This window comes from Aquarana catesbeiana, linkage group LG03, assembly GCF_042186555.1.
Source record: "Aquarana catesbeiana isolate 2022-GZ linkage group LG03, ASM4218655v1, whole genome shotgun sequence".
Lineage (NCBI taxonomy): Eukaryota > Metazoa > Chordata > Amphibia > Anura > Ranidae > Aquarana > Aquarana catesbeiana.
The window spans coordinates 168,462,619-168,582,934 of record NC_133326.1 but is presented as its reverse complement, the minus strand read 5'-3'; the positions used below and the strand labels follow the sequence as shown (position 1 = coordinate 168,582,934).

The 120,316-nt window shown below is 41.4% G+C and overlaps 1 protein-coding gene across 1 annotated transcript; it reads left to right on the top strand.

The window, feature by feature from the left end:
• The first annotated feature begins 39,282 nt into the window (after positions 1-39,282).
• On the top strand, positions 39,283-106,621 carry CCDC3 (coiled-coil domain containing 3). The gene is made up of 3 exons (XM_073619505.1): positions 39,283-39,886; positions 51,744-51,909; positions 104,794-106,621. The coding sequence occupies exons 1-3, from the start codon at positions 39,510-39,512 to the stop codon at positions 105,067-105,069; spliced, it is 819 nt and encodes a 272-aa protein (XP_073475606.1). The 5' UTR covers positions 39,283-39,509; the 3' UTR covers positions 105,070-106,621.
• Positions 106,622-120,316: the final 13,695 nt, after the last annotated feature.

The window sequence follows — 120,316 nt, the reverse complement described above, 5'->3', positions numbered from 1 at the left end:
ATGTCCTGTGGTCTAATGAAACCAAGATAAACTTATTTGATTCAGATGGTGTCAATCGTGTGTGGCGGCAACCAGGTGAGGAGTACAAAGACAAGTGTATCTTGCCTACAGTCAAGCATGGTGATGGGAGAGTTATGGTCTGGGGCTGCATGAGTGCTGCCGGAACTGGGGAGCTACAGTTCACTGACGGAACCATGAATGCCAAAATGTACTGTGACATACTGAAGCCGAGCATGACCGCCTCCCCTCAGAGACTGGGCCGCAGGGCAGTATTCCAACATGATAACGACCCCAAACACACCTCCAAGACGACCACTGCCTTGCAAAAGAAGCTGAGGCTAAAAGTGATGGACTGGCCAAGCATGTCTCCAGACCTAAACCCTATTGAGCATCTGTGGGGCATCCTCAAAGGGAAGGTGGAGGAGCGCAAGGTCTCTAACATCCACCAGCTCCGTGATGTTGTCAGTAAGGAGTGGAAGAGGACTCTAGTGACAACCTGTGAAGCTCTGGTGAACTCCATGCCCAAGAGGGTTAAGGCAGTGCTGGAAAATAATGGTGGTTACATAAAATATTGACACTTTGGGCCCAATTTGGACATTTTCACTTAGGAATGTACTCACTTTTGTTGCCAGCGGTTTAGACATTAATGGCTGTGTGTTGAGTTATTTTGAGGGAACAGCAAATTTACACTGTTATACAAGCTGTACACTCACTACTTTACATTGCAGCAAAGTGTCATTTCTTCAGTGTTGTCACATGAAAAGATAAAATAAAATATTTACAAAAATGTGAGGGGTGTACTCACTTTTGTGAGATACTGTACTTATACAGAATTAATGCTATGCAAAAGTTCATGCTAATACAATTCTTAAAGGAGAATACACTTGGAGTCCATGCCACGCTAAATATAATCAGGGTCTGAAAGGCAGTGAGAATATATAAATAGATGTATATACAGTAGCCCAATAATAATACCATTGGTCAGAGGCCTTGGTAGAGACCAATAAAAAGTAATGATGGAAAGGTTACAGTGAATGTCTGCTCCATTAAGATGGTATAGGGGAGTATTTTATTTCTATTGTTATAGTTGATTGTTTGTTATCTTTCACAAGCCCCTGAGACAAAGCCTTCCAAAAACTCTTTGAAATTCGTATTCATCTCAGGAGGGGATGTTGCTCCTAGTTGATAAATCTATCGCAATTGACATTGGATCCTATCCAGAATCAGAAACTGAATTCAGGGAAATTTTTCGCTGTGTACAAGGCTTACATGGCGGCCCCAAGGTAAGTCTGGATTGCAGGTCTTCATACATAAAATATGATGATAGGTCGCCTCGAAAACTCTTGGATAGTTTTGCATACGTAGAAGCAGCTGCACTCACGTGTCAGAAGGTAAGTAACTCCTGCTGTCTTGCAGTTAGTGTAGTGACAGTGTTTGAAGACAGAGCCATTGGGGAAATGCACATGTTTTTCAGATGGAAGTCGCTAAACTGCGCGAACGATGGCGGGGGCGTGGCCGGGATGTGAACAAGACAGGACGTGTCTGCACAGAGCTCCACATCATCCTGAACAATCCGGCTCCATCGTGGAGAAATCTCTCACCCCAGTGCCTCATCTATACATCCCTGGAACGGGGTGATCATGGGTTCCATGCAGACCCGAAAATCGGTGTCGGCACAGCACACTCTCAGGTCCCAGCACTCTCAGGCCAAACCTGCATGTGCAGCCGCCGCCATCTTCCCAAGCCACACAGCGTGGTGTCCTCATCCAGACAAGCCTGCAAAGAGGATGGAAGGAGGTAAGCCTGCCACAGGTGGGCATCTCTCATCTACCCCTTTCTCTCCCTCAACCTCCAAGGGCTCTGCTGCTAAGGGAGCTGCTTCCCAAGGGACTGGGGACCCTCTAGCAGCATTAGTGAATCCAGGGCTGCTCTCATGCTGAGGATTGATCATCTTGCCTCTGAATGCACTCTGATCAGGCATGATCTTGACAAGATTAGAGGCAGGATGACAGAAGCAGAGGGGCGCATATCCGAGGTGGAAGATTCATCTATCACACATACTGCACAACTGGCTGAATTGAGGGCCCAGGTGAGCACAATTACGTACAAAATGGAGGACACAGAAAATAGACAGCGTCGCAACAACATGGTGGGATTGCAGGGTAAAGCCGAGGGGCACAATCCGACCCAGTTTGTGGAGCAGTTCTTTCAAGACAAGATCTACTCCAGCTGCCACAGGTCTCCCCTACCTATGTGGTGAAAAGGGCCCATTGGGTACACACAGGCGAACGCCCTCCTGGAAATCCCCCGAGACCATTCCTGGTGCGGTCCCTGAATTTTAGGGGCCGGGACTGGATCCTAACTGAAGCATGCAAAAGGGATGAGTTGCATTATGTAAATGCCAAAATAAATAATGCTTTTTCCTGATTTTGCTGTGGAAACACAGAAGAAACGCCTCTCTTATACTGAGGTTCTCAAGCGTCTGAGGATCAGGTGTTTTTTTACCCTACTTAGTTGGGGGGTCCTAGAGGTGAGCCTATACCAATGGGGGGGGGGGGGCAAGAGTGAGGTGATCTGGCAGTGGTTGGACGTGTTTAATTTTACTATTTTCCACAATTGTGATCGAGACATTCATCAACCAATCACTCATTTGAAGGAGATTTGTTTTTGCACTTTTATATGGACTATATTGCACTTTATTGAATGATCTTGTTATATGCTTTTTTTAAAAATAAGTTCATGGATTTTATGGATTGAATTTTCACCAGATTTATTTAAGTATATGATTTAACGCTGCACTTTGTAAAGAATATCCCCATATTATGATTCTTGTGCCACCATGCGTCGCTGTCTTCACAGTGTGCTGTGACTTGAATTCAGTGTTCATCTGACAAACTGTCTGTGGCCCCTAGACCCAAAAAAAGAACAATCTTGCTTTCATCAGTCCACAAAATGTTGCGCCATTTCTCTTTAGGCCAGTCAATGTGTTCTTTGGCAAATTGTAACTTCTTAAGCACATGTCGTTTATTCAACAATTGGACTTTGTGGGGGCTTCTTGCCGATAGCTTGGCTTTACATAGGCGTCTTCTAATTGTTTCAGTACTCACAAGTAACTTTAGACCTTCTTTTATCACTCTGGAGCTGATCATTGGCTGAGTCTTTGCCATTTTGGCTACTCTTCCATCCATTCAAATGGCAGTTTTCTGTTTTCTTTCATGTCTTTCTGGTTTGGTTGCCATTTTAAAGAATTTGAGATCATTTTAGCTGAGCAGTCCATATGTTTCTGCACATTTTTATATGTTTTCCCTTCTCCGATCAACTTTTTAATCAAAGTACTCTGTTCTTTTAACCATGTCTGGAACAACCTATTTTACTCAGATTTTCAGAGAGAAATGCACTATACCCAGCATGTACAACATTTGCTGTCTTCCGCCTTAAAGTGGAACTTCTAATTTTTTCAACTTTCCATCTAAAATCTTCTACCCTTGTTGTTTTAACTTTGGATAGTAATTTTTTTTTTATGCCAGTAAATACCTTATACAGCCCATTTCCTGTCTCTTGTCTGGTAATTAGCCTAGGCTTATGACATCATGCACAGCTCTCTCTCTCTCCCTCATGAGAGTTTGCCAGGAAGGGAGGGGGGATGAGTCATAAGAGGGCCAATGAGAGCTGCAGAGCTTGAGGTGTGTGTCTGTGTAAATCCAGTAAGTGAACAGGCAGCAGCTTCAGCTGCCCACACTTAAAATGATTCCAGCTAGACTCAGTGGAGGGGGATTTCTCCAGCATATTTGGCAAGTACAGAATCACAGTATACAGTATATAAAATGTGCAAAGTGGTTGGAGGGAAGCTCCAGAATGGCAAAGATGTTTTTATTACAAATTATGTGAGCAGACTGCAGTTCCTCTTTAAATAAGGGCCACCTGTTTGACACCTTGCTATTATTTTGAACATGCACATTTCCATTAAAGATTTATTTACACAGAATCAGCAGCATGCATGACATGACTGAGTCTGTTGGTTTTCTATTACTCTACTACACCTACTAGTAAATTATTTGCCATGTAGAAATATAATTTATACCAAAAACAGTGATTGATCTGATCTGGTTAGTGATGTTGGACTGCTATTTTTTTGAACACAACTGTATGTAAAGCACTGTGTAAATTGACAGCACTATATACTGTAAGTACCTGTAATAAATAAAATACTGTACAGCAGAGCTCCAACTGCGAGAAGCACAAGGAGCCAGTCAGGAGTGCTGGAGTTCAAGAAGCATGCTAATAGATGGAAAGAGCAGAGTGATGGGGAGATAAGCTCATCAGTGTACTGCTTCTCTTTTCACGGGGAAAGGGTGGGTATGAAACTTGTAAAGATCAGATACCCTCCCCTGCTAAGTAGGGCTGTGTAGCAGAGCTGTATATATCTCTAAATTTGGATGGATAGGAACACAATTCCTTTGGCATGTAAAACAGCTTTATATCTTTTATCTCTGCAGGCTGCCTCTGATGCTTTTTGGGGAAGAGGGTATATGAGTTTCCCGAACATCTTGCTTTGCTTCATATTATTTCAATGGATATAATTATCACTGTTTTATATTAAAAAAAAATGAATAAAAAGACAAAAGTTATAACTATTGCCTCGAGGGAGGTATTTGTACCAAAAAATGTTATTCTCTCAGACTTTCTGGCTTCTATATTTATTTTTTCCCACAGAGAAAATGTGATTTGCCTAGCTTTGTTTATCCAGATGCAAAAACAGACTGCGATTAGGCTGCAGTATTTGTGGAATAATGAACATTAAGGAAGCAGGAGTCCAACTGAGGGTAGCGTTTCTCTGCCCTGTGGGAAACGGAATAGCGAGTAGCAGTCACATGCGCAGTGTCTCAGCAGGATGTCGTAGAGAGACAAAAGAAGTAAGGCAATGTGCACAGGTCAAATAAAGTGTATCTGGCATGAGCTACAAGCTAAACAAAGTTGAGTTTCCAGCTGGTTCGGAAATCCTTAAGGTTAAAATCTAATCTGATAATCAATGGGAAATATTCATCCATTGTAAAGATTTTACTAATTTCTAATGTAAAGGACTTGAAACACTGTTTAGGAACTTTATTCCTATACCTGTTTTCTAATTGAAAAGGTGCTAAAGGCGCCAGTTATGTGTACATTGGTCTACTGAGCAAAGAGCATTGATGATAAGCAAATGGAAGCAACTTTTGTGTTTGCCATCATCTATTATCACTGTCCCAGACAGTCCTTATGCTGCAAATGTCATTTTGCTCAATAGAGTGCGCAGCCTATTGCATTAGGGTGTGCACCCCAAAGCTCAAACACACATGCGTGTTTGTGTATAGATATAGATATGCACATAGCATGTAAAATAAATCTTGGATACGTCACCTTTTTTCTAGGTAAATATATTTCACCACGTGTTGGTAAGAACCCATGCAATCTATACATACAAAGAAACCAAAACAAATAAGTTGTACATTTTAAAAAAAAGTGCGCTGGGGAAGGTGGCGGATACAGTGCCATTCCCATTGGCTAAGGAGGCAGCAGAGAGGCAGAGCAACTGTAGTCTCGGATTTGTACAGACACTACATGGTTGGCAATCCTGGTGATTAGGGTGTGCCCAGGCACACCCGGAACACCACCTGCGAACGCCTATGGGTGCTATAATTACAATAAAAGTAACACATGGGTTTTTTGTCTCACTGATTCATAAACACAGCAAAACAAACATTAGGCAGGGTCATTTTAAGGGTCTGTTGTGACTGAGGATCATAGTATAGAAGCCAAGTCAGAACTTGCAGGAATGGAGATATGAGGTTAATGGCTGTCCTCCTACTGCTTGCCCTAGTTGTGTTAGAACAGCCCTTTGTATTGTAGAGTCCAGCACCCAAAGGCTTTCCCAAGAAGTGAATAATATAATAATAGTGTAGCGCTACTAAAAAGTGAAAATAAATCACAAAAAAATGGAAAATAAATAACACATCTAAAAAGAAACCAAAAAACAATATAAATTGGCTATGCTGAATATAACCCAGTGAGGGTGTGAGAAAGAATGTCCACAGAAAATCTTAAATGGTATATTCCTCTGGTGAGAGTAATCCCAATCATGAGATAATCAGTGTAAGGCTTGTCTGTAGTCAACAACAGCGGAACTCAAGATATAAATGGGTACTCTTACCAGCTGTGATGGACCCCAAATGCCATACGACAGAGGGATCAGACAGGCTTGGGATCTTATATTATGTATATCAGATGTTGTTGTATTCATCAGATGTCGCTGAGATACTGGACACAGATAGAAGAACCTGTTCAAGGTGGTAAAATCGGCACACTGCAAGTGAAACATCTCCTAAATTGCGCACGTTTAGGAGTTATTTCCACTACCTATAGGTAAGCCTTGTTCTAGGCTTAACTATAGATAAAAGTAAGACAAAAGGGTTTACAACCACTTTAAGGGGCTCAGTGTGGCTGTAAAGGAGGAGTGGTGCAATCAGAGGGAGAGGGCAGCTCTGGTGCTAAATTTTGTGTTCTATCATCAGCCTAAAATTCTGATTTCTTCTTTATATATTAGCAGCTACATACCGATATCCCAAAATGATTGATAATGAGTCACTGCAAAGAGGTGTTTTTTTTACATTTATAACTGAATATGTCACTGATCACAGGTTTGGGACTTAATTCTAGCAGACCTTCACCTCCTTTGCAAGCAAAACACATAGCCTTTTATAAATGTCCAGTAAACTGGGAAGTAGTTTAGTTGTCCTGGTCTGTGATCTCATCAGAGTTGCAGGATACTGATAATTTAACAGTAATCTGCAAGCACTGATTGCAGACTGACGCAGAGAGGACGTTTCACAAATCTGGTATTTCTTACACTAATCCAGCTTAATTTGAAAATTAGCACCTCATGTTACTAGCAACTTCCATGGACTGAATTAAGAGTTTGTGAGCTGGTCTGGGAAGAGCTCTGGTGACTGCTGGGCTGGACAGTGATGATCAGAGCTGCAGAGTGTGCAATGTGATAAACTTTCTCAGCCTTCTCCACCCACCTCTACTGCTGCTCAGACTGTGAAAGCTCCGATCCAGCCAGGCAAACCTAGGAGGCTCTTCCTTCTGTATGGACACTGGTATGGCTGCAGCTACAGGGAGGAGGCACGCAGTGTATACAACCTCAGCTCAGGTCATTTCTCCTGCACTGAATGAGCACAGTGCAGCTCGCAATCCAACCCCCCCTCCCTTCTAGCACTGGTGCCGGCTTTCGGAGAAGGCTAGGACGGCAGTAGAGATCATGAGCTGTTCTCTGTGTAAGGAGGATGTTACAGCCGGCATGGCTGGAACCTGCATGGCTTTACCCGCTTACCCCGCCAGCCTGGGGACACTGACCAGGGACATTCCCTCTCACACACACGTTTGGCAAAGTAGGCGGGTGCAAGGCCCCTGTGAGTGCGAGGCCTTAGGCCACTGCCTACTTTGCCTAATTAGACAGCCGCCTCTGCAGCAGAAATCTCCCTCTACTGAGTCTGGCTGCAACCATTTCAACTGTGGGCAGCTGAAGCTGCTGCCTGTTCACTTACTGGATTTACACAGACACACAGAGGCACACCTCCAGCCCTGCAGCTCTCATTGACCCTCTTATGACTCACCCCCCTCCTTTCCTGGCAAACTCTCACTAGAGTGAGAGACAGAGCTGTGCATGATGTCATAAGCCTGGGCTTTTCACCAGACAAGAAACAGGAAGTGGGCTGTATAAGGTATTTATTGGCAGAAAAAAAATGTTTTACTATCCAAAGTTTAAACAAAAGGGCAAGAAGATTTAATAGATGGAAAGATTAAAAAATGACTGAAGTTATGCTTTAACAGCAATTTTGAATAAAACTATCATGCTGAAACCATGTGCCAAATGTTTGGTTCACAGTTGTGGTGCAATCCCATTGGCTTGAAAGGGTGAGTTTGATAGGCGGTTCTGCCTGTCAATGCAACAAGTTGCATTCAGTGTGCTGCGGCTGTGGTGTGCATCTAAACCCCCAAGGTTGTATGGTGGGCAGTCAGGGAGCACTAAAACAATGTTTCAGTTGACTGTTTTTACTGCTCCCAGCCACCCATGTGAAAGAGGCCTTTGCAGTGGCCTCTCCACACTGCAAGGTTAACTAGTCTAGGGGGATTTTTTTTTTTAAAGTAATAAGATAAGTATTATTCGTTAAGCAGTTAAAGTGGTTGTAAAGCCTAAATATTTGTTACCTTAATGCTTTCCCTGCATTAAAGTAATGGACCGTGTGTTTTTTCAACCAGACTAACTATATAACTATGTAAAGGCTCAAGGCTTTTTACCTTAACCACTTCAATACTGGGCACTTACACCCCCTTCCTGCCCAAACCAATTTTCAGCTTTCAGCGCTCTCACACTTTGAATGACAATTACTCAGTCATTCCACATTGTACCCATATGAAATTTGCGTCCTTTTTTTCACACAAGTAGAGCTTTCTTTTGGTGGTATTTAATCACCAGTGGGTTTTTTATTTTTTGTGCTATAAATAAAAAAGTTCGTAAATTTGGTGAAAAAATGCCTTTTTCTTTGTTTCTGTCATAACATTTTGCAAATTAGTAATTTTTCTTCATAAATTTTGGCCAAAATTTATACTGCTACATCTCTTTGGTAGAAATAACCCAAATTAGTGTAAATTATTTGGTCTTTGTGAAAGTTATAGAGTCTACAAACTATGGTGCCAATCTCTGAAAATTGATCACATCTGATCGCACCTGATGTACTGACGGTCTATCTCATTTCTTGGGACACTAACAAGTCAGGAAAGTACAAATACCCCCTAAATGACCCATTTTTAGAAAGTAGACATTCCAAGGTATTAAGTAAGTAGCATAGTGAATGTTTTTAAGTTGTAATTTTTTCCCACAATTCTTTGCAAAATGAAGTTTTTGGTTTTTTTTTTTTTTGTTTTGTTTTTTTTTTTAGCATCTTCAGGCGTTCTACGAGCATAAATGACACATCTAATTTCTCAACCACCTATTACACTTTTGAAGGCCCTGGAGCACCAGGACAATGGAATTGCCCCCAAAATGGAAAGCAAACACCCCAACGTATAATCTATGAGGCATAATGAGTATTTTGAATGGTTCATTTTTTTCCCAGAAGTTTTTGGAAAATGTGGAAAAAAAATTAAAACGCATTTTTTTTTTTTTTTGCACAAAGTTGTTCATTTATCAAATATTTCCAACACATAGCATGTGCATAGCAAAGATGACACCCCAAAATATATTCTGCTACTCCTTCTGAGTATGGCGATACCACATGTGTGACACTTTTACACAGCCTGGCCACATACAGAGACCCAACATCCAAGTAGCACCATCAGGCGTTCTAGGAGCATAAAATATATAATTTCCTGGCAACCTATCATTTTTTAAAGCCCTTCACATTTCTAACACATAGCATGTACATACCAAGAATTACAATCCAAAATAAATTCTATTGCGGAAAGAGTAAAAAAAAAGCATTACCTGTGCTTTTAGTAGTATCCACAGAGAAGAGCACTGGTCCAGGCAGCAGGCAGGGATGTGCTTAGCGACAGCAATAGTAATTATCCAGGCAGCAGGCAGGAATATTGTATATAGTCAGCACAAGGATATTGTCAGCACAGTCCATAGAAATTGTCCAGGCAGAGACAGCCAGCACAGCCATAATATTGGTCCTGGTACACTGTTACCTGCAGACACTTATTATTGTACCGCTCTCCAGCCGTTCATAAACATACTGCCTCTTACTACAGCTAATTATTTGCATAGTCTAGGTAGTGGTGTGATCCGTTCATGCGGCAGGCAGAGGCATAGTGGCAATAAGTCAGCAGCAGTCTGAAGGTCGCAATCAGGTAAGACCTGTGCACAGGGGCACAGGGGTAGAGGCTTCGACCCACCCAAATCTCTATGAAGCCTCCGGACTCCAGACCCTAATCGGGAAATTATGAAACCCGGAGAAAACAAAAAAAATAGTTTTCTCCATCCGGAAAAAAACAATTCTGGAGCCCCTCACATATGTGAGACCCCTGTGTACTACAGTAACAGGGCAACAGATCAGTCCAAGCGGTAGGCAAAAGCATAGTCCATAAAACAGGCCAGGGTCAGTTCACGTGGAAGGCAGTGGCATGGTTATTTGGGGAAGAATGGAAAATGGTCAGCACAGATGATGAAAATGGGGAAATGGTTAAAAATATGGGCTAATATTTTAGGGATGTATGATAAAGTTGGAAGCATTCACCAATGCAAAGGCCAGGTTGGGAGGGACACTGGGGACAATGGTAGCTGGTATCTTTTCGAAATCCTCTTTTGGTGCACACACAACATTTTTTTTGCCGTCTTCGGCCTGCTTCAGATGGTGGAATGCTGAAGGGGAAGTGGCGCTCATGAAGTCGGCAAACAGCCTCAGAGCGAAGGTCTTCTGGGGAGGGTCTTGGGTGATAGATGAGGGATGTGACAACTTCTTCTATGAATTTTAGGAAGGGGGCGGGGCTTTCCATGAATTTGGTGTAGACTACGTAGGAATTATAAATGGCCAAATGGATGAGATAAATTGCTAACTTCTTGTACCAGAATCGGGACCTCCTTATTGACAAATAGGGCTGAATCATTTGATCATTGAAATCTACCCTCCCCATGTAGAGATTATAATCTTGGACACATGTTGGCTTTTCAATGGGACCTTGTCTTCTTTGTACCTCAATTGTAGTGTCGTCATGGATGGTGGACACCATGTGCACATCCCTTTTACCCTTCCACCTCAAGGCCAGCACTTCGTTGCAGCTCAATGATGCTCTTTCCCCCCTTTGCAGCTTTTTGTTCGCTAGATATTGTGGGAAGCCCTTCCTATTTTTTCTCGAGGTTCCACAGGCCAGGGTTTTTGCAATGTATAAGTGTTTAAAAAGGGGCAGGCTGGTAGAAGTTGTCAAGGTATATGTGATATCCTTTGTTCAGAAGTGGGTATGCCAGGTCCCATACAATCTTTCCAGTTGTGCCCATGTAGGCCTGACATTCAGGGGGCTGGAGCTGGGAATCTCTTCCTTCATATATGCGGAACGCATACAGATATCCCGTGGCTCTCTCACAGAGCTTGTATAATTTTACTCCGTATCTGGCCCTTTTGCTAGGAATATATTGCTTTATTCCTAGCCGGCCTGAAAAGGGTACCAGGGACTCATCGGCGCATATATTCTGATCGGGGACATAGAGTTGTGCAAATTATTGGGATAAGAAATTTATCAGTGGGCGAAACTTATATAACTTGTCGTAATTTGCATGATTGTGGGGAGGGCACTGGTGTTGTCGCTGAAGTGAAGAGAGCGCATTATCATCTTGTATCGGGACCTAGACATTATGGCAGAATAAATGGGCATGTTGTGGATAGGGTTGGTGGACCAATAGGCATGTCCTTCATTTTTTTTTGTAATCCCCATGTTTAGGGTGAGGCCCATAAACAATTTGAACTCCTCCAAATTTAGATCTCTCCACTCAAAGGGATGGGCATAGGGAATACTGCTGGGCCACAATAAATTGCAGCATAGTGTCGGGCTAAAACAAATGAAAGAAATCAATCTCTGAGAAATTTTGGGTGTTGGTCTGCACACCTGGCTGTGCTGTGAAAGGGGGAATAATTGGTGATGCCTAGTTGGAAGGCAGCCATGTTGGGTTGGCAAGACCATCTAGCATGTATGTAGAGGCCCTAGCTCTTGGGGGACGTGACACTGCAGTAGTTGGATTGGAATTTTCTGTGCTGGTACTCAGGCATGATGTGGCAGCACTGGTACTGGGTTTGGGCATTTGTTCCTGGGGCCTGTCGCCAGTGGCCGCACTGGTACTGGGCATTTGTTCCCGGGACCTAACGCTGGTGGCAGCGCTGGTACTGGGCCTGGGAATTTGTTCTTGGGGCCTATTGCTGGTGGCAGCGCTGGTACTGGGCCTGGGAATATAATCCTGGTTTCCAGAGTGCCGTGCCCTTTTAGGAGGGACCCATTCTTCCAACTAATCATTTGCCGATTCACTGTTCGGTTCAAATGCCGAATTTGATTCGGAATCAGAATTGGAATCTGATGAGAACTCCCCGTTGCTCTCATCAGTCATGGAGAGGATCTGAAACGCCTCCTCACTGTTGTATACTCTTTTGGACATGACGCTGATGGCTGTGTGACAGGTGGCAGGTGATGGTCACTGATGGGCTGTGCGATGGGTGGCAGGTGACGTTCACTGATAGGTGATGACGGTGTGACAGGCGATGGTCACTGATGGGTGACAGGCCACGGACACTGACGGGTGATGGTCACAGACGGGTGACAGGCCACGGTCACTGATGGGTGACGGGTGAGGGCTGGCGGTTACTGATGGGTGACAGGTGATGGCTGACGGGTGATGGCTGACAGTCACTGATGGGTGATGGCTGGTGGTCACTGATGGGTGACAGGTGATGGCTGGCGGTCACTGATGGGTGACAGGTGATGGGTGATGGCTGATGGCAACCAGTAAGCAAATGAGGAGAGAGAGGGGGGGTGACCCGAGCCATGCTCTGTGTACAACTGGACACACAGAGCATGGCTTTGGAGGGAGCCTGCTCGAGTGCCCCCATAGCAAGTGGGTTGCTGTTGGGGGAACTCGGCAGAGGGGAGAAGCCAGGAGTGCCGGTGGGGGATCCAAAAAGAGGATTGAAGCTGCTCTGTGCAAAACCACTGCACAGAGTAGGTAAGTATAACATGTTTGTTATTTAAAAAAAAAATGTATTTCCTATGATGGCACACCAAGAAGAGGAGGAGCCAGGAGCGCCAGCATGGACCCGAGAAGAGGAGGATTGGGGCCACTCTGCAATACCATTGCAAAGAGCAGGTAAGTATGACAAGTTTGTTATATTAAAAGGAAAAAAAAAGACTTTACAAATGCTTTAATGCTTGCAGCTTTGAAGGAGGCAGGTGGCATTGCAAGGGTACATTTTGTCTAATTCCTGTAATTGGGCTTTAAAGTGTATGAATAGCTAATACTTTTTTGTTTTGGATACAGTAGGGAAGGAAAAGAACCCCTTATTGGAAGAGCAGGTTGCACACATACAAAATTCTGGGTGGCTACTGTTTAGATGCAAAGACAAAAGCGGGTGCTTTAAGGTAATGAACATGTATTCAACAAGTACGCAATATACTAGTAGTAAGTAAGTATACTTTCTACATGTTTCCAGAATACAAGGAACAGAACCCCTGTTAAAGTATTATTGCCGTTTGTCTCTGCTAAGTAGTTTTTCCTTCTGTAGTTGTCCTAAGGACCATTGTTAATGAGGCCTGGTACAAGTCTATGCAGCTCTCTGTGCCGCGTTTGCACAGACAAGCCAGCTTATTCATGTGAAGGTAATGGCACCCTCACTCATTTTCTGTTCAGCACCGCGTTTTGTGTGTGCCTGCATGCGGGAATGCGTGCAATTTACATGCACTCCCGCACCCACATACATGTGAAAGGCGGAAAGTGATAATAAATCCAAACATTGTACAGTTGTCACCTGAGCAATAAGTGAGGCGAAATCTTCCAATTTGAACTTATAGAAACGAATTACGCTGATAGATTATAAAAATATTAATAGGTACCTACATCCCCAATATTCATAGTAGAATTTTTTTTTTGTGGTGTATGATTCATGTCAAGGTGAGCTGGAATCCATATGGGCCGGTAGAGATTGCTTGGTGAGATTCCTTTGGTTCTCCCTGACTGACACCCTGCTATTGATTCTGGTGACCTCGTTGTATGGTGTAATTTACTTCAAGAGAATTCAGATACTTGTACATCTTGCTACTGACCCCTTGTGACTTTTGGGTATAGGACAGATTCTATTACAAGAGGTGAGATTTAAAACTACTCTGCACCTCATACTTAGTCATGGTGGTATATCTATATGTGCTGTCTGTTATATATTTACAGACACTACGCCTCCATTGATATACTCTATGATTCCTAATCATTTCTGGGCTATTGGGATTTACTTGCTTACTGTATATATTAGTTGTTTGTCATCACTGTCCACCTGCCTACCTTGAGTCTTTGGACCTCTTCTTGGTTGTATGTATGCATATCTTTATAGGGAAGTCAGTATATATCATTATGTTGGTAATGGTTTCTTTTGAAAAAAAATTATATGGCTTTCTCATGTACAGATCGCTGCTGTGGAGCTGTTCTCTCCTGGTGTCCAGCCAGACTCTGTGTTGTGTTGTCATATCCTGAATATAGAGTGATTGAGTTCTAGAAACAAAGCAAAGTATCTTGGGATGTGTAGTCCACGGGGGTCAAGATTTGCACTCAGCTTGACTGTTTTGAACTACAAATACCAGCTAGGGAAGAACAGGATGCTGGGAGAGGTAATAAAAGGCTTGTGTTAGGGCGGGATCTTCCTCTTGGGACCCTGGCCCGAAAACTGCTAGCAAGTGACTCTGTCACTGTGTGCTATGGCCGAGTTGCGGCCTGTGCTGCAGAGAGAGAGTCATTGCGTGCGGGTGCAGTAGCATCCATTGCCAGCTACCTCTGACCGATCAGGGGCAGCCTGGAGGCCGCTCTTCGCATGTCCATGCCAGATCCACCTGAGCTGAAGTACGTTGTGTCGCTGGACCGCTGGACCCTTTGAACAGGCTCCAACAAGGCCTATCAGGAGGCCCACACCACTTCCATTACCAAAAGTCATTGGGACTGGTGAGCAGTCACTTGCCCATTCTTTTCACAACAAGAGACACTGCGTGCAGACATCACTTTTGGTTCCTTTGCCTATGCCTATAGGTTCTGGTGCTACACTGACTCTTTTGTGGGGCAGCAGCAGCAGCGCCCTTCTTCCACAGGACACCATAAATACCTTTTATTACACATTGCCAGTGAAGGTATCACCAGGCTACTTCACCTTCTTCCAATTACCAGGATATTTCAAGTACTCCATTAAAGAGCTAGCTAAAGACCAAAGGCTTCTTTCTTCTCTCAGACTACAACATACCCCCCCCCCATTAAGGGACTAATCAGTTAGTAACATAAGTACAAGTGCCTACACCCAGGACTCTATTTACTGGCTGAAGGCGTCTAAGTATTCAGGAGGTAAACGTTTCATTAATTTAAGAACAGCATTGTAACTTGCTGAACTATCTGGCCTGTGGTGTTGAGGCACAGAAGGGAGTCATTTGACACAATAGCGGTCATCCATCTGCCCTCCTCCTGCCTGTTCACGTAGGTTTCCAACTGAATAGAGTGTTGTTTGAAAAGTCTTTATATCCTCCAATCAGTTCTTGCTTCTGTTTCACTGTTTTATATCATTGCTATCTTTGTTCCTGTGGAACTTCCTCAGGGGTTGAGCTTGTATCACTGGGAATTAATGCTTATAACCTTTCAGTAAACGCAACTCAATTATTATTCCACTTAAATTGTGTATATGTCTTTAACTCTTTGATTACCACTGAAAATGTCTGAACCCAGGGTGTCAGGTGTTGGAGGACTTGCATGGTCAGGACAATCAGTGGGGTACAGATTCAGCAAGCGGTCCTCACGAGGGGAAGCGCTACATAAGAATGAGTAGAGCTTGTCTAGTTTATACATGACATGTTGTGTACTGTATATACTTTTTATTATACCTATTTTTTTACTCCCTCAAATACTCCTGAAGAAGCGGATGAACCGCAAAAAATGTTAAGAAGAGCTGGCTATTTTATTTGCTTTGATGCTGCACTAACTCTTCCATGGTGCCGGAGAATATTATTTTGGAAACTATTGCACAACTGTGAGGGAGTAATTTTGTGTTTTTCTCTAACAATGTTTTTAAGTAATTTTTTTATGACAAATTTTGTAATAAATATTATTTTAAAATTATTTACATGTTGTAATGTCCTGCGTTGGTACCAGAAAAGTCCATTTGCCTCAAAATCTTTTTTCTACAATTTGAAAATCTTTTTTCTACAATTTGAACTTATGATTGCGCTGCACAAACAGTTTGCACTATACAGTATAAATCCTGTATAATAATACATTTCTTGAATTTCCTTTTGCATGTTTGGGACAGGAAGTGCATGGAAATCTCCCCAATGAGACATAGACAGCAAAAAATAATTTTAAGACTTCCACAAATCTAAAATGTGTCTATACACTTACATTTTTCTCCTGGCAATTTTGATCATGTGGTGAGCCTCAGTGTCCATGTCAAGCAAATCCCCAGTCTCTAGGACATGTTGTCAGTACTAGTAGTTAATAGTAATTGCTGACAATTAATTAAAATCTTGTGTGGCCTCCAAGGTCCTCAAATAAATATAAATATATATATATAAATATATATATATATATATATATATATATATATATATATATATATATATAAATTTTATATATAAATTTTTTAAAGCGTCACCTATGGAGATTTTTAGTTACCGTAGTTTGCGCCATTCCACGAGTGTGCGCTTTTTCAAAGCATGACATGTTAGGTATCTATTTACTCGGCATAACATCATCTTTCACATTATACACAAAATTGGGCTAACATTACTGTTTTGTTTTTTTTTAATTAATGAAAGTGTCTTTTTTATAATTTTATATATATATATATATATATATATATATATATATATATATATATATATATATATATATATAAAATTATAATATATATTTTTAGCAAAGACCCTAGAGATTAAAATGGTGATAATTGCAATATTTTATGTCACACGGTATTTGCGCAGCGGTCTTGCAAATGCAATTTTTTGGGGAAAAAGACACTTTCATTAATTAAAAAAAAACAAAACAGTAAAGTTAGCCCAATTTTGTGTATAATGTGAAAGATGATGTTATGCCGAGTAAATAGATACCTAACATGTCATGCTTTGAAAAAGCGCACACTCGTGGAATGGCGCAAACTACGGTAACTAAAAATCTCCATAGGTGACGCTTTAAAAAATTTAACAATAAATTATTATAATAACCACATCAAAGCCTATAATACTTTGTAATTAACATGCTAACATTTGTAGTACAAACCACACTGTAGGGGTGAATTGGGTCAGCTGCTTTTGGAGTAGATTTTATGATTTTTTTATATTTTGAAACAACTTATCCTCCCAATGCTGCTCTAAATTCAAATTCTATTCTAATTGTGAGTTGCTTATGAAGGAATTTGCATTATTGTATACCTGTGCATTTAAGTGGCACAGTAACATTTCTGACCACTAGAGGGAACACTTTAAAACAAAAAGGGGAAAAACTGTTAGATATTCAAGGATTCCTAACTAAATTGAATCTGCTGGCATCCAAATGAAAGATATGATGTTACAATTTCTCTGCCAGAGATTTACTATAGACAGCAATAATTTGCAAAACAATCAACTTAGCCCTTCCAAAAAAATCACAATGGTATACAGCAAACCAGCAATATTTACATTGTAAAGCTCTGCACAAACTGTTGGCACTATATGAATCCTGTATAGTAACAATAATAATAGTAATTTATATGTTGCTAGGATTGGGATGCTATTAAGACACAAACAAAACTGAAAATTAGTAGAGGGATCTCAATATTTCTCCTTTGGGTATCAGGCTTACAAAATGCTAATGAAGATTTTTATGAAACTAACTAATGCCCAGTACTCAAGATGAGATTATCGGACGAATGCTTGTCCATTTTTTTTTTTGCATGCTAATCTCAGATTGAATCTGAAGAGTTTACTAAAGTTACAAAGTTGCATTTTCGAACGACAGCTGACGAAAATCGTATGACTTTTTTTTTCTCATGCATATCCGATCAAATAATATCAGATGAACTGTCCTGATCGGCTCTAGAAAGCTCTGTACTAACGATCCAATTATCGTACGATTGCTTCTATAGCGGTATTTTTCGTATGATTTATTGTGTGTACAGGGCTTAAGTCACTGTGTAGGCATATTAGTGTTCAGTGGTGATGTTATCTGCTTTGCAGTTACTTGAAGTACCAAAATTGCTTTGAGAAGGCTGAATATAAATCTGTATTTTAGAATGATCACAAAATAATTTTTACCATAGTGAATAAATTGATATGTTAGAGAATGTTGTTCTAAGTGTTTGAGTAAGCACCTTAAAAGTCCAAATAATTAAAGTAATTGTAAAGGTAATTTTTTTTTTAAATATCAAACATGTGTATACTTACATGCTCTGTGTAATGGAATTGCACAGAGCGGCCACAAACCTTCTCTATTCAGGTCCCCGCCGGCACTCCTGGCCCCTCCTCTCTGTCCAATGCCCCCATGGGATGCCGCTTCGTGTGTTTTTTGCACCTGAGCCCCATTGACACAGACAGCAGGACTTGGCCCTGCCCCCCGCACCCTCATCACTGGCTTTGATTAACAGCAGGGAAGTAAGGGGATAGAAGGGCTGCAGAGGTGCATGGCGCCTGGATTGAATGAGGGCTCAGATAAGTAAAAAAGGGAGGGGGTGAGGGGGGATGCTGACACCTGAACATTTTTTTACCTTAATGCAAGGAATGCATTAAGGTAAAGTGTTTAGACTTTAAAATCACTTTAAAGAGCTGTTTCTATATTATGTTATAGGGGATGTGGTATGATAGACCAAAGAACCAATGATTGCTAACTATTTAAAAATAGAAGAGATACAGCAGAGACTGCAGGTGTAGCAGGAATGCAGTGTAGGCTGAAAGTGCAGCAGTGATGCAGCAGACTGCAGGAATTGCGGGTGCTGAGGAACTAGGCTGCGGGTGCCAGGCAGAGGCAAAAGACTTCAGTAGCTCAAGAAAGCAATTTGGATTCTAGGGTCAAGTGGTGACATGTCTCGCTTGAGTTTAATTACAGGATGCAGCCACGTGATGCATCACATGACATTCAGGGTAAAAGCCAAAAGTGCCCATAGCCGAGATAAACCAGGCACATACGTCTCTCCTTTATGGGCCTCCCCTCAATCTGATTTAAATCTAGTATTCTCGGCACTACAGAGACCTTTATTCTAACCTATTCAGGACATCTTTGTTGCATTAATGCCAATAAGGTAGCCTTTCTTGTGGCCATCACTTCAGCCAGAAAGGTTTGTAAATTATCATTATTGTCCAGTAAGGAGACCTGTTTAATCTGAAGTAAAGACAAAGTTCACTGGAATTAGATTGCTATCTATAGTTGATGTGGTGAGGGCTGTCAGGGTTTACTTTTCTGCCACTGCTTCTTTTAGTACTAGTTCTCTTTTTGTAATTCCAGGAGGTCCTAATAGAGGTTCTCTGCCTTCCGGATCCACTCTTTCTGGGTGGATTTGTCAAAGTATTGTGAAGGCTTATACAGTAGATTGTGAGATAAAGTGTGCTTCGAGATAAAGTATTCTTCTGTTCATACTTCCTCTTAGGTTGATATGTCATCTTCATCAGACGTCAGTTTCAGTCGAAAGGTTCTACAAGTGGATTTTTAATGCCCCTGTTTTCCATTTTGTTATGAATTTTTTTACTGTTAGCCTGGTCACCAGTGTTTGGGTGTGCCCATATGTTATGCTCTCTTAGGCTTCTTGCTACAACTGAGAAAGAGTTGTTTAAGAGGGGTTAAAATCAAGGGGACTGGTCTTTCATTTCTCCTGTAGGTACAAGTATAACCCTAGGGGTCTTACTATCTACTGGTGTCCCTCTGTGGTTTCTGAGAGAGATTGTACAGTGCGTAAAAAATTGTATAATTTGTCTACAGTTCAGATTTAATGTCAAATCCAATTTTTTTGTTTTAAATGGTGTATTCATCCAAAGCACTGTAACACAACATATTGAATATGTTACATGTCTGTTTTTTCATGCATTAAAATGTGCTGCCAACCAATTCAAACAAACAAGCTGCCTTACGCAGCATGCTTTAACACAGTAAGTTGTTTCATTAATATAAAGTATAGTCTGGCTAGGTCATTGACCAGCTGGGCTGAGTAAGGCTTGAGTCATTGACCTGGAACATGTATGCATCTTTGTAAAATCAGACATCCTTATTTATATGCCTAGTCCAGGTAAGGAGGATAAAGATGACAGCCAGGAATCTAGCATTTTTAAAATGAGAAGCAGCAGTGGAATTGGAAACTCTTAGGTCGGCTGGAAGCACAAGACAAAGCCTTAAATTGTTACTAAACCCAGGACCCTGTGTTCACATTATCTGGTCTCCCTCAGTACACAGAAGATGGAAATGCAATTATTTTAGTAAATATAAACTGCTAAATACCTTTTCTCATCAGCAGTATATAGCAGTTTTGTGACTTCTATCAGTGTCCAGGAGAGCACTGGGTAAAGCTTGTAGGAGGAGTTTTTATTCTCCCCTGATTGTCCTATGAGGCTGCAGGACCCCTGACCCTCTGTCCGGATAGTGCTGATTGACCCTGTGCTGATCACAAGCACTCTCCCAGGAAAAAAAAACTCTCTAGCAATACACACCAAACTGAACATGTGCAGCTTGCCCCCAAGGCTCTGTTCTATAAGGAGATGGGTTGGAGACAGTGGAAGAACGGGAAGGATCGAAGACAGGTTCAAACAGCCTTTTTACACAATGCAGAGGATTAACCCCTTAGGTTCCACAGTGAGTATAACAAGCATGTTTTACTGCTTATACAGACTGATTTTACTGTTGTGGGTTTAGTAACACTTTAAGGTTTCTGCAAATGAGGAGGAGGTTGAGTAAAGAGAACAAAATATAGTCTGAATTATGCACTGTTGTAGAAGATGATAATTTGCATGACAAGCAAATTTAAAATAATGTTGTCACCTAAAATCAAATAACCTTATTCATACAAAAGGAGCTATTCTGAATAGTCAATCTGTTTTAAGATGTATTTCACTCAGTTATTATGTAAATTCCAAGAACAAGACTGTATCCATGTCAAAACAATTAAATGTTACTAAGAAATAAATGAACTAAAGTAGGGGGTTGAGGCATTTGCTGGGTAGAATGGCTTTGTTTAAAGAAGACCACCAAGTTTATAAGAAGCATCATGACAGAAGCCAAATTGCCATACCAACTTGGCATTCTGTACAAAGCTGTATCAGTGAATTCATCTGATGTCAGACTGAATAATAGTTCATTGTTTAAAAGCTCTAACTAGGACAGATCTAAGGCAGACTATACAAAGGCAATGATCAAGTACATTTTATTATATTTTGCAGTAGCATTCTAGTAAGACAGGTGTCTTTTTTCTTTTCAATAACATATAAGGAAAGAGAGCGTACAGCTGCCCTAGTGTGATAACGTTTATTCAATAGAATCCATAGATGAAAAAGATTTCACTTACAAACATAGATGATATCTCGTGGTAACACCAACAAATGTATATGCCTCCTCTCACGGCCTTTGGCCTTTGACAACTGGGCTTCAGAAGCCGAACGGTGGCGATGGTCTAAGCTGCAGTGTCCCGCTGAACGGTTCAGGGAGCAACGCATGCGTGACGTCACTCGTGGCCGCAATAGAGAGGAATTGCTGGTGAGATGTGAAGGACCTGAAGAAGGAGGCCACGCCTCCGAAACACATTGTCATAGCAACTGCACGCTTGTTCTTCCGAGAAGACATCTCATCAGCAATTCCTCACTATTGTGGCCGCTAGTGATGTAGGGTTGCCACATCATCCCTTTAATCAAGGACACACATTAATTACACAGGTTCTGTGGCTGATTAAGGTGGCAATTAAACTCACTTGGTGGCTTATCTGCATTAAATCACCCTCAGAACCTGTGCAATTAATATGTGTCCTGGATTAAAGGGATGATGTGGCTACCCTATAGTGACGTCACGCTACGCTGGCTGGTCTGGGCGCATTCGCGGCTCCCTGAACCATTCAGCGGGATGCTGCAGCTTAGACCATCACCGCCGTTCGGCTTCTGGAGCCCAGTCATCACCCCCCCAAAGGCTAGGAGAAATGGCATATACACTTGTTGGTGTTACCGTGAGATATCATCTATGTTTATGAGTGAAATCTTTTTTATCTATGGATTCTATTGAATAAACGTTATCACACTAGAGCAGCTGTGCGCTCTTTCCTTATATGTTACAGACTTCAGTCTGCCACCCAGTGGATTCAAATGAGAGCTGCAACACCTAGACAACTTCTAAACACAGATTGGTATTTATTAAAGAAGTGCCTGCAGGACTTGCGCTTACTGTAATTGTTTGTTTTTCTTTTGAAAAATGCTGTGCCATTCATCCATCAGCATATTCTACAGAATTATCAGCAAATTAAAAATAGTTTGTGCTAATTGTATGAAAACTGGAATAAAGGGAGAAAAATGTTACCCTTACTAACTAGTTATGTGTATTTATTAAATGTAATTGTAGCGCCACCCCCCGAAAGAGCCGCTAGGAAAATTTAGGTTCTCTGTTCTACGCCTCAACTCCAAGAACAACCCCAGCCCTGACACACCGGGTTGAATGAAAATCACTGCAGACACGAATAATGACACAAGTGGAAAATACATTTTTATCCTGGCTGTGGATTATTACCAGTAAATAGACACACACACGGTCTAAAATAAACGTACGTTTAATATTGTCAAAAGCTTAGTATAAACAGCCGTAGAATATAAATGCACACATAGCAGATAAAGTTGAATATAACCTGCTAAGCAGAGTAGTAACAATGCTAGAATTACTAGGGTCCACTTCCTATATCACTAGCTGGAGTCAATACAGATATTAGCAGGCCAACAATAAACAGTGTAAATAAACTTTAAATACAGTATAAATGACAATAATACTACACTGGTTTAGAGTGCGCTCTAAGGGATGGGCCGGGTTGTAGTGCAATATTTCCTAAGAAGATCTTTTTTTTTTTAATAATCAAATATTTATTGAGTTTTACAAAGAAAAACATAATTAGAACAAAAAATAACAGAAATCCACTATTAAACATATTGGGCATGTTTGTTACATACAGTACATCTGGAGCAGGACTAATGTTTTCAGCTACAAAAGTCCGACAGCCTGTCCGACATACTTCTGGCGTACCTTTGGCGGACTTGCGGCAGACTTTCTAACGAACGGACTTGCCTACACACGACCACACAAAAGTACGACAGCCTAGTACGCGGTGACGTACACCAAGTCCGACGAGACTATAAAACGGAAGTTCAATAGCCGTACGACACCCTTTGGGCTCCTTCTGCTAATCTCGTGTTAGTAGAAGTTTGGTGAGAGACGATTCGCGCTTGTGAGACTCGTATTTTTCAGTTCGTTTTAACTGTTGTTCAGTCTGTGCTTGTGAGGTTTGTATCTGCTTTTCAGTGCGTTTGGTCAGTTGGCATTGAGAAATCTTTGTTTTATTGTCCGCTCGTTCCTGATTTTCAGGTCGCTCTTCACAGGCCTTGCTGTTCTTCAGTGCGTTCTGTTTAGTGCGTTCTGACCAGCCGACCGTTTTGAAACCATGTTACCTGTACGTACTCGTCGTCGAGCTCGTGCATTGTATGTGTTTGGTGCTGTAGTTTATTCTTCAGACCAAGACCAGTCCATGAACAGGGCGAGGAGGAGTTCATGGACCAAGAATTGGTTGCTCCAGCGTGACCAGTTCTGTCACATGCCTTTGCTCCGTGAGATCCGTGAGAATAATCCTGAGGATTTCAGGAACTTTCTCCGGATGACGGACCCCGTTTTTGACCGTTTGTTGGCTTTGCTGACCCCCTATATCAGCAGGCAGGATACCTGCATGAGGCAAGCCATCACTTCGGAGCAGAGGCTAGTTGCCACGTTGCGGTACTTGGCGACAGGGAGAAGCCTGCAGGACCTCAAGTTCTCGACAGGCATCTCCCCCCAGGCTCTGGGGATCATTATCCCAGAGACCTGTTCTGCCATCATCCAGGTCCTGCAGAAGGACTATATTAAGGTAAGATATTTTTCTTTTATTAGCATCACATGTTCTTTTATGTAATCTTTGATAATGTAATGTATTTCTTGCTTCAAACACTACTTACCATCATTGCAATATAGTGTGAATGTCCCCTTTTTATCCTCACACATGCTGGATTTTTTTCCTGTTATTTTTTGTCATGCATGTATATTTTCCTTCAATAACCTCCCCAGCATGCAATGATGGGAACATATCCACCTAGTCTACTCATTTTGAATGTATTTTGTTTGAGTGTATTTAGTGTGCTTATAATTAGCAATTAGCTTGATTTCCCAACCCCCCCCCCCCCCCCACCCTCGTAAAAATTTGCTTGAATGTTCTGTGGTGTTGATTTGTCTAAAGCAAATATATGTTGCACTTTGCAAAATGCATGTGCACTCTACAAGTGCATTTGTTCCAGTGCTTTAGTAAATGAGCAGAAGCTCTGCTGATTTCCATCATCAAATCATATGCAAGCCACAAAGTGTTTTCATTAATTGCCCTTGCATGTAATTGTGTACTCCTTGCAACATGAATGCCTTTTTACCTTACCTCATTTACTGTAAGCTGGTTAGCAACTGCACCTGCAGAGTGCGACAACTGCAGTCTTGTAGCCTTTTTAGTCCCTAAATTCCTGCGTGTCCTAAAAGTAATCTTTTTTAGGGATTTCACAACCCCCTAAAATGTAATCAATGTTCCATCAGAGGGGGTGAGCAATCTGATAAGTGTGCCTTTCCATATTAGTTATTCCAGAAGAATTAAATTATTTAATGTTATACTGATGCTGGGGAATAATGTTTTTAATTGTATAATTTTCTTGCAATGTTAGCTTCCAAATTAATGATTTTGGTTTTCTTGTTTGATTCCCCAGTTTCCTTCAACGCCACAGGAATGGCAGACTGTGGCATCCCATTTTGCCAGCCGTTGGGACTTTCCCAATTGTGGAGGGGCTATAGATGGGAAACATGTCCACATCGTGCCACCACCCCATTCGGGGTCATACTATTTTAATTATAAGGGGTTCCACAGTATTGTTTTAATGGCGGTGGTGTCGGCACACTATGAATTTTTATATGTGGACGTGGGGAAGAATGGCCGGATGTCGGATGGAGGAGTATTTGCCCAGACGGAGTTCTGCCAGCGTCTCCAGAGTGGTGGCCTGGGATTGCCACCTGATGCGGGTAACGTGGAAGGACTCCCCTTTGTCTTCATTGCCGATGAAGCCTTCGCTCTCAGCAAGCACCTCATGAGGCCATTCCCCCAAAGAACCCTCACCCCGGAGAGGAGGGTTTTTAATTTCCGGCTGGCCAGAGCTAGAAGAGTGGTTGAGAATGCGTTTGGAATTCTGGCCAGCCGGTTCCGCCTGTTTCAAACATCCATTAATTTGGCGGAATACAAACTTAATTTTATCATTTTATCGTGCTGCATTCTGCACAACTTTTTACACAAACATTTTCTAAATTATATAGGAACAGTTGGGCCTGAGGCCGGACTTATAGATGACAACCTTACGGGCCTGGATACTGTCCGTACTGGCTTGGCCCCCCAAAGTGCCCGTCAAGTTAGACAGCAATATGTTAATTATTTTATGGGTAGGGGGGCCATTGCAATGGGCCAGGATATTTAATTTTTTTAAATAAAAAAAAATATTGATGAAATCTGGAATTATATTTATTGCTTGCCTTTCTTTTGGGCTTTCTCCTAGGTTATGGTCGAGCAGTTGTAGTGCCAACTGTATTTTCCTTTTAAATGTCTAAATAAGCTCCATTGCCACTGTAAACAACTTTTTTACAATTATAACCAAACTGATACTGAGCATTGAAATAACAAACCACACATTTATTTAATTCCTATAAGGAGATGTTTTTATTAATCGTTGTTATGCATTCAGTTATGCATTTAGTAGAAAATGTTCATAGACAAAAATATAATGATATCTTAATAATTTGCAAAAATATAATTATATTTAAATATTTCTACATAATCCACAAAAAAATTTTTTTGCCTTTTTGATTTTCGCAAACAGGCTTTTTTTTTTTTTTTTTTAAATCCTTTTTTGTTTATTTTTTTGGTTTTTTAAAATCCTTTTTTTTTATTTATTTATTTTTTTGTTTTTTTAAATCAAGTTTTATTTTTTTTTTTGGTTTTTATAAAATCAAGTTTTTTTTTTTTTGTTTTTTTAAATCAAGTTTTTTTTTTTTTGGTTTTTATAAAATCAAGTTTTTTTTTTTTTTTGTTTTTAGAAAATCAAGTTTTTTTTTTTTTTTTGTTTTTTTAAATCAAGTTTATTTTTTTTTGGTTTTTATAAAATCAAATTTTTTTTGTTTTTTTTTGTTTTTTTGGAAAATCAAGTTTTTTTTTTTTTGTTTTTTTAAATCAAGTTTTTTTTTTTTTTTTTTTTGTTTTTATAAAATCAAGTTTTTTTGTTTTTGTTTTTTTAAATCAAGTTTTTTTTTTTTTTTTTGTTTTTATAAAATCAAGTTTTTTTTTTTGTTTTTTTAAATCAAGTTTTTTTTTTTTTTGGTTTTTATAAAATCAAGTTTTTTTTTTTTTTGTTTTTATAAAATCAAGTTTTTTTTTTTTTGTTTTTATAAAATCAAGTTTTTTTTTTTTTTTTTTGGTTTTTTGGAAAATCAAGTTTTTTTTTTTTTTTGGTTTTTTTAAATCAAGTTTTTTTTTTTGTGTGGATTTTTTATGTATTTTCTAGAAACAGCCCTCCTTTTTTAAATTATGTTAAACAGCCATATATGTTCAGCCAAAAAAAAAAAGAGAAGGCCCAGAATGGGGTCAGCAAAACAGGAAATGAAGGACATGATCGATGTTTTGGGGTTTCAAAAAGGGCATTTAGATTCTACCCAAAACATCAATCATGTCCTTCATTTCCTGCTGCATACGATCCAGCCGATTACGCATTTCATCGATCTCCTTATTCCAGGCCATTATTTGACCAATTAGCCGTTGGGCACTGTCTGAGGTGAAATAGTCACTTCTTGTACCTAAAGTGGAATGAAACCAAAAAATGTCTTTAGAAATATGCACACATACATAGTTTACCTTACCATAATAAAGCTGTTGTCTCAGACACTGACCTGGTGGGGTGCCCATGTAGCATAATTCCTCCACATCCTCGGGGGTGGCACTGTTGCTTGAATCAAGCACAACCAGATCCCCTAAAATAGAGTAGACAAATTACATTAAAGAAAAGACAGCCATGCATAGATTACCGTAAGCTGGTGTGTCAGACACTCACCTGGTGGGGTGCCCATGTCGCCCACCTCTCCTTCCTCCACATCCTCAGTGGGGCTTGGGCTGATTTCCCAATCATGTTGTTTGGCTTGGGGTGGATTGTCTTCTTGTTGGCTGAGTGAATTTTCCCCTATGTGAAACAAAAAATTAGTAATCTACTTAGCACACAGATATTTTAGTACATAGTAATTTTCAAACATTTGGAGTGAAGTGGTTTGTGTAGAGTTCCTATTTTACCTCAATATTTAAAATTATAAAGACATATCGGATAGATAGATATCTAGATATCAATATCTCGAAATATAGTTAATAATCTTTTGATCTCTCTCTCTCTCTCTCTCTCTCTCTCTCTCTCTCTCTCTATATCTGGAACAAAATCTAAATATATAACTAAATGTAAAGAAAAAAAAAAGATAACTTAAAATATTCCAAAAGAATGTTTTACATTTCTATATCTATCTATCTATCTACCTATCTCTATCTCTCTCTCTCTCTCTCTCTCTATATATATATAGATATATATATATCTATATATATCTATCTATATATCTATCTATATATACACACATATATATAGATAGATATATCTATAGATATGTAACGAGGTTTATTAAAAGATCGTTTGAAACAATGAGCAAAAAAATCGTATAGGAAGGAAAAGCACATGGAGCAGTATACAAGGTAATAAACACAAGAGAAAAACACGACAAGTACTTACTTTTTTTAAGCACTTTACGGATCCGTCTGTATTGATCCGGCTCCCTGAGCTTGAGGTCAGACCATCTTTTGCGAAGTTGATCCTTGGAGCGCTGGACCCCAAAAGAAGCCTGTAAAGTGTCCACCACCTTTGCCATTATTTTGGCCTTGCGCAAATTTGGCCGTGCGTACGGCCCATACTTCCCATCATAGTCCTTTTTTTGAAGAATGGCCACCATCTCCACCATCTCTTCAAAACTCATATTGGAGGCCTTAAATCTAGGCCTCACAGATCTGGTTGACGTTCCAGCCTCCGGGCTTTTTTCGCTACCTGAGGTAGTCAACATGTCAGGTGTCTCCGCCATTATTTACCCCACTACGCGCCGTAACTAAAAATGGGCGGAGAACATGAGTTAAAATCGAACGTCAGGGGCGGGCGACGCAGGCGGAGTTTCACACATGCGTAGTGTATAAAGAGGGGCCTTGCGCACGTGTCGTACGTACGTTCTGTGCGTCGAATTAGGGGGCGGAGAACATGAGTTAATTTCGAACGTCAAGGGCGGGCGACGCAGGCGGAGTTTCACACATGCGTAGTGTATAAAGAGGGGCCTTGCGCACGTGTCGTACGTACGTTCTGTGCGTCGAATTAGGGGGCGGAGAACATGAGTTAATTTCGAACGTCAGGGGCGGGCGACGCAGGCGGAGTTTCACACATGCGTAGTGTATAAAGAGGGGCCTTGCGCACGTGTCGTACGTACGTTCTGTGCGTCGAATTAGGGGGCGGAGAACATGAGTTAATTTCGAACGTCAGGGGCGGGCGACGCAGGCGGAGTTTCACACATGCGTAGTGTATAAAGAGGGGCCTTGCGCACGTGTCGTACGTACGTTCTGTGCGTAGGTGATAGTGGACCAGGACGTTACAAAACGAAGGTAATTTTAAATAATTTTTTTTTTTGGTTTTAGGTCATGACTTTGTAGCAAGCGGCCTATATGGCTTGATAGATTGATGAGGCTTACATAGGGAGAAGATGATGAGGGGTTAGCAGAAACCTAATAATAAGTGTTTTTTGTCTTGTGACTTTATCTTTTCCAGATATAATGAATCCCCTATTTAAGGATCCAGAGTTCCTTACAGCTTTCATATCTAAATATCGAGAGATGAGGAATTTGTGGGAGGTGAAACACCCTCAGTATTATGCAAAGCATGTGAGGAAGTCAACGCTGGAGAGACTTCTGTCCTTTGTCCAGGCGACCATCCCGGAAGCAACAATGGAGACATTGCTCAAGAAAATTGGGGTCTTGAGGAATATGTATAAGAGGGAGCATAAGAAGATCCAGGAATCAATGAGATCAGGAGCATCAGCAGATGATGTTTATGTACCCAGGCTGTGGTACTACAATCAACTCCGTTTTCTTGATGACCAGAATGAAGCTAGGGCATCACTTTCAACCCTTCCCTCCACCCTTCCCTCCACCCTTCCCTCCACCCCAGCAGAGGCTGATGAGGAGCAAGCTGGGTCTTCCATCCTGGATGAACCGGATATGACCATCTGGAGTCAGGTAAATTATATTAACAAATATTTACTGTACTAATATTAATGATGTTAACTGGATGTTATAATTGTCTAAAATAATTTTGGCCTCAAAATTGTGTATACATATCAATTGACAGGAGTGGCTAAATATGTTTGGCACCTGCTATAAAAAATTAGGGTGTCTGATTAGACTCTTTTATTAAAGAGATGTATTCACATTGAATTTGCTAGTCATGAGAAGCAAATTGTGTGTCATTGATGAACCCCAAATAAATAAATAAAACTATGTCCTTTTTTTATACACAGGATGAGTCCATCCAGGAGGAATGTGTGGAAAGTGGCAGGCAGGAGGAGACCGGGCCCATGGACAGCCTGGAGGAGGGCGGATTCTCCATCATCCTGGAGGAGGCTGGGCCCAGTGTCAGGCAGGAGGTGGCTGGTCCCAGTGAGGTGGCTGGTCCCAGTGAGGTGGCTGGTCCCAGTGAGGTGGCTGGGCCAAGTGAGGTGGCTGGGCCAAGTGAGGTGGCTGGGCCCAGTAGGAGCATGACCCAATCACAAGTGCTTCCCCTCCACCTTCCCAAAAAAAGGGCCAGGAAGGGGACGGTCACACAGGAGGCATCCCTGCGCCTCATGCAAGAGGCCACCCGTTTTTTGAGAAGCCCCCCCGAAGCAGAAGAGTCCTATGGCTGCTACTTAGCCAGAAGGCTTCTTCAAATGGATTGGGAGCAGCGTCTCATTTGCGAGCGCCTATTTGGGGAAACTATCCAGAAGGGGCTGCAGGGCACGCTAACCCGAAACACACAACTACATGAGGCAGCCCCCCCTCCTCCTCCTCCTCCTCCTGCCACAACTGAAACACCACAGCCACAGCCTCCAAAGAAGGCTACAGGGAAGGCTGCAGGGCAGCGTGGAGGAAAGGCTGCAGGGAAGAGAAGAAAGTGATGACCTGGGTTCAGTCTGGTCTGACAGAAGACGCAGGCTGTTGTAGGACCACAGTCTGGGGACATCTAGATCATCTGTTGGTGCTGTTGATCTCTGGGATTCTTGGACCAGATTGTGCTCCCTCTTATATGGACTCCTCAAGATCCCAATTTTCTTGTACACCGACTTTTTCCAGCGTTGACTTCCTCTTTATTTTATTTTGACCATTAACAAATGGATCTTTTTTGAGTTTAGCAAAAGACTTTATGTGTTTTCTTTTAAATCATTGATTTTACACACAATGTTAAATTAACAAGGGACAACAATCTCATTGAGTTTGAAAAAACACACCAAAAATACATTACTAATGTTAATAATGTTCAAGTGGTAAGTCTTGAAAATAAAAAAATCTACATAACCAAAAACGGTGCTTTGGGTTAACTTTATCTAAAAACTAAAAAATAAGCACTAGAAAAACAAAACTAGAATAATGGGTTCTTTGTGGTAACTTTACAAACCTAAAAAAAAAATAAATAAAAGGTAAAAAGTATTATTAGTATGGAAACATTGTTTTTAAAAAGCATACTATATCATTCATGAGATCAAAAAGAGAAAAAGAATCCAGAAATCAGTTTGGGAGAACTCTGAATATGAACAGCAAAACACCTTCGTTCTTTAGAGCATTCATAAAGAAGAAATAAAATGCGCTGCATTCAACGATCACAGATTTTGCAGCGTGATGAATGTGCTACCTACAATATGAACACTAGTTTTACTAGACCGAGTGCTTCAGTTTAGTTTTTGCTTATGAGCATGCGTCGTTTTTTTGTCCGTAGGACTAGCATACAGACGAGCGGACTTCGGGGTCCGTCGTAGTTACGACGTAAAGATTTGAAGCATGTTTCAAATCTAAAGTCCGTCGGATTTGAGGCTAAAAAAGTACGTTGAAAGTCCGGAGAAGCCCACACACGATCGGATTACCAGCCAGCTTTAGTCCGTCAGCGTCCGTTGGACTTTTGTAGCTGAAAAGTCCGACCGTGTGTACGCGGCATAACAAAGTCAAACTAAAAGCAGCATACACAATCCACGTATTTAGTACCCCAAAAAAGGCATGTTGGTCCTTCACCTGTCTCCACACCTTCGTCAGCACGGGCATGGATGACTAGGTGGAAGCGGACCCAAATATAACTCACATAAGTCACAACTTTATCAACATACCGCAGGAGACTTAAAGTGTATATGCAATTTATTAATGCATATCAGACAAAACAACACTTCCAAAAGGGAAAAGAATAGGAGAAAAAGGGAAAAAGGACACAGAAAAGGAAAGAGGAAACAGAACAGAAAACAACCCTGGCTATCTAGTGTCAGGTACTTCTGTGGGGAGGTCGTGCAACTATGGCAGATATGTTATTGGGCATTGTGTGGAGGTGTCAGTCAATTCCTTGGGATCTCAGAGGAGTAATTCATCATCCATCCTGACCAAATGTCCCTAAATTTCTCTTGTTGGTCTCTGACTATGTGCATCCATCGTTCCATCTCCATGATGGCATCCACTTCCTTTTTCCAATCTAAAAGCATAGGACAGGATGTCTGTTTCCAGAATCTGGGGATCAGGGATTTGGCTGCGTTTAGTAAGTGGGGAGTAACTCTTTTTTAAAAATTATTTAATTGAGGAAGGAACCCCATGGAAAAAGTGCATAGGGGAGCTCTCTATGGGTCTAAGAGTCGAGGACCTGTTTAGCTAGCAAAAAGGGGTAAAGGCTTTGGGGCAGCAACGTTTAGGGGCAGTCTTTCGTTCTGACTCTTCAGCTGGCTAAAACATTGGAGCTTTTTAACCATTGGAGCACTTTGAAGCAGGCGGTTAGGCTTGCAAGCAGAGTTATAGCTATAAGGTGGCTGGTTGGGTATCTCCTAATGGCTCAATCTCTAGTGGCAGTAGCAAATGGTGGCCAAAATTCCCCCCCCCACCAGACCCGGCAATACAGCAACAACAGACCCTCTGAACAGGAGTCAACTTACTCTGGGTCGTCCGTGGCGACTCCCTTAGGTAGCGCCTCAGATCTGTGTCCTGGTAGTGGCTCCGTCCCTCTCTTCGCCTGGGATGGTGCTGGGCTGTGTGGCTTCTCTCCAAAGGTGTCCCACAGCACAGTCCTATTACCTCACTGTCTGCTGTAGCACTCCCTCAGGGAGCTTTTTCTGGTTTCCTGTTTTTTTTCCCCTTTAGCCGAGCATGCTGGAGCCTGTAGTTTCTCTGTCCATTCCAAGATTGTTTAAAAAACCTGGCACAATCCCCTATATGAAGCAAGAATTTGTAGAGAAAAGATCCCCATGCCTCCCACAATGGAGAGACTATGGGAAATGGGTATTGTAAAGTGCCCAAAAAGAATAAACAAGGTATCACAATATAAAAAATGGGATTGGCCAGGGCTGTATAAATACTCATACTGCTATTTGATATTAAATTACAATCCAATTTTATTCTGTAGCCTCCTCATACTGAACAAATGACTATAAAGTCTCAGCCATGTGTGCAGGTTTACTTCAGTGAGAATCAGCTTCATCGAACTCTGTGGGCAATCGCATGTAGTGGAGGCCAACTGTCAGGAATAATTTCAATATAAATGCAGCTGGTTCTTTAAGGTGCTCCCATCTGAGCACAGAGGGGTAAATATCCCAACCAGGATGTGGGTTTCCTCTTGGTAATCCATTTTCCTTCAACACTCCAAAGGTGGATGATAGGTTAAATGGCTCCCTGTCCAAATTGGCCCGCTTATGTGTATGCATGTGAGATAGGGATCTTAGTTTGCAAGCTACTTGGGGACATGGAATAATGTGAATTTACAGTATATAAAGAGCTGCTTTAATTGTTTGCACTATATAAATACCTGTAATAATAATACTAATAGTTGAAATGATCCTGTATATCATTAATCTTTCATTAATCAATCCCCAAAGTAAAGCTATACAGCTGAGCTCTAGCACTGAATACTGAGAGGAGAGGTAAATACTGAGAGGAGGTAAAGCATCCTTGCCCTTAAATATATATATATATATATATATATATATATATATATATATATATATATATATAAAATATTATATTTAAACAGACAGTGGTGCTTTATTGAAGAATACACATTATATAAGAAGGAAAGTCAGTACATTGTCATTTGCATTGAATATTACAACTGAAATATAAGCATAAAGAGATGATAGAGTCAAGACCTTCTCGAACTTCCAATGACAATCCCTGTTGGAATAGGTCATTTTATATAGAGGGAGGGTTGCATTTACCATTGCCTCCCAGGCAGCCACTTCTGGTTTCTGTGGAGGTAGCCATTTCAGTAGAATTTCCTTTTTGGCATAGTACAGGAGGTGCGATATAAGCAGCTTCGACTGGTGGGAACGCTGTTCATCAGGGATTCCTAGTTGGGCTAGGGAAGGGGTGGGTGTTAAGGTGAGTTGTAGTCTAAGGTTAACTTCAGCAAACACAGCTTCCCAGTATGACATAATTGAGGGGCATTCCCAGAACATGTGTATATATGAACCCTAATGTAATCTACAGCGGGGGCAGACAGGATCATGCTCAGGAAAGATCCTATGTAGCCTCCCTGGGGTATAATATGCGCGATGAAGAGATTTAACCTGAATCGGCTTATCCTGAGATGAGATCACAAGTTTTGGGCCTTGCTCTAAGCAGTGCTCCCAATCCTCTCTATCTGGAGATGGAATATCCCCTTTCCAGTACTCCCACAGTTTCTCCATCCTGGTTATATCGGTACAAAGAAGAGTGCCATAAAGAGTCAATAGTGGTTTGTTTAGGTCTACAGGTGTCAAAAGTTCCTCTATGGAGTCAGCTTTGAGAGTAGGAGATCTAGGAGACTGAGCACTAGCAGCATGCTGCAGCATGCTGCAGCTGGAACATCATCCAGCCAGGCAGTCCAAACTTCTGAGATAGTAGTGCAAAATTTTAGAAGGGTACCTTTAGGCATAATATCTCCAAGAGTTCTAACCCCATAACGGGCCCATAGCTGGGGGTCTGGGACAGTGCGAAAGTGAAGGAGTCCAGGGTTGCCCCATCGGGGTTGAGCAGGAGACAGCTGGACTGGAGCGGAAAAACGTTGTGTAGCTGCCTTCCATACCCGCCATGTAGCATGCGTAGGCCCTGGAAAAAACTGGTACGCCTGCGGTCCCCGATAAATTAAATTACAGAGGTCCATTAAAGATCCCAAAAAAGCAGCTTCTAGACAAGTGGCCCTGGAACCACCAGTAGACAGATACCAGTATTGCCGCCCAGAAATAAACCCGAAAATTCGGCAAGGCCAGTCCGCCCAACCTTGGAGGGAGATTTAGAGTGGATTTAGCCATGCGGGGGGAGGCTCCATTCCAAAAAAGGAAATCAGCAAATTGTCTATTTCTTTAAAACAAGCCATAGGGACCCAGACCGGGCAGTTGCGAAAAATATAGTTAAAATGTGGAAGGAGCATCATTTTGACCAGATTAATTCGGCCTATCAGGTTCAGCCCAGACCAGGACGAACAACACATTTTGAGCGATGTCAGGAGTGGTTGAAGGTTACGGTCAAAAATGTCCGACAATCGCCTGGTTACCTGCACACCCAAGTATCTAAATTCCTCAACCCACTGTAGTGGAGAGGCTGGGGCCGCGTGAGCCGCTCTGTCATCTATTGGAAAAAGGATAGATTTGGACCAATTAATCCCTATTTCTGAAAAAAATACTGAATGTGTCAAATTTTGAAGGCTGCTGAAAGCGACGGACCCGCATCATTCAGATATAATAAGGCATCGTCCACGTATAGGGATAGTTTCTCTTCCCAGGTGTCCCACCCTCAAGCCCCTGACCTCAGATGATTCCCTAATTGGAATTGCCAGGGGCTCCAGGGCCATGGCAAACAGGGAGGGGAACAGAGGGAATCCCTGCCGTGTACCCCTACAGAGAGTGAACATTTCAGACAACCAATCTTTGGTTCGGATCCTTGCCCTGGGTGCCCTGTAGAGCATCGTAAGCCAGTGGAGGTACTTGGGGTCAAAGCCATATCTCCTCAGAACCTCCCATAAATATACCCACTCAGTGTCCAATGATCCAATGACTCTTGTGCCTTGATTGTTGTGTGGTATAGAGAGGTTTAGGAACAGGCGTCCCAAGTTAATGTCTGTTCCCTTACCTGGCATGAATCCCGTTTGATCAACATGTATCAGATCTTCAATGACAGTAGATAGGTGAATAGCTAGCACTTTTGCTAGGATTTTCGCATCAACATTTGATAGAGAGATAGGCCTGTAAGGGGCACATTCTTGGGTATCCTAGCCAGGTTTGGGAATTGGCACAATAACCGCCTCTTCCATAGATTCAGGGAGGGTATCTAGGGATGACAGCTCAGAGAAAAGGCTGCAAGCTTGGGGACCACAATTTCAGCAAAGTTGGAGTAAAATTCATCAGGGAGTCCATCCGAGCCTGGGGTCTTACCCGCCTGTAGGCTCCCAATGGCTATCTGTATCTCAACCAGAGAGATATCTGCCTCAAGGCCCTCCCTATCCTCACTGTCCAACGCTGGAAGCTTAATGGGTTATAGAAAGGCGGTCAAATAATTTGTTGAATACGCAACCCTGGACTCATAAAGCTCCTTAAAGAATTGCATAAAACACTGATTAATAAGGTCTGGGGCCACTAGCAAGTGTCCATCAACATCCTGTACACTAGCAATGTGAGTCGTGGGACTTTTTTGCCAACCATGCCAACAACCAGCCATTTTTACCACCATGTTTGAAGACTTTTAGTCGAGAGTAAAACAAGGCCTTTTTTAGTATTCTCTACCCGAAGAAGAGAAAGTTGTCTCAGAGTCCTCTGCCAGACCTGATGCCTTGCCGGAGTTGGAGAGGAGGCATAGTCTGCCTCCAACCCAGCCTCAGCCTCCAGAAATTCCAATGAGCGAGACCCCTCTCTCTGAAGCATCGCAATGCGAGATATATATGCACCTCTGACCCATGCCTTAAAAGAATCTCATCGTACCATAGGAGACTCAGTATCTCCATTCATTGTCCAATAGTTGCATACAGATTGAGTGGTTGGTTCTTGTAACCTGCGCGAATCGGAGCTTCTGCCCCTTACCTGCGGCTGCCCTGGAAGAGCGGCGTCTCATCCGGGTGTAATCCCCACTCTGCCGATGGTAATAGTGCCCAGAAGGAGCAGGATTTCAGGCAGTGCCAGCAGAGCTCCTGAATGTGTGGCCGCACAGGTGGCCATCTTGGACATGCTCCCCCTCTGAAATATATTTAAAAAAAAAAAAAATGCTAGAAGATGCATATGTTTTGAGAGACTTCTGAGGTTGAGATTTCCCTGGCATTGCTTGTTTTTATATTCCTGCCAACAAGTCTTTAAAGTTGAACTCTGGGAAACAAACCTATTTGGGGCCATTCACTGTATAAATTATCTTCACACTATAAGCGCTGAACTTCCAATACTGAGATTTTTAGTTCCGGTAGTAGTACACTGATCATATATCAGTTAACGCATTGTATACCTCCTCCATTTGGAAAAGCCAAGTATTTTAACTGAATGCAATGTTTTCTATAATTGGTGGAGGGGAGATTGTGATGTTCATTTGCCCCTCCTCCAATCGAAGAAAGCTTTGTGCTCAATGCCAAGAATAGAAGTTTTTTTCTCCATGAAGGAGGTGTACAACAAGCGACTTTCTTTGTTCTGTGTAGTAGAGCTGGAACTACAAGTCTCAGCACTGGACATTCAATGCTTACAGTACTCTAGGGGCTGAAAGTAACAGTTTTACCACTTTTTAACAGAGCAGCAGCCAGATGTGGAAGAGGCATCAATAGAGTTAACTATTCAACCACAGCAGATGGACCAAAATAGTTTTTTTTTTCTCGGGTTTAGCTCAATCGACATTGTGTTCCACAATTGTTTTTTTCTACATCAGAAACTTTTGGAGAGATCTCAACATCATCTGGATTTTTAACGCAAAATCAACTACACAAAACGTTACAATTTTGGTGGCAATGTCATGCCACTGGAGTCCTGAGAGATGCAAGACAAGGCAAGTCATTCAGATTTCCAGTAACTTATTCATGTTTAGGCAGAGTAATTTAAAATTCATATAAAGGCAATCTATTTTTATTAGTTATGGATAGAGGGTGGAAGCGGTAGAGGTAGTAATTTACATTTTTACAGTTGTTATGAGAGCAAGAGATAATGGTAAATCATCCCTCGGTGTCCCTGACTTCCTCCTTGGGCCAGCAACATTTCCTGTGAGGCCAGTCTGTCATTTACATGCCCCCTTGCAGGCTGGGCTCACAGTACTTCAAGACTGACCATCATTACGGTGGGCGTGCTCATTCCTGGAAGAGTACCTACCCCCGTCACCACCAGAGTAGAAAGAGAAAGCTGCTGTGACATCACTGGGAGAGCTGGAAGACTGAAAAAATATATCTATAGGGTTTTTTAACTTAAAAAGCTTGGAGAAGGGGAGCTTCAGGATGGGGTGTTTGGGAATAGTCAAAAAGCCGGAACTCCACTTTAAAATGTTGGCTTTCCCATCACTTTCTGTACCAGTGATAATGGTCACCAGTGCAGAAAGGAGGTGAATCTACCTTGCAAGGCACGGACAGAAATAAAAACTTCTAATCCTCACTAAGATGGAGGACTCTGACACTTGCGATCCTGCTGTTGGTGATCTGTTGAAATTGCAAGTGGCAGGATTACTAAATCTGGCCACACAATATACAATCTGATTGTACAATCTACGTGCAATCTTTTAGAGTTGCCACAACTATGTAATATGGAGACAAATGTATGCAATCCATTCAAATTGTATGCAACAAAGGCAGACCCTTCCACTACACTAATGGTAGATGGAAAGTAGATTGTTTGTCCCTATGGAATCCCTTCCTCTATAGCTGAGGCAGTGAGATGCCATTCCCATTGCTAACAAGACAAGATTCAGCAGCTTTCAGGCAGTGACAGAGTGATCTTGCTGCTTCTGGCTATTGATTCTATAGGTAAACACAGCCAGCTTCTTCAGGCTTGAATGGTAGAATCGCCGAAAAGAACAAAAAAAAAAAAAGTTTTGTCTTTATCAACACTATAAAGTGTATACACTATACTCACCTTCTTTCTAGTGTTGTGGTGTCCCGTAACTCCCTTACCAGATGCTGACATCTTTGTTACTTCTTCAGGGTAGAGATCTTTTATCTTGGCATTGCTTAAATTGTGTGGACTAGCAGGTAACAGACTTTAATGCAGAGAGAAACCTATTTAAAATCCTGCCTGTTCACATTTTTTTTTTGTACTTAAAGTAGAACTTATAGGCAAAACTATTTTTTTCATTTTTGATAGAGTAAGGGAGGGCTATAACCCCTGTCAAATTAATTTTTTGTCATTTGTGTCCAATTGTGGAGATTTCATTTGACTTCCTGTCCTATAGCCAAACAGAAAGTGAGAGGGAATCCCTGCAAATTAAGAAAATTCCTTGGGAACCCCCAGGTCTCCAGATCTAGTGTTCCCGGTGGAAGATTTGCCCTCTATTACATTTCTGGGGACAGCCCAATTTCAATGATGATGGTAAATAGGACACATAGAAAGGGTGAGTCTCCTTAACGGGGACACGGACAGTGATTAAAACTGACAGGGGTTCTAATCCCTCTTCACTTTATTCAAAATGAAAAAAAAAAGTTTTGCCTTTAGTTATACTTTTACGATATATATATATATATATATATATATATATATATATATATATATATATATATATATATATATATATATATATATATAAATAAAAAATATTTTTTCATGTAATGCTTGCAATCATAATATTTCTTGAATATGTATTTATTGAAATCACTACTCTGATCATACTACAGATCAAGAAGTTTATATAATACATCTGATGTCATTCCTGTTTTGTAATTCATGATTGAGTTGAAGAACTCACTCCCCCCTAATGTATTGTGTGTGATGCAGCAGCAAAGGAGGGGCACAGACTGCTGGAGTCCTTTTAAACTATCTGTACAGTTCAGGCAGTTAGCAGTCTGCTGCTCCAGGACAGGACACACCACAGGGACAGTGCAAGCTTTCCATTACTAGGCAAGATGATGAATCTGTAACATATGAAAAGCCTGTATTGCTCATGGCAATGGAATGTATACTCTGTGTGTAAACCTTTGGAGGATTAATTCCTTTCCTTTACATTCGAGTGTCAAGAAGTGACAAGGACAGTAAGTCTGCCATGCTGCATTTTGTGATCACAGCCTGGTTTGTATGGAGCTGTGCCCAGGGTTGTCAGCTGTCATCAGATTGGAGGCACCTGAGTGAGGGATGCAGAGCAGAGCTGGCACAGATAATAGTCTATGCCAAAGTGTTGGCTGTACATCAAGAAACACACAGTAGTTTCTTCAGCAGTATGTACAATTACCTGCCATGGCAGTATGAATCAGGGGACAGCACCTTCTTCTATTCTGCAGAGATAGAAATGCTCTGTGATCAGGGATGGGGCAGTATGCTGGAGGTACCTGCAGGATCCAGGCTCAACATCACCGGACTGGGATACTTTGACTGTCACTCATACACAGTTGTGCAGGGTCACTCCTACTTCTTCTTCCTCCGGTGAGTAGGATCATAAACCAACTTTTCATTTTAAACCTTTGATGGTGTAATAAAAACTTGAAGATCAACTCAGACATACCAGTTGTGTTCAGCTAGTATAGTGATCATAGCATTGGTGACAAAGCTTACTGATGGGAGATAGAGTGCATGCATTTGAAAACAATTATTGTTTAAAGCTGAAGTTTATGGGTTTTTTATATTCATTATGTGTGATGGTGTTTGTCCCATTACCTGCAGGCTTTTGCTAAAAATCTTCCCTTCTGTGCCTCCTTGTGGCCGCCATATACCACCCCAAGCAGTTGTCTTCCAGTAGATAGCTGCTGCTATATAAAAGAATTATACTGTTCAGATATATCTTAGCTACATAAATTATTATAGATAAATATTTTGTTAAAGTTGAACTTCGGGATAAGCAAAGTGCATTCTTATTTGAATCCTGGTGTGCTTTGTGTATTTTTCCAGATCTGTGTAGTAATCCAGTGTGAAATGTTGCAGACGCTGTAATAGAGACCAATCACTGCTGCTCTCTCTTAGTGAAGGGTGATTGGTCCTGTACCCGCCCCATCCTGCAATTTGCTGTAGTGGGTGGGCCTGCTGGGCCCCTCCCATAGCTCTGCTCTCTGTGCAAGCTATATGCAGCACAGTGGTGTTGTCTTTTCTGTTTTACAAGGTTATATTTGGATTTGCGAAGGAATTTGATGCACACAAATATGATTTATATATATATTTGAGTGAAAGTTTTTGTGCCTGGAGTTCAGTTTTAAAACAAAACTCCAGCTAATACATTAGACGTTGGTTAGTAAAAGAATAGGGAAAGGACAGAACCATATTTGTATTGATATACGTCCTCTTTTTGGGAGTTGAGAAAGGCAAGAACCTCTGTCAGGTTTTATTGCTGTCTGTGTCTTCTTGTCCCGCTAAAACCTATTTCTCTCTCTCTTCTCATCAATTTAGATGGAAATATCCCTATTGCAGGAACACAGCAATAAAAGCCTCATAGAAATGCTCTTTACCACTCTTTCCAAAACCAAAAAAAAGTTTTCGTTGGAGTTGCGCTTCAATAACATTAACTGGCAGATTATATTCAGTAACTTCGGCTTGCCACTATTATATATGCATGATATAGCACCTGCTGATAGACCTTTAGAAACCATGTGTGGCCCTTGAAGGACTTCAGTTTAGGAATTGTAAGTTGCAATATTCACTCTCTCCTGGCTAGGTATGTCCAGAGTTGTACCATCTCAGTCCAAAAGCCATGTGTCATTTGAACTGTGCATGCTAGCTAATGTATTATTTTTCAGCTTGTGGTAAGCTAGCCATATGTGGATCGAAAATTTGGCTGGTTCAGCAGGCATTGACTGAACTTTGATCCATATATTTTCACTCCTGCTCATCAGAAATTGATCTAACTTCTGAAGGATGGGTTTGTTGGAGAATTTTCATATGAATTTTCCTAAGACTTTACAGGGGGTCCCCTACTTACAAACATCCGACTTACAAACGACTCCTACTTACAAACGGAGGGAGACAACAGGAAGTGAGATGAAATCTACCCCTAGGAAGGGAAATTCACTCCTGTAAGAGTTAATATGGGAAAAAGGTGTCTCCACTGATGCTTTATCACCAATCCTTATTTCCCTAATAACCCCAAATTTTCAAAATCCAATTGTCATTGGGACAGAAAGTGAGGTGAAATCTTCTGAACAGGGGCACAGACAGCAAAACAAATGTTACAGGGGTGATAACCCTTCCCTATGCTATCTACAAAACTTAAAAATTGATTTTTTGGCTGGAGCTACACTTAAAAAATTTACCTGTTCCGACTTACAAACAGATTCAACTTAAGAACAAACCTAAAGTCCCTGTCTTGTTTGTAACCCGGGGACCCCCTGTACTTTCGAAATTCTATCCATTTATGGTCAAGTTTATAGATGTTTCTTACATGTCCCTTGAAGAGTTGAGAGCAGCAACTAAACACATCCATACATAGAGAGATTGTTGACTGATCTTAACAGATAATGATGGCTGTGCCTGTAGGCAATATCCTAAAGCCACCTCAGTTGAGAATATTGGAAGTTGTTTTTTGCTGATAGCCACGTCCAGGTTAACTAGTTATCAGTCACCCAGAAGATGGGGCATCCATTTAATCTAAGTGTAAATTACAGTTATACATATCACAAATTGTCACTAAATTATAAACTAGATTAAGACCAGTAACAAATAAAAAAAATTACATGTAAGACACATGATTCTAGCACAGTAGCACTGTTGTGGGTGTCAAATTGTGTGCTTACAGGCTCCAGTGATAGAAATCTGGAAATACTAATAGCTGTTGCAAGAAGCCGCTGAAAGAGCACAAAGACACACACAGTTGTGAAATATGAGCATTCTGATTGAGCATGCTCTCTGGTTAAGGGAGTCATTGATGGGAATGGGTGCTACACATTATTTTAGGAATGGTTCTGTGAGTGTGCAGAGCTTTCTGAGCATTGACCCAGATAGCAAGGATAACTTGCCACAAATTTGTGGCAGTGTTGAATTGTAAATCTTGTTAACTTACTGCACATTTTTACTGGAAAGTTGTATACTTTCAGAGCACTTGAAGCACAAGTTCTAGTTGACACTTTTCCAATTTGTAGCAAATTTGCGTGGCAAAGTTGCAGTGGTGAGTCTACAGCAAGAGCTCTGCAAGTCACAGTGAGCCCTGTGGTGGGATGAATATTGCTATAGGCTATAAGTGCAGGAATTTGATGTCAATTGTGAGTGACATACTCAGCATCTGATTTGTGATTAACAGAGAAGGCGAAGATGCATTCTGCTCCCAACATTGGTCTAATTATCTGTGTCTTTCATCTTACTCGCATGCCAATATCTTTGAGGCTGGGTTCACACCGCAGCATGGCAGACATCCCAACCTGTAAAAACTAATTTCAGGGAGGTGGCAAACTCATTTCAGGGCGGTGACGTGCTGGCGCCCCCCCCCCCCAATTAAATGCAGCCTGATCAGTACCAATTAAAATTTACCGTTTTTGACATACATAGGCATTCTGTGTCTCTTATTTTTCTTTTTTACTAGTAAGGCTGCTTTCACACTGAGGCGCCTTACAGGCGCTATAGCGCTAAAAATAGTGCCTGTAAAGAGCCTCTCCTGTGCCTTCAGCGTGAAAGCCCGAGTGCTTTCACACTGGAGCTATGCGCTTGCAGGACAGTAAAAAAAGTCCTGCAAGCAGCATCTTTGCAGCGCTGTAGGAGTGGTGTATGGGCAGCCCTGGCAAAGCGTCACCAAACCACCTGCAAAGTGCCACTGCAGCTGCACTTTGTGGGTGGTTTTAACACTTTTTTGGCCACTAGAGGGGGTTAAAAGCACCCCGCTAGCGGCCAAATAGCACTGCTAAAACGACGGTAAAGCGCCGCTAAAAATAGCAGCACTTTACCGCCAATGCCCCCAACGCCTCAGTGTGAAATTACACTAAATGTTTTTTTGAATGAGTACTGTCTGCGTCAGAGAGGGAGGGGAAAGTGTAAAACTGTAAGTGCTGGAACATGGAAACTTCAAGTTAAATTTGTAATAAAATGTATAATGTCATATTATGGCAAGTTTTCCTGCCATATCCCCAGCACTCAGCTCTTCACAGAGGAATCTGCTAGGACTGCCATTGCAACATCAAATATTATAAAGACTTTTGGCATAATCTACTGAAAACTTCTATTTGCAATATACATTAGCAAACAGTGGTATACCTTAGGTGTAGGACATGAAGAACAGTCAGCCTTGGGTAGAGCAAACTGGGGATGCTCTAAAATCACATTCCAATTCACCTGCATAACAAATAAAAAATAAACGATGTCTATGGAGACGAAACATATCGGTAAGGACTCCACTGCCGCCATTTGTTTTTAAAAGCGCTTGTTTATCTACTGAATGTAAGTATTCCAGCTTCATTAAACCTTTTACATTTTATATGGAATTATGCTATGTGGCCCTTTTTGTTCTCCCTTTCTATAACTGCCTTGGCCACATCCATGGAAGTTTGACCAACGCCTCCCATGAAACTTTCTTGAAAGGATTGCCTCTATTTGGCTGATTGACGGTTGTTCCCGGTCCAATGATTTGGAAAGCCCCAATGTCTACCCTCATCCGTTGTTTGCACTACACAGCTTGTTTGACTCATTAAATGTATGTTCATTTGGGTTCAAACATTTTGGTAAGCCTTTTATTTATCGGTGGTGGTTGCCCTCACTATAGCCACTTGTCACTGTTTGGATTCCAATAAGAAGCTTTGAACTTTTCCCGATCACCGTTTTAAATGTTTTTTGAACATTGTCATATATTTTTTTTTTTGATCTTCACAGACTTTTAGTCACTTACTCACATTGATCATCATTTATGTTTACATCGCAACATTTAGAATATTGTGGTTTTATTGTTCTTATTTGAGTTAATCTGTATTTGTTTTAATTTTTCCATTTTTACATCACGCATAGCGCTACACATTTTGTTTTTTATTTGTTTTGCTATATCTTATTGTCGTGTTAGCCACTAACACTAAGGGCAGCGCAGAATTATTTTTTACAATTCACCTGCATATACAAGCAGCGCCCAGTGGCAGGAAGGGAGAAGTGCACATCTAGAGGGAAGCCAGGGGTGCTGTCTATTTGATAACACTGGGAAGTGAAGCGGCAGTGTGTCAGTTCTGTAACGTTCCGCCGCTCTGGCTGATCTGCCTTTCTGAGTGAAAGGCTCAGCCGGGAGATCGCCCGGCACTCGCGGGTGTCCATGAGCCGGCATCCAAATGCGGAAGACTTGAGATGTCTGGCACGGAGCAGCTTACAGCAGGGGTCTGGTGCATCCCTGTTCATCATTTCAGGTCCAATTTTGGTCCAAATTTTTGGCTGAATTTGGACCTGAAATGGGCCAGAAGACACACAGGACTCCTGTGCAATTTGCACCGGAGCCACTCCGGAGATGTGTGAACCGGCTCCATAGAGAGCCGCTCACAATCTCCTGACATGAGAATTGGATGTGGGGAAATCCGCATCAAATTCGCAATAGTGTGAACCCAGCCTTAGGGTGTGTATGAGCAAAGGAGGCTTGTCATAAGTACACCCAGGAGGAGTTACAGATGGCAATTTAGTAAGGTTGTTGGGCTACTCCATAGACACATGTGACATATTCATGGCCTGAAGTTATATGTCATTATGTATGGTTGCCACTGAACTTAAGGTTGATGTGGGAGTGGGAAGTGGTGACAAGGAAGCTAGAGAGCAGGAGGTCTCAGAAGGAGTAGGGGTGATGCTTCGGGTGATATATATATATTTTTTATCTCTAAAAAAAGTTTTTATTAAAGAAAAACAAGTAAAATTACACAAAACAATGCACGTCCCAGAACATGTATAGAACTTACACATATAAAAAGTACAATGGAATCAAGTACCATTAACACATACCACCTATCTCACTCAGAAAAAGGCATGATCTCCACAACATTTTCTACTATCAATCTAGATATAAATGGTCAGTCGGGATGTTATCAGTGATAATCATACAATAATGTCTTAAAGTAAAATGCAGTTCAGAATTAATTCTACAGAAGAGAGTCCTGGGGTATCAAGGCACGGGGACCATAATTTGTTAAATTTACCCATGCATCCTCTATGCTGGAAAATGTATTTCTCTAATCTCAATGTGTCACCCATTTGTGCAATCCACTCCTTCAGTGAGGTTGGTTCAGAAACCTTCCAGTGCCTAAGTATTAGTTTCCGGTCCTGAAATATAGCTCTACCAATGGCTTGTTTGGGAATGTCTTCAATGGGGAGGTCATCAAAGATCCCCAAGATGCAAGGCTTAGGGTCCGTCGGAATGGTTACCTGGAACACTCTATTTACAGTATTAAGCACTCCAGACCAACATAGGTGCAACTTTGGACATCTCCAGAGAAGGTGTATTAGATCCCCATGATCTCTAGGGCATCTAACACACAACGTGTCCTCCCTTAGTCCCATTTTGAATTACCTTACTGGTGTTAAGTGAACTCTTAGCATGATATAAAGCTGAGTCAAGCGTTGTGAGACACTGAGAGAGCATGCTGGTACCGCCTGCTGTTCCTCAGCGAAGCCACCCACATCTCCTCCTTCCCATCTATCGGCAGCCCTAGATGGAAATCCTTTCAAAAAGATGGTCAGCAACATATCATATAATAGCACCTGGAGATGAACCCCCTAAAAATGTACATATCTGCCATGTAGTTGAAAATTGGGGAAGGGGATATTTTCCGTATATCTACACCTGCTTGTGCCCTGACAGCATGTTGCAGTTGCAAATAGTGGAACCAAATAGACTGTGGAAGGTGAAATTTAGCCTGCAAGTCCGCAAATGAGCAACACTCCATTTACAAAGATATGAGAAGATTTCATCCAACTAACTCCTAGGCCAGAGTATTGTCCAAAAACCTTTTTTACTGACATGGCCCGGCACAAAGAGTTTGGGTGATATTTTGAAACAAAATGATGGTGATGTAGCTCATAATATTGTTTTTAGTATTTTGATTTTTATTTGTTGGACAAGGAGAGGCCAGTGGAGAGATTGCCAGAGAGTCTGACAGTAGCATTTGTGATAGACTGAAGCGGAGTTAGCGTTTAGGCCAATGAGAAGGAATTGCAATAGTTAAAGTGAAAGATAACAAGGGAGTGAATAAGTATCTTGGTGGTGTAATCAGTTAAGAGGGAGCATATTTGGTTAAGTTACAGAGGTGAAGGTGGCAAGATTTGGATAGTGATTGGATGTGGGGCCTGAAGGAGCAAGTCCATGATTACATCTAGCACCCTGGTAAAAGAGGAAGTACTGATTTAATCAGGAACAATTAAGAGCTCAGTTTTGGAAAGATTACATTTAGGAGAATAGTGTGGCATCCATACTGATAGGTTGGTTAGTAAATACAGGAGACTAAAGTGGAGGGTTAAGGAGAAGAGAGATAGATTTGGGTGTCATTAGCACAGAGATGTTTTGGAAAACCATGGGAGGCAATCAACTGACCATGGGAGAAGGTGTAGATAGAGAATATATAGGATCCAAAACAGAACCTTGGGTGACCCCTATAGAAAGGCAAAGAAGAGATGAGGAGAAAGAGTTGTAGGTGGCACTGATTGAGTGCTTAGATAGATGGGTGATAAACCATAAAAGAGCAGAGCAGAGGGCCAAAACAGTGAAGATTTTAGAGAGGGAGTAAGAGGTCAACTGTATAAAAGGCAGCAGAAAGTTCTTATAATATGATTAAAGTAGTGGTCATTGGTTTTAGCAGTTAGTATAAATGTCTGAATCTATTAGTTTACATGTTAACCGCCTAATGATATTTCTTAAATCCTATGCTCTATGCATGTTCAACTCGGAAGGTGCTCTTACAAACATGCCTTGATCAAGTAACAATTGCCACGTGTATAATCATCCTTATCCTGTTTTTTTCAAAGGTTAAGTTCATTTGCTGGATTATATTTTCTTTGGTGAGCATTAATTTTCCTTCAGGATAAAGCTAGTCTTATGCCGCGTACACACGATCAGACATTCCGACAACAAAATCAATGGATTTTTTCTGACGGATATTGGCTCAAACTTGTCTTGCATACACACGGTTACACAAATCTTGTCAAAAATTCCGAACGTCAAGAACGTGGTGACGTACAACACGTATGACGAGCCGAGAAAAATGAAGTTCAATAGCCAGTGCGGCTCTTCTTCTTGATTCCGAGCATGCGTGGAACTTTGTGCATCGGAATTGTGTACACACGATCGGAATTTACAACAACGGATTTTGTTGTCGGAAAATTTGAGATCCAGATCTCAGATTTTGTGTGACGGAAATTCCGATGGAAAATGTCCGATGGAGCCTACACACGGTCGGAATTTCCGACAACAAGCTCCCATCGAACATTTTCCGTCGGAAAATCTGACCGTGTGTACAGGGCATAAGTTTTGCTTTGTGTCTAGTAGTGCTGGATAATGTTGTGTTTGCTGTGTGTCTTATCTCACTGCAGATCTACCTGACACTCTCGACAGTCAATAATAATACATAACACCTGCGATGTTGGTGGTTTCCAGATACAGTGTAATTTTTGCCTAAGCTTTCACTCACGTGAAGAGACAGCATATTGGTGTATTATAATGTAAAACATCCGCTAAGATATCAGCTTTTAGCAGTTTAGTGCTGACAATCTGTTGTCAGCTGATTAATTACTACAGGTTATTGCTCTTAAAATCAGCTTATAAATGCTCTGTGTACTGATTAGTAGGGATGGGCTGAACGCACCCCTGTTCGGTTCGCACCAGAACTTCTGAACACCGTGAAAGTTCGGACTTGAATAACGAACCCCATTAAAGTCAATGGGACCCGAAAGTCAAAAATCAAAAGTGCCCATTTTGAAGGCTTATATGCAAGTAATTGGGCATTCAATGGTTATAGGGGTCTGGGTCCTGCCCTGGGGGACATGTATCAATAAAAAAAAGTTTGAAAAACGTCATGTTTAAATGAGCAGTGATTTTTTTTTTTTTTTTAATTTTTAAAGTGAAAGCCTAAAAATGAAAAATTCCTTCCAATATAGTGCCTGGGGGAGTCCCCTTAGTCGACCTGTAAAGTGGCAGATCTATACCATGTCTAGAATCTGCTGCAGCAATAATTGCATTTATAGCGCAACAAAAAATGACATTTTCCCTGCAAGCTGCCTTTATTTTGCTCAGCAACAGCTGGGAAGTCCGTGTGTATGATGAGGCCACAATGTTGTGCACTGGGAACAAGATTAGAAATTTTTTGGATACATTCCGGTGTCACCTTGACTTTGTATAGAAGTAATGGGTGCGTAAAAATTGGACTATGGGTGTCGGTGGTGCCTTCCCACTGTAACCCTAAAGAGGTAGTCTTGATGAAAGCAAGAATTGGCCTTGCTGAAAAAATTGCTATGGTATGCACCTGTAAAACAGGTGCAGAAAATTGGTCTTAGGGTGTCGGTGGTACCTTTCCACCGTAACCCTATAGAGGTAATCTTGATGAAAGCAACAATTCACCTTGCTGTAAAAAATTGCAATGATATGCACCTGTCAAACAGGTGCAGAAAAATGACTCTTTGGGTGTCGGGGGCACCTTCCCACTGTAACCCTATAAAGGTGCTCTTGATGAAGGCAAAAAAAATTGCAATGATATGCACCTGTTAAACAGGTGCTGTAAAATTGGTCTTTGGGTGTTAATTGAGCCCATGAAACCTATACCAAAAACATTCTTCCATATGTAATGATTGAACACCCTCAAAGCTAGGCAGCCTCGAAGTCCTGCAGAGATTCCACATCCCAAAAAGACTTAATCAGTGACATCAGCATCAGGGGCTTCATAGCTGGTAATCCAGGACTGATTAATTTTTATAAAGGTCAATCAGTCCACGGAGTCTGTGGACAGATGCGTTCTATGATCAGTAACAAAACCTCCTGCAGTACTGAATGCCCATTCTAAAAGCATGCTGGATGCAGAGCAGCCCAACAATCTCAATAGCTTACTGGGCAAGTTCTGGCCAATGGTCTATTCTTATGACCCACTAAGTCAGTGGCTCGTCAGCTGGAAAGCTCTCTATCTCTGTTTTGGCCCCAAGGTAATCGTCCACCATGTGATGCAGACACTGCCGATGGGATGTGGAAGCCAACAGCCCTGGGCGGCAAGGACTAAAAAAATTCCGAAATGCCTCACTTAGGAGGACGCCTTCTCCAACGCTCCTCTCTTGACCAACAGAAGACTCAAAATGACGTTTTCCACAACACTGTAACCTACTGGAGTCAGGAAAAATGCTCAATAAAATCCTCTTTAATGTGTCCTCAAGAGATTTTATCTTCTGCACTCTCTGTGGGAACGGGATGAGTTCTGAGACCTTCCCCTTATAACGGTGGTCAAGGAGGGTTGCCAACCAGTAATCATCCTTCTCCTTTATGCCACGTATTCTAGGGTCCTTTCACAGGTTTGGAGCATGGGGTTGCCCATGCGCCTCAAATTTGAGAAGCAGACTCCTCAGGGTCACTCAGGATGACAGCATCTGGAACTTCCTCCTCCCTGCCATGTACTACTCCCCAAGGGTCCTGGGGTTGTAAAGCCATCGCTTAAAGATTGACGCATGTCTTCCTCTTATTCGAAGCCTATGAAAGTGCCAGAATCCTCCTCCTCATCCTCCTCCCCTCTCTCCTCCTGTGTGTTCTGTGACATAGGAATGATGGTGTCTGGATAAAGTGGGCCTTGAGAGGAAAAGCAATCCGCCTCTTCTTTCTGCTGCTCTGCCTCCAGTGCCCTGTCCATAATGCCACGCAGAGTTTGCTCCAGCAGGAACACAACAGGGATTGCGTCACTGATGCATGCACTCTCACGGCTCACCATCCTTGTGGACTCCTTAAATGGTGACAATACAGTGCATGCATCCTTAATGATCAGCCATTGGTGTGGGGAAAAAAGCCCAAGCGGCCTGAGCCTGCCATTGTGCTGTATTCGCACAGGTACTCGTTGACGGCCCTCTGCTGCATGTATAGCTGCTGCACCATTGACAAAGTCCAGTTCCACCTGGTGGGCATGTCACGAATCAGGCGGTTTATGGGCAGGTGGATTTCCCACTGAATTTTAGCCAACCGAGCACTGGATGTGTATGACTGCCTAAAATGGCTACAGACTCTTCTGGCCAGCTTTAGCACATTTTGCAACCCTGGGTACGTATTTAGGAAACGCTGCACCACCAAATTGAGGACATGTGCCAGGCATGCCAGACTTATACACCTTCCCAACCGCTCAGTGTTTGCCAACCCTCTCCTCCAATCCCTACACTGGCTCCCAGTCTCCCAGCGAATAAAATTCAAAATACTAATCACAACATACAAAGCCATTCACAACTCTGTCCCGAGCTACATCACCAATCTTGTCTCCAAATATCACCCAGATCGTCCTCTCTGCTCTTCTCAAGACCTCCTACTCTCAAGCTCTCTCGTCTCCTTCTCTCATGCTCGTCTCCAGGATTTCTCCAGAGTCTCTCCCATCCTCCGGAACTCGCTACCTCCACCTATCCGGCTATCCCCTACTCTTGCTACCTTCAGGCAATCCCTGAAATCTCATCTCTGCAGGAAAGCCTATCACGTCTCAAACAAATCTTTTACCACTTCCATCAGCTCATTCCCCACAGTTACAACCTTTTGTACCACCTGCCCCACCCTATTAGATTGTAATCTCTTCTGAGCAGGGCCCTCTTAATCCCCGTGTATTTTATTGTATTATAACTGTATTGTCTCCCTTTTATATTGTAAAGCGCTGCGTAAAAAGTTGGCGCTATATAAATCCTGTATAATAATAATAATAATCATTACAAAAATTAAAACTATTGTCCCTGATGAAAGTCCATCATCAAACAGGTTTTCCAATTATGTAAATTCACAGTCAGTCATAGTGTCCAGCAATGTAATTCCTCATCAATCAACAACCCACCACCACCCGGGCAAACCTTCAGCACTCCCATTGCTAAATGACACAGCCCTGGTGCTGCGGTAATATAAACACCGCAGTGGGGATCCCAGGTGAAGTCCTTAACCAAATATGGTCATGACCATATTTGATCAATGATGCCCCCCCAGGATCCCCAGCATTGTGTTTACATTAAATCAATGACAACAGTTTGGGTGGGCAAATGGCCGCGATAGTTTGGCAGGTCCCCAAAAAGCCTTGGTTTACCTTGAGCACAGACTTGACCCGAATCAGAATTTAATCTCTAGTTATTATGCTAATTCCACTTGCAATAAAGGTAATGGTGTAATCCAGCATATTTATCAAACTTTATTTAATGTTTTTCTATGTTGTAGAATGGATGAAAATTACAGTCTACTTCCACATGGAGTGAATTTCCAGGATGCAATATTTGCAGATACTCAAGACAACTGGAGGCTGTTTTCCAGTCTTTTCCAGTACTCCAACTGTTCTCAAGGACAACAAGTCATGGATGAACTAGAAAGCCAAGAAGACAGTAGGGTAAGCGTTACTTTACTTTTTTTTATACACAGACTGACCTTACCAAAAAATGCAACAGCTGTCTTTCTTGAACACCCAAAGCCTTTGTGACTTCTGTGTTCACCTTTTAAACACATACAGGCAGTGATACGTAAACTGTAGCTATTATTACTGCTAAAACAGCAATATCCAGTGTGCTGAATATTCTTTGCAACTGCAGAACCAGATTGTATTTGATTGTAAGTGAGTTGTGTTACTATCAAAGATTGGGTGGTGTACAACAAGCTATAGAAAAATAAGGACGTTCTGCAAAATATTCCTTTCAGGTATAGCCAAAGTCTGTCCCCTCTTAACCCTGCCTCTCAAGCTATTTCCTATTCTTCATCTCTAGCATTTATTCTTACTTCCTCCACTTTGCCCTCTAATCTGATCTGTCATCCGCCCTGAAATATTACACTGTAAAAATGATGGTGGTATGTGGGAGTGCCAGTAGTGTCTTGTTTATGTTAATTAAATTCAATATTTTTCATTTTCCTGTCTGTAGGCTCCCATTTTGTTTGACCCTTTATGTCGCTTCACATTTAGCTGCATTTTTTGTATTATTCCAACTGCTTGTACAGTATGTGTTTACTTTTAAACAGTTGTGAAGTGTTAAAATTAATGAACATATTTTTAAGTATTTTATTTGGTTTTATGCATAAAAACATGGTTACAAATAATCAGTATTTTACAAATACAAAAGTAAGTGGTGATGTCAATGGTTGTTGCCAAATAAAATGTCATACAGTAAGGCCCCTTTCACACTGGGGCGGTGGGGGCGTCGGCGGTAAAACAGCGCTATTTTTAGCGCTGTTTTACCGTCGTTTTTGCGGCTGTATTCGGCCGCTAGCGGTGCGGTTTTAACCCCCGCTGTCGGCCGAAAAAGGGTTAAGACCGCTCGTACAGCGCGGCTATAGCCGCGGTATTGCCGCGGTATAGCCGCGCTGTCCCATTGATTTCAATGGGCAGGAGCGGTTTAGGAGCGGTGAACACACCGCTCCTTCACCGCTCCAAAGATGCGGCTCGCAGGACTTTTTTTACCGTCCTGCCAGCACACCGCTTCAGTGTGAAAGCCCTCGGGTTTTCACACTGAACAAACAGTGGAGGCTGTTTAGGGGCGGTTTGCAGGCGCTATTTTTAGCGCAATAACGCCTGCAAACCGCCCCAGTGTGAAAGGGGCCTAAAGGAAAAAGCAGATCTCATTGTAAAAATCAAATTTCTAATACTTCAAATATGTGTCCCATATCCAAAACTCCCTTCCTTCCAAAAATGTACGTTCTTAATCTTATAATACTGACAATGCAACACCATACAAAAACAATACTGCTGTGATTGGAAACACATGTTCTTAGATGTTAGTACTGCTGTGTAAGGAAGTACCGGTAGCTAATAAAAAAAATCTTCAGTTACCTATACTAGCTGTATTTAAAAGGTAATTTTAATGACACAGTGGGGTTGATGTACTAAAACTAGAGCGTGCAAAATGTGGTGCATCTGTGCACAGAAATCAATCTGCTTCCAGGTTTTATTGTCAAAGCTTAATTGAACAAGCTGAAGCTGTTTGGCTACTGTGCACAGTTGCATCAGATTTTGCACTTTTGAATTATAGTAAATCAACCCCAATAAGTAACTGGATTAAAGGGTGTATTTCCTAATACTTGGAGTTATTTAATAATTACACATAAGGATGAGATGGGTATAATGTAATGTAATATAATAAAGGTCTTTGCATTAAGCAGTTATTATCTCTAAGCTGATAGGCTAAAGATGGAAGCCAATTAAAAGGTAAGCACACTTTTGTCAAAATGAAAAAAAAAAAAATCATTATTGCAACTCAAATCTGTTCACAATTTAGAAAAGTACCCTTCCTAGTTTAGTCTGCTGTCAGTTGTCTTGTAGATAAAATCAAACACGTCTGACTTATATGGGGATGCTGGGTACACTGTTTGTGTATAGAACTTCCCCAGAACTGTCATTTTTCTGCTCATTTAATTTGGCTTGCTGCTGTTGCAATTTTTTTTTCTCAAAATAACACTGGGGCTGGTCATTTGACTACAGCAGGATGACCATTCCATTCAGGGAGTAGGAGGTCGGCATAGACGTTGAGAAGAATACATATGTAAACTTCAATACAAATGGCAATTGATAGAACTATGCAATTAGGCTTGTTACAGTCCTTGTAATGTATGGAACTTTAAAGGGGAGTATTTTGTATTTCTTATGAAAAGGGAATTGCACATCATGTAAGCTATAATGTTCCATGCAATAGATGCACCAGATCTTGTCATCCAATCTTTTCATTTTAGGTGGAAGGATTGGCCAAGGGTTATGTCGTTTTATCCAGGAGTGTGAAGAAATCTTAAACTATACTAGGCATATAAAATTAATTTTGTAAACGAAAAGGTTCACATTTTTTAAATACGTACATTTTTTGCCCACTGGGGTATAGAGTAACAAGTAAACAATGAAAAGGATTGCCTATACTTTAGCATACAGCCGTATATGCACACATCTGTATGCAATTTTAACTGTATAAATCTGAGAATATTCTGCTAAAAATTGGAGAGAGTTATATTAATAGTAGGTGACTCTGTTTATAATGCATCTAAATGATTCATACTAGTACAGTGTTGTCTGATAAATTAAGAGTGGGTCCACCATGTAACATAAAACATTTGGATTTGAAAGCATTGTTTGACATAGACAGATATTTTGCAGTATACACACATGATTAAATCATGATATAGTCCTGTGTTATAGCCTTAGGCAGAGCTAACCTCAGGTTAGTGAGACAAGAAAATACTTGTTTCATTTTTGTATCTGTGGTTCTCTTCAAATGTGTTTTTGTGAGAATTATCAATTTTTTGGGCAAAAGTTTGATTTCTTCTTAATCTAAAGAGAAAATATTCACACTCATATAATACTGGTACATCTAGAAATGGTGCTTAAAGGTATCCATCCATAGATGGGCAGATATCTCCCTGACAGTAATGGGAGAAGCTTGGGTTCACACGAGCGGTGGGGAGACTGCATGCGAGTCAGACATCAATAGCACCTCATTTCTGTTCAAATTTCATGCGACGCTTTGCAGTGCGATTTGAGCCTATTCATTTCATATGGGCTCAAATCACACCGCAAAGGTATCGAAACTTGACGAGTACTTGACCAAAAGTATCTGTACTTGTACTCGCCAATAAAAATCCAGTATCGGTGCAACCCTACTTTAAGTTTCATATCACACGTGCAACAACTTAAGTGGCAAAAACCTCTAATCATACATTTTCCTGCTGTATTCACCAACCCACATTGTGTGCGGACATGGATTACCAATTTTTAAAAGAGATCTGTTATTTGTAGTGATAGCCAGTTGCCAGAAGCATCCAGACAAGTCCCATATCCAAGGTCCCAACCAGCTCAAACTACTAAAGGCTTCATCCATTCCAGGAGTTGACCCCCCTCCCAGATCAGACCCCATGCTGGAATTGCTTGTGCTCTGATCCCTTTCATAGTTCCTAACGGAGCGCATTCTGCGCAGTCCAAATCCAATATCAAATCAAATAGTCCGCCTTCCCCCTCTTGACTTTATACTGAGATATTATTTGTTGTTGCTCCTTCTCTTATTATTGTTATTCAGGATTTATATAGCACTAACAGTTTGCCCAGCTCTTTATAATCTAAAGGGAGACATACAGTTACTCTACAATAAAATAGAAGAGAGTTATAAGGACAATGTTTACAAGAGCTTACAATCTAAAAGAGTGGGGCAAGTAGTACAAAAGGTTATAATTGTGGGGATGAGTTGATGTAAGTGATAAGAGTTCTTTTAGTTGGAAGTGTGATAGGCTTTCCTGATAAGATGAATTTTCAAGGATCGTCCAAAGGCACCCAGAGAAGGAGATAGCCGTACAGATTGAGATAGAGGATTCCAGAGGATGGGGGAAGATATAGAGAAGTACTGGATACTTTTCTTTTTAATTGACCTACCTTTCATTTCTTTCACTGCAATCAAGAAACTGTAATATCAAATAAGTATACAAGATATTTGTATCAGGATGTCAACATTAGTGGATTGAGTGAAAAGGTCGCTGCAAAGGCCCTTGCTTCCAAAAGAGCCTGGTGTAGTTGCAACATATGCAGGCTATGTTCCTACAACATTTACAGGTTCCAACTTAAAGTCTGCTAAGTCTACCATTTATCAACATTGTTCAGATTACTACTGTGTCTAAAGCCTCATACACATGATCAGACTTTATACAAACTTTCCCGTGGATTTCTGTACAAAGGGCGTTGGCCAAGAACTTGTTAAGCATACACACGGCAGGACTTTTTAGGCAACAAACACGAACGTAGTGACGTTTGAACGTACTGACGACACTTCAAAAGAGGACGTTCAATTCTCCAGCGCCACCCTTTGGTCAACTTCTGTATTGTTGTCTGATCTTTTGCATTGGTTCTGAGCATGCGTGTTTGTACTTTGTACTAAAGTCGGATGGTTTTGTGTACACACGATCGGACTTGCCGACATCGGACTTCTGTTGCCGCCAAGTTTGTCTGTTCGCACAGCCAACATTTGTCCAATGAAAACCGAAAAAATGTGCCAGATGGAGCGTACACACATTGCCTTAAAACAGCTAATTTGCATGTTTGTTGTCAAAAAGTCTGATCGTGTGTATGGGCCTTTAGAGTATTTCTGTATGGGTATAGGCTGCTATTTAGATGTAATAGGCTCACTGTAACTTAAAATGTAAGTACAGGTTTACAAAAAAGCACACTAAGTTGTCCGATATGGGTATATTTGCATAGTGTGCTAAACCTACCTTCCAGCCAGGGCCCCCTTTCAGTTTAAACAATGAAGTGGCTCCTAGTTATTGTAGGTACAGAGCAGTTGTCAGGACCAGTGCCCCCTAGTGCATTGGGAGAGAATTCCATTCTGTTCTTTTGGGGTGTACATGTGCAGTATGCACTCTCCCCGGTTGCAACTGCTGAGATCAACTTAGGCGTCAGGAAAGACTACACACTGTGCATGTGCAGCCCAAAAGAACAGGATGCGCCCCTTCCATTGGCAATATGGGATGCTGGCCCCAATGGCCTTCTTCCAGTTCATTCCTACAATAACCCAGGATGGAGCCTTGCTGATTGCTTCTTAATGTAGAATGCAACACATTCTGGGAATGGAGCAGGGGGTACTGTAATTCTTCCTCCTTTCCCTCATTCACAGAACATGTTGCATTCTGTGAAAAAAAACAATACAAGGACTTTCCTGAATGAAGGAGTAAAAAGTAAGTGGTGGGTGGCCCTCGGGACATCTTTAATGTAATGCAGTGTTACAGATTAGGAAGTTAACCCCTGCAAGGCTGTAATGAGGACCTGTCATTACTGCAGGGAATGTTTCTACACTAAGAAGCAATCAGCCAGATGTAAGTAATGGGGTATAGCCCAGAAACAAAAAATATAACTAAACTTAAAGTGGTTGTAAACCCGAAGAAAGAAAGAAAAGAAACAAACACACCCTGTAATACAAAGGCATAATGAGCTAGTATGCATTGCATACTAGCACATTATGAAAAATTGACCTTAGATCGATGCTGTTGCAGCAGTCCCAGTACACCGATGTGACCGGAGACATGTCTCCCGGAGTTGTTTCCAGGTTCGCAGGCTCCGGCACTGTGATTGGCCTGAGCTGCGATGATGTCACTCTCGCACATGCCCGCGTGAGCCGCCGTTCACAGCATTGATGCTGAAGAAACGGCACAAGCGAGTTGTTTCTTTACTGCGCATGTGTCGATGATGTCAGCCCAAACATATATGGTAAATATCTCCTAAACCATGCAGGGTTAGGAGGTATTTTCAGTACTTACAGGTAAGCCTTATTAAAGGCTTACCTGTAGGTACAAGTAGTGTAACTAGGTTTACAACCACTTTAAGCTTTAGTTCAGCTAAGTAACTGATATTTTCATATCTCATTGGACTTAGCTGAAAATAACTCATCCTCTAAAGATTCTTCTCCTGGTTGAGCCTGTATAGTGCCTGTATAGTGTAAAGTAAGAAGGGACATGTGGTCCAGGATCCATCCAATAGGTGGTTGATTTAATGAGACATTAACATGATTTACTGTTCCTTTGTTTAAGTATGTAGCTATTCAAATGAATAAAAATACAATTGAAAAATAAATAAAAAACTGGGGGGGGGGGGGGGTAGGAAGTGACCAGGGACGTTGACCTCTCCATTTACATGCATGGGAATTTTTCTGTATGACCTCTAAATGCCAGAGAATATACTGCAGAGAAATTCTCACCCCTATAAATGGAAAAGCATGGGATTTGCGTTTGTGCCATTAGATTCTAGATGAGAAATGTGCTTTAAACCACTCAAGGGCGACTGTAATAAAATAAAAAAATAACAACATGGCAATTTTACAATCACAGCGACTGCCTGCTATTTCCTTTGTGTTGTGTCTCATAAAACGTTTTTACAGCCACATATCTGATGAAAGGGTCAGCGTGCCTGTGTATGAACAAGTAGCAATGCAGTGTGTACTAATTTACTTATCTGTAGGGCACGGTTGCGCATATTTTTATGCCACAGTTCAATTAATGTGTAAACTGCAACACTTTGTATACAAAAATTGCATATTTATAAACGGTTGTGAATTTTCTGCTTCTTGGCACATATGAAATCCATGGCTGACGTCCTCAACAATAATTCCTCATGTATGCAATTGGCAGCTAGAATAATCTGAGTGTTTTTACTGCTCCATGCAGACATGGTGTATGTTGGGTGGGCTGGATTGTACATTCCTATTACTGTACAATATAGTAGTGGAACAACACTTGACGTTTACTACTGTTACACCAGTGTTGCCTTAGGAGTATCGATTTTATGACTTTGCTTTTAAGGTAATTGTGTACATTTCCTCTTGTATCCTTTGTATCCCACAATGAACACAGTGTGGTGACTCCTCCTGTTTCACGGTCTGTTTGAAGGTATAGCTTGCTCCTCACAGCTGTGCTTTTTACTGCCACCAGGTTCCCGCACAGTTGCCATTTACTAATGCCACATTAATTATATGTCTACTGATTTTGGGAGGGGGGGCAGACAAGAGAGGCTAAACACACAAGGCTCTGACAACTGGGGCATTTCCCACACCAGACGTTTGGTTTACTTATAAAGGTAAACTATTTAGATATCCCTGAACAGACAAGAGAATGCTGGATTAGACAAGGAAAGGGGGACCATTGTGTAAGATCCAGTCACTGCAGCAAACTGTACATTCTAGGGTTACGTTAGGGGATTATCTTCTTATAAATGATGGAGCAGTTGTTTTGTGACATTACCTCTTCAATGTCTGGAAATGCTATAATTTCGACCATGTGTAGGGAGAGAGACACAAAAAAATTTGAATGTGCAGCTTTGTATTTAGAATTTAGAATAAATTATAAATATTACATACAGTATGCGCATCCATCTTTCTTAGCAGGTGGTTTTATTTATAAGGCTCTGACATACCACAACTTTAACTCCCATGTAAATATTTTGGCATTGTGCAAATGGTTTAAACTTTGCACATCTATGTCTGTGACATATTCAAGAGAGATGTAAGGCCGGGTTCACACTGGATGCGAATCACCACATCCAATTCGCAATAGCAGGAGATTGGAGCCAGTTCACATATCTCCGATGCAGCTCCGGTGTGAATTTGCACAGGAGCCATGTGATTCGTTTGGTCCGTTTCGGGTCCAAATTCAGCCCAAAATTCAGACTGAAATCAGACCTGAAATGGTGAACCAGGATGCACCGGACCCCTGCTGTGAGCTGCATCGGCATCCAGTGTGAACTGAGCCCAACTCTTTTTTTTTTTTATTGGATCTTTGAAATACTAAACTTCAGAAAAAAGACCCAGAACTTTTTCTGTATTTAAAGAGGAACTGCAGTCTGCTTACATCATTTGTAATAAAAATCTTTGCCGTTCTGAAGCTTCCCTCCAACCACTTTGCATATTATTTTATATATACTGTGACTCTGTACTTGCCAAATATGCTGCAGAAATCTCCTTCCACTGAATCTGTCTGCAACCATTTTAACTGTGGGCAGCTGAAGCTGCTGCCTTTTCACTTTCTGGATTTACACAGATATACAGAATCGCACATCCAGCTCTGCAGCTCTCATTGGCCCTCTTATGACTCATCCACCCTCCCTCCCTTCCTGGCAAACTCTCATGAGAGCTGTGCATGATGTCATAAGCCTGGGCTTTTTACCAGACAAGAAACAGGAAGTGGGCTGTAAAAGGTATTTACTGGCAGAATTTTTTTTTTTTTTAATATACAAAGTTAAAACAAGGACAAGATTTCATAGATGGAAAATTGAAAAAATGACTGAAGTTCCAGTTTAACGGCATAGTGTAGTTTGTACACGAGTATGGCGAGTGTAGTGCAGGGGCATTTGCGGTTTGTAACCAAAGGCAAATAGACCGTTCACTTTGCAAGGCAATTTCCCGTAGCTTGGGGAGTGTGGTGAAAATGTTCCTTGTAAACCATAATTAACCACATGCAAGGAAAACAAAAATCATATTTTTGCTTGCACATGATTGGATGATGTAAGTCAATAGAGCTTCACCTCCTCACGGCTGCTAATACTATTCTAAACATCTGCCTTCTAGCGCTGTGAGAGTTAAGGCGAGATTAAAGCCTTGTTTTAAAAAGAACAAAACAAAAAAACAAACATGTTATACTTACCTGCTCTGTGAAGTGGTTTTGCACAGAGCAGCCCGGATCCTCCTCTTCTTGGGTCCCATGCTGGTGCTCCGGAGATGTGCAATAGAAGATACTGTCAGTTTGGATTCAATTACCTTTATTTCAACTAAGAAGTATTAATCATTCGGGCATCCCGTGTCCCTTTTCCTCATCCAAGTTTAATCCCCTAATAAAAACAACAAAAGCAAGATAGAGACTGTTCATATTCTGGAGAAAGTGTTCCTAAAATGGAAGTCTGACCAGCAGGGTGATGTGTGGATGCTGAAACATGCAGAGACCCCCACGGGGGCACCACTACACGTGCATAATATCAAACATATTAAATAATAAAATAAAAAATGTCCATTGTGCTGGCAAAGCAAAATCCTGTGATGGTGCTCCAAAGTTGACAAGGCGACAACAACTTGTGCTCCCCCCCATGTGAATCTGCTCACCTCAGGGCATTGACCGCACATCTAAGTTTGTGAACCACCCCTGGGTTCTATCTGAATGAAGCTCTTTGGGATCCTGAAATGTCCAGCAGTAAGTTCCTCCGTCCATATATATTAAAATAAAGTGTATATGGTGTTTTATCGTTTTAAAAACGTATTTTATTTATCATCAATCTGGGTACTCACATCTTCCAGGTGCTGAAGCACACCACTCTATAGCAGATAAAAGAAAAAAACGATGAGATAGCTTGTACGTTCACAGCGTTCAAACCTGCTGCCTACTGCACCGTCCTGTCCCCTCCCCTACGCGTGTTTGACACAGGGAACAGTCACGTGTCTTTCTCAGGGGGATGCTATACATGCTGGTATTTTTCTCTATGCCTAATGCACACAAGCTATGTCTATACTTAACTATGGGGGTTATTTACGAAATGAAATGCAAATCCACTTTGCACTACAAGTGCACTGCAAGTGCACTTGTAAGTGCACTGAAAGTGCACATGGAAGTGCAGTCGCTGTAGATCTGAGGGGGACATGCAAGGAAAATAAAAAACAGCATTTTAGCTTGCACATGATTGGATTATAAAATCAGCAGAGCTTCCACTCATTTCAGATCTTGCCCTCAGATCTACAGCGACTGCACTTCCGTGTGCACTTTCAGTGCACTTGCAGTGGGTTTGCCTTTTGTAAATAACCACCAATGCATCCATAATAGATGTTTTGTGGTCTGATGATCTGGGTGCTTCTGCGCTGTTCCGTTTTGAAAGGTCTGTTAGCATGACTATTGGTTATGTTCCACATGGATATGTTCTTTAAAATTTGTAGTTTTAATTCACCACAAGAATTCTATGTACACATAAATATTTCTGCAGGAAACATCTACGTTGTATGTGAAATCTTGCATTTTCGTTAAAGGGTACATTTTATTTTTGTACCCTTTTATCCTTCCAGCATTATTAGTATATGATATACAGTACCTACCTAAAACATCACTGTTCAGAGACCTTCCCAATCCTGTAGAGCCTCTGTCAAAGATTTAAAAAAAATCTTCCCAGCTGCACCTATACATGTGGTGTCCATATACTGAGGTGCGCATGCACAGGGTACAGCTCAGAACGATCCATTAAAAGGCCATGCAGATCCTTTTCATTTTCCCCTTTTACACATTTGTACCATCTGCTTTACCCTCTCTTTCTTGCTCTTTTCCTACATTAAACTTGCTGTAAAAAAAGTCATTCCTGAGAGAAACAAGGAGACTGCCCATGCTGACATCTCATTCTACAAATGCTAATTATCTGGCTGTTGTACTGACTCTCTGACTTCACCAACTGCAATACTGTGACTCACTAACCTAGAACAAGCATGCGGATAAGGAGTTCTGACTTTACTTTGACTTACCTCATCTTCATACTTACTGTATTCTTGTTCAGAGATTTAGAAAGTATTAAGACCAGTAGCACAACTGCCAGGTAACTAGTATTTTCAGAATGAGGTTACAATGGCAGTTTTCACGTTTCTCTCCGGAAAGATTTTCAGAATGCCCAATTGATAAACACAATTCAAGTGACAGGACAGTAACAACATTTAGCAGATTGTATTTTCCACCATATTAACCAGACATCCTGAGCAAATGTATAGAGTAACTATTGTGTATTTTAAGTTATCCTCTATTATGAATTGAAATGGTAGTAAAGTAAATTTTATATGATTTTCACATGCTTGCTCTTTCACACTGTTATTATAATAAATATAGACATTTGAAGACATTTGTGGCCACCGCAAGGCTAAATTAGCACTGGAGATCAAATATTAGGCAGACTCATAGATTTGAATTGTAAAAAGGAGCAGTAAAGCACAGCTGCTGTGTAGCACTGCAACAGGAGGCATGTGATGATTAAAAAATTTAAATGGAATGTGAATAACACACTTTCTGTACTAGGACAACATCACTCATTCTGCTGTATCTATAGAGGAGCCATGATTGTCACACAGGATGCTCACTTGATTTGGACTTGTGACAGGGGTCATAGTTTAAAGAAGTAAAGAAAAAGTTTAAAGCTCTTCTGGCCAGAGGAGTGCACTTAGTTCTGCACTCCTGAGATCCCCCCCCCTCCATAGCCTGGCGCTCCAGAGAGCTCTGGAAGGGGCAGAGCAGAGAGCTGGTGATTGACAGTCACTGGCTCTCTGCTTGCTGAAGACCGAGAACTGGGCGATCATTAGTTTTTGATTGCTCAGTTCTTGGTCTTAGCGGCGGCAGGAGAAGTGAGTATGTAAGCTTTTTTTTTTTTCTTAATGCCTGAACTTCTCTTTTAAAGGATATATTTAGTTTAATGCCTATGCTTTTTGGACTTTTTTTTTGTTCTTTTTCCCATCTTCTTACTTTTTCTATGCTGGCTGAAAAAAATTCCTCCTGCAGTTATGGCTCATGGAGAGTCTCTTCCAGTTTCAGTGTTTTCCCTGTGTAGTATCCAAATGCTGTACTGTTCTGCAGACAAAAGCCACTTTTAACTTGGATGGCCCTCTGCAAGAAATCAAGAGTTCTTTTAAATGTTAGTTTGTGCCACTGCTTAAGTATACTGGTTACATTAAGGCATTGCGACCATGGCAAAGAATAAATTGGTTTTGGTTGGCATGCTGGATTTTTTATTCATATGTCTACTTATAAAAAAACAGGGTTGCATCCTTGGCTTGTTATGATTTGCTTGCTGCTGGTCTGTGATGAAAGTTACTGCTTCAGATTGCATCCATATAAGGAACCCTTTTGCATATGGTGTCAGAAGTGGGATAATAATTAGAAAGGGTTACAGTGCTAAGTACCATCTGGTTAGTCTGGCATTTTTATCTTAAAATCCCAAGTTTAGCTAAAAAATTAAAAACATAAAATTAGCCACAAAGGACATAACTTACAGTTAGTATGTTCTGTCACTTGTGCTGATTCTTCTTGTTTCAGAAGAAATCTTCCTCTTTCCTACCCCTCGCCCCTGCTGCTGTCATTTTATGGTGCGGCAGGTGTTAGAGCCTGACTACATCCTCCCTTTTCTGCCAGATGTGCCATTCATAGAAGCCATATTACAGCGTGACACCAAATGGGGGATGGCAGATGATTGACAGCCCGCCCCTCCATTCATAGATTTAATTTGAGTCGTACTGTAGAAAATGTAGTATGGTTTCTATGAATGGCGGATCTGGCAGGAAAGGGCAGGCATAGTCAAACTCTCTTGATGAGAGTTCCTGACAGCCCCTTATTTGTAATAATCCCCAACCCACTGGCAGATTACAGTGGTGGGGCGGAGGACAGGACAGAGCAAGATTCAATTCAAGGGACACATACTAATTGTTATGTTATGTCCTTTGTGCTGTTTTTTTATGTTTTTATTTTTAGCGAAACATTGGTTTTAATGAAGTTAGGCCATGGATCTTTTACCAGTACAAACTCCTGGCTAATGCCGTGTACACACGGGTGGACTTTTCGACCAGACTGGTCCGACGGAACGAATCCATCGGACAATCCGACCGTGTGTGGGCTTCATTGGACCTTTAGCGAACTTTTTCTGTCGAAAATCTGACGGACTTTAGATTTGGAACATGTTTCAAATCTTTCCGATGGACTTGAGTCCGGTTGAAAAATCTGTTCGTCTGTATGCTAGTCTGACGGACAAAAAAGGACGCTAGGGCAGCTATTGGCTACTGGCTATGGACTTCCTTATTCTAGTCCCTTTGTATGTCATCACGTTCATACCAATGGACTTTCGAACAGACTTTAGTCCGTTCCTGTGTGGGCAAGTCCAGTAGTCCAAAAGTCCGTCGTAACTCAGTCGAAAGTCCGTCGGAAAGACCGTCTGACGTTTGATGCTGAAAAGTCCGCCCGTGTGTACACAGCTTTAGAATATCTCCTAAACCAACTTCAGAAGCATCTATTTAGATATTAAAAAGGGCTTAGAAAAATCTGGGCTTTTCAGAATAGGGTCACTGTCACGCTTATCCCTAACACGGGTGGTCAGACACTATAGCTGGCTACTGTGTTCTTCACCTATAGCAGCCCCCTTTCCCATAAGGCAAGCAGGCCTACCAGTACTCGGTTGCCCCCAGGACTTATATACAACGCTATAGTGCCTGGCTACTAGGCCAGGGGATCTGCAAACTGAGCAAAGCAAACAGGTACTTGCTGTTGGCAGACAGGTAGAATGGTTCAATGACATCCCGGGTAAAAGGTAGGCAGAGTTCAGAGAATAGCCAATATCCTATCCAAGGTTATACACAGGGAAATCCAATCTAGCAAAGCAGGGCAGACAAACAGACAACTTGATCAGGTATTGTACACTCTATCACAAGTATGAGACTGTAGGCTTGGCTAGCTTAAATCAGGTTTGGTCTCCACTCAGATTCTGGCCACATCAAACACCTTGCAGGGGGACAGACAGACAAGGAGAATACCATAGCCAAAACTGGGATGCTGGAATGAGGAGCAGGAGCGCTAGACACTCCTTACAGTCACTACAGAGAATGTCTTTCATTTAGTAAAAGATTTTCCCAAGCTTTTTATTGTCTAAACAGATGCTGCTGAAGTTGGTTTAGTAGCCATTTATGTCAGACATTTGTACTGGTAACAGATCAGGACACAGGCATTGGCTTCTTTGACTTGTGCCACTTGCCAAATGACTGCACCCATAAGACAGGAGATCAGAGCACCATGGAAACCAGTCCCTGTGGTTGGCAATGCATTAAAAAAGTTACTATGGATATTGTGGGTCCTTTAGAAAAAAAAGCAGCGAAGGTCATAAATACATTTTGGCTGTATGTGACTACTATTCTGCAATCTTGGCTCATGATGGTTTGCTGGTTGCTTTGCAAAATAAAAGCACTTGGTGGAAGTTACTCATTTGTCTTGTTTCCATTTAAAGAACTCACAGATGACAGGACTACAACATCTTCCTCTCTACATCTCCATTACATAGGTGGCAGAGGAAATTGTAGTAAGAAACAAGGACACTGCATTTCTGACAGAATCAACAAGTATTTTCTGTACTTTCTTAAAACATTTTTAGCCTAAAAGTAAACTAATGCAGCTATCATATCAAGGACCCGGGAAAACATCAATAAATTACATTTCTGTTCTTAAACTATAACTAAAGTCAAAACATTTGTTTTAGTTTTGGATAGATGGGAGAAGGATTAGAACACCTGTCAATTTTTACTGCTGTCTGTACCCCCATTAAGGAGATTCATCCCCTCTATTTGTCCTGTTTACCATTATCATTGAAAGTGCAAGTAAAAGGAAATCACAAATTTTGGGTTGTCCCCAGAAAAGTAATAGAGGGGAAATCTTCCAATGGGGACACTAGTTCTGATGAACTTGGGCTCCCCAAGGAATTCCCTTAATTTGCAGGGATTTCCTTTCACTTCCTGTTTGTCTATGGGACAGGAAATGCAGGTAAATCTCTGCAATGGGACACAGATGGCAAAAAAAAATCCCTCCCTTACTGTATCCAAAATATAAAATAAAGTTTTGCTTATTGTTATTCTTTAAGTTTACATATCATTAAAAAATAACACAAATTCATTCGATTATTTAAATTAAAATGATATCTTTTTCATCTATATTCTAAATATAAGTAATAAAAAGACTGTACATTCTATTTAATAATATTCAAAGTAACTGGTCATCCCAAACTTAAGAATTTCAACGTTATTTACTGTTTTTTCTTTTAGAAGAGATGAAAAAAATCATCTTAAAGCCTTAGTTTAGTCAAAAAATAGACTTCCCTTGAAGTCAGTGTGATGTGTTTATCTGGTGCTGCTCACTCCTGGTTTTAATTGATATATTCTACCTTCGATACCCACCCCCACCCTTGCTGCCGTAATCATCTGGTACTGCAAGGGTTAATAAAGAAGAGCGACCTTTCATATGCACTAATCAAGTGTGCCAGCTATGCCCACCCTTTCCACCCTCCTTCCCCAGTCATAGAAGCTGTACTATAGTTTTTATTAATGAAAGTGCTCTATGAATGGAGGGAGCAGACTTTTTATTTATCTACCTGTCCTCTATTCATAGATTTTTTTTTGTTGTTGTTTGGAGCTATAGTACAGCTTCTACGAATGGAAGAGGGACGATGAACGGACGGGCATAGTTGGCACTCTTGATGCCAGCAGCACAAGGGACACATAGCTTTGAATGCAAGTAATGCCCCCTGTGCTGTTTTAAAAAAAAATTGACTACACTTAGGCTTTATTGAATCCCAATCTGAATGAGCACAGACTAAAGACAAATAGGGCCATAAAAACCCCAGAGTGTTCTCATTTTTTGTTTCTAACTTTTATTTCCTGTCCTCTTTATGATGCCTATACATATCAATTATCTGCCAGGTTTGTTTATATTGCAATGCACGTCTTTACCAGTAAATGAATCACCCCCTCCACTCAATGCTGACTGTGCCTCCCTAATACTATGGAAGTTATAACTTAGATAGATAACAGATACATGTCATCAACAAGCTGAAGCTGCAGTATTAGGGATTTCTCTACAGCTCAGAATAATCGGCACTGTAATGTGAACAGCATTAGTAAAAATAATAGGTATCATATTGAGTACGGTTCTATGTGCTACAACTGTGGTTAAACATACACACCTCTAAGGTACCTTTGTATTATTATTATTATTATACAGGATTTATATAGCGCCGACAGTTTACGCAGCGCTTTACAACAACATTAGGGCAGACAGTACAAGTACAATACAATTCAATACAAGAGGAATCAGAGGGCCCTGCTCGTTAGAGCTTACAATCTAGGAGGGAGGGTCAAGTTATACAAAAGGGTAATAGCTGTGGGGGATGAGCTAATGGAGAAAATAATGCAGTTGTTAGATGGAGGCAGGATAGGCTTCTCTGAAGAGGAAAGTCTTCAGGGATCGCCTAAAAGTGGATAAATTTGGAGACAGTCTGACAGATTGGGGTAGGGAATTCCAGAGGATGGGTGAGGCTCGGGAGAAGTCCTGGAGGCGGATATGGGAGGAGGTGATGAGGGAGCTAGAGAGCAGGAGATCTTGGGAGGAACGGAGATGGCGTTTAGGTTGGTATTTTGAGACTAGGTTAGTGATGTAGCTGGGGGCACAGTTGTGGATGGCTTTGTAACTTATTGTTAGTATTTTGAATTTAATTCGTTGGGCGAGTGGTAGCCAATGGAGGGATTGGCAGAGAGGGGTAGCAGACACTGATCGGTTTGTAAGGTGGATGAGTCTGGCAGCAGCATTCATGATGGACTGAAGGGGGGATAGTCTATTTAAAGGTAAGCCAATGAGGAGTGAGTTGCAGTAGTCAAGGCGAGAGATAACCAGGGAGTGAATCAGGAGCTTTGTAGTTTCACTGGTTAGAAAGGGACGTAGTTTAGAGATGTTGCGGAGGTTGAGGCAGCAAGCTTTGGAAAGTGATTTTGTATTAGCTCTTTAAGTAGTTAGTCTATTCAACATTTACATTTAAGATGCAATATTTGAAGGACAGGTATACTGTTATATATTATCATTATTATACAGGATTTATATAGCACCAACAGTTTACGCAGCGCTTTACAACTTGAGGGTAGACAGTACAACTATAATACACTTTAATACAGTAGGAATCAGAGAGCCCTGCTTACAATCTAACAGTGTCCGCCTGACCATCAGGGGCGCCACCCCCCTTTCCATGCGTCCGACCCTCTAATCTACATGAGGAGCGCCGGACGCATGAGCCCACCCAGTTGTGTGACAATAGCAAGTGAATATTCGCTACTGTCACACTGATTCTCCTCCCGGCCAATCAGGAAGCGGGTCTTGAGACCCGTTTCCTGATTGGCCGAAAGGAGAAGCGATCCTATTGGCCTTGGAGGATGGAGGAGGAGGGAGGAGGAGCACGGCCACCGTGATGCAAGGGAAGCCACCGCCTGTCACCCGGAGAGAATTGCTGCCCGCTCCATAGATTGGGTAAACGTGGGTCTAACCGACTGACCACCTGACCGACCGGAGGGGGGGATTGCGATCGACCCGACTGGTGAGGGGGGAGTTTCGGGTGACCCGACCAGCAGGGGGGAGTTGCAGGTCACCCGACCGACCGGAGGAGGGGGGTTGGGGGTGACTGTGGGTGCCTTGTTTGCTGCCCCCCCCCCCACAAAAAAAAAACACCAGTCGCCACTACAATCTAATAACATAACATAACACATATATATATATAGTATGTATGTATGTATGTGTTATCCCCAACTTTCCTCTTGCCACCCACATATTCATCTTTTATGTACCATTTCAGAACACATAATTTAATCACCCTGCTCCTCAAGCTGTGGGCTATATTTGCAAGTAATCTATGAGGAAGGCTCTGTTGTGTTGCATATTGCAATCCAGTAGCTGACATAAGAGCTGATCATTTGCTCTCTTTAAATAATGGAACAGACCAGGGGAACCCCTGACCCCCTTTTTTGTGTATTTTAAAAATGGAACATCTAGCAAACTCTCTCTGTCAAATTCAGAGACTACATCACCATTAGTAAACAATATGTGTAGATAATCAACTTTTATGTTCGAAGCGGACCTTTCAAAAGCTTCACATGTCTGAAGAATGTATTCCTGGCATATAACAATATGTAGAATCCGCGTTTTTTTTTTTGTTTTTTTTTTAAAGCTGTACCTTTTATTGTTAAAAATCAATCCGTAAGCTTCAATTAAGTGAATTTTCCTATGCTGAGATAAAGTAATTAGTTTGCTTCAGACTAGGTTCACACTATTGCGAATTGGATGCAAGTTTTCACGGCATCCAATTTGCATAGCAGGAGATTGTGACCGCATCTCTATGGAGCCGGTTCACACATCTCCTCATCGGCTCCTGTACGTATTGCACAGGAGTCCTGTGCGTCTTTTGGTCCACAAATTTGGGCTGAATTTGGACCTGAAACAGTGAAGGGAAACGCATTGGGCTCCTGCTGTGAGCCGCTGCATTCACCAGTGTGAACTCAGCCTTAGAGAGGATGAAGCATTTCCTCAGTCTCATCTCTCAGTGTTCACAATACAACACTATAACATTGGGCCAAGTCACAAGGTGAGAGGATCCAGCAGGAACTGTTTAATGTCACACATCTGTGAATGCAGCCAGTAACTGCAAGGGCACCAGGATTTACAGCATTGTTCTATCTATGAGCCAACATCTTAGTCCATGAGGTAAATGCTGACCCTGGATGATGCCTGAAAGAAGATGGCTCTATCTTTCTGGAAAGAAATGTAGATAAATGCATTATTAGGTAGAGTACTGTTATTTATGGGAGAGTTAAGGAAATGCCTGCAGGTACTAAGTTTACACATTACTTAAAATGCATACACTTAGCATGAATAAATACGGTATAGGAGATGTTAGGACCACTTCAACCTATCCTTGCATTAGCTTGTCTAATAGACTAAATACATTTACTTAGTGTGGGGAATTTATTAATTCTGAATCTGATTCCTCAAAAATGCAACAAATAACTCAGATCAAAAGTATGCAATGTCTTAAGATAATTGTTATCCTTTAAATATCATGGCAAGGACCCAAATCCCATCAGATCTTAAAAGCATGTTTTACATTAAAAAAAAAGATTAAACTACAAACAAAAAAAAAAGGAAATAGAAATAACAGTAACTGTCCAAGTACATAGTGCTCATTTTCAACTATCACTAGATAGTAGGCCAGTTCCGTATGACGACATAAGAATTAAAAGAACAGCATCCCCTTTCCTATTTTGGGTTTGGTAATGCAGACAATTAAAGCATAGGGAAATGATAACAGAAATGATTCCAATGTCCAAAAACCTCCAATATTGAGTATCCTGAGTGGCAGGGAAGAGGCCCCTCAAAGAGAGGAAACATTATTATAGTGCAGGGGATGAACTGCAGGTGTCTGGATGAACTGTGCACTTATGCCAGATCATTTGATATTTAGTTGGGCAGTACCTGTGGTCATATATGAGGTTTTTTTTTTTAGTGGCAAAACAGCGTTAACATGGAACAACTATGAATCTATGGTTGGAGAAGAGGCTTTAATTTAAGTATGAGCTTATGAGCAACAGAGTCTCATGCAAAAATATAGTATTAAAATTGTCAAGCTCTATATTCAAGAGTAGGCCTAATAAACAATGCTTTGGAGTTAGAGAAACTGGGGAGCCATTTGGCATGAATAGACTGGTCAGTATCCTTGGATCAGGAGCTTAAAAACATCTCTACATTGTCATGTGATATGCTGTGATTGGCCACATTGATCACATGGTACCGGCAGCAACTCGGTACACTGACCTTTCATCTGCTGTGTCCGGTGGTCACGGCTGGTGAGAGATCGTACTGCAGTGCAGCTGTGGGGCGCACATGAGGCGCATTCCTGGGAGGACTTCATTTGATGATCACTTAGAACAGGAGAGCTCCGCACAGCTGTCATACTGCAATAGGCAGGTGAGAGCTCTCTCGTTCAGGGTGGAGCAGTTAAATTACACCAAAATACCAACTGGGTTGAAAAAATCAGTATGTTAATAGTGGACATCCTGTCCTGCTCTTACATATTTTCCCGGTGATCCCTTTTAACACCCCATAAATCATTTCTCAGATTCTTAAAGCTTGTGCAAGATCAATATACTTTAAGTCAACTTTGAGACCTTGGTGAGGCCCAAATAAGTAAGGGATTCAGACTTTTTGAACTATAAAAAGCAACTAATCTTAAGAGAATACTGAGCAATAGTGAAGATAAAATTCATAGCATTTTAAACATAATGGTTTTACCCTGGTTCAACCCAGGTTCAAGTAATACATGGCTCTAATTTCAGGCAAGTCCTTTGAATTAGGGCAAAATTTGTGACACCATCTGACTTGAAAAACTTTGAGTAGGAAAAGTCAGCTGAACAGTGACTGCAGCCAATCAACTGCAGCCACTGTTCAGTTAATCTGACAGCCTCAGGTGCCAGCATTCAGAATACAATAGCTGGCAGTGGCTGGCAGTGTAGCACCCTCTTACCCTCTGAAAGTGTTTAGGGACCAAATCTCTACTCCTTGCATGAGCAATCAGAACTTCTTGCCTAGTCCAAATGCAGTAGCTTCTAACCAGCTTTCCAGAACATTCTTTAGCAGACCAGTCTTCACCTGAGGCACTCCACTCCAGGCAGTCACCCTCCTGTTCCACTTCCCTTGGATATGCCCTCCAGAAGGACATCAGGAAGCTCCAGTCCCTGAGATTAGGCCTCTCTGTATCACAGCACATCCACCTCAGGGAGCAGCAGTGGGAAGAGCAGAAAACACAGCAACATGCCCTCTCCAGGCAGAACCAAGGAGGCAAGAGTGCTTTCCAAGGCAATTCCAAAACATTTATATCCTTCCTTAGCATGCACCACATGATATAAACCTTCTGGTGTTTGGTCAGAGAGACCTAAACATTCAGCACTCAGGGTATGGCATCTTCTTACACTATTACCAGGGGCATTTTCCAGCAGCAGACAGAAGCAAACAATAACTTAAGGAAAAACAGAACTATCTATTAAAGCACAGGCTCACTACAGCCCAGAAGCACTACATTTAAGAGTCCCTACTTCAGCTATATGCCATTTCTGTTTGCAATGCAGCTCTGAAGATCTTACCCCAGTAATCACTTGACCACCGCCACAATATCCTATAACAGGAGGTGGCTACATTTTTTTATGTAACCCAGAGGACCCTTGTGGGAAACTGGTCAAGCTCCAGTCTGGAATCCGGAGCAAATACACAGTCTATTTATTAAAGTTTTCACCCAGGCGTCAGACTTTTTCCCACTTAATCCAGTTGGAAACATAGGACTCAATGTTTAAGAATTAAGAATAATAAGAATAATAACTTCTTGGTGGGACCTGGCACAGTCTATGTCTCTGCCTCTGATGTTAGAAAATGTAAAGTAACTTTTTAGAAGAGAGTTAAAAGTCAATTTGTGATACAGTTGTAGCATTTTCAGCCTTTTTAAGTGCTGTATTTCATACTCACCCTGATAAATGTTGCATCTGTAGTGTTGCTTATGAAATGATAGGTATGGAAACAAAACATCATATATTAAATTTAATATAAGCACTACTTATTAATTGTGATGATAAGTAGCATCTGAAATGGCCCTGCTCTTCTTTGGATGTGTAAAGGAGGAAATGTTATGCTGACAAGGCATCATTTAGTAAAGCTTTAATGCTCATATTTTTCTGTCACATGTTGGAATGTTTCCCAAGTGATTAAGAAGAAAGCCAAAAGACGGGCAGCAGATGGGAAGCTGTCCTTATCTACAGTTTTTAAATAATTACACACATTCAGAACTGTCATGTCCTAGAAGAAATGATAATTACTAGGGAGGCATGGATCAAACATTGAACTGTAGACAGAGTTAAGACCAAGCCTTTCCCAGTGAGATGGCCTTATGTCCAGCTAGAAAAAACTGTGGATTATGTTTAGGTCTAGAAACTCCACTTATTCTGTTTCAATTATTTTTATTGAAAGTTTTCTGAAGAATAAAAATAAACATTACAATGTAAAGTGGCAACAATCCTTGCCACTCTCTGATCGATCAACAATATAACTTCTTAGGAAGTACAAAGGAAGGGAAGTGCGGGGGGGGGGGGGAATAGGAGCACCTAATAAGATAATTCGATGTTGGTGTACTCTATAGTCACATACCAAGAAAAGGAACAAACGTTTAAAAGGTTGTAAGTGCTTGCAAGCACTGACATCTGATGACATTAGATGATACTCATTTGACCTGGACATCCATTGTTAGGCTAACCACTTTGGGACGTCCGGATATTTATCCGCTTGCTATGCAGTCCATATGGAAAACTCTAACGCTCATCTGTCCCTAACAGCTGTGCCTGACACACATTGATACTGGATACACAGTACACTTACAACCCTTTCACTTTTATGGTCTGGCATCCATGGAATACTTCACTTGATCTAATCATCTTTAGTGCTGTTTGAACATAGAGTCATCCCATTCGAATTCAGACATTTGTAAAACATTTCCAACATTCTCAACTCTCAAACCCCTGATGAAGGTATCAGAATACTGGAAACGCATCGGGTATCGGGGTACACCACCCCTAGGAGAGTACATATGACATGATGATTCATATTTGTATATTTCTTGTCTTGTTTCTTTATGGAATGTATGTTTGTATTGTGTAAACGCTTTTATGTATATCATTGAAATACACTATTTTTTACTAAAAGAGTTGGCGGCCTGTCTAAGTCCCATTGAGGGGGGATATTTTTCTTTGTTCGTTAGTAAGTTAGTAATGCGAGAGGATTTGGGTGTCATCGGCGTATAAGTGGATCCGTGTGCTCCATTTTCGCTAGTCCTTTGCCTCAGGAGCTTTGCCCGGGTTCCTCTCCCACGTCAACTGATATGTCAACCTGATGGGGGGATTGGAGAATAATTTATATAGCATGGATACGCACCCCCCTCGTAGAAGTCTCTTGCATACACCTGTTCTCAAACATGATGCGTACTGCTAAATCTGAGCTATCTTTCTGTAATGATTTAATGAAGGGATAGATTTGTTGTAGACGGGGGCATACCCAGACTATTCACAAAGTATGTAGGGGGGTGCATATCCTTCTGTGATCTAAGTAGTCTACTTATTCTATACCAAGGGTATTGAATTAAAATTCAAAGAGGTCAGGTCAGAAACATTTTCTTACAGCAGAGGTCCGAATCGCATGTTTGTTCGATGACTAAGATCCTTTTTTTTTTTTTAAAGCCCCCCCCCCCCTCTAAGTATATCCCAATCCCATTGTTACATCAGTCCTCTCTACATATCACAATCTCCCCTTTACATTATAGCCCACCACTTCTCAACACAGTTTAACCTTCACAGTAATGTTTTCAGCCCCCCTTCACATCATCCCCCCATCCCCTTCACAGTAGCCTTCTGAACCCCCCTTCACATCACCTCCCCCCTTCATTCACAGCAGTGTCCTCAACCTGCCTTCACATCAGCACCCCTCCAAAAGTAGTGTTCTCTGACCCCCTTTACTCTCCTGCAGCAGTGTTCTCCTTAGTGTTGTCCCTTGCCCCTTCACATAACCCACCCCACCCCCACAGTAGTGTCCTCCTTTGCCCCCCTTCATCACCCCCCAAAATAGAGTCCTCTTCTGCCCCCCTTTACACCCCACAGCAGTGTCCTCCTTTGATGTCCTTCACATCATACACACAGAGTAGTGTCCTCCTCTGCCTTCCTTGGTCTAGATCTGGACCGCATTCCGCCATTTAGTGATGCCTGATCTATACCATTATTTCATTTTAAAGTAAGGAACAAAACTCTCAAAATCAGCTTTAACTATTTTTAATTTTAATCTTTATGCTGTGAGCATCAGTAAATAGATAGGAAGGTATGTTATATATAGTTGTTTAACCCTTTCATTCCTAAGCCTATTTCTGACATTTGTTGCTTACAAGTTAAAATCCGTATTTTTTGCTAGAAAATTACTTATAACCCCCAAATGTTATATATATTTTTAGCAGAGAATCTAGAGAATAAAATGGAGATCGTTGCAATATTTTATGTCACACTGTATTTGCGCAGTGGTCTTTCAAACGCAATTTTCTTAGGAAAAAAGACACTTTCATGAATTAAAAAAAAACTAAACAGTAACGTTAGCCCAGTTTTTTTGTATAATGTGAAAGATGATGTTACGCTGAGTAAATAGATACCTAACATGTCATGCTTTGAAATTGCGCACACTTGTGGAATGGCAACAAACTACGTACCTAAAAATCTCTATAGGCGGCTCTTTAAAAAAATGAATGGTTACCAGGTTAGAGTTACAGAGGAGTTCTAGTGCTAGAATTATTGCTCTCACTCTGACGATCGTGGTGATACCTTACATGTGTGATTTGAACACCGTTTATATATGCAGGTGTGACTTACGTGTGCATTTTCTTTGCAGCCTTTTGACATTGTCACTTTAAAAAAAATAATAATTTGATTACTTTTATTGCTGTCACAAGGAATGTAAACATCCCTGACAGTAATAGGTGGTGACAGGTACTCTTTATGAAGGAATCGGGGGTCTAAAAGACCCCAAATCCCTCCTTTGCCAAAAATGGCAATTCTGAATACTGTAGTTTTTTTTTTAAAACAGTACCATTGGCAGCCGAAGTGATGTTGTGATGTCGCTTCCGTGTTTACAGACAGAAGACTGGAACAAAGCCGTTTCCGGCTTCCTTCCAATCCCGGAAGTGCCAGATTGTGGATCGGGTCTCCTGGTGGGACGGGAGGCCCAGGAAGAGCAGTGGAAGGGGGCTGGAGGGGGGGACATCCCCTCTCGCTCCTTTGGGGTATAACAGCCAAACGGCATTTTAGTTGTTCCCAGAAGAGCCGACCGCCCGCTCATCTGCCCTTACTCAAAATGGCCATGGTTAGAAATGTTAGGGGGTGTTTTTCTAATTTCTCAGCAAAATAAAGCATGGAGACAAGGCTTGATGGGTATGATTGTTCTAAACAGTAAAAATTGATTAAACAGCAGTTTATGGCAGTCAGAAACAGTTACAATCTGCTTTAAAGGAGTTGCAAACCCTCAGGGTTTTTTACCTTAATGCATTCTATGTATTAAGGTGAAAAACCTTCTGTGCTGCAGCTCCCCCCCAGAGCCCCTCTTTTTCTTACCTAAACCCGATCGTTCCATCGTCGAGGACGAACACAGCAGCTCCAGCCGCTGTTTTAGGTCTTCATTGGATAGATTGATAGCAGCGGGAGCCATTGGCTCTCACTGCTGTCAATCAAATCCAGTGACACGGAAACCTGGGGGGGGGCAGGGACCCATGGAATGTGGCTCTCTGTGGGGGCACTCGATGAGGAGAAGGAGCCAGGAATGGCGCTGGGGGACCCCAGAAAAGGAGAATTGGGGCCGCTCTGTGCAAAACCCGTGCACAGAGTGGGTAAGTATAGGCATGTTTTCAGAGCTCTTCAAGCCTTTTTATAGATAGCTCTGAGTAGTCCCTCTGTAGCCCATCATTTTTTGAGAAGATTTCACAGTATTATAACATATATTTCAATGTTTCATAAAGGGGTTTCATATAAAAAAGCACAGTCTTTCACTAGTCTACCTGGCTCTATAAACTATACGCAATTGAGCAAACAAACATAAGTAAAAACATTCCACTACTGGGCACAGGACAGGGCATAGCCACACCAGTGCCCATTGATGCAGCCTCACCAGTGCCCATTAATGCAGCCTGATCAGTGCCCATTAATGCAGCCACACCAGTGCCCATTAATGCAGCCACACCAGTGCCCATCAGCGCAGCCACACCAGTGCCCATTAATGCAGCCTGATCAGTGCCCATCAGCGCAGCCACACCAGTACCCATTAATGCAGCCTGATCAGTGCCCATCAGCGCAGCCACACCAGTGCCCATTAATGCAGCCACACCAATGCCCGTCAGCGCAGCCACACCAGTGTCCATTAATGCAGCCTGATCAGTGCCCATCAGCACAGCCACACCGTGCCCAATTAATGCAGTCTGATCAGTGCCCATTAATGCAGCCTGATCAGTGCCCATTAATACAGCCACACCAGTGCCCATTAATGCAGCCTGATCAGTGCCCATCAGTGCAGCCTCATAAGTGCCCATCAATGTTATTCCCCCTCACTACCTGGTCTGCACAGCTTCTTCTACCTAGGTCCCGGGTGCAGTGCTTGTCCTGCAGGTGGTTCCTTTGGAGCTGGGAGCCCGGGACCAGTTGTGCACTGCTGGTACATCTGGTCCTCTCCCTTCCACCTGGGCACCACAGAGCTGGGTAACTAAGGCTGGAGAAACTGGGGGGAGTGCGAGTTGAGCGGGCGGGGACTCCCAAATCAGCTAATCTTCCGACTCCTGCTGTGTAGCTGTTTAGAAAAAAGTCATCTCCGGGTCTCCCCTGTGTTCAGTGGGTGCTGGGGGACAGAAGGCGGACTATTTCATCACCTCCGGCTTCAGGAAGATTAATCCGCAGCAGCACTCCCGGCTGGCTCCAGTGTACTGATATAGCACAGGCCGGCCTTCAACTGTGTAGTGCGCTGCTGCGGATTAATCTGCCCAAAGCCGAAAGTGATGAAATAGTCCGCTTTCTGTCCCCCAGCCACCACTGAACACAGGGGGCCCGGAGAAGTTTTTTTCTAAACAGCTGCACAGCAGGAGATTCACTTTTTTGGTGGACAGGGTTTGGGAGTCCCCACCTGCTCTACCTCCGCTGTCACTGAAACCGGCTCACTGAGCCATCAGCCCTCCGGGAAACTCCGGGTAGTCCCGATGGGCAGTACATGCCTGCTCTCATGTAAGTGTGTGTGCAGGGCCTACTCACCCTGCATGTGGGGGTACCTTTCATGCAGAGCATGCTGATCAATGCCCGGCGCCAGGCGGAGACTGTGGTCATGTGGAAAGTCTAACGTTAATGCAGTTCCCTGACTAAGATGAGCCATACCACTGTGTTCAGTAAGGTACAGAATTCCTGTAGAAAGTGGTGTCCCGTGTCACTACATACTATAGCTTGATGTAGGTTGCATTAGGAGGAACAACACTGAGCCTGTGCCCTCTCCACCAGTCCAGCTACCTCTTTTACCATACTCCCAGTAACAGAATGGGGTCCCGCCATGCATAGGGTTGCCACATCATCCCTTTAATCCAGGACACACATTAATTACAGAGGTTCTGTGGCTGATTAAGGTGGTAATTAAACTCACTTGGTACCTTACCTGCATTAAATCAGCCTCATAACCTGTGTAATTAATGTGTGTCCTGGATTAAAGGGATGATGTGGCAACCCTAGCCATGCACCTAGCACAGACCTCATGCATGCTCTTGTTAACTCCTTCACATCTGTACCAGGTCATGGATCTAGATAGCGCAGGTTCAGTTCTGGTTGCTACTGGAAACGAACCATTAGGGAGGGAGTCAGAACATCAACCTCTGTCAGTAGCTGAGCTTCATACCCCTTGGTGCTTTACAGACACTGGTTCTCTTGATACGCCAGAACCAACATACACCCCTTTAATAACTTCAGACCAAGCTTAGAACAGTTTATGCAACTTTATGTAAAAGTCCTTTAGCATTACAGTTCAGTATGAAGAGCCCATTTCCTAACCCTAACTACAAATGAATGGCTGCCCAGGCATACCTCTACAAGGTAGTAGTTTATCTTAGTGTTTCCCATTCTTGGAGGTTCTCTGAAACCCTGATGCCTCCTCTGCACAATACACAGCATGTCTTGTGAATTGACAGAAAGCCAGTGAGAGTCCCTGAACTCAGCCTTCTCCCATATTTATATTACTAGTAAGTAGGCTGGATACAAAAATCCCAGGAACTGAGCAAACACACTTAACACTTTCCCCCCTGAGCCAGGCCAGCCACTAACTAGTGCAGCAATAAGCCTGCCTACAAGTGAATGGGATTGTGATGCAATCACGAGCCAAGCACTTGCCTCACAGTTGAAAAAGTCATCTATCACAAATCACTTTCCAGGAAAGATCTTAAAAATTACTTTTTGGGCAGTCACTGGTTAATAAGCTGGCATTAAACAGAACTTCTCAGGACAGAAATGTAACATAGCAGGATCATGTAGTGTTTTAACTTTATCTTTGGCTCGTGGGCAGACAATGTAGAGCCTCTGTAATCCTTTGCATGGGAATCCCAGAGTTCTTGTTTCTCACAAACTATATTGGGTAATTAATGATTAACACGTTACTGAACAAATCAACAATAGAATTATACATCAGTGGCAGGTGCTACTTCACGTGCATGTCAGAAGGCTCAAATCTTAAAGCAGAATTAAACTCACCTCCAGTCCAGCGACGTGGTGTCCAGGAACCCCCCTGCCAGCCACTGACTTCTTCAGCAGGTGTTTTTTAAGGTTCTGATATTCAGCTATTTGTTTGGCCGGGCTGAAATCATGTCATTCCTAGATGCCGAAATTGTACACCTAGCTGCTTGTTTGCATTATTCCACATGTCTACATGTTCCACATGTCAAGTCTTCTCAGAGAGACCTGTGTCCACACTTGCACCCATCTATTAGATTGTCAAAGATTGTTTTTTGTTGTAGTGCATGATCCAGTTCACTTGCCCTCCCCACAGGGAGCAGTCTAGGTGTCTCCTAAGGGGTGCAGACCCCAGCACCGTAAGCACTCACATGGAACTTACCACTTACTTACCAAGGGAAAAATCCTCCTTCTATCACTGTTCCCACCAACTACATTGGGGCTCCACCCTGTGTTACTTATATGCATATTTCTGAAACATAGTAAGCAATAGGGGACAGTTGCCATGTAATCCTAACGTGGGATCCCAACCTCAAGGGCTTCCTTCTAAGTGACTACCTAGACTAGACTATGTAAATACTATGTAAATACTAATAGGTCCTTTACCTATTGGTATTTACACCTATTACCTGGCAGAAATCCCAGAGCAGTCATTCCTATTTTGTCTTCTAAAGGTGGTTTGGCAGTTATGTTTATCCTTGGTTGACTACATAGTAGCCCAGAACAAGTATGCAGACAGTGGTTTCAAGACACCTGACCTACATTCATGTCATGGCTCAGTGACTTAATAAGTTTAGTTAAACATAACAGACCTTTAGACTGTACCTTTAAAACCAGTTGTCATTAGCAGCTCTCCTATTTCTAAACTGACATATTCCCTTTGGCTGTGTTTTGTCTGGAGTTCACTATTAAATATTCAAAACTGAGCTGATGGTAGCAACTGGTGATGTATCTCCCCAGTGGGGAACTTTTATAAATTCTGTTGCACAGCAAGGCAATATGCTGTACAGGAGTAATGAGAATGATTTACTATACAACTGCAGCTGGAATCATAAATTCCTCCCTCTGAAGTAGCAATGGTACAATATAAAACCTGCCCGACCAATTTTTAATTAGTTGTTTTTAGTAATCATTTTTTTTTGTCAAAAGGGACAAATCTGTGGCAGACCCCACCTGAGTTGGCTACCTAGGGTTGCAGAAGGTCACAAAGACTTTACTAAATGAGAGACAGTCTGATTTGCAGTAGATGTGGGTCTAATTTTATTAATTTGTTTGACAAATTTCCCCCTGTGCGACCTTTAAAATCGTTACGGTATTCTTAGCTGTGTGGATCATTGTAATAATCTCAACATGTGCAAAACTCTAAACAAGCTTGTTTCTTTTTACAATTTTGTAATAAAATTGTAGATAGGGGCAGCTATATTCATATACAGTATATTACTTATACAGTATATGTAGTAAAGTCATACAGTTAAAAATCCGTCCAGAGGTTGCCTCAGAAAATATGACAAGGTATGGTCTAAACATGGGTTTCAAATTGGCGGCCCTCCAGCTGTTGAGGAACTACAAGCCCCATCATGCCTCTGCCTGAGGGAGTCATGCTTGTAACTGTCAGCCTTGCAATGCATCATGGGACTTGTAGTTTTACAACAGCTGGAGGGCCGCCAGTTTGAGACCCCTGGTCTAAACGGTTAGCCCAACCTTCCACTGCATCTGATATGACCTGTAGAGCAAAGGTGAACATTGTGCAAGCATATAATGCAAGAGAGGGATGTCACACATAGAATATGTAAAAAAACAACTAGGTAACATCACGCTTTACAGGTATAGATATGACGTAGATGTGAGCCACACCTAAACACTTACGGATGTAGCCCTCTCATTAGTCTTTAGACCCCTGTATGTTTATGTATTTGGCCCTGGGAAGGTTTTATCTATGAGACTGTTTGTTTTATCTTTGTTTTTGTTGGTTTGTTATTTTGAATGCCAAAATCTCAATAAACTAATTTTCAAGTGGCCGAAAACAGAAAAACCCGGAAGAAAGACTGGGTGAATTTGGAAACGCCGGGGACCAGGGAGAGCCCTGACAGCGCATCGCTGGAAGGCTTTGTTTGTAGGGAAGTCTGTCATAATGTACTAGCATACAGTGCATACTAGTACATTATGACTTAAACCTGCAGGGGGACCATTTCTTTTATTGCACACTCGAGGCTTTACTACCACTTTAAGCTGACAACACACAGCCTGTCAACAAAAGTCCACCACACAGCTCAACAAAAGTAAATTAAAAAATGGAGTGAATTGGGTAGAAAATGATTGTAAAATTCAAGTGACTACATCCTATCAGAAACAGTCACTGCTTGGGTATTCAGGCAGCCACAGCCGTAGTCTATTATGGGGCGTACACACGGTCAGACTTTTTGGCTCCAAAAGTCCGACGGACGCTGACGGACCAAATCCGGCGGACAATCCGATTGTGTGTGGGCTTCCCCGGACTTTCAGCGGACTTTTCCAGTCACAAATCTGACGGACTTTAGATTTGGAACTTGCTTCAAATCTTTACGTCGTAACTCCGCCGGACCCAGAAATCCACTCGTCTGTATGCTAGTCCGACGGACAAAAACCCACGCTAGGGCAGCTATTGGCTACTGGCTATCAACTTCCTTATTTTAGTCAGGTGTACGTCATCACGTACTAATCCGTCGGACTTTTGTGTGATCATATGTAGGCAAGTCCGTTCGTTAGAAAGTCCGCTGCAAGTCCGCTGCAAGTCCACCAAAAGTCCGTCGAAAGTTTGTTGGACGGGCTGTTGGACTTTTGTAGCCGAAAAGTCCGACCGTGTGTACGCCCCATAAGTCTACTTTGGCTGAAAAAAAGAGATTCTCTTTGGTGGTTGATCCTATTGTCTCGGTAGTTGTTCAGAAAGGGTCCTAATTCTGAACGAGTTAGATATACAAAGAGCCAGGTAGACTAGTGAAAGACTGTGCTTTTTTATATGAAACCCCTTTATGAAACATTGAAATAGAAAGCAGTAAAAAAAACATAAAAACATAAAAATATTGTGGTAATCTAAAATAACTTTAAATGTGTACTCAGTGAAATATACAATAATTAACCTATTAAGTCATTCAACCAATATAAGCAATTTACTGCAAACATCAAGGCTGCACATATTGCAATTATTTTGCATTAATTGCTGTGGTAAACAGGCTTTGGTGAATGTGCACCAATTAGTGTAACAAAAAAAATTGGTGATTCAGACACAGATGACTGGAAACTAAAAGGACACAGTGGGCTATATTTGTCAGCTAAGTTCAGTGTTTAACTCCGTGCACATGACTCCATAGGTGATTGAAGGTGTAAATGCCAAAGACACAATTTCTTAAAACATCCAAACTTGTAAAACCGCTTGAACAATAATATCTTGTAATGACACTGCCATAGAAAACCATCCTTTATAAAAAATGAACAATTTAATTAAAGACAAACAATTTTATTTGAGTCACACAATCACATTTACAATAGCAAGGATTAAATCCAAATGATGGCAGCTATATTGTGTTTTCTATGGGCTGTAGCAGATTTGTGCATGTAACATCATGTTATTATCATTACATTTTATCCTTTATGTCTATTGGGGAGACACAGGATAGTGCTTTCCTGAGAACAATGAACCATTCATGCATTTAAGGGCATTTGAAAAACCGTTTAACTGTTTATACAGAACAAAGCAACAGGGTTATGTTAAAGTGGAACTGAACTCAGGAAATGAATATTTGCTTTTCCATAGGCAACTACTAGAAATATTAATAGTGACTAAGCGGCCTGAAAAATTTTACATTTTGTTTTGAATTCTGAAAAGTAGCCAGGCACTTTCTGGTATGTAAGGGTGCCTAGGTACTCCAGTGCCTACAAGTGAGATGTGAGATTTAAGGCACTACTGCTTCTGACTGCTAGTCTCGGTGAGATTTGGTGATGTGTTGCCTACTGTTTTCCCTGTTGGAGACTCTGACATGAGAAGTTTTGCCTCTATAAGTTCAGTTCTGCCTCTATCCAGAAGAAGATATAGCACTAGGGTCGTTGGATTCAAATATTAACCATGACACTACCTGCCTGGAGTTTGCATGTTTTCCCTGTGCCTACGTGGGTTTCTTCCGGGTACTCCGGTTTCCTCCCACACTCCAAAGACATGCTGGTAGGTTAAAAGGATCCTGTTTAAATTGATCCTAGTATGTGTATGTATGAATGTGAGTTAGGAAACTTTGATTGTAAGCTCCTTGAGGACAGGGATGTGAATGCACAAAATATATGTAAAGCACTGGGTAAGTTGATGGTGCTATATAAGTACCTGTAGTAGTTAAATATAGTACAGGCAGTCCCTAGATTACAGACATGCGACTTACAAACGACTCCTACTTACAAGCGGAGGGAGACAACAGGAAGTGAGAGGAAAGCTAGTCCAAGGAAAGAGTTATCATGGGAAAAAAGTGTATCCACTGAAGCTTTATCACCAATCCCTGTTTCCACAACAACCCCAAATTTTCCAAATTCAACTGTCATAGGGATAGAAAGTGAGGTGAAAACTTCTGAACAGGGGCACAGACAGCAAAACAAATGTTACAGGGGTGTTAACACTTCCCTATGCTATCCAAAAAAATGTAAAATTATTTTTTTGGGCTGGAGTTACACCTAAAAAATATACCTGTTCCAACCTGCATACAAATTCAACTTCAGAACAAACCTACAGACCCTATCTTGTTTGTAACCCGGGGACTGCCTGTAATTGGGAAAGATCAGCTACAGGGAAATCATTGGACAAAACTGGTGGCTAGTCCTGTGCCCTCTAACTACCTTTTTAGAGCTCATCTTCAAGGGTTCAGTTCCTCATGTACTCTTTCCCAATAGTTGCATAATTAGTCAGGTTTAAAAAAAAGGCATATGTCAATCTCATTCAGGACAAAATGTATAATTTAAAGAGCTGTATCTACACAACTTTAACCCCCTTCTTGAGCCAGAGAATGGCAAAAACCCTGTATGGAGCATGGCTCATTGCTTCAAGAGAAGAAAATAAAACCTTCCTGATCCTGTATGGCAAACTGGATACTTCCTGGTTCAACCATTTAAAGTGTTTCTTCTTGATCATTGTAAATGGCAGTTTTATTGTGTGCATTTAGAAATGTTGAGCCTGTTTTTAATCTACAGAATTGGCTAGAACTATCTTACTTGGAAGTCTATTCCACATTTTACAGCACTAATGCCCCGTGCACACGGTCGGATTCTCCGACGGAAAATGTGTGATAGGACCTTGTTGTCGGAAATTCCAACCGTGTGCAGGCTCCATCACACATTTTCCATCGGATTTTCCGACACACAAAGTTTGAGAGCTTGCAATAAAATTTTCCGACAACAAAATCCGTTGTCGTAATTTCGGATCGTGTGTACACAAATCCGACGCACAAAGTGCCACGCATGCTCAGAATAAATAAAGAGATGAAAGCTATTGGCTACTGCCTCGTTTATAGTCCTGACGTACGTGTTTTACGTCACCGCGTTCAGAATGATCGGATTTTCCGACAACTTTGTGTGACCGTGTGTATGCAAGACAAGTTTAGCCAACATCCGTTGGAAAAAATCCTAGGATTTTGTTGTCAGAATGTGCGATCAATGTCCTTCCGTGTGTACGGGGCATAACTGTAAAGAAACCTTTCTGTATGCAGAGGTTAAACCATATACCTATCTTACTTTTCACTCCCCTGACACTCCTTTCAGCCACGGAGAGCCAACAAAAGCACTTGGAAAGCTAAAAGTCACTGAAGTAAGAACTTACACAGAGCTATGGACTACGTGTATGACAGTAAAGATTGGTCCAGCATGATCATACTGTATGTAGTGAATCACATGCTTTTCCATACCTGGAGATACCGTGTACTTCTTACCGGGTGAGCCAGCAAAAGGAAGGTAAACATATGCTGAGGAGCATTAAAGTACAGATGTTGCTTAGTCCTAAATGAGGGAAGCACATTTTTTTTAGTTTTTGTTTAAGTGAACCTGCAGCCAGGTTATTACTATTCAAGTTTTTACAGATATTGATCTGTGTAGCTGCTGCATTTGTAGAGCACTTTATCCACAGATTTCACATCAGAAGCGACTAAATCCTTCTTCAGGTCTTACCCTGGGTTGTTTTACAAGCTAAGTGTTCACATATACTTTAATCATAAGGGGTCTCTACATGGTTGAGACTCTCCATGCTACGGTACTAAGATGAGTCCTAATAAAAATGGATTTGCCTTTTTCTGGGAAATTCTCTTTACTAGAACAGATTAATGATACAATATGCTTAACACCTGTGGAAATACTGGACTACAGTTTGTACTAAAAAATTATGTGGGATAGTGAATCCATTTCAAAAGTGTGTAGGCTTCTGTATTCCTGTGCTAGAACAGTGCAGGCCATATTTCATAGCACTAGAAGATATTTAACATCCCTGTCTAGTCATTTAATGGACAAAAATGAATAGTTGCAACATTTTATTGCAACCAGATGTCAACTATTTGTGTTAGCAATGGAAGCAAAAATGGCAGGACTAATTTTTACGGCTGTAGTAAGAAATACACAGTAAATCAATGACAATGCCAATTAAATCAGTAGTTTCTGGGAAGCATTTCCATCTCTAGTGTAGGTAAAGATGTTCACTTTTTATGTTGAGAATAACGTGGTGTGACCAAACTGGTTAACAGTAACTGCAAATAAGGCAGGCATGAAGACAGATGTACTCCTTTTCAACTGTGTCTGTTGATGAATGATGAAAATATTGAACAGCACATCTATATCAAGGAATTAGGATCCTTTGGATCAAATTCATTGGGGTTTTTGCCTAAGAATACATTCCCTTACAATCCAGGCTACACAGAGAGGAAAGATGCCATGAATGATCATGAATCCTTTTGCCACCTCCTGCTACCTATTGTATACTGAGAGTATTTTAGCAATCCTAGCATACATAGATAGCATTATGCTTTGATAGAAAAATAGACTATTTTTTTCTTTATGTAGCGCTACTCCCATAGGAGCCGCAGGATTACTGTCCAGGTCTTCCCCACAGTCTTTGCCCCACAACCAGGCACACAGGCTCATGCACACATTTCTTCAATAACCAATCTAGGGAATGTTGTTTTTGTGGTTTTTATTTTTGGAGAACTTGGATAGGGTTGGGGGTAGTGGTGGGATACTCCAAAAAGAAGAACTATGTACATCTGTGGACTTAGATATTCTTCAGATTCGCTATTTTGAAGTCTGGGCTTCAGCTAATAGACTTCAGCTTAGTAGTAATAGTTTGGGTCACAAGAGCAGAGTCCCTTTTAAGTAGAGGATTAGGTGGACCAAGCTCTTCAGGACACCAGCCGGTGTCCCCTTTAAATAGACCCATGGCTGTCTCTGTAGTACCACAGGGGAACCTAAAGCACAAGGGTCCCCAAGATCTCTCAGAGTCTGTATTCACAAGGCCCAAGGACAGCTGGTAGCCTCCATCCTACTTTCAAGTAAAACCTTCCCATGATACCAGACATAAGGTCAGCAGACAGCTTCTCTCAGTCAGCTCCATTTAGCTCCTGGGTCTCAGCATTCAAGCTCCTCAGGTTGCCCACCTGAGATATCACCAACAACAGGTTCCGCCTGGGAGGACAGCGTGTCTCCCCAGGCTGGACTAACCTACTCTGGATAAAGACCCTGTGCTCCGTGTGCTCACTAAATATATTCCATTACCCAGCATACCTTCAGAGCCTGCCTCTCTAGAAAAGGCTGGGGCTGTATCAATATTCATGCTGTCATCTGCATAGCTTCACACCTATCATCCATCCTTATGTTTCCTGGATACAGAGGAAGCTATAGGCCAGACTGGCAGCAGCTGAACAAACTGAGCAGACCTTACTAGCAGATTACAGCTTCACTAGATACAGTTAGTAGAATATGCTTTTGCATACCAAATACATGCAGCCACACTGACTACAGTGTGGCAACTAAATTTAATTATCAAAAACACAACGAATACTAACTTATTGAATCCTAGCACCTTCCTAGGAGGGTGCTACATTTATATTTATAAAATAATAAGTAGTAATTCGAAGAACAAAAAAATAGTATACAAAAAGTATTTCTGAGCAGCAGATAGCACCAAATTGTATTACAACAGTAAATCTAGTTAATTACTTCTGTAATCTAGCATTAGTAGGGGACAGCAAAAATCAGAGTGAGACCTTCACTTAAAGTGGTTGTTAAGCCACTTTATGCACTTTATACCATCCTCTCTGTTAAATAATCCTATGTGCCCCTGTGTCTGGATTATTAAACAAAGAGGTAGTATGAAATTTTAAATTAAACTTCAGCAGCAAGAGGGGAGGGTGGGCACTGACACAGGAGCTGACAGACCAGGAGAGGGGGGGAGAGAGGACAGAGGAGGACAGGAGAACTGCAGATGATGGAGGCAAGTAAACTGATCACGGTGTCAGGGCTAAGCAGCCATGATAAACCGGATCAGCTTGGTTTTTTAGGTGATAGAAGGGGCCAAATTACACAGCACACGTACTGTGCTGTATAACATGCTTTAAGGGAACAGTATCAATATTTTTTTTTTACGTTAAGAAAAAAAGCTTTACACATATCAAAATAATAAATGAAGAGGTATGGATAAAAAATTATCACATTTACTACATTTTACAGTACATGATTGCATATGTTAATGCTATGGGGTTGTCTTGCACTCAAAGCGGAAGTAAACCCCTCCATTTAACCGTTTCAAATAACAGTTACATGAACAGTAACATTTCCGGTACGTACTGGGATTGTAACCCTCCCATTGGTTGTGCTCTCAACCAGACTGTCAAACCATCCAATGGCTGGTGTCATAACTTATCACATGTGCAGCATCATGGCAGTTGTAGATTAAACAGAGGCCAAGATGGCAGCTTCCTTGGCTGAAAACGATAGGAGAGTTTACTTCCACTTTAAGCTTTTACATGCACTTAAACTTTACATGCTTTTAAATAGATGCTTTACTTCATTTCTTTATATTTTAAAAAATGATATATATATTTGATAATAATCTGTAATTTAGAAGTATACTTTATTACAGATCATTCTGGATTTTCTAAATAGAAAGTTCAGCAATATCTTCTCTCATTCTGACTGCCTCTTGCTAATTGACACTTCTAATTGAGCCAATCATATGAGGGAGACTATGATGTGTTAGGCAGGCCATACATGGAGTGAATTTTTTTCCTGCAACCACGGACAGTGTTGACAGGGGAATCCCTCCCGCTGAGCCATTGTATTCCTCCTGGCGGAGGGGCAGCGGCTAGCCATCCCTGCCAGGAGTAGACAGTGATTATTGCTATCGGCTTTACCAGCCGCTGACGATAAGTGTATGTAAACACCAGCAGGCTGGTTGTGCCCAAGTTGATTGATCAATTAACTTGGGTACATTTAGCCTGCCCATACATGGTTTGAATCTCAGCCAGTTCTTGCTGATTGGCTGAGATTCAAATCATCTATGGCTGCTGTTAGTCCTCTGCCTCATTCAACTGTGTGTGTAATTTGAGCTTCAGGTTCATCCAGAAAATGTGAAAATGAGACTAGAGCTCTACCTTCTGGTTGGAAGTAAGTTGATCTTGCCTTTATCATACTGTTGAGTGAGGTATGAAAAAAATAATATGATACTGAGAGCTTGGTAAGATGTGAGGAAAAGGGACCCATACTACTGTAGCACTGGACAGAGAAATAATAAATGGTACTCACCCACTTGTGTTGTATTGGATATTGCAAGACTAATTACACATGTAAAGGTGAAAAATAACAGCTTTGATATTTAAGAAAACCGAAGTGTAAATGTGAAAAAAAGTAATTACAGGCAGTCCCTGGGTTACAAACAAGATATGTTCTGTAGGTTTGTTCTTAAGTTCAATTTGTATGTAAGTTGGAACAGGTACATTTTTTAAGTGTAACTCCAGCCCCAAAAATGTTTTTTTACGTTTTTTTGGATAGCATAGGGAAAGGTTAACACCCCATGTAACGTTTGTTTTGCTGTCTGTGCTCCTGTTCAGAAGATATCACCTCACTTTCTGTCCCTGAAACAATTGAATTTTGAAAATAGTGGGTTGTTGTGGAAACAAAGATTTGTGATAAAGCTTCAGTGGAGACACCTTTTTCCCATATTAACTCTTACAGGAGTGAATTTCCTTTCCTAGGAGTAGATTTCCTCTCACTTCCTGTTGTCTCTCTCCATTTGCAAGTGTGAGTCGTATGGAAGTCGGATGTTTGTAACTCGTGGACTGTCTGTAAACCATCATATGACACATTTTGTGACTTTGCAGTCATATCCTCAGATAAATATGGCTAAGCAGATGTGCCTTTCATTCACCCCTCCTCCCCTCTGCTGCACAAATCTGACTTTTTTTTCCCTTTGTTTACATTTTTTTTCTATTAAAGGTCTGGCTTAACCCCCCAATCCCCCCCCACCCCTCGTGCACGTCATTCTGCACGACTTGCACTTTGCTCACTCTGCCTCCTGAGATATGTACGTCACATATCCCAGTAGGCTTAGACTTTCATTGAGAAATCAGGAGGAGGATGGGGCCTAACAGCATGTCATTGGAGAGCCACAGGCTGAACCCAGAATAGCCAGAAGCTTTTAGATTACTTTACCAGAGAGGATGGGATGTGCAGGACTGATCGGGGGCAGAAGAGAAGTGGAATCTCAGTAGGACAATGCTGGATCTGCTGGGGAGGTGAGTACCTTAACTGTGCAGAAGGGGAGTGACACTAAAGGTTATTTTTTTTTGTCTTAAAATAAAGAGGTTGTACTTACCTGCTCTGTACACCGATATTGCATAGAGCAGTCACTTACCTGCTCTTCGGCAATCCCCTGCCGGCTGCTAAAGGGGCACCCTTGTGCTCCTATCTATAAATACACACAGGCAAGCCACGCCCCCTCTTCTTCCTCATAGTCATCTGACTGACAACAGCTGGAGCCTATGGCTGCCGCTGCTTTCAGTGTCTCCAGGAACAGAGATCAGTAAGATGTATTCCTGGGAGAGGAATATATTGAATTGATGCTGCATTTGTTCTCTGCCACCTCTACACCAAGAACTGAGAGATCAAAGGCTGCTGATCACTTAGTTCTCAGGTCTGCTCTGAGAAAAGAGCAGTGACTGTTAATCCCTTAATGCTCCAGTGAGCTCTACCCCTCCGGTGCTCACTGGAGCATCAGACTGTGGAGGAGGCGGAAGTGGCTGGCTCAGTCTCCCAGTGGCACGCTGAGAGGCTGAGCCAGCAGCCAATCGGGCATGTGGGTGGATCCCACCATTATTGTCGAGATCCCTGCAGAGCCTGGACCGGCTCTGTGACATTAGCCGACAGTGGGCTTTAGCCACTGTCAGCTGAATCTGTGTCGTAGGAGTGCAGAACTAAGTGCAATCCTGTCACCCAAAGGAGAAGTATGGCCAAAACAGCTTTTGCCACCCTTCTCCTATAATATAACAACTGATGTCTTGTCTTACAGTACATATTTTAGAATCAGGAGAATAAAAATAAATATTGTTGCGTGTGTATCCCTTGTCCTCACACAATCATTGTCTTTTCTACTCTGAGTGAGATTGATGGATGTGTGACAAAGACTTGAATCAACATGCAGGTGGGCTGTAAAAATGCCTTTCGTTCAATGAGCTGTTCTCTCCCAGCTGTCGGTCTGCATATTTCATAGATTTGGATGTCATCCTACCACAGAAAATCAGTAATTTTTCTGTCCTGTAGTCACATGAAGTTCTGTGCAAATACTTGGATTAATCTGTAAATGTGATGTATTCATTGGTGCTATGGGAATGTATGGATTGCATGCTTCACTTGTCCTGTACTACAGTAATTGATTGGGTGGCTGCAAAGAAGTCACAACCAGTCAGTTGTGTTATGGTCTGAGCTTGTAATGTAGAGGTAAATCAATGGGAAAAGTAGAAATGTGTCAACAATATTTGTTACAGAACAGTTAATTGTGTCAAAAAAAATTTAGATTGATGATTATACTCTAGTAGTCGAAATAAAGAACCGATTATCTAGCAGTGCAGTGACATTGTATTTAGTAATCATACTGCATTGACACTCTAATGCCCCGTATACACGATCGGATTTTCCGATAATAAATGTTGGATGTGAGCTTGTTGGCAGAAAATCCGACCGTGTGTATGCTCCATCGAACAATTGTTGTCGGACTTTCCGCCAACAGATGTTGTCTAGCAGGTTCTCAAATTTTCCGCCAACAAATTCTTGTTGCCGGACTTTCCGATCGTGTGTACACAAGTCTGTCGGACAAAAGTCCACGCATGCTCAGAAGCAGAAGCGGTGGGTCTTGTAAACTAGCATTCGTAATGGAGAATTAACATTCGTGGCGTGGCAAATTATGAAATCTCCAAATGCAGCGCACATTCTCTTCTTCTTTAATGGGATAATAATGAAGCTGCTTTGCTGGTGATACTGATGGAGTTATTGCAAACAAATTTTCAAAGGCTTTTTTTTTTCAAGTGATATCAAGAATAATAATAATAATGATAATAATAGTGCTAAATGAAAAATGCAAAAAGAAAAGCGCGAATCAACACTCACCAAACTTCTACTAACACGAAATTAGCAGCAGGGGGGCGCTAAAGAGCTGAAAAACCACGTAGTACGTCACTACGTTCGTAATTGTTGGCCAACATTTGTGTGACCGTGTGTATGCAAGACAAGTTGGAGCCAACAACCTTCGAACAAAATTCCACAGTTTTGTTGTCGGAAAGTCCGATCGTGTGTACGGGGCATAACACCTTTGTACAGGCTCCACTCTGTTTAGCACTGATTATATTAAATGACTATTGTTATAAAGATCTGCCAGAAAATTAAAGGCAGCATGTATTATATCTAGAGCTTTAACTGGGCTGTACAGCCCATGAGGCAGAAGCCTTCAAAAAGATTTAAAGTGTATCAAAACTCAAATGCCCTGTACACATTGATCGGACATTCCGACAACAAAACTGTGGATTTTTTTCCGACGGATGTTGGCTCAAACTTGTCTTGCATACACACGGTCACACAAATATTGTCGGAAATTCCGATCGCCAAGAACGCGGTGACGTACAACACGTACGACGAGCCGAGAAAAATGAAGTTCAAAAGCCAGTGCGGCTCTTCTGCTTGATTCCGAGCATGCGTGGAATTTTGTGCGTCGGACTTGGGTACACAAACAAACTTTGTTGTCGGAAAAGCCACAGCAGTGGCGCCATTGACTCCATTCAGACACGGATTTGGGACCCGGCCCTGCCCCTTTCTCTTTTCATTGGCTGACTGACTTTGACAGCAGCAGGAGCCAAAGACACCGTGTTGCTGTCTCAACCAATGAGGGGGGGAGTCCCGGGCAGACAATCCTGCAACTTTGCTGGATCTAGAGGGACCTCAGGTAAGTATTAGGGGGACTGAGGTGGGCTGCTACACACAGAAGGTTTTTTACCTTAATGCAAGGAATTCATTAAGATAAATAACCTTCTGCCTTTACAACCACTTTAAGGACTGCTGTAAAGGGGTGAATGAATGCATAGATTATCACAGAACATGGTTCACACCAGGGACAGGACAAAACAAGAAAAGATGCAGCACATATGCCCAACAGAAGGCTATATTGCCATTGCCAATGACTTCATTACTAGTGTCTGGGTGTAAATTGCAGCCGGCTGGTTGGGAAGCGGAAGGTGACTTGTCATAGGTGACAGAAGTTCCCAGTAGTAGTTGAACTTACTGGAATTCAAATCTAAAATATGGACTGTGATGAGGTGAGAGGTAACTGTGCTGGTGGAGTATGGTGCAAGCTCTGTGGCACTGGCTCAAAAATGTTGCACAAAAAGAGAGAGAAGTATATTAGGAACTGTTATTAATACTGTATAGAGTATAAAGGGCTAAAGAACTTACCATGGATTACAAGGAGTCAAAACTACTGTCTGTGTGGAGAAGTGCTGCTTTTGCGGAGAGCACTTCCTTAAATGTCATACCTGTGTATAGGCACATGCCTCTGTCAGCCTCTAGGGGCACTAGTGAGCACTCCTCACCGTCTCCAACTGCGCACCCCCCACAACTGCATGTGTTCCCCCCCACTTGGTTAGTTGTACACAGGGCTGCTGTTAGAAATCACGGGCGGTAGGTAGAGCCTACCTGAAAGGGTCCCTCTCTTTCTTTTTTTTTTTTTTTTTAACAGCTCTGTTGGGGGGGGGGCTTTGGTGAAATATCAGGGGTCTAGACCCCTGATGACTCACATTTGAGACAGAGAAATGGATTGAGGAATGAGATTCCCCAGTCCCTGGCCAGTGAATGAATGGGAAGCATTCTGAGGTCTCCTGTTTATTGAATCATAGTAAACACAATTTACTATGCATCAGTGATGAATGAACAAAGTGAATGATCGGTACCAATCGCTCACTGTGTTCATTCGGGAAAGGAAGGGGCTGGTAACCAAGACATATTTAACGCACCACCCAACCCCTTCCCCTCCGCTCTCCATCCTGAAACACCCCCTTGTGCGGTACCCTCACTGGCTACTGGTGGGAGAGGACAGGAGGGAAGCCAGCAGAACTGGGGAGGAGGGGGGCACAAACGGGGGCCTGGACAGCAGGGGAGTGGGGGAGCAGATACCAATCACCCTGCAGTGCAGGCAGTGGGAGAAAAAGGAGGAGAAGGTGGCAGAGCTGCAGGGGCGGCTACAAGAGTTGGCAATAAAGCAGGGCAGTGCAGCCGTCACTCCTGCTCGGAGGGTGTCCGGGCTTCCCTTTTGAACTGATGAAGCCTGGGCCCAGTACAGGAGGGCAGGCTGTACGAGCTTATCAGTGGCCCTGGCTGTACATGTGGAAGACGTGCAGCTTGGCAGTTGGCCCCCAGCCCCTTGGCACAACAATCACACCTGAGAGGCAGATAGAATTATGTTTTAATTATGTGAATTGGATATTTACATACTATTACTTTGTCTAAGATTCCAAATTGTTCATAATCTGTCTTTGCTTTCAGCTATTTTAGTTTTTTTGCGAGCAGAAAAATCACAGGTTTGCACAACATGTTCACAGCAAAGATAGGAAAGTATTCATGGCATCTGAGCGCAATTAGTGAGGAATGTCTGCTAAACCAAGCAAGTGCGTTTAATGTATTTTTCATTGTATTTCAAAGGAAAGCATAACTCTGCAGTACCATCCCTAGTAATACGGGACCCTCAAACGTTCATGCAGAGATAGCAGCAACAGGACAGTTTTTTGGTTGTGTTTTGCTACTTGGGTTTGGTTTGTTTTATGTGTAAAATGAATTTTGTACTCATGCATAGATTCTGTCTCTGTTTATGTGTATTTTGTTTGCTCTTGTCTGACAGTTGGAACTCATGATGAGTATGTTTAGCTATCCAGGAACAAATAGGGAATCGAGGTCAGAAGACATTCCTAAAGAGAATTTTTTAGTGCAACGGTGTTTCTTCTGTAATGTATTTATTACTCAGAGAAGAGCTACATACAGTGTATGCCTGTATTACCCAGATGACTGGGTGCTGCAAACATCTGATGAATGCTCATAAACATTGTGAGAACTGGTGGCATTTGGAACCTGGCTTCAAATTTCAGCACATGCAGAATATGCTATTTTAATCCCATCATACTCAAACTTTATGAAAAGTGCCAAATAAAATGTCATGTGGTCTGATTTTTAAAGTACATATTTAATATGGCTTATTTACATTTCTATTTAATTCTTAAGCGTTGATCAGCAGAGCTATATTAAGGCCTCTTGCACACTGCAGCTTGAAAAAGCTCAGTACAGCTTTTTTTACTGAGCTAAAATACAGCCCATTAATTGTAACGTGCCTATGCACACAGGCGCGTAAACAAGTACTGTGCATTCTTCAGTAAAAAAAAAAAAAATAAAAATAGAAAAATTTGCTTTTTTGGTCAGTAATGTACGCCTCATGCACGCAAAATTTTACACCCATACGCCCATTTACATATTGTGCAGAACGAGAATGTGAGAATAAGTGCGCGCGAAAATGTGCAAACGCATATACGCGTAAATGTATGTAAATACGCACAAATACATACAAACAAAAAAAATGTCAAAAAGTAGATGCTCTAAGGCCTCTTCCACATCATACTCCTGTTTGAACATCTACTTTTCAGACTTTTTTTGTGTACGTATTTATGCGCATTTTCGCATATATGCGGTCGATTTGTGCAAATGCGCGAAAACTTACTCTGCGTTTTCTTTCTGCACAATATGCAAATGGGTATTTTTTTTTTTTTACTGAAGAATGCATGGTGCTTGTTTACGCACCTGTGTGCATAGGCACAATACAATTAATGGGCTGTATTTTAGCTCAGTAGAAAAAAAAGCTGTACTTAGCTTTTTCGAGCTCCATTGTGCAAGAGGCCAAACAGGAGTATCATGTGCAAGAGGCCTAAAGTGTATGACTAATTTAAATTTATTTTTTATTTTTTGATAAAATGGAAAGGGTTAGGTTTTATTGTTTTCCGTGTCCCCATTTGGGGGAATCGTCCCTTTATTTATAGCAGTCGCCATTGTGAAAGGAAATCCAAAATGTAAGAGTTGTCACCAAAACAAGAGGAAAAGGGAAATCGTCCAATGGAGACAACTGGGGGACAACTCTCTAAGAAGAATTTAGTGGAATTCTAAATTAGAATGAAATTAGAATTCCCCTAACTTTGCGAGATTTTTCCTAACTTTGCGTTGCATCTTTTGAACAGGAAAGGTAAATTTCCTTAATGGTACAAAGACAGTTAATTAACCTGGCGGTGATTTTAACCCTTCCCTACTCTAAATAGTAGCTTTGTTCAAAGAAAACAGGTATAATCTTCTATTTTCTACCTTTTTGCTAAGAATACTATAATAACTGGATATGAATGCTACCACTATATAAATGAGCCCTCTATGCCATTCATTTTATATTTTAAGCTAATACTTTATAGGGTTTGAGATTTGCCAAAATCGCCATTTACTCTGAGCAGAAGTATTTGCCAGTTTATGTACCCAAAGTTTAATCCAACCACACCCAAGAAAGTGGAAATGTTACCAGTTGCCAAAAGAATAATGTTATATTAACCACTTAAGGACTAGCCTTGTTTTGGATTTTAGGTGTTTACATTTTTAAAACAGTTTTTTTTTGCTAGAAAATTACTTAGAACCCCCAAACATTATATATTGTTTTTTTCTAACACCCTAGAGAATAAAATGGCGGTCATTGAAATACTTTTTTTTTGCACCGTATTTGCGCAGCGGTCTTATAAGCGCACTTTTTTTGGAAAAAATTCACTTTTTTGAATAAAAAAATAAGACAACAGTAAAGTTAGCCCAAATTTTTTTATATTGTGAAATATAATGTTACGCCAAGTAAATTGATACCCAACATGTCACGCTTCAAAATTGCGCCCGCTCGTGGAATGGCGTCAAACTTTTACCCTTAAAAATCTCCATAGGCGACATTTAAAAAATTCTACAGGTTGCATGTTTTGCGCTACAGAGGAGGTCTAGGGCTAGAATTATTGCTCTCGCTCTACCGGTCACGGCGATACCTCACATGTGTGGTTTGACCACCGTTTTCATATGCGGGCACTACTCACGTGTGCGTTCGCTTCTGCGCGCGAGCTCGTCGGGACGGGGGGGTTTAAAAAATGTTTTTTATTTTTATTATTTATTTTACAATATTTTATTTATTTTTACACTGTTTAAAAAAAAAAAATGGTGTCACTTTTATTCCTATTACAAGGAATGTAAACATCCCTTGCAATAGAAAAAAGCATGACAGGTCCTCTTAAATATGAGACCTGGGGTCAAAAAGTCCTCAGATCTCATATTTGGACTAAAATGCAAAAAAAAAAAAAGTCATTTGAAAAAATGACATAAAAAAATATGCCTTTAAGAAAAGTGGGCGGAGCTGACGTAATGACGTCGCTTCAGCCGTCCAATGGTATGGAGACGGGTGGCGGCCATCTTAGCCTCACTCGTCTCCATACCCAGGCACAGAAAGGTCCCGATCGCCACCGTCGCTACCGACGGCTCCGGTAAGCGGCGGAGGGCACGGGAGAGCGGCGGGAGGGGGGGTGGCATAACGGTGATCTCACGGCAAACCCGCCTCAGAGACCACCATTATTGTACACAGAACGGTCTCCTTTAAAGATGGATACCTCGGTTGTGGCAGCAGCTGCTGCCGTTACCGAGATATCCATCTTCAAAGTGCCGATGTATATGTACAGGAGCTTGTCGGTAAGTGGTTAAAAACAAGGTACTCAGCTGCTGCAAAATAACTGTTGTCTACTGCCTAGTATACTGACTTTCACAGGAAGTTAATTACTCATTTCAGTGTATATCTAGGTGAAGCCAACTATACATGGATTCAATTTTGACCATTTTCTGCTAAATCAGCCAAAATTCGATCTGTGGGCACAAACTTTGAACTGAAGATCATAGTCATACTGATTGTTTATCTTCAGTTCTGGGGGTTATCTCACTTGTTATATACTTCTACAGGAAAGTGAAAGCACTAAAGCCAGAATGGCAAACAGCAATAGTTTTCAGAAGGAGCTCAGCAATGGTAGCCTCAGAGATTCTCTTGTGACAGGTTTCCTTTAACAGAAATGATGAAGAATATGTACAGTGATTGCACTCCATGCTGCTTTGTAACAAAATCCATGTAGGGGAGTTGGCCTTCAGCATACATGTGCTACAGGAGAAGAAGACAGTTCTTTAGCAGTTTGAGTATTTTTGCTCCTCATGTACGTGGGCGTCAGGAGGCTCCTTTAACACAAAATGCCTGGTGCTTTCCTTCACCTGGGGAGCGGGCAAGTGGTCAGTACAGCTGCCCACACAAGTGAATGGTTGTACAGGGTCATACTCATGTAAACGGCAATGGCTCATGCATTGGCATTTACACGGGCACGCTCATAAGGTGTATGTCCACGAATGCACCACTTTTGCGTTTGGAAAAATTCACTATATGCGCAGTGGGTGGCACTGTTGGCACCCTACTGTCCAACATCCTTTGATTCAAACTCAAAGGTGCCGGGCATATAATTCTCTGCCCAACAGTGACTGCAGTCAATCAGCTGCAGCCACTGTTTGGTAGAGCCCATGAATCTCCCATTGAAGCTATTGTATTCTGACAGCTGACTGTTTAGCAGGAAATTTGTTCATTTAAGCTGTTTAGCACGGATAGAGGAATCCATAACATTTTTTTCCTTCAGTCCACAGGCTAAACAAAGGATTTCTAGTAGTGTCAACTGTAGATAAACTGTAAGTTAGATTTTTTTTTTTAGCCAGCACTTAAGTCTGGGTTCATACATGCTGCGGCCGCGGCTCACAGCAGGGAGTCCGGTGCTTCCCTGTTCACCAATTTAGGTGCGAATCAGGTCTGAATTTTTGTCTGAATTCGCACCTGAACTAGAACCAAAGATGCACAGGAGGTGTGTGAACGGGCTCCATTGTGAGACAGGCACACTTTCCTGTCATGCTAATTGGATGTGGAGAAACCTGCATCCAATTTGCATAAGTGTGAATCCAGCCTAAGAGACTTGTTTTCAGTTTGGTGGTAAAGTCAAAACATTTTTTAAACTTTGTAAGTAGCGGAATTCAGCTTTTTTAGCATTATTAGAAGGGGACATTTGAGCCTCTCTTAACATTATGCCTTTTAAATAAAATTATACTTCACCTTTGATGGAATAACCTACTAGTTAGGAAATCTCTACTTGACCTTTTGATGATTGCAGCTTCTTGCAACAAAGGCTAAAAGAGCCAAATACTTCCAGCAACCTTCCTCTGCAGATTAGGACCCTGTTCTCATTGAACCACAGCAAGCAAAACAGAGTAGGGTTCATTTACTCTTTCAAGTCAATTTGAAATATGTGTTTAATGACCAAAAAGTAACAAACCCAACGTTTATCACCCATAAAGCGCCTTTCAGAGCATATGTACATGAATTCTCTATTTATGGCCTCCTTTGAAATTGAACAAAATCCTGCATGTCAGTTTTACACTTCAGTTGACTAGTGATTACGAGAATTGCATGATTAGATGTGGCAAGATTTCTGCATACTTTGTATCAAACATGACTAGATATTCTGCTTAAAGCACACCTGTCCTGAGAGAAATATGTGGCCTCCACCTTGAAGTTCTCCTTGCCTGGCTGACATCAGTACTTCTAAGTCACAAGCTCAGAACAAGCACACAATAAGAAAAAAGAGCCAGCCTTCTATATCTCTATACTTGTTTCAGAAACTTAAAATTTTGAAGCCAAAGCATCAGCATGGCAACCAATAAGATAGCATTCTGGGAAAGAGGGCTTAGAGCGATAGCCTACATATTCCTCGCAAAATTTTCTATTGCAGCTCAAATCCCAACACAAGAAGACATAGTTACATATCCAATGCATCACACAAAAAACAAATATATATTGTCCATTGTAGCACCCCCTATGTACATAGTGTATAGTAGGTAAATTTAATTTAGGCTCCACTGTAGCCAGTGGATCCAGGGTTAATTGATTTGTGTATAGTTAACTGGCAAGCCCCGTGGGCTGGGTCTGTCACCTCCCCCTGGCTTCTGGAAGCTTCTAGTAGGTTCCAGAACTTAGTGGGTGAAGGGGTGGAGACAGCAGCTTAAATATTCATGGGGAGTCTGTCATTCCCTGGGGGAAAGATTGCTCAGTAGGTGGAGAGTGACCCATAAGTATTCTGGAGCCTGGCCAGGTGGGGAGAGCAGGTTTCAGGATCCATAGGCTTGGGTGGAACCCCTGTGCTGGGGGGAGAGAAAGAGAGAGACAGAGAGAGCGAGAGAGGGAGAAGTGAAGGAGCCGGAGAGTCTCATCCAGAAGACACCCTGCCAAGTAAATGGGACCTGTGCAGCAGGAGGCCTGAACAGAAGTCACTGTCATGCTGAAGGATTTGAAGGGACTGAGTGAATAACCCCTTCTATTCATCCTCCAAAGCCAAAAAAGGTAGAAAGCAGCCAGGTGCAATATCTAGCTAGCCTTCAGAAAGGACAGTGTATAGCTTACCTTCCTCCCTGCTTGGGGAAAAAGCTCAAGTAAAGCCAGGTGTGCTGGCATTTTGCCGAAAGGAAGAGAATACTTGCAGTCTGTTTGGGACTTGTGCTTTAAGATTCAGTAAGAATCTGTGATTACTCCTGCGGCAGTGCAGTCTGCAATCTATTCTGAAAGTTGGGAGCAGTTGTCCTGAGAGTTCTCAGATACAGTTCTGGGCATCCCATATTACCCTAACCCCATCCAAGTTATCCACCCTAATAAAACAACAAAAAACAAAGACATTGGATTGATTCATTGACTGTTGAATGCTTGTGGAAAATGCTTGTTGCCTGGCTGTGCAGGACAAAGGGGGGCCCAAAATCCAGCAGCCCTCTAGGGGGTAGTGCTAGCTAGTTAGATATCTATTTTTCTGTACTTTCCAAACAATTTGACCCATTCCTACCTGCAATCTGTATACCTCAGCCCAATGCTCCATACTACTGATGCGTCAGTAAATACCTTCACATTGACAGCCATCAGCTTCCTGTGGCTGTAAATCTTGGCTGTTGCTAAAAGCGCTGGTCTCCACTGAAGATCAGGAACCGATCACAGTGATTCCCAGTCATGTGATCACTATGACAATTATGGCAGCGATTACATGCAGACTGGAGGCAGAATAAGACTTCAGCTTGCAGATGGCACTGCGGACATGCAGACAGAAAATGGCAATGATCATTTATTTCATATTTTAATTGTCAAATACAACCACTACAGTATTGAAAAAGTAATTTACTAAATTAAAAATTAGATTTTTTTACATTTTTGTCAGGCTATAAGAAAACAGGGCATGGTATTTAAATTAAACATTGTACCATGAGAACGTTTTATATGCCCCATGAAGTGAATATATAAAGAAATTAACTGGATTAGCCAATTTCGACATTGATTTGCTTTCAAGTAACCAACGCATGCTGTGGCGGCTAAATTTGAGCTGGGTAGCTAGGCATCAGTGACCTCTGGTCATGAAAAAGTTAAACTCCACTTTTCATTTGATGGTGTCACCTAGTGTGAATATTACTCAGTTTTGGCACAAAGTTTATCTCTAGAAAGTAGTTTCTGGGTTTTATTTGTTGCAGAGACATAAGTATTGCAAGAGAAGAAGAAAAAGTGTTTTATAGCTTTTCCAATTTTTCATATTTAAAACTAATAAGTAAGAGATTAGTTTATTATGATGCAATTGGGGCTAGAGCAAAGAAATAATCAAACTTTATATTTTAAAAAATGTACCTTAAGATAGTATCTAATATTTTAAGGAAATATTACAACTCACTTGAAAATGTTAGTAGTGATCTAGGATAAAACTGATATAGGTTTTAAATCTGACCAAAGATGTTTATATAAGGATAGTATAGTGTATTTCATGTATGCACATTTTTTAATAATGATTGCGAAATCTGCCATAAATACATTTATGGTGTGAATATGGCATTTTAAATGCTTCCCCTTTTTATTTTTATACTATCAGGGTGAAGGTTTGTAGATAACTGACCACACTACAGTATACAAAAACAGTTTAGGCAGTTGTGTACTTCCAACCTTTTGGGAACAGTTTGGGAAAGGCCAAAGACTATGTTTAATGAATTTGGTAAAGAGGAACTTGAGTGGCCTGCACAGATTTCTGACCTCAGCACGAATGAACACCTTTGGAATGAACTGAAATGCCACCTGCTAGCCAGATCATTTAATCCAACAGTACTTCAGCTCAAAATGCTCTTTTGGTTGAATGCGTACAAATTCCCACAGAGAACAAAATTTACAGGGAGCGGAAAAATCTCTATCTGTGTATGGGCACTGTGGTTGTACAGAAGTTGATCTACCAATCAACATCTGTACAACCGCCCTGTGTGATTTTCCCCCCTTGATCAGTGCTGCAGGGTATAGCCTGCAACACTGATCAGTGTATTCTGATGTTGGTGAAGTCTCCCTGCTATCAGAAGACAATAGCTCAACTGGCAGAATTCCCTTTTCCACATTGAGTGTGTGGATGTTGGAATTGAGTCAGTTATTTTCATTTAACCTGCTAATTGAACTAAAAAAAACTGACTTATATATGGGCTACTTTACTGAACCAAATCACCAGATGAAAGCAGAGGGAACAAAGCATAAAAAATAAATGCAGTCACCACAGCTAATAGTCAGTGCAATAACTGCAATATGTTACATTTTTCTTTTTGGGTTTAATACCACTTTAACAAACATTAAAAATATTTACATCAATTTGATCTCTTCTATCTAAAAAATAATTGAAAAACTGTACATTTCCAATAATATGTATATCTGGGTTACATTAGTTACATCTAGATTAGTTCTGGATAGAGTTGGGAATGGTAAGACCATCTGTCAATTTTTTTTTTTTTTGCGTTCTGTGTCCCCATTGGAGGGGTTCGCCACTCTATTTGTACTGATGACCATTGTTACCAAAAAGAAAGAGGGGGAGTCCAAATCTTTAGAGCGGTCAAAAAAACAAGAGGTAAAGGAAAGTCTAATAGAGGCACTTGTTCTGGGGACAACTGTCTAGAAGGGAATTCCCCTTACTTTGGAAGATGTCCTGTAACATTCTATTGCGTCTCTGGAACAGAAAGTGAAGGGAAAGCTCCCCAGTAGTACACACACTCACCAGAAACTCTATCTACATATAAAAACAGATACACTTTAAGCATAGGCTGATCTTATAAACCAGAGGAATAATTTCATTGTTTACAACAAGAGGTCTCTTGGCTTTCTACACCGCCAGGGGTCCATGATGTGAGCTACTTTGCAGCTGCTCAGTTGAAGCTTCACTAGATCTCTTACTTGGTAGGCATGGGACAGATTGTTTTCTTGCCCAACTGTTAAAATGACCTTACCCATGAAACGGGAAACGTATTAAAATCTGATAAATGACGTTTATTGGTTTATTTTAGGATTTCCTTATTATTGAGTAAAAAGCAGTTGCTATCATTGTGCAATACAATCACAAACCATCTGAACATCTGATCTGATGAACAGACTGAGGAGCAGTGTTCATTGCGTAACATTATTCATCCTACTTAAGCCAAAAAGTTATTTTAGCATTTTACTAAACCACCTAACTTAACGACATTTAAAAGTAATGGGAAGTAAACAGCTGAATCATGGAGCAGAAAATAATTAATGTTACTCCTTTCTGTGTGAAATTTTGGAGGCGCAGAATGAAGAACTTTTAAGTCAATTCACTTATTCCATTCTGAGTTGAACGAACACAAGTGACATAATGTCTCATGTTAACGCCCAGAGAAAAGGAGCAGAACAGTTGTTTGCCAACATACAAATTCATACGTTTTTCAAAAAGTCAGATTGTCCCTCCACAAATAGATAAATATTTGTATGTGGATACATATGCTTTTTTTATTGGCCAATGCAGTAAAATGAATAATCATGTAACGTGAAGGTTGATGGCTTTGGATTCAGCTTGAATGAATATTTGAACTGGCTGACTCATTACATACAATTTTGAACTCATACATTAGTAATTGTATTGAACTAATCTCTCTTTCTTATGTTTGTAGCTAAATTAGGGGCAGAGGGGGCATTAAAGGAGGTTGGGCTTCAATAGGGTACCCAGTGCACCAGGTGCAGTGTGCATACACCTACTCGAGTAAGAGCATGACTGCTTCACTTTATCCATAGGTACTAAACATCCACTAGACAAGTATACTTTTCTTTTCCCTGACAATAAATACCACCATGTTGGTATGTGTAATAAGTTAGTTGTCCTTTGCAACCTACTGATAGCACAATATTTTTGTGTTGGCAGCTGATGTGCTCATCGATCCAGAGTGCGCTGTTTGAGGAAGAAGACAGAGCAAAGAAGCTTCAACAAAAAGTGGCTTCCCTTGAGAAACGCAACAAACAGCTCCGGAATCGGGTAAAGAAGGTCAAGAGCTCTTTACGACAAGCTAAAAAGAATGCCAGAAACATGGAAATGATTAACAGAAAACTGAATGAAAAACTCTCCTCAGTGGCTGGACAGATAACACACATGAATTCTTTTATTCAAAAAAATTCTCATTCATCATACCTCAAAGTATAGTGCTTTATACTGGAGACCCTGATATAAAGTCTGTGCAAAATATACACAAAATCTACATTGTAGCTCATATTTATAGTGCTCTCGGAAATATGTCCTAGGAAACCTTAATGGAATTTAATTAGAAACAAATGTGTGAATCACTGCTGAGATGTGTGCGAATCCTATGTGAAAACATATATAGACACCCTAGGCATGCTAATCTATGCACATTTTCATCATCATTTTCATTTAGGTTTTTAAGTGTAACAGGGTACTTTCTTATTGCTAGAATAAGCATATATATGCCTCTAGAAGTTGTGGGCTGCACCCTTATGCTGACCATACACTTGCCAATTGTTCAGACTTTTGAAGATTTCTATCAGCTTTCAACTACAGCGATCTGCAACACAGTACTTTAATCATTTATCTATTTGAAGTGAGTGAACACGTGAAATTGCTGTTAATATCAATCAGAAATACTGCAATGACATTCCATTGGTTTCGCAATTATTTAGATACTTAGGGGCATATTGATAAAATAGTCACTTAACTACCTTACGGTGGTGGTGGACACACCTGTGCATCCTTGTTTGTGTGCACTCATATACCTGTTTGGCTTGTGCACAGTCCTGTGATCAACTGTGATTGGACACACCAGACCACAGGCAAAAAGGAGCCAAAGAGATTGTACCATATGAGAGCTGAGACCAATCACAGCAATCACAATTGTAAACAGTGTAGCACTGTTTGCATTGGTGAGCCCTCCCCTTCTGCTCACAATAGAGGAAGGGAAGCACTAAGGATTTAATTAATAAGTCAGTGGGAAAACATGCGAATGTTTGATATATCAGTTCAGTGTACAGTGAGTTACAGGGGGCACTAGAATTCTGGGATAAAAAAACTTTTATTTTTCTGTACTTACAGAAAATGTACATAACCTAAAAAATAAACGAATGTAGCCACCACATTTAAGAACTGGGAAGCTGTAATATATTAGGTTTTTGTTTTGGGGTTTATTTATCCTTTATTTCTGTTAAAATGTTGTCAAAAGCTGATAGAAAATTTCAAAACTGAAACATTTTCTGAATTAATTGAGTGAAGTTTTAGAGCATTGTTTAGTTTTGTTCAGCCTCTGAAGCCAAATGTTTGGCATGGTGCCTAGATATGGTTATGTCAATTGTGGATGGTCTTTGAATCACATGGCATTGGTGATCTGATATCTACAAGCAATACATTGACTCAATAATTGCTAGAAATAACTGGTCATCTGTCTTCTAGGTGTTCTTATTGCATTTAAAGCCTTCCCAATGTGATGAAAAATCTCTGTACATCTGGACTATTTTTTCGGCAGAGATAAAAGCAGAAGTTTTTTAAAACCTAGATAGAGAAGATGGTTGGTAGGTCTCATTATTCCACTGAGGTGAGAGACGATGTGTACATGTTTCAATATCACTCATCTTATTGCGATGTCTTGCAATCATAAAACAGAGGGTGCACCAGCCTAGTGCATTATCCTCAGATATCTTTTAAGTTTCAAAATGTAATGATAGGTAATAAACTCACAAACCAACTTGTACATAAAAGCTTGTCAGAGTAAAACCAGCTTCAAATCTTCGGTACATCACATCACATGGAGGGACAAAATAAGTCCAACTGGCTAATGAATTTTAAAAGACTTGCCCTCTTCCTAAGAGCCAAAGGACCTATTCCTTTCAAGAACACTTAAATTTCCAAATGGTATGACAAATGTAAGGCAACATCACCTCCCACTTACCACGTGGGCAGGGGCTATCCTATTTGTTCTTATAAGGTACAACCGATAACAATCTTACTGTAATAAATACATATATATATACTGTATATTGCATACTGTGTATGCTACCGTGCCAGCATACTGTGTATGCCAGCTGGTCCAACGGAAGTACGGCCGGCTTCTGTCAAAAAGTTCATGCTGGAAAACCAGCAGCCAACTGCCTCCCAGAGCGCTGATCGAAGTGTTCTTGCGGGTGGGGGACAGAACACCAAAGCTCAGTGGGGGAGATAGCTCTGACCGAAGCCAGCAGTTTTTTTTCATTCAACCCATCGGGTTGAACAGAAAAAACTGATAGTGTGTACCAGGCTGCACTGTCTATTCAGCTGATGATGCTGTGAGTCAATCAAGTTAAATTGTTGGTGCCGCACACGTTCAAACGTGCGCAGGGGCTCGTAGAATGGGACAAATTTGGGAAACCACAATTTGTCTCATGCTACAAGCCACAGTGCACGTTTGGACGTGTTCGGCACCAACAATTTATTTGATTTCCACACAGCATCATCAGCCGAATAGACTGTGAGGATCAGTATGTGAATAACATAAGTATATGTACTTTGCCCCCCCTGAACGTGTAACCTGACCACATGGACTGTAAGATCTATTTAATTATTGATACCATGCATAACAATCAATTTACAATTGTACACACACACACACATATATATATATATATATATATTATAATATTAATTACAGTAAGACTGTTATTGGTTGTACCTTATAAGAACAATTAGGTTAGCCCCTGCCCAAGTGGAAGTGCTTTTGCTTTACACTTGTCATACCATTTGGATATTTAAGCACTGTTGCAAGGTGTATATATGTGTGTGTGTGTATATATATATAGATATATATAGGTCCTTTGGCTCTGAGGAAGAGGGTAAGTCTTTCAATATGCATTAGCCTATCGGACTTACAGTACATTGTCCCTCAATGTGATGTGACTTACCGAGGATTTGAAGCCTGTTTTACTCTGAAAAGCTTTTATGTACATGTTGTTTTGTGAGTATATTACCTATCATTACATATATGTGCCCTCTGATTGTTTAATGGTTGCAGTGTGCTCAGTCTTGAGAGGGCAGCAAAGCCTGGCATGTCCGTGAAAGCCAGGACGAGAGGATAGAAAAAAAGAGTCTTCAACTTCTGGGAACCACTTTTAAGGAGGTTGCTTATTTGTTTGGAATCTCATCATTTTGATATCTGCCTGTCTGCGTCTAGAGGATTACTGGGTCTTGACCTGGCCATGTTTGGCTGGCACATGTCCTCTTCCTCCACTGAGATTAACATACAATTTCAGTTCCTCTGAGCATGCAAGTTTTTGTCAGTTTGTAACAAAAATAAAGGAGGAACTACAACAATAAATAAATAAATAACAGTGGTTTTAAAAATAATGGCAGAAGCTAGTGTTTTATGACTTATGACCAGGGCTTCTTTAGCATCAAGATCAGGGCTTTTTTTCAGCGGGAACGCGGGAGAACACAGTTCCGGCACCTCTTGGACTGACTGTATGTAATGGCAAGGGGTGCTGGGGTGTGCTTCAGGGTATTGATGCTCACTGTTGGGGATCTATTTTTGCAAGGGGGGTCTATTGTTGCTGGGGAGGTCTATTGTCGCTGGTGGGAGACCTATTGTTGCTGGGGGGGTCTTATCTTGCTGTGGAGTCAGTTGTTGTTGAAAGAGATCAACTGTTGGGGAAAGGGTCTATTGTTGATGGCAGCCAGACAGACTATTAATGCTGGCTGTGCAGAGATCTCTTGATGCTGCGGGGAGTCTATTGTTGCTGGCGGGGAAATTTTGTTGTGGTTGGTCCATTGTTGTTAGGGGGATCTATTGTTGCTGGCTGCAGGGGATCTATTTTACTTTTTTTTTTTTATTTTGATATCATTACCAAATTCCATACAAATTACTTAGCACCTCAAAATGATACTTGGTTCTATATTGTCTAAAAGGGACGGTACTAGGAGGTGGGTAGGGGTGGAGAAAAGGGGTGACTCTGAAAGAGGGAGTTCCTGCACCTATTGTCTGAGAAAAAAAGCCCTTATCAAGATCAATCTCCAGCAAGTTTATATCAACTTGGTTAGTGAATGAATTTTGTATTTGGGGGTTTATAGACTGATATCCTATATATAACCTGGTAACAGCGATCAGAGCAAATAAACAAGATCTCTTGGCAATTCATTTTACCACTAAAGTCACTATGTAGACTTTTTAAAAATTATTTTTTATTCATTTTTATAGAAAAGCATCTACATCTACAACCTACTTTCTTGGTATTGCCTTGTAAAGGAGTTGCTGGGCAGCTCCATGTTTCTATGATTTCACAGTTATTAATATTCAGTGTTTGTGTTAACAGAGTTGAGTGGTTGATGTATTTTCTATAGCATGGCAAAGGTCAACAGTGTTTTTGTAGCAGTGACTTTGATTAATGATCCTTTTTTCATGTAAAATAATTCACAGTGTTTTTCTTCCAAGTAATATGTATATTTAAAATATTTTTTAAATATTTGCACATAATTTGGCAATAAACACTATTTAGACTAAATTTTGGTTTATGTCATTTTATACATATATTTTACATCTGCCAGCAGACAACTGTATAGCTGTGGAAAAATAAATTGTGATCCATTATTTTGTCTTTATGTTTAGATAAGAACCTTAGTTGATTTGAATGTCTTTTGCACCACCTGCAGAATATGGATTTAAATCAGAATGTCATACAAATATTAAAACATATTATTTGTTCATTTTAAATGTTTGAGGTACACCACTGTAAGAGATGTAAAGAATGGACCTGCAAACTTATATCTTCAAGTACTTAAAAAAAATCCTGGAAGACTTGAAGTTCAGAGTGCTCTAATTTACAAATAATGACTTTGGTAAATGAAGTTGCACATGGCCCAAAACCTATGGTCACCTCCCTTTTCCCAACAGAAATAAAGAAGTCCAGGTGAATTATCTATATTTGATAGGAACTCTGGTCAAGTGCTAGCTCTGGCCCACCTCTGTGGGTATATGGATTAAAGAAGAAATGGCTGCACATCGATAGAAAACCAAATGCTGTTTATTGATCACCAAAATGACATCAAAGGACACCAACACACAAGTCTTGTAGATACGTTTCACACGGCCATTTCTTCTTCAATCCCTTTTCCTAATATTGATCAATAAAGTTGTCCATTTTGGACAATGCCAAATTGGAGGAAACAGGGGCAATGTTCACTTTAGTTCCTCAAGTTTCTTTTTGCATTTTAGAGCCTCCCAGGCTCTGCTGCTTCACAAAGTGAAGTGAAATGGGAACTTCTTAAACTGTTTGCTTTACATCTCTGCCAGTGGTAGTTAAGCAACTTTAAAGAGATTGTTCAGCATGCTTTCTCTCTTTCCCCCCTATTTTGGTAAAAATTGTACAGTATATAGTAAAGAGGAGTCCCTAAGGCTTCAGGGTCTCCATCAAATCCCCCCTATATATCAGGGTCCCCATCAGAGCACGTGGTTTTCAAGGCTTCCATCAGAGTCCCTCTTGCATCAGGGTCTCTATCAGAGTCTATCTTAGAAATCCCCCCTTACATCAGAGTCCCCCTTACATTAGGGTCTGTATCAGAGCTCTCCTTACCTCAAGGTACCCATCAGACCCCTTGTCACATCAGAGTCCACTTTAGAAGTTCCCTCTTACATCAGAGTACCCTTCAAAATCACCCCTTACAGTCAGTGTAGCAACATAGTGGGAGACATTGCAGGTATGGATGGAGGAAGTTCCATTCACCTGCTGGGACAAGCAGGGAGTCCTATCAGCTAATTGATTTGAAGAATAACTGTGCAGCAGGGGTAACCCAACCCTAGTTATGGCCCAAATGCAACCCTATAATGTGCTGGATTTGGCCTGCGGGCTGTAGTTTGGGGACCCCTGATATAGTATCAGCCACACAAGGAGTTCATTGTTTTCAGTAAGCCCTAACTCATAAACCTGCATTGTGAGGCAAAAGACAATCATATATTACTGCATAGCAAAATGGAATGCCTGAGAGCAAATATATCTGCCTTTGTGTAAATATACAGTGCCTTGAAAAAGTATTCACCCCCTTGGCATTTTTCGTGTTCTGTTGTCTCACAACCTGGAATTAACATGGATTGTTTGAGGATTTGCATCATTTAATTTACAGAACATGCTCACAACTTTGAAGATTTTTTTTTTTTTATTGTGAAGCAAACAACAAATAGGACAAAATAACAGAAAAAGTCAATGTGCATAATTATTCACCCCCCTAAAGTCAATACTTTGTAGAGTCATCTTTTGCGGGTATCACAGCTCCAAGTTACTTTGGATAAGTCTCTATGAGCTTTCCACGTCTTACCACTGGGATTTTTGCCCAGTCCTCCTTGCAAAACTATTCCAGCTCCTGCAAGTTGGATGGTTTGCGCTTGTGAACAGCAATCTTTAAGCCTGACCACCGATTTTCTATTGGATTCAGGTCTGGGCTTTGACTAGGCCATTCCAACATATTTACATGTTTCCCCTTAAACCACTCAAGTGTTGCTTTAGCAGTGTGTTTGGGGTTATTGTCCTGCTGAAAGGTGAACCTCTGTCCTAGCCTCAAATCACACACAGAGTGGTACACATTTTGCTCAAGAATATCCCTGTATATAGCACCATCCATCTTTCCCTCAACTCTGACCAGTTTCCCAGCCCCGACTGCTAAAACAACACCCAAAGCATGATGCTGCCACCACCATGTTTCACTGTGGGTATGGTGTTCTTTGGGTAATGTGACGTGTTGGGTTTGCACCAGACATAGCATTTTCTTTGATGGCCAAAAAGTTCAATTTTAGTCTCATCAGACCAGAGCACCTTCCTCCATACATTTTGGGAGTCTCCCACACGCCTTTTCGCAAACTCAAAAAGTGCCATTTTGTTTTTTGCTGAAAGTAATGGCTTTCTTCTGGCCACTCTGCCTTAAAGCCCAACTTTATGGACCGTACGGCTTATTGTCGCCCTATGTGTAGATACTCCAGTCTCTGCTGTGGAACTCTGCAGCTCCTCCAGGGTTACCTTAGGTCTCTATGCTGCCTCTCCTTGCCCGGTCCGTGAGTTTTGGTGTGCGGCCGTCTCTTGGCAGGTTTGCTGTTCTGCCATGTTCTTTCCATTTGGTTATGATAAATTTGATGGTGCTCCTAGGGATCATCAAAGATTTGGATATTTTTTTTAAAACCTAACCCTGACTTGTACTTCTCAACAACATTGTCCCTTACTTGTTTGGAGAGTTCCTTGGTCTTCACGGCAGTGTTTAGTTAGTGGTGCCTCTTGCTTAGGTGTTGCAGCCTCTGGGGCCTTTCAGAAAGGTGTGTATACAGATCAAGTGACGCTAAGATTGCACACAGGTGGACATCATTTCACTAATTATGTGACTTCTGAAGGTAATTGGTTGCACCAGAGCTTTTTATGGGCTTCATAACAAAGGGGGTGAATACATACGCACATGCCATTTATCAGTTTTTTATTTCTGAAAAATAGTTTTATGTATATATTTTTTTTCTAATTTTACTAAACTAAAGGCTGTAATGTAACAAAATAGGTAAAAAGCCAAGGGGGTGAATACTTTTGCAAAGCACTGTATATAAGGAAAGAAACAGAGTTTAAAGATTAAGACACATTGATAAGATTATTTTCATCAAACACGGTATATACAGATCAGCCATAACATTATGACCACTCACCTAATATTGAGTATGGCCCCCTTTAGCTAAAACAGCCCTGGCCCATTGAGGCATGGACATCAAAGTAACATCCACATGAATGGCAGGACCCAAGGTTCCAGCAGATCATTGCCCAAAGCATCACACTACCTCTGCCAACTTGCCTTCTTATACAGCATCCTGGTGCCATCTCTTCCCCCAGGTAAGTGGCACACATGCACCCGACCATCCACATGATATAAAAGAGAACGTAATTCATCAGACCAGGCCACCTTCTTCCATTGCTCGATAGTCCAGTTCTGATGTTCATGTGACCATTGTAGAAGCTTTTGGCTGTGTACATGGGTCATCATGGGCTTTACAGCCCCATACACAACAAACTGCGATGTCCATTTATTTCTGCTTTCACCACATCAACTTCATGGACAACATGTTCCCTTGCTGCCTAATATATCCCACCAGTTTTCAGATGCCATTGTAACAAGATATTCCCTTTACCTGTCAGTGGTCATAATGTTATGGCTGATCGGTGTATACCTAACAATATAAATATACAAATAAAAGCAAACAGACAGCTAAATATATGGACCTGATCTTTCTGTACTGCAGTTAAAGCATGAATAAACCCAAAAATAAAAAGGAAGTGTATTGCTGCTTACTAGTTCTTTGATGAAGTGGCTGTATTAGTTTTCATTTTTTAGGCTAAGTACATTTTTAGCACATACAGAAAATATATTTTTGATCTTGCCATAAATACACACTCTTCCTGTGAGATAAAACTGGAAGCAAAATCAATCTTATCTTTCCCATATAAACTATTAATCTAATTTCCCGACATATAATGAAGATGAACAGAGGCAGACAATGCACAAACAAATGCAGGGAACATGTTTGACCCAAGAGCTGCCCTTCCATCTACCAGTCTCATTGCAGCTGAATACAAAGAGACTGAAATCAAGTCAAATTCAGATGTGTATACTACTTCCTTTTATATATTAATTACATTAGTGCATGCATTTTTGTACATTTGGAATGCAGCTTTAAAATGGCCATATATTCCCCACGAATATTTGTTCCTGGAATGCATCCAAATCTGTAAATTCCGTGCCTAAAATTATTCCTGATTTGCAAGCCAACGCGACTCTTTTATGTGTGTAAATGGCTTTAATCTGGGTAACTGCCAATTCTCCAATCCAAAGAGCCTTTCTGTGATAACTAGGCAGTCATGCTTGACTGCCTGGGGGATGTCTGTGTTAGTGTCAAAATCTATCAATGTTACCTGGTAACATCTGGTGCATGAACCGTCCCAGTAGAGGAAGTACTTGATAATAGCCTTCAAATTCAGGAACCAGTTTGTGAAGCTTGGCCTGGTAACAGATGTTGGTAATCCCAATAGTAGGAGTAACTGCAAAGACTTGGGCATGGTAGGCCAGCCAGGCAGAAGGAATCAAGTCTTCAGAATGGATACAATTTGATGAAAGGTAGGATGCAATGCCCAGGTTTGCTGCACTGTAAACAAGTTTAGTAAAACCTGGAATAAAACAACCAGATCTGAGTAAAAGGTGGAGAACTTTAGCACTGAGTTGGACATAGTTGCATGGCAGACTTAGTTGCCAGGAAAAGTACCAGAACAGAAGACAAAGAGGTCAAGGATAGAACCCCAGTGAAATTTTTTTTTTTTTTTTTTTTAAACCCTAAACCCAACCCTTTATACAGGTTCAATTTAAGCCTACGCTTCTCCCTACAAATGGTTCACTTATTGCTTAATGCTTTACCTCTGGATTCTTGTAAACTCAACTTCTAAAGCTTCCTGGATAGCTATAATTGAAGATATTGGGGCTGTTCACTTTGCAAGTGAATTTTCACTTTGCAAGGTAATTGTCCCTTAGCTTAGAGGAAAAAAGTAAATACTTGCCTCACATTCAAAATGAGTATAGGCACCACATCCCTACAATATACAACATGCAATAAAGAGAAAATTGGGAATTTAAAGGTGCAAACAGGGTGACACAATATTTTTTATATAAAATTTTCACATTTTATTTAGAAAAATTAATAAAAACATGGTTGTAAAAAGAGTTTACATGCAATGTACTGGAACAATCTTTAAATAGTGCAACCGAAGGATTGATTTCTCAACATGTTTCACCACACATCCTGGCTTCTTCAGGAGAGAAGTATCTATCAGGCACTAAGAGAACAATACAATAAGTTACAAAATACACAAAGAAGACAAAGACAAAACACTATCAATACAAGGCAAAAAAATATAGTACCACACATCCAAACTGCCAATACGACAATTAAGCCAAATATGGGATCTGTTTACCTGTATGCAGGTCTTGTAAAAAATTGGGATAGGGAATTGAATGGAAACTCAAGTAATTAAGCTATTTAGATCAAGAAGCAACCCAATTCCTATAATCTCAAATTCACGATGACATAAGATCAAAATAGGATTAATTTCTTGGATATTTCTATTTACCTTAGAAAATGGTACAGATGGTACACTTGGCTCCTCCCTTTTCAGAAAGTCCTCGGCTGGGAACACCATTTTACACGCGGCCAGCTCCCACCCTAAGTCCTTAGTGGTGAGCATCCGCTATAGTCAATATCTTCGACTAAGGAGAAACTGCAGCCGCGACCAGGACTTTGAAAGGGAAACAGGGGCCTTGCAGCTACGCCTACTGGATAGGGGCTATAGTCGCTCCACCCTTAAAAAGGCATATCATAGGGCCAAATCACACAATCGAACTGATTTAATCCATTCGTCGAAACCTCGAAAATTGGATCAGGAGGTACAGTTGATAACAACATATTCTAAACAGCATCAAAAAGTTTGTGCGATTATTCAGAAATACTGGCCCCTATTGTCCAATGACAAAGTTATTTCCAAATATGTGAAACCAACTCCATCCATTACCTATAGAAGATCCAGATCCTTAAAGGATCAATTGGTCCATAGCCACTTAGCACAGAGATCTGCAAGAAACACTCGGAAAGACACTGTTACTATTTGATACATTTTTTGTTGTGTATTATAAAGAATGTATTTTTGTTAAAAAGTATCAGCTAAATGTAGTGTAGGGGCACGGACCTACAGTGTTGTAGTTTCTGTGTTCCCTAGGAAGCAGTGAGATAGTCCCTGGGGTCCTATGGGTTAAGCTCATACCCTGCCCCTACCAGTAGATAGGCGCCATAAAAATGGTTTAGGAGGGAAGCTTCCAATGGTTTTAGTAGCCAGACTCAGACCCCTTTCACACTGGGGCGTTTTTCAGGCACTTTAGCGTTAAAAAAAGCGACTGTAAAGCGCCTGAAAGAAGCCTCATCTGCAATCCCAATGTGAAACAGGAACAGGACAGGAACTCATCATGGGAACAGGACAGGAACTCATCATAGGAGCCTAGATAAAAGGCCTAGTTAGGAGGCTGCTCCCTTTGGGGCAGCCTGGAGCTGTCATGTGCTAAGAACTATGCTTTAGGACTACTCTCATGCCTAGGAGGGGTGATAGGACACTTGGATGGCCCAAGTCTCTCCTCCTCTACTACATTGCTTTTCCCTTTCCGGACTTTGTAACTCAAAGTAGAACTATAGGCAAACCTTTTTTTTTTCATTTCCGATAAAGCAAGGCAGGGTTATAATCCCTGTCAGATTGTTTTTTTTTCCATCTGTGTCCCATTGTGGAGATTTCCCTTCACTTTCTGTCCCATAGCCAAACAGGAAGTGGGAAGAATTCCCTGCAAATAAAGGGAATTTCTTGGGGATCCACAGGTCACCAGAACTAGTGTCCCCATTGGAAGATTTCCCCTCTATGACTTTTCTGGGGACAACCAAAATTTGGGATTTTCTTTTACTTTCACTTTCAATGATAATGGTAAACAGGACACATAGAGAGGGGTAACCTCCCTAACAGGGGCACAGAGAGCAAAAAAACTGACAGATGTTCTAATCCCTCTCCAATCTATACAAAACTAAAAAAAGTTTTGCCTTTAGTTATAGTTTAGGAATTGACTGACTCCATTGGAAGCCTGAATGAATTGCTTGTAAATACTTTCACATTTTATTTAGTAAAGCAAAGGCCAAAGGCATCTGTCATGTGGACATTTTGTTATTCTGACCAGAGGTGCGAATGTCTCTTGGGAATGAACCAGTGCAGACTGAAATAATTGGGGTATGCTGCTGGGGACAATACAAGGCATGGACTATAAAGCTGCAAGGAAGCTGGTTAGGCCAGGCTGCGCTGCCATGATAGGTGTCCTCCTAGGTGCAACATATATTGAAGTCTTGTGTGAAAGTATCCTGGCAGGCTTGGTGATCATAGGAAGATTGAGATGCAAAAGGATTAAAGAGCGGAAGCAACCCCCCCCCCCCCCCCCTCAGCCCCAGGACACCAGGGAGGCATGCAGCCAAGCACACAATACTGTTACATAACATAAGTAATTAGTCTAATCTGAAAGTAAATGAGGGTACAGATATCAAAGCAAAATTCAAAATCACAAGCTTGTCAAGCTGGAAAACAAACACAGGATAATAGGAACAGGGACACAGGCATAGACAGACTATAATGCAACATGTGTATGCAAGTACATGGATTTTTGTATTTGTTTGCCCTGGATGTAACAGTTTATATGCACATATACACATGCACTTATCTTGTATATACAAGTGACACTTGCTATTCTGTCTAGCGAATGGGCTTGGATGCATTCATGCAGTGGTATTGTGGCATAAGTATTTATTTTTTGGTAAATGTCTCCTACTTTCCATATGTATACTCTTCTTTGCTTGACTATCTGACCTTGCTGGTTTTTTTTTGGTAAAATCCTCTGCTGATATATCTTTAAACTTATATATTTAATGCTAACTCCTTAACAAATTCACTGCATTAGCAACATAACTGGTGATTGATTTTCAACTCTATTTGGCTTGAGTGATCAAGAGACTCAATTAACATTTACGACCCCAACCATATGTCTGTGGCTGGTCTGGTATTGTCCATCTCTCCTCCCATATCCATGTGTCTCAAATCAAACCCTATAATGATCATTTAAGAAATGCATGTCCACTCAATCTCCCTATAAATTTAAAGCGGTCTATGGGGAGGCACCATGTCTCTTTCCTGAGTGGCTCTGTCACGAGTGGTGCGCAGTTTCACCACCGCAGTTTAACAAAAGAAGGATAACTAAAGCTGGATGAAGATACAACAAGAACTCTGCTCCACTCTGGAAAGATGGCAAGCAAATCAACATTTGACATTGCATTTATTTGAAGTCAGATTCCCACTCTCTATCCATTAACATGCTCCTTTACTTTTCCGTCTCACATCAGTGTTTTCTATCCTTAAACTATCCTTACTCTACCCCTCCTCTCTACCCCACAGCATATCACCCTCACTCCTACCCTCTACCTACTACAGCACCCATCACTTCTTGCAATTGCTGAACCCACATGCTGACCTAAACACCAGGGCAGTTAGACATGTGCGCTCATACACATCCTACTCCCATCTTACCTTCCTCACCCTCCTTCTCCTAGTCTCGGAGGACATTTCTCCAAATCCTGGTTCTCCATTTTCGAACTCCAAACCACATATCCAAAACACCTCCTCTGGCAACAGCCGCAATCCACTCAGTTTAATTTCTATCACCCTGCTTCCTAAAACCAGCCCCCCCCAATCTCATGCATCCTTTGGAATGCAATCCATCTGTAACAAGCTCACATCTGTGTATGACCATTTCATCTCTCATGGCTTTAACATACTCACCATAACTGAAACCTGGCTTAAAAATTTTGACTCGCCTTTTCCTACTGCCCTCTCCTATGGTGCCCTCCACTGGACTCACTCCCTCCGACCCAATGGACAGAAGGGAGGTGTAGTTGGATTCTTTCTATCTCCACAAAGCACCTTCCAAATCTTTCCTATCCCTCCTTCTCTATCCCTCTCTTCTTTTGAGATGTACTGTAGTCATTTGTTTTCTGCCATTTTTCTGAGGATTGCAGCAATTTATCGGCCTCCTGGACCAGTATCGTGCTTTTTTGATGACTTCGCTGCCTGGCTACTTTCTCCCCTCTGAAATATCCACTCTCACTCTTGGTGACTTCAACATCCCTGTCAATGTTAACAGTCCAGCTACAGCTCAACTTTTCACCTTAACCTCATCTTTTGACCTAACCCAATGGATACACACTTCCACTCACTCCAATGGTAATACCCTCAACCTTGTATTCTCCCATCTCTGCACTCCTGGCAACCTCGCCAACACCCCCATTCTTCTCTCTGATCACAACCTCATCAGTTTCACTGTATCCTTGCCTCCAGCCGCCCGTCCCTCCAAGCACCAAACAATTACTTAGGTTACTAATAAATGCCTGAAAGTGGTATAAGACATAAACTAAACCATTTGAATATAAAATGCAACAATAAATTTGCCAATGTAAAATAATTAGTAATTAAAAAGTGAAAAGGTGATAAAGTCCATAACATACAGTATCTCACAAAAGTGAGTACACCCCTCACATTTTTGTAAACATTTTATTATATCTTTTCATGTAACAACACTGAAGAAATTACACTTTGCTACAATGTAAAGTAGTGAGTGTACAGCTTGTATAACAGTGTAAATTTGCTGTCCCCTCAAAATAACTCAACACACAGCCATTAATGTCTAAACCGCTGGCAACAAAAGTGAGTACACCCTTATGTGAAAATGTCCAAATTAGCCATTTTCCCTCCCCGGTGTCATGTGACTCGATAGTGTTACAAGGTCTCAGGTGTGAATGGTGAGCAGGTGTGTTAAATTTGGTGTTATTGCTCTCACTTTTTCATACTGGTCACTGGAAGTTCAACATGGCACTTAGTGGCAAAAAACTCTCTGAGGATCTGAAAAAAAGAATTGTTGCTCTACATAAAGATGGCCTAGCGTATAAGAAGATTGCCAAGACCCTGAAACTGAGCTCAGTGGCCAAGACCATACAGCGGTTTACCAGGACAGGTTCCACACGGAACAGGCCTTGCCATGGTTGACCCACGAAGTTGAGTGAACGTGCTCAGCATCATATCCAGAGTTTGTCTTTGGGAAATAGACGTATGAGTGCTGCCAGCATTGCTGCAGAAGTTGAAGGGGTGTGGGCTCAACCTGTCAGTGCTCAGACCATACACCGCACACTGCATCATATTTGTCTGCATGGCTGCCGTCCCAGGAGGAAGCATCTTCTAAAGATGATGCACAAGAAAGCCCACAAACAGTTTGCTGAAGACAAGCAGACTAACAACATGGATTACTGGAACCATGTCCTGTGGTCTGATGAGACCAAGATAAAATATTTGGTTCAGATAGAGTCAAGCGTGTGTGGCGGCAACCAGGTGAGGAGTACAAAGACAAGTGTGTCTTGCCTACAGTCAAACATAGTGGTGGGAGTGTCGTGGTCTGGGGCTGCATGAGTCCTGCAGGCACTGGGGAGCTACAGTTCATTGAGGGAACCAGGAATGCCAACATGACATAGTAAACTGTGACACAGTAAAGCAGAGCATGATTCCCTCAGTTCGGAGACTGGGCCGCAGGATAATATTCCAATGGCAATAACATGATAACAACCCCAAACACACCTCCAAGACGATCACTACCTTGCTAAAGAAGCTTAGGGTAAAGGTGATGGACTGGCCAAGCATGTCTCCAGACCTAAACCCTATTGAGCATCTGTGGGGCATCCTCAAACGGAAGGTGGAGGAGCGCAAGGTCTCTAACATCCACCAGCTCCATGATGTCGTCA

Coding starts and splice junctions, on each gene's coding strand:
- CCDC3 (XM_073619505.1), top strand. CDS start 39,510: ATGCTGCATTTTGTGATCACAGCCTGGTTTGTATGGAGCTGTGCCCAG. Junction 39,887..51,743: donor TCCTACTTCTTCTTCCTCCG/GTGAGTAGGATC, acceptor TCTATGTTGTAG/AATGGATGAAAATTACAGTC. Junction 51,910..104,793: donor AAAGCCAAGAAGACAGTAGG/GTAAGCGTTACT, acceptor TTGTGTTGGCAG/CTGATGTGCTCATCGATCCA.